The sequence below is a fragment of the Oncorhynchus gorbuscha genome, linkage group LG14 (assembly GCF_021184085.1).
Source record: "Oncorhynchus gorbuscha isolate QuinsamMale2020 ecotype Even-year linkage group LG14, OgorEven_v1.0, whole genome shotgun sequence".
NCBI lineage: Eukaryota > Metazoa > Chordata > Actinopteri > Salmoniformes > Salmonidae > Oncorhynchus > Oncorhynchus gorbuscha.
Genome location: NC_060186.1, coordinates 14,051,587 through 14,164,805, shown reverse-complemented (window position 1 = coordinate 14,164,805; position 113,219 = coordinate 14,051,587). Strand labels below are relative to the sequence as shown.

The 113,219-nt window shown below is 45.3% G+C and overlaps 4 protein-coding genes across 31 annotated transcripts; 3 read left to right on the top strand and 1 right to left on the bottom strand.

Annotated features, from left to right (window-relative positions):
- Positions 1 to 3,080: 3,080 nt before the first annotated feature.
- On the top strand, positions 3,081 to 49,520 carry LOC123994491 (myosin-binding protein C, slow-type-like). Of its 27 annotated transcripts, XM_046297141.1 has the most exons (35): positions 3,082 to 3,372; positions 16,687 to 16,710; positions 17,973 to 18,050; positions 18,947 to 19,138; positions 19,895 to 20,095; positions 22,792 to 22,842; positions 25,712 to 25,753; positions 26,393 to 26,434; positions 27,393 to 27,503; positions 27,866 to 28,014; positions 28,114 to 28,231; positions 28,332 to 28,380; positions 29,173 to 29,229; positions 29,779 to 29,787; positions 31,363 to 31,526; positions 31,710 to 31,842; positions 35,424 to 35,432; positions 35,883 to 36,007; positions 36,160 to 36,265; positions 36,549 to 36,715; positions 36,845 to 37,010; positions 37,242 to 37,348; positions 37,441 to 37,577; positions 38,170 to 38,434; positions 38,519 to 38,707; positions 39,350 to 39,484; positions 39,636 to 39,803; positions 41,580 to 41,668; positions 41,770 to 41,965; positions 42,263 to 42,402; positions 42,575 to 42,734; positions 43,098 to 43,309; positions 46,004 to 46,190; positions 46,935 to 46,973; positions 48,715 to 49,520. In XM_046297141.1, the coding sequence occupies exons 1-34, from the start codon at positions 3,351 to 3,353 to the stop codon at positions 46,949 to 46,951; spliced, it is 4,017 nt and encodes a 1,338-aa protein (XP_046153097.1). In that variant the 5' UTR covers positions 3,082 to 3,350; the 3' UTR covers positions 46,952 to 46,973; positions 48,715 to 49,520. The 27 variants fall into 27 exon arrangements, with proteins under 27 accessions (XP_046153090.1, XP_046153097.1, XP_046153095.1 ...); XM_046297139.1 differs by lacking the exon at positions 46,935 to 46,973 and having other exon boundaries at positions 43,173 to 43,309; XM_046297131.1 differs by lacking the exon at positions 46,935 to 46,973.
- A 445-nt stretch (positions 49,521 to 49,965) lies between these two features.
- LOC123994494 (cholinephosphotransferase 1-like) lies at positions 49,966 to 66,669 on the top strand. Its single transcript, XM_046297163.1, has 8 exons — positions 49,966 to 50,445; positions 59,551 to 59,698; positions 61,731 to 61,872; positions 62,033 to 62,117; positions 62,674 to 62,805; positions 64,021 to 64,179; positions 64,453 to 64,578; positions 64,781 to 66,669. Exons 1-8 carry the CDS (start codon positions 50,206 to 50,208, stop codon positions 64,895 to 64,897), a joined length of 1,149 nt encoding a protein of 382 aa, XP_046153119.1. The 5' UTR covers positions 49,966 to 50,205; the 3' UTR covers positions 64,898 to 66,669.
- Positions 66,670 to 100,675, bottom strand: LOC123994493 (N-acetylglucosamine-1-phosphotransferase subunits alpha/beta-like). 2 transcript variants are annotated; one of them, XM_046297161.1, is made up of 21 exons: positions 100,347 to 100,675; positions 100,162 to 100,247; positions 99,896 to 100,015; positions 99,469 to 99,519; positions 98,775 to 98,977; positions 98,555 to 98,619; positions 98,218 to 98,352; positions 90,595 to 90,756; positions 90,111 to 90,290; positions 89,794 to 89,964; positions 88,070 to 88,193; positions 87,746 to 87,943; positions 86,048 to 87,228; positions 85,625 to 85,824; positions 85,244 to 85,463; positions 84,939 to 85,052; positions 84,754 to 84,839; positions 84,399 to 84,497; positions 83,766 to 83,933; positions 69,017 to 69,107; positions 66,670 to 68,328 (listed from the first exon to the last, which is right to left on the bottom strand). In XM_046297161.1, the coding sequence occupies exons 1-21, from the start codon at positions 100,476 to 100,478 to the stop codon at positions 68,257 to 68,259; spliced, it is 3,858 nt and encodes a 1,285-aa protein (XP_046153117.1). In that variant the 5' UTR covers positions 100,479 to 100,675; the 3' UTR covers positions 66,670 to 68,256. The 2 variants fall into 2 exon arrangements, 1 of the variants encoding a protein (XP_046153117.1); XR_006831658.1 differs by lacking the exons at positions 66,670 to 68,328; positions 69,017 to 69,107 and having other exon boundaries at positions 83,792 to 83,933; positions 84,303 to 84,497.
- A 4,909-nt stretch (positions 100,676 to 105,584) lies between these two features.
- On the top strand, positions 105,585 to 109,657 carry LOC123995638 (DNA damage-regulated autophagy modulator protein 1-like). Its single transcript, XM_046299286.1, has 7 exons — positions 105,585 to 105,938; positions 106,675 to 106,742; positions 107,943 to 108,085; positions 108,478 to 108,655; positions 108,749 to 108,807; positions 108,953 to 109,045; positions 109,142 to 109,657. The coding sequence occupies exons 1-7, from the start codon at positions 105,808 to 105,810 to the stop codon at positions 109,184 to 109,186; spliced, it is 717 nt and encodes a 238-aa protein (XP_046155242.1). The 5' UTR covers positions 105,585 to 105,807; the 3' UTR covers positions 109,187 to 109,657.
- The last annotated feature ends 3,562 nt before the right edge of the window (positions 109,658 to 113,219 follow it).

Below are 113,219 nucleotides of genomic sequence, written 5' to 3'. Positions count from 1 at the left end.
AGTTAAAATCAAATTATTATGTCCATTAGGCCTACCCCGGGCAACGCTAGTCCAATTGCGCACCGCCCTATGGGACTCCCAATCACAGCTGGATGTGATACAGCCTGGATTTGAACCAGAGATTGTAGTGACACCTCTTGTACTGAGATGCAGTGCCTTAGACTGCTGTGCCACTTGTACAATAACCCTAAACAGTGCCAAATACTGTTGGTTAGAGGGGCCCATATTGAAGTATTATGTTACTGCAGTAGGCCTAAAAAGGAAGCATTTTTCTTTGTCATTCAAGCTCCATGGACTGAAGAGCTGGAGAGCTGGAGGGTTTGGAAATTGTTCAGCAACCAGTCCAGAGAGGGTCATATGCCTCTCCTCTCAGGAATGCCTCCTGGGCCCAGTTTTTTAAAAAGTATTTTGTTTATTGGATAGGATTAAATGAATAAAAAAATAATGGATTAATCATTGTCTTGAATGGAGACCCACCTTCTATTCATTCTATTTTGCAGCATTTAATCCTATCCGATAGCCGAACTCCGGATAGATAACCTTTAAAAAAGTTTGCCCTGAAGTCAGAGAGACATTTGATCAGAGCATGGGGAGTTCCATCACCATAAGGAGGAAGAAGTGAGTCTATTTATAGTCGACTTTCCATCCTACCCTCAACGTTTAAAATGGGCCATTCTCCTCTGGGAACAGAATTATGCGGTAATGAGCATCACTGTAATAGCAGTCTCTTGGCTGAGTGGGATCCTTTGCCTGGTCTGTGTGATTGTCATCTCTCCTTTTGTGTGAGGTGAATAATTTGATGTAATCATTGACTAGAGTATGTCTACATACTATTGGTCTGCATGTGTACATGCCTGGGAGCATGTCATGTGTATGTGTTGGTGTTAGTTTCATCATGTGTTTATGGGTAGAATGGTAAGAGCTGTTATGCCCTTGTGTGACCAGCAAGGGTCAGTGTAGTTCCACTGTGGGGCGCTGTTTACCCCTGGTTGTTCCTATCAGCTCTCAAGGGTGACCTCATGGCTAAATCTCCCATGTGATGCCAACTCCTGCCCAGACCAAGCAATTCCAAATGGTTTTGTGTTCTCTTTGTAGCAGACCCACATGATACTGCCCTAAGCCTTGCATTTACCACTGGAGCCCACTCTGAGTTATAAATGGGGTACAGAGCCTGTGTGTGTCTGTTACCAAGAAAGGCCACATACTTGTTAGGTGAAGGCAGTCACCTAACACTAGGCCTAAGTAAGGACACATTTTTTTCTTCATGAAATCTGTCTGGTGTGGATCATTCAAGTCTTTCACGTTATTAGGAGACAATGTGCGTAGTAGGTGTGCAGGACATATGTAGAGATTCAACTAAATTAGTTGCAGGGTTTCTTTATGAAGGGGTTTTACTGTCCCAGTTCATTAGGATAGCCTGAAAGGCTGTAGAGAGAGATGTTGTTTCAGATACAATAAACAGTCTTCTGTGGTCTTTTGTGTTCAATGGACAGGGGCAGCACTGCGCTGATATTGGCCACATCTGGGTATGTTGTTGATACAGTGAATGATAACAAACAAATGAAGTGTTGGGGAAATGGGATCCTGGTGTTGACTGGTTATGTTATGTTAAGTCTCAGCAGGAGCCTGGGACTGCCTACAATAAGAAGCCCTCATTGTGTGTTTTATAAAAGCTCAAAGATGACCTCTCCTTTTAAGTCCCAACAGCTTTAAGCCTTGTTGACCGAATCGTCACAGCCTCTCTAGAGACCACTGCCTGATTTATCACTCACCCGACGTGCTAAAAGGTTTATTAGCCTCCTAGCAACCGCACCAATCTCAAAATTCTCTATCAAACCCTCTTTCCATGTCGGATATGTCAAATGTCAAGGTTCATGACAGCTTTCTATCTATAGGCCATATAACCACCGCCCAGGCAGCTCTCCAGTATTTATTGGCCCCGCAGGCAGGCCTACTAACTTGGACAGCATCCCTCGAGGACTACACAGATCTGACACTTGGCATAAAGTCTATATAAGCTTGTCTTCTCAATCTTTTTATGTGCAGTGAATCCACAAAGTCACTTAAATAGCTCTTGATATAGGCCTAACGAATATGACTGAATCATCAGGAACTATCAGATTAATCTCATGCCGAAATGTCTCACTGGCTTTTATGCCCTATTTACCACGGTTCCTAACTGACCAGTCTCCTCCCTCATTGCCTTATTTTGTTCCCTACTGTTTGCATTCCGGAACCCTGACTGATGCGTAGGATTGCAAAATTCCTTGAACGTTCAATAAATTCCCTGGTTTTCCAGAAATCCTGGTTGGAGGGTTCCAGATTACTGGGAAAACCAGGGAATGTATTGAAACTTCCAGAATTTTGGCAAACCTACTGTTTTTTTGCCACACACACACAATGTCCACCTCATTCAGGGTTGATAGCCTGGGCAATGGTGGCACAAAATGTTGTATTCCCAATGTGCTGTTTATTTTGATACTGTATAGGCAACGGATGGTCCAAGAGCCTCTGTCTGCCTTCTTTATATTACAATAATGAATTAAGCCACAGTTGAAATGTTCTGTCCCATTTCTGTTTTTTGAACGTGCATACATGTATTACTCCTAAAAGTGTATCTATTTCACAAACAGTGTGTTGTCTGTACAGGTTTTGACATGGTATTTTAGAGTTCCAGGATAGTAGCGTATGTACCCCTATCAGATTACATCACACCTGTACAGCAAGACATTTGTTGCCAGCCCTGAGGGGCCAGTGTGAAATTCAAAGTATACTGGCGGCTGGCCAGTTATGTATGTCATAGTGCTAACCTCAGCATCCTTTCATCTGACAACCTTCAGGAAATCATTAGAAACCAATCATTTGGATCCACCACTGTTTGGACGAGGAATTAGAGCCTTTAGAATAAGAACCACACCTCTGCCAGAGTCTCCCCACCCAGCACCACACCGAATCCCTGGGAGAGCAGCCTATAGAGCTGGCATAGAGGCCAGTGAGGACAGTGATGCTGGGGGCAGGATGGAGCTGTACTGTCAGCTAGAGAGAGGAGGGGCCTGCTGCCCTGCTATATAAAGACAGGAAGCCCGACTCTTGTAGATGTGTCACTGTGCCGCCTCTCCCCAATTGAGATTCCCATACTGTCCCACACTGTGCCCTCCTCATCTCTTCCCATCACTCTGGTCTGAGGGTCCCAGAGAATTTCCCTGGTGGTTGCCCATCTTTATCTCTCTCCCTCTGGACTGAGGGCTCCCACGTCCCACCTGGCCTCCCGTACAATCACGCTGGTCTGAAGGCACCTACCTACCTGCAGCTTTTCATTCGTTGATGCTTTTCTTGGGACCCGGCTCAAGATGCCAGAGCCCACAAAGAAAGGTAGGAGTGCCCCTGTTCTTGTCACTAAGTGTACAGAAAGGATTTCAGCAAACTGTACTGTACAAGCTGTCCTGAAGCAACGCTGCATCTAGGATCCTGCTTGTTTAACGTATTAACAACAACTGATAACTGGGACTGATAATTGTAATGCACATGTTCTTTTACATTCATGTTGTAGTTACTGGTTGATTTTTCTCTACTGGCATATACTATGAGGAAAAGTTCCATTAACCCTTAATTCCTTTTTCTTGTGTAAATAAGGGCAAAATATAGATTTTTCATGGTTTATTTTGGTGTTTGTTTTATTCGTTTGTTGGCCTTATTGACTAGCTATTTAGCACTAGACAAAAATAAGTTCTCCAGACTCTACTTTGAGAGTTCCCAGGAGTTTGCTCACGGTAATTGAGAAAGTGTCTTTGGCGACAACAGTATTGTATTTATGCTCGGATGTTTCAACCTCATTTGTAGAGATGGAGGTTTATAAATAAAACTGTTGTTGCTGCTGTTGGCATGATGGACAGTGGTCTCATGGTGATTAGGAGCCCACTGGAGGGAGATGTGATGAGCCCTGTTGGGAGAATGTTGATCCCTGGTGCTGGACGCTGTGCTGAGCTGGACACCAGTAAAGAAGACCCCTGAAGGGTGACGCAATCTGGATGGACTCTTGGGATCGTATTGGGATGAAGATGCCTTCCGGATGATGGATACATTCTGTCCTCGATCTTGCTGATGACTGATGAATAGATGGCAGGGTGGATGACATGTTATTGTGCAGCAGAAGCCAAACAAGATCCCAAACCCATCCCCCATATTCATATTCATCTCACTCCTCCTCTCTATGGCAGAGCCCTCAATAGCATATTGCTGCTTGTCTGCATAGAGCTAATCACTCGGTGTTCGTCTTTTCTGTAATGCTGCTATGCTAGTACTTCCTCTCCATTAGTTCAGGTCTTTGGGAACTTTAGTAAGATATGCCCATGTACAGGAATAGAACAGCATATTCATCGCTTGGACACCACCACAACGGAGGGAATAAAACGTTTTATTATAAACCGTTTACCTTCTGGTGGACTGTAGCTTTATCTGCAGCAGTATTTGCGCATCAGACTCTCTCAGACTCTCTTCTCTCCACACATACATCCAAGCCACTCTACCTGTGTATTCTCTCCCCTGCAGGACAATGGGGCTTATAGGCTGGAATGAGAGGGCTTTGCAAGATTGCGTTCATGGAAGTTATTCAATAAATATGGTGGCAATAAATTTGAGGACTAGACCAGTTATGCAGCAACCGGTCCAATCCACCTTTTGGCATCTTTAAACAGTCAGCTGTGAGCACAAAAACATACCATTCACTTTACTGGCCTCAATCAGATTTCAGTACCAGTTTATTGTTTGCCCGTGTTGCTTTGATAGGGCTCTCGATAATTGTCAACATCTCAATGTGGTGTAGCAGAGGCTGGGTGAGCTAGGAGAAGTTTAACATCTACAACGTCGCTTTGGGGTGAGGTAGCATGAGACTGTTGGACAGCTTAGCTTCCTGTTGTACACGTATAACACACACTTTACTATAAAGTGGGTTTTATTAGTACAGGAGAGATGCCTGCAGAACGTTTATCCACTATAATAAACATTCATCATCCCGTCTGAGACAAACACACAGGGGAAGGGGAGGCAGTTGCATGCCAGTCCACCGCAACCGCCTTCCATAAATAGCTGCTCTGTTGCAGAAGACTAGATAAACGACTGTGAAAAAAAGTATTGTTGTTATAAATGACTCTGAACAGCTGAATAGGAAGAGGCTGCTGGATGTGGTGTTGGTTTAGACTGCAGACCCAAGTCTTTAAAAAGCAGGATGAGAGATGACGGACTGACTGGCTGGCTGGCTTGCTGAGTGACCCTTGGAGCTCCTGGGACCTGGATTCCTTGGTCCCTGAAATAGTTCATAATGAGCGGACTTTTAATCCTCTCTCGCTCGCTGTCTCTCGCTCTCTCTCTATTGCGCTCTCACTCCCCCACTCAACACCCGCCATTGTCACACCATCATTTTAGATGATGATTCACTCAGGCCACTCCCACTCTCACCCAAAGTCAAAAGACCAGCATCATCCACTACACTGCCTGCTCTCAGCAACAGTCTTGGGTTTCAGTGGGAAGAAAGCCCACATCCTCACCTCGATATATTTACAACCGCTCAGCCCCCATCATTCTCCCTGCTCCGTTACCTCAGACAGCACGGTCTTCGTTTTCCGAATTCCACTCCACATAAATCAAGCCTTTAGGTAAACAACACAGGGAGACCCTGTCGGCTGTTAATCTTCAAACCACAGCCCCACATCCACACTGAGGTCGTCAGCAGTTCCTTTCTGTGGACTCTTCACTTCTAGCAGCACTCATTCTCAGCGCTCCTAGGAATCAAGAGTGTCATTCTGCAACGAACAGACACTTTCCCTTATGTGGGACCGCCGGTCCGACTGACACACAATAGTCAAAAAGAAGGGGTGTTGATAAAAGGTGTGCATTCAAAAGTTCTGGGGGTGTATATTAAGAAGAGACGGCAGCTTGGCTCTCGTTGGGGTCACCATGAGCCCATCTATCTGCACAGCAACAGGGGTGACAGCTGAAGATACCTGCAGCGTGGTCAGCTGCACTGGGGAGTTCACTGAGGTGAAACAAAACCTTTCTCTGCGGTCATGATCTCCGCGAGGAGACCAAGAATGCCTCCCTGTAGTGCACATTGATGCGTGTGTTTGTGAGACCCTATAGGATTCTGATGTGATGAACCAACATCACGTTTTTGGTGAGGTGTGACAATGTCTAAATTTGAACTGGAGTGTCTGATGGGAATCACGAAAGATTGGCTGGACATTATGGTTCTAATAGTGTATGGACTTTGGATTACAGTATGTACAGAGTTACTGTAATTAGGCATACAGGGATTTAGGAATGAGATATGGATGGGAGTTACTGTATATTATAAAGAGAGGAATTTGGCAAAGGCAATAGAGGGGAGAGGACAGAGAAGTCACAATGGGGCATGGCAGACTGTCTTAGAGAGAGAGAGAGGGGAGAAGACAGAGAAGTCACAATGGGGCATGGCAGACTGTCTTAGAGAGAGAGAGAGAGAGGGGAGAAGACAGAGAAGTCACAATGGGGCATGGCAGACTGTCTTAGAGAGAGAGAGAGAGAGGGGAGAAGACAGAGAAGTCACAATGGGGAATGGCAGACTGTCTTAGAGAGAGAGAGAGAGAGGGGAGAAGACAGAGAAGTCACAATGGGGAATGGCAGACTGTCTTAGAGAGAGAGAGAGAGATGCTTCAATGGTCCTAGGACTTTGGACAGGAATGGCACAGTAATGCACAGTATTCCTCCGGATCATTAACAAAGGACCCGTCGTGCCTGCCACAGGGAAGGGTGGCAAGGCTGGCATCCCTGTGGAATTCACAGGCTGTTGTGCCAGGCCCAGTGCTCATCAATGAGTGCCACTCTCTGTGGAAATGGACAGGCTAGCAACAGAGCTGTGCAAGTACACTGTCATCACCTTCCAAAAATCCCCCTACACCCCCTCTTTTTCCTCTCCTTCCCTTAGTCAGTCAGTGGCCATGTCCGATATCTGGCTTGCCTACTACTTGTTTAAACTGCATACTGTGTACTAATTGTACCACACCCTCTTTAGCACGTAGCAGTATGCCATGGCCGAAATGTACTACTTTTGGTCCGTTCAAGACAACTGGGAATGCGGAAACTAAATAAGCTCTGACTGGGAAAAATCGTAACATCGGTGATCTTCAGATCAAAGAAGTCGGAGCTCAAAGTTGATGCCAGAATTTCTGACTTGTAAATCCGAGTTGCATGACTGTTCAAAAATATTTTTCCCAATCGTAGCAGGTTTTTTCAAATCAAATAAAATCAAATGTATTTATATAGCCCTTCGTACATCAGCTGATATCTCAAAGTGCTGTACAGAAACCCAGCCTAAAACCCCAAACAGCAAGCAATGCAGGTGTAGAAGGAACCAGGCTATGTGGGGTGGCCAGTCCTCTTCTGGCTGTGCCGGGTGGAGATTATAACAGAACATGGCCAAGATGTTCAAATGTTCATAAATGACCAGCATGGTCGAATAATAATAAGGCAGAACAGTTGAAACTGGATCAGCAGCACAGTCAGGTGGACTGGGGACAGCAAGGAGTCATCATGTAAGGTAGTCCTGCGGCATGGTCCTAGGGCTCAGGTCCTCCAAGAGAGAGAAAGAAAGAGAGAAGGAGACACTGTGGCCCCATCCGAGGACACCCCCGGATAGGGCCAAACAGGAAGGATATAACCCCACCCACTTTGCCAAAGCACAGCCCCCACACCACCAGAGGGATATCTTCAACCACCAACCTACCATCCTGAGACAAGGCTGAGTATAGCCCACAAAGATCTCCGCCATGGCACAACCCAAGGGGGGGCGCCAACCCAGACAGGATGACCACATCAGTGAATCAACCCACTCAGGTGACGCACCCCTTCCAGGGACGGCATGAGAGAGCCCCAGTAAGCCAGTGACTCAGCCCCTGTAATAGGGTTATAGAGGCAGAGAATCCCAGTGGAAAGAGGGGAACCGGCCAGGCAGAGACAGCAAGGGCGGTTCGTTGCTCCAGAGCCTTTCCGTTCACCTTCCCACTCCTGGGCCAGACTACACTCAATCATATGACCCACTGAAGAGATGAGTCTTCAGTAAAGACTTAAAGGTTGAGACCGAGTTTGCGTCTCTGACATGGGTAGGCAGACCGTTCCATAAAAATGGAGCTCTATAGGAGAAAGCCCTGCCTCCAGCTGTTTGCTTAGAAATTCTAGGGACAATTAGGAGGCCTGCGTCTTGTGACCGTAGCGTACGTGTAGGTATGTACGGCAGGACCATATCAGAGAGATAGGTAGGAGCAAGGCCATGTAATGCTTTGTCGGTTAGCAGTAAAACCTTGATATCAGCCCTTGCTTTGACAGGAAGCCAGTGTAGAGAGGCTAGCACTGGAGTAATATGATCAAATTTTTTGGTTCTAGTCAGGATTCTAGCAGCCGTATTTAGCACTAACTGAAGTTTATTTAGTGCTTTATCCGGGTAGCCGGAAAGTAGAGCATTGCAGTAGTGTAACCTAGAAGTGACAAAAGCATGGATTAAGTTTTCTGCATCATTTTTGGACAGAAAGTTTCTGATTTTTGCAATGTTACGTAGATGGAAAAAAGCTGTCCTTGAAATGGTCTTGATATGTTCTTCAAAAGAGAGATCAGGGTCCAGAGTAACGCCGAGGTCCTTCACAGTTTTATTTGAGACGACTGTACAACCATTAAGATTAATTGTCAGATTCAACAGAAGATCTCTTTGTTTCTTGGGACCTAGAACAAGCATCTCTGTTTTGTCCGAGTTTAAAAGTAGAAAGTTTGCAGCCATCCACTTCCTTATGTCTGAAACACATGCTTCTAGCAAGGGCAATTTTGGGGCTTCACCATGTTTAATTGAAATGTACAGCTGTGTGTCATCCGCATAGCAGTGAATGTTAACATTATGTTTTCGAATAACATCCCCAAGAGGTAAAATATATAGTGAAAACAATAGTGGTCCTAAAACGGAGCCTTGAGGAACACCGAAATTTACAGTTGATTTGTCAGAGGACAAACCATTCACAGAGACAAACTGATATCTTTCCGACAGGTAAGATCTCAACCAGGCCAGAACTTGTCCGTGTAGACCAATTTGGGTTTCCAATCTCTCCAAAAGAATGTGGTGATCGATGGTATCAAAAGCAGCACTAAGGTCTAGGAGCACGAGGACAGATGCAGAGCCTCGGTCCGATGCCACTAAAATGTAATTTACCACCTTCACAAGTGCCGTCTCAGTGCTATGATGGGGTCTAAAACCAGACTGAAGCATTTCGTATACATTGTTTGTCTTCAGGAAGGCAGGGAGTTGCTGCGCAACAGCCTTTTCTAACATTTTTGAGAGGAATGGAAGATTCGACATAGGCCGATAGTTTTTTTTTATATTTTCTGGGTCAAGGTTTGGCTTTTTCAAGAGAGGCTTTATTACTGCCACTGGTGGATAGAGAGCCGTTTATTATGTTCAACATAGGAGGGCCAAGCACAGGAAGCAGCTCTTTCAGTAGTTTAGTTGGAATAGGGTCCAGTATGCAGCTTGAAGGTTTAGAGGCCATGATTATTTTCATCATTGTGTCAAGAGATATAGTACTAAAACACTTGAGTGTCTCTCTTGATCCTCGGTCCTGGCAGAGTTGTGCAGACTCAGGACAACTGAGCTTTGAAAGAATACGCAGATTTAAAGAGGAGTCCGTAATTTGCTTTCTAATAATCAGAATCTTTTCCTCAAAGAAGTTCATGAATTTATCACTGCTAAAGTGAAAGTCATCCTCTCTTGGGGAATGCTGCTTTTTAGTTAGCTTTGCAACAGTATCAAAAAGGATTTTCGGATTGTTCTTATTTTCCTCAATTAAGTTAGAAAAATAGGATGACCGAGCAGCAGTAAGGGCTCTTCGGTACTGCACGGTACTGTCTTTCCAAGCTAGTCGGAAGACTTCCAGTTTGGTGTGGCTCCATTTCCGTTCCAATTTTCTGGAAGCTTGCTTCAGAGCTCGGGTATTTTCTGTGTACCAGGGAGCTAGTTTCTTATGAGAAATGTTTTTAGTTTTTAGGGGTGCAACTGCATCTAGGGTATTGGCGCAAGGTTAAATTGAGTTCCTCAGTTAGGTGGTTAACTGATTTTTGTCCTCTGGTGTCCTTGGGTAGACAGAGGGAATCTGGAAGGACATCAAGGAATCTTTTTGTTGTCTGTGAATTTATAGCACGACTTTTGATGTTCGTTGGTTGGGGTCTGAGCAGATTATTTGTTGCAATTGCAAACGTAATAAAATGGTGGTCCGATAGTCCAGGATTATGAGGAAAAACATTAAGATCCACTACATTTATTCCATGGGACAAAACTAGGTCCAGCGTATGACTGTGACAGTGAGTGGGTCCAGAGACATGTTGGACAAAACCCACTGAGTCGATGATGGCTCCGAAAGCCTTTTGGAGTGGGTCTGTGGACTTTTCCATGTGAATATTAAAGTCACCAAAGATTAGAATATGATCTGCTATGACTACAAGGTCCGATAGGAATTCAGGGAACTCAGTGAGGAACGCTGTATATGGCCCAGGAGGCCTGTAAACAGTAGCTATAAAAAGTGATTGAGTCAGCTGCATAGATTTCATGACTAGAAGCTCAAAAGACGAAAACGTCTTTTTTTTTTTGTAAATTGAAATTTACTATCGTAAATGTTAGCAACACCTCCGCCTTTGCGGGATGCACGGGGGATATGGTCAGTATTGTAGCCAGGAGGTGAGGCCTCATTTAGCACAGTAAATTCATCAGGCTTAAGCCATGTGTCAGTCAGGCCAATCACATCAAGATTATGATCAGTGATTAGTTCATTGAATATAATTACCTTTGAAGTAAGGAATCTAACATTAAGTAGCCCTATTTTGAGATGTGAGGTATCATGATCTGTGGTCTTTATCCTAGTGAGATGGCTAAAGCAAACACCGCCATGTTTAGTTTTGCCCAACCTAGGTCGAGGCACAGACACGGTCTCAAAGGTGATAGCTGAGCTGACTACACTGACTGTGCTAGTGGCAGACTCCACTATGCTGGCAGGCTGGCTAACAGCCTGCTGCCTGCTGCCTGGCCTGCACCCTATGTCATTGTGGAGCTAGAGTAGTTAGAGTCCTGTCTATGTTGGTAGATAAGATGAGAGCACCCCTCCAGCTAGGATGGAGTCCGTCACTCCTCAGCAGGTCAGGCTTGGTCCTGTTTGTGGGTGAGTCCCAGAAAGAGGGCCAATTATCTACAAATTCTATCTTTAGGGAGGGGCAGAAAACAGTTTTCAACCAGCGATTGAGTTGTGAGACTGCTGTAGAGCTCATCACTCCCCCTAACTGGGAGGGGGCCAGAGACAATTACTCGATGTCGACACATCTTTCTAGCTGATTTACACGCAGAAGCTATGTTGCGCTTGGTGATCTCTGACTGTTTCATCCTAACATTGTTGGTGCCGACGTGGATAACAATATCTCTATACTCTCTACACTCGCCAGTTTTAGCTTTAACCAGCACCATCTTCAGATTATCCTTAACGTCGGTAGCCCTGCCCCCTGGTAAACAGTGTATGATCGCTGGATGATTCGGTTTAAGTCTAATACTGCGGGTAATGGAGTCGCCAATGACTAGAGTTTTCAATGGTGGGAGCTAATGGTGGGAAGCTTCGGCGTCTCAGACCCCGTAACGGGAGGAGTAGAGACCAGAGAAGACTCGGCCTCTGACTCCGACTCGCTGCTTAACCTGTAGCGACGAGCAATCCCGTATCCTGGATCCTATTTATAGCCTCAAGCTCATTACCATAACGCAACGTTAACTATTCATGAAAATCGCAAATGAAATAAATATATTTGCTCTCAAGCTTAGCCTTTTGTTAACAACACTGTCATCTCAGATTTTCAAAATATGCTTTTGAACCTTAGCTAAACAAGCATTTGTGTAAGAGTATTGATAGCCTAGCATAGCATTAAGCCTAGCATTCAGCATGCAACATTTTCACAAAAACAAGAAAAGCATTCAAATAAAATAATTTACATTTGAAGAACTTCAGATGTTTTCAATGAGGAGACTCTCAGTTAGATAGCAAATTTTCAGTTTTTCCAAAAAGATTATTTGTGTAGGACAAATCGCTCCGTTTTGTTCATCACGTTTGGGTAAGAAAAAACCCGAAAATTAAGTCATTACAACGCAAACTTTTTTCCAAATTAACTCCATAATATCGACAGAAACATGGCAAACGTTGTTTAGAATCAATCCTCAAGGTGTTTTTCACATATCTATCGACGATAAATCATTCGTGGCAGTTTGGTTTCTCTTCTGAAGAAAATGGAACGCGCATGGACCTGGAGATTACGCAATAATTTCGACGAAGGACACAGGGCGGACACCTGGTAAATGTAGTCTCTTATGGTCAATCTTCCAATGATATGCCTACAAATACGTCACAATGCTGCAGACACCTTGGGGAAACGACAGAAAGTGCAGGCTCATTCCTGGCGCATTCACAGCCATATAAGGAGACATTGGAACACAGGGCATTCAAAATCTGGACCATTTCCTGTATGAAATTTCATCTTGGTTTCGCCTGTAGCATTAGTTCTGTGGCACTCACAGATAATATCTTTGCCGTTTTGGAAACGTCAGACTTTTTATTTCCAAAGCTGTCAATTACATGCATAGTCGAGCATCTTTTCGTGACAAAATATCTTGTTTAAAACGGGAACGTTTTTTATGCAAAAATTAAAAGAGCGCCCCCTATCTCGAAGAAGTTAATTGGGAAAACCGGTTGAAAGTTTCTGTCTGCTGAATGAGCGACACCGGTTGAGCGTTCCTACAGCATCTCCTTCCAGAAACCCGCTGTCTTGAATGCATCGTCAGTTATGTCTCCACATGACCTAGAAAGGATTTTCTGTAGACCCACCCAGTGATTTTTCTGTGTTGTTGTTTTGGGCTTACTTTAGCTAAAAAGTTAGCATTTGGAACAATGTATTTGGAGTAAACTTGTAGTGTACCGTAGGCCTATGCATGTATTAATGGGAGTGTCACCTGAAGCTTGAAAGTAATGAGAGATGCACTAGAGGAATGCAGTGCTGAGGCAGATGGCTCCTAATAAGGACGACTGGCTACTACTCGGGAACTGTGTGTGATGAGATTTCTGGCACACAGAGCGACTGAGGCATCACCCAAGTGGGTGCTATACATTGTGAAGGAGAATTCCAGTAGCTACCCGACTCCCAGAGCAGCCCACAACAAGATCGTTACCAGACTATCTTCATCAACCATGTCCCTGACCTCCTTCCTCTGATCAAGTCATGAACTTTCCCTCCATCTTTGAATGATGCATGCACTTGGCCTCTATTGGTTGACCTAGCCAACTATAGCTAGGCTACTCATGATGATGTATGTATTAGTTGACCTAGCCAACTATAGCTAGGCTAATCATGAGGATGTATTGGTTGACCAGCCAACTATAGCTAGGCCACTCATGATGATGTATTGGTTGACCTAGCCAACTATAGCTAGGCTACTCATGATGATGTTTTGGTTGACCTAGCCAACTGTAGCTAGGCTACTCATGATGATGTATTGGTTGACCTAGCCAACTGTAGCTAGGCTACTCATGATGATGTATTGGTTGACCTAGCCAACTATAGCTAGGCTACTCATGATGATTTATTGGTTGACCTAGCCAACTGTAGCTAGGCAACTCATGATGTATTGCTTCTTTGTGTTTTACTTTGTAAGCACTTTGAGATTATGAAAAGTGCTATTGAAATGTAATCAATTATTATACTAAAGATGGTTTATTTAGTTTAATAGAGCAAAAACCTCTGACGAAAGTGCTATTAGCGAGAGCAGTGTGCGGGTTTCTGATTTCATCATAAAGAGCCGTGATACTAGTGAGAGCAGTGTGCGGGTTTCTCTTTTCTTTCAACTTATTGAATTGTTACCATGCAACTGGAACTTTTAACTTCTGAAAAATATGGAAAAATATAGCTTCGGGCATTTAACATATTACATGTAAAAGCCTGTAAAATGTATTATGCCAATTGCAGTATATTTCTCTGGAATACTTGCACTTAATATGTATATCTTCACATTTACAGTACATGAATGTGCCAGTGACGCATAGGAAATAGATGGGAACATGTTGTTGCGGACACAACATTCGGGTATTCAGACACAGCCACTCTCATAGTTCCTTTTGTCAATTACTAAGACTCCACCATTTGAACCATCCTATCTACTTTGTGTGACGCAAGTACCCCCCACCCCCCCACACACACAAAAGAAGTCTGTGTTTTCTTGTACTGTATGCAAATGTGAGTGGTATAAGCGTGGTTATCAGGCTCAAAGTAGAAATCTGTTATTTTTGATGCCAAAGTCCCTGTGGGCTTGATGTCACACTTGGTGAAAGTGTTCTTCTTGTAGTCTCTATCTGTCACTGTCTGCTGGAGTCTCCATGTCTGTGTTTGCCTGTTACTATGTAATCCATCCTCAGTCTACCAGGCTAATGTGACGATTGGGTGGAATTCCCTTTCCTCCAGTTTGCATATTGACACACGACATCAGAATGGGACTTTGTGAAACTTGCATTAACTTTCAATAGGAAGAGGAAAGAGGAAGAACCACTGTGTTGTGCAAGAGTGGATATTTTCTATCTAACCGTCTGGTAAGAACTAGACGGGAACACACGTGACTCTGTTTCACTAGCCCATTAATAACATACAAGGTAAATGTTTAAACCCGATAGGCTAGGGCGTACCAAGGGATGTAGCTTTAGCCTAGCTTTAGGTCCATTAATAGGTTAAGATTGTAGTGTCCAAATAGGTGCCATGACCCGCTGTGCGGGTTTGATCAGTCCAGACAGTGCAGAGTTCAAACAACGTGTGTCAATTGGTACCTTTTATAATCAGTTACTACTATATAGTGTCCAGACACAAGGTGCTGTGCACCACAGGGATGATGTGGCTCACTGGGGACAATAGACATAGGCTTATAGCAGTAGCATCCTAGTCATGATACTATACATTAAACTGTGTAGCAGTTGTCGTGTCTTTACTCTCATTAACTGAAGACTTTTAGTTTTTATCAAAGATTCTCTGTAATTAGTTATTAGGCAATCAACTGATTAATCACATAACTAATTAACTAGGAAGTCAGGGCACCAAGGAAAAATATTCAGATTACAAAGTTATAATTTCCTAAAATAACTTTTCAGATATTTTATCTGATCAATTAGTCTTCGAATTAATGAATTATTTACTTTACCTCACGTTTGTCTCATTCCAAACGTCATAAATTGTTGGTTATCTGCACAAACCCAGTCTTCACTATGAGTCACCCATACATCAATTGTCTTAAATCATTTATTTATTACAAACTAAGTAATTCACAGAAATGCATAAACAGACAAACAAACAAGGTAAATGTAATGATCGGAAAATGCGCCCTAGTGGGCTAAACCGGCATGGCGGCTCGTTAGACAAAAAGGGGAAGTGGGGGTCGACTAAGAAGTCACGACAGAGTGATAATTATAACAATTGAAATGCTAATCCTTTACACATGAACACTCACTCATTCGGGAACAATTGCAATCAATATGTATATTTACGCTCAGTGTGTTGTCTTGATCGCTGGTGAAAAGTTCATTTCTTTTGTAGAATTGTCCGTCTCTCCCTCTCTCTCTCTGTTGTGGTTAGAGGGGATTGTTCAGAGTGACATTCGTTATAGAAAGGTTGTTTCTGTGGTTGTCGTTCTTCGCGTTCAATGATGCCAAATTCCTAGCTGCAGCCTAGTAATCAATATCAAAGACTTGTTCTTATTCTGTCAGTATCGATAGTCTGAGTTTAACCACATGGTATGGTTAAAAGATTCAGCAATGGTCTACAACCTTTGTTCCCCTCCAATTGGAGAAAAACATGGTCTGCAACCTTTAGCCATCTCGTAATTGAGGTCAGCTCGGTCTGCTGATAATTTCTCAAAGTTGGGTTTTATTCGGAATGGCAGAAAAGGGGCTGTCCCAGGAGGCCTGACCCTAACTGGGCTCAGGGGCGGTCCTCTGATTTAGTTCAAATCAAAAGGGAATTGTATTTTTCTTCATTAAACAGTCCACAATCATATTACACCATTTATACAAACAGTATCATACTCACTCATTCATCTGATACAACAATTAGATGTAAATCTCATATCTGAGGCTATTATATAAACAGCATTATGGTAATGTGGCCACACCGTCTCCCATGAGCTTCCCAAAGTTGTGACAAACGGACCAGTTCGTAGCTGGTTTCTTCACCGATCTTTTATACTTTCTCCGGAACATGAAATGTGTTCATACCTCAAGTTCTGTGAGGTGGAAGGATTTCATTTGTCCTCTAAGAAAGTTTACCCTCGATCTACTATGTGGCCATGTGGCTGGGTCTTCTCAGGAATTTACGACCTCTGACCACAGCAGCCTAGTTGAAGGAGGCAGGGAGAGGGGGATGGGCTTGCTCTTCCCAAAGAGGCCAACGTCATGACACAGGTATATATCGGACCTTCTCAATACTTTCAGAAAAACAGTCACATGCTACTCTGATTTGTCCACTTACAGTATCAACATTTTGATAGTCGCTTTGGCGCGCAACAAATTGACTAGATCAAAAATGCCCCCTTTTAAATTGTTCTCTTTTGTCTCTGTTTTGCAGATGAGATGTCCAATGGTGAGAAAGGTCAGTAAAGGGTGATGCCCAACAATGTTCTTTCACCTCACACAGCACTGGCTTTGATCAGAGAAGTTTGTATGAGAGAATTATTATGGGATACTTTGGTTATGTCAGGCAGGAGAGAATGTATCCCATATTACGTTGGCAGTTTTGCTCTATTGGATGGTGGAAACCATGTTTGTGCAACATGTGAAGGCACATTAAGGTACTACTGAGGCTGCATGTAAGGTGACCATTCCACCTTCGACTTCAGTGTGAATGTGGAAACACGGTCGCTGGTAAAAGTGTAAATGTGAAGGGTCTACATGTCCTTGGCAATATAACTGTTGTACTACTGTGGCTCAGTGGTCAGTGGTGACGACCGAGTGGTCAGAATCTACACATTCCCCCTAGCGGACCGGCTGATCCAGGCCTGTTGATTCAGCTGATGCTCCTGCCCCCCCCCCCCCATGTGACCAGGTCGCTGGCATGTTATTGGCCACCTGCCGACACCAGGCTTTGACCTTGGGAGCAGTGTCTTGGGCCTGTGGCTTCGTACAGTGGAGGGAATAGCTCTGCTCACACACAGGTTTAGGCCAAATGTATTCCTGGCCGGGCACTGATTTCATTTTATGTACTTCTATGAAAGTATTCAATCGTAATTGTGCCATATATATTGCAATTTACATAAAGATGAATTCTGAATAAACCTCTCTTACAGTAAGTGAAGGACACATTTGAACCCTGTAATATATTTCATCCATCAACTTTGGGGCCGCAGGTAGCCTAGTGGTTAGAGTGTTGGGCCAGTAACCCAAGGGTCGTTGGATTGAATCCCCAAGCTGACAAATATTTTGTTCTGCCCATGAACAAGGCAGTTAACCCACTGTTTCCCGGTAGGCCTTCATAGTAAATAAGAATTTGTTCTTAACTGACTTACCTAGTTAAATAAAGGTTAAATTTAAAATAAAATGTAAATAAATTCCCTCATGGTCAAGCACCAAAACAATGAATCTGATTCCAGTCAAATGGCTGTAAAAATAAATCTACGTTCAGAAAATATCCCACTTGATATTGTGCATGCGTATACACAAACGAATACAGTGGATTTACTGTACGTGTCCCATTCTGTGTGTGACTGAATGGAAAATGGCAAGTGAGGTTGAGCATACAGTGAGTAAGTCTGCCCATTGGTGTGAGAGTGAGTGAGTATGTTAAAGGATAGATGTGGAGGCTTTGCGCTATTAAATGCAGCTCTTCCATCCCTGCTATATTTGTCACATACTCAGAGAGTGTTGCCCCAGACAGTAGTGAGGTGCCAATGCCCACACCTGAGATATCCCTCGAGGTCTCACCTCCACCCCCAGGTGGGTAACCATGCACTGGTGTCATGCCCCTTTTTTCTCTCCTTCCAACACGCGTGTTTGTTGTTGTGTGTCCACCGTTCTTGTTTTTCTTCTTTCAATGGGATTTCTCAACTGTTCCCTCGACGACACACACAAACAACGCATTTAAGTCAAAATAGTCTACGTGCGATCCAAATAAGTCAACTTCCTGATAAACAGCCCATATGATGCACATCATTCCGTAGTTGCACTGTTGTACTGCTGCTACTGTAACACAGTCCCGTGCTCTGCGTTGCTGTGATGCTCTGTCCCCAATACTGGCTTGTGCTTTCTCTACCAAGTACGTCATCGTTGTGTGTGTGTGTGTGTCTGTATGAGGTACTGAAGTATTGTTTTGGAATATGGAGTCATCCACGGGAAGTACATTCAGTGTGAATGAGGAAGTATAGCTTTAATTGTTACATTCAGCAGGTAGCCGTCATTAGACTTATAATAGATTCCGATGACATTGTCACGTTCAAATTTCTGGAAACTGTTATGATTGGCTATGTGAAAAAATTTAAATCGTTTTTTTTAAACTTGTGGTACATTGTAACAAAGTCTTGTTCAAACTTGCTGAATAAGTAAAACTATACTTCCTTGAAGCCTCCAGGACTAGCTATAGATATGCAATGACCAGATTGGTAACATCCCTCAATTTTACTTGGTAGTTTGCAAATATAACATTTTATCATTTCTATCAATTTTGATTGCCTGTCAAGCATTCAGACATGACTGTCAATGGAACGACCCATTCTGGTTGCTGGCTATCTATGCTCATCCATGTCCAGCCAGCACCTCATATGTGTTTTAAGAGGCTGCTAGTGCTTTTGCTCAAGGCTTGCTGCTCCAGCCTGGCACTGTTATCTGCTGTACAGAACAACCGGTAGAGACTGAGGGGAAGGATCCACAGCCCATAGAGATGATTAAGCCTGTACAGCCAGAACCAGTAGAGAATGGGTCTAAAGAACCAGAACCAGAGGCGGTTGTGGTCGGGGCTAAAGAGCAAGTCGAGTCTGTGAACTCTGAAGTAAAGGAGGCCCCGTCCCCTTGCTCACCCCCACCGCCTGGTAAGTCAAATTCACTCAGTCTCAAGCCATTCACAGTAAAAGTGCATGCTGTTTACTATAACTAAAGCTATAACTGAAGTCCCAGAGTTTTTCCTGATCAGGTCATGTGGTTAGGAAAAACTCCATGCCCTACTCATAAATAGCAACAAGAGCTTCCGTTCAATTGTCCCACTCAAACCATTGATTGAAGCAGTTTGACTCCAGTCAAGAGTCAGATCCATAGTTCTGGTCTTTACTAAAGCCTTTTATTTTCTCCCAATAGATCATCATATGGGCCAAAGTTCCATTCAAATCAGGCAATGGACTGATAGAGTCTGTATGAATCAGGGTTTTATTTGGATTGAAGAGCTGTTTGTAATGACAGACAGAGACACCTTTTGCCTCTTTGACCCAATGCTGCTATGACCCAATGTGATGAATTTCATTGGCATTTACACTACAACAGACATACATTGGTTCATGCTTTGCTTTCTGCAGATTGTCGACTAGTGCATTTTTTCCCCTAATTCTTCTAAGGCGAAAGTGCCCCCAAAGTCGTGTCTGATAGCTTTGTCATGGTCAAACAGCACATATAGGCTACATGTAAATGCAGCGTGTCTGCTGTGTGCACAGTTCAGTACGACAACTTTACGGCACATACAGCTGGAGTTAGCAGTTTGTTTGTATTAGAAATTGATGACTGAAAGAAACTTAGTGCTGTGTGAGTTGAGGAGATGGACGGTAACTTTAATTTATGAGAGCCTTGTCCCAATTCAGCAACCGTGAAGGAGGAAGCAGAGCCAGTTGTTATGGAGGTTACACAACCGCCAGAGCCTTTTGTTACAGTGGTTAACCCACCACCACTCCCACCTCCCCCTCAAGAGCCTGTTGTTACAGTGGTTACCCCACCACCACCACCACCCCCACCTCCAGAACCAGTTGTTACGGTGCAGGTTACCCCACCCCCACCTCCAGCAGGTCTGGAAGAGTGTGTGTCTGTGCAAATGCACGAACATGTGTATGTGCATATGCAAGAACGTGTGTGTATATACAGTGGGGCAAAAAAGTATTTAGTCAGCCACCAATTGTGCAAGTTATCCCACTTAAAAAAGATGAGAGAGGCCTGTAATCATCATAGGTACACTTCAACTATGACAGACAAAATGAGAAAAAAAATCCAGAAAATCACATTGTAGGATTTTTAAAGAATTTATTTGCAAATTATGGTGGAAAATAAGTATTTGGACACCTACAAACAAGCAAGATTTCTGGCTCTCACAGACCTGTAACTTCTTCTTTAAGAGGCTCCTCTGTCCTCCACTCGTTACCTGTATTAATGGCACCTGTTTGAACTTGTTATCAGTATAAAAGACACCTGTCCACAACCTCAAACAGTCACACTCCAAACTCCACTATGGCCAAGACCAAAGAGCTGTCAAAGGACACCAGAAACAAAATTGTAGACCTGCACCAGGCTGGGAAGACTGAATCTGCAATAGGTAAGCTGCTTGGTTTGAAGAAATCAACTGTGGGAGCAATTATTAGGAAATGGAAGACATACAAGACCACTAATAATCTCCCTCGATCTGGGGCTCCACGCAAGATCTCACCCCGTGGGGTCAAAATGATCACAAGAACGGTGAGCAAAAATCCCAGAACCACACGGGGGGACCTGGTGAATGACCTGCAGAGAGCTGGGACCAAAGTAACAAAGCCTACCATCAGTAACACACTACGCCGCCAGGGACTCAAATCCTGCAGTACCAGATGTGTCCCCCTGCTTAAGCCAGTACATGTCCAGGCCCGTCTGAAGTTTGCTAGAGAGCATTTGGATGATCCAGAAGAAGATTGGGAGAATGTTATATGGTCAGATGAAACCAAAATATAACTTTTTGGTAAAAACTCAACTCGTCGTGTTTGGAGGACAAAGAATGCTGAGTTGCATCCAAAGAACACCATACCTACTGTGAAGCATGGGGGTGGAAACATCTTGCTTTGGGGCTGTTTTTCTGCAAAGGGACCAAGACGACTGATCCGTGTAAAGGAAAGAATGAATGGGGCCATGTATCGTGAGATTTTGAGTCAAAACCTCCTTTCATCAGCAAGGGCATTGAAAATGAAAAGTGTCTGGGTCTTTCAGCATGACAATGATCCCAAACACACCGCCCGGGCAATGAAGGAGTGGCTTCGTGAGAAGCATTTCAAGGTCCTGGAGTGGCCTAGCCAGTCTCCAGATCTCAACCCCATAGAAAATCTTTTGAGGGAGTTGAAAGTCCGTGTTGCCCAGCAACAGCCCCAAAACATCACTGCTCTATAGGAGATCTGCATGGAGGAATGGGCCAAAATGCCAGCAACAGTGTGTGAAAACCTTGTGAAGACTTACAGAAAACGTTTGACCTCTGTCATTGCCAACAAAGGGTATATAACAAAGTATTGAGAAACTTTTGTCATTGACCAAATACTTATTTTCCAACATAATTTGTAAATAAATTCATTAAAAATCCTACAATTGATTTCCTGGATTTTTTTTCTCATTTTGTCTGTCATAGTTGAAGTGTACCTATGATGAAAATTACAGGCCTCTCATCTTTTTAAGTGGGAGAACTTGCACAATTGGTGGCTGACTAAATACTTTTTTGCCCCACTGTAGGTAGACTACGTTTATGTGCGCATGCACAAACGTGTTGGTGTGTGTGTGTGTATGTATGTTTGTGTGTGTGTGTGTGTTTTATTGTGTGCGTGTGTGTGTTTTCTGTGTCTATTCTTCTCAGTACAGTTTACAGACAGTTTATAGCTGAGGGTCTAGGATTCATAGTGAGGCTATACTGTAGCAACAAGCACAGTGCTGTTGACGGTCACAGCAGAAGCAGCTGATTTAGATGTATGGAAGGTTATAGCTCTCCGATAGTTGTCACTCATCACTCAGCATTGCTCCAGAGCCTTTTTACCACAACAAAGGTCCAGTTTCATATGTCGCTTCTGTTTTACTCAATCCTCACCCCCCCTTGAACACTCTCTCTATGACACCCTTATTTTTAAGAAATAGCACCCCTTGTGTGGACATCCAGTATTATCGTTTACACTGGTATTCTACAAAAACGGTATGAAAATCTGGATACTGCCCAACGCTACTCTCTATAATGTCTCTGGAGGGGAAGCTGAGCTGAGTTACTCTTGATCGACAACAAGCAGAGGGTTTCTCAAGTAACAGGGCTTTTCTTGGATAGTTAGGTCTTTAATCTTTCATAACCCTTGTGGACATTCTTGTGTTCTTCTGGCCGCTGCTTGTCAACTTCAATCTCTCTCTTCTTCTCACAGTGCTTCTTACTTGTGCTTCCAGCTTCCCTAAACCAAGCTTGTGGTGTTACGCATAATTCCTTTATCTTACGTACACGTGTGATCTCTCACATCACCGTCCACTCCCATCTCATAGACACTGGTGTGATCTCTCACAGGACACGCTTCGATCTCCCGATCAGCACATTTATGGTCTCGTACACTTCATCTATCCATTTCAAAGACATGCATATGTGGTGGTGTTGTGTCGTGTCGGTCCCATGTTTTGTCTTGTCTTGCATGCTTTGTCTTGTGGCTTGTCTTGTTGGCCTGCCTTGCCGGTGATGAACTTGGAGCTTTTAATAGGTGGGTCTGTGTCAATCACACCTTTATTGCAGATAAAGATGATGACGCTACAACCAACACCCCATCACCACCACCCCCACCAGGTTGGTAACCATGACAAACCATCCTCATTTCTCCCCCCTTTCCCATCTTGTCAATTCGGTTACCATGGAGACTCCACTGTAGGACAGTGCTCCCATCAACACCCCAAAAGTACATTTTGCAGGAGTCAGTTACTGTGGGGAAGAGTCTAACTATAGAGAACACTATGGCTAGATGGTGGATGGGTCTCTTACCTGTCTTTTAAAGACCCGGTTTTTCTCAGACCTTTGGAAAATATTCCTGATATGCATTTAATACTTGCTCATGCCAAATGGTTAGAATATTGCTGGTTAGAATATTCAGGATCATCTCCTAAACTATTGCAATATATGTTTGTGCATATCACATACGTATGTTGTTTACATGCATGCCAATTCAAAAATGGCAAAGCATAATTCCTACAAGCACACAAACCTTTATTTATTATAATTTTTAAAGAAAGGTATGGATGTGAAGATCACATCTGATATGCACACCTTGACTTTTTCTACATTTTGTTGTCTTACCCCCTGAATTTAAAATGCATAAACTTGAGTGTGTCACTGGTATTCACACAATGATGTCAAAGTGGAGATGTTTTTTGAAATGTTTACAAAAAAAAGGAAAGCTGAAACGTCTTGAGTCAATAAGTATTCAACGCTTTGTTATGGCCCAAATAAGTTCAGGAGTAAAAATGTGCTGAATAAGTCACATAATAAGTTGCAGTGAGTCACTCTGTGTGTAATGATAGTGTTTTGCAAGATTTTTGAATGACTACTCCATCTCTGTACTCCACATACAATTATCTACAAGGTCCCTCAGTCGAGCAGTGAATTTCAAACACAGATTCAAGCACAAAGACCAGGGACGTTTTCCAATGCCTCGCAAAGAAGGACACCTATTGATAGATGGGTAAAAAAAAGAAAAGACATTGAATATCCTTTTGAGCATGGTGAAGTTACTAATTACACTTTGGATGTGTATCAATAGTACAACCCAGTACAAAGATCCAGGCGTCCTTCCTAACTCAGTTGCCGGAGAGGAAGGATTCTGCTCAACGATTTCACCATGAGGCCAATGGTGACTTTAAAGCAGTTACAGAGTTGAATGGCTGTGATAGGAAAAAACAGAGGATGGATTAACAACATTGTACCGTAATTGCTAGACTATTAAGCGCACCTGAATATAAACCGCACCCACTGAATTATTAAAAAGTATGTATTTTGTACATAAATAAGCCGCACATGTCTATAAGCCGCAGGTGCCTACCGGTACATTGAAACAAATTAACTTTACACAGCCTTTAAACGAAACACTGCTTGTAACAAAAATAAATAGGCTTTAACGAAACACGGATTGTAACTAAAATAAATATGCTTTAACGAAACACGGCTTGTAACAAACATTAAACAGTAGCATACCGAGAAAGTCAATGGTCACTATCTTCCTCCTCCTGTGCACTGAAACCACTGAAGTCATCTTCTTCGGTGTCAGAGTTGAAAAGCCTCAGAATTGCGTCATCCGATGTTGGATCGCTGCCCTCTTCAACACGCAGCAGTCCAGCCTTTCGAAACCCGTTGATGATAGTGGATGTTTTTGACAATGCTCCATGCTGTCAGCAGCTCTATTTCCTTTTCCAACAGCCAGCTTGAAAGCTGCATCATATGCATTTCTCCGTGTCTTTGCCATGAGGGTGACAAAATGACTACCGTAATCAGAATGATGGGAAGTTTGAGCACGCTCGATTTACGTCACATTATGTGACGGTGCTCAGTTTTTTGGCGGCATGAATCTTGTGAAAGCGGGAAAAATCCATAAATTAGCCGCGTCATTGTATAAACCGCGAGGTTCAACGCGTGGGAAAATAGTATGGGCTTATAGTCCGGAAATTACGGTAGTTACTCCACAATACTAACATAAATTACAGAGTGAAAAGAAGGAAGCCTGTACATAATAAAAAAATAAAGTAAAACTGCAAACAATATGGCAAATAAATTAACTTAATGTTCTGAATACAAAGCATTCTATTTTGGGAAAATCCAACAGAACACATCACTGAAAACCACTCTTCATATTTTCAAGCATGGTTGTGGCTGCATCATGTTATGTGTATGCTTGTCATCGACAAGGACTCGGGAGTTATTTTAGGATAAAAAGAAACGGAGTAGAGCTAAGCACAGGCAAAATCCTAGATGGAAAACCTGGTTCAGTCGGCTTTCCAACAGATACTGGGATACAAATGCACCTTTCAGCAGGACAATAACCTAAAACACAAGGACAAACACACTGGAGTTGCTTACCAAGATGACATTGAATGTTTTCACTTTATCATTATGAGGTATTGTGTGTAAATGGGTGAAAAAATCATTTAATCCATTTTGAATTCAGGCTGTAAACCAACTAAATGTGCAATAAGTCAAGGGGTGTGAATACTTTCTGGAGACTTGTAATATACACACATAAGATCCATTTGTGCCACTCATGCTCATCATGTATACTGTATGTATATTATATGTTATGTATATATGATAATATTATACATGTTTTGGTTTGTTCTAGACCTCAACTATGTTGATACCATACCGGTTCTCTTGTCTTGAATTGTCTTATATGTACCCAATTTGTAAGTCCCTCTGGATAAGAGCGTCTGCTAAATGACTTAAATGTAAATGTAAATGTATTCATATTTCATTCATTGGATATTGTTGGTAAGAGTAATTGGAAGTTTCATTTCATACTTTTTCCAATTACAAGGCCATTAAGGACAATTTGTCATACTTTATTTTGTCAATCATCACAAAGGGTCAATAGCAATATTCTTCACCAGAGTCAAATAAATTGACTAGATAAAAACACAAATTAATTTCAGTAATACTATGCTTTCTTTCACAGAGGATGCCAATACAGTCAAGAAACTCTCTATTGAGCTGCCTAGTAAGATCTCTCTGTTAATCCTACAACTATAGCTCTGACCAAACTAGTCGTTTTGATCAGAATGTTACAACTGTCTGGATGTAGGAAACATGTTCGGAAACATGTATATTTCTAGAAGGTGTTTTGTGTGATTTTTGAAGTTAATTATTTTTCCAACTTTAAGAGGTCAGATTGTCAATGGTGAAACATGTTGCAAAAACATCAATTGATTTTTATGAAAAAGGAATGATAAGAATTTAAGGATTTTAAGGGTCTCCTTTTCTGATATTTTCTGTCTGGCACATGAATGTTATTCATATTTTATGTGAACACATTTGGAATTCTGATCGTAATGATACAGAATGATACAATGATACAGTTTGTATAAAACTTTATTTAACGAAATACAAAGGCATGAAAGAAGATTCAAAACTGATTCTCCTCACTGGTGAAACCTAACAATATACAACAATGTACATAGTTACAGCTTTTGATTGACAGCTTGCATCATTATGTCAGAATTCGTCAGGGCTCAGCTTGCTTACTGTTAGATGTCTTGTATTGCTTGCTGGTCCTGAATGTTTGTGTGTGCTTGCTTCTGTGGACTTTACAGTACTATTTCTTATAATATGCTGTAAATTTCTCTCTGTCTTTGTTCAGATGATAGCGTCCATGTGTCAGCCATGGGGAGAAAAGACTCAGGTAATACTATGTAACAAAAGCCGTAATAACCATCCTATTAGAAGTGACGTTTTCAATAGCAGAGCTCCAGAACAGCAGTATTCTCTCTGGAGCAAGCCCACTCACGAACAGTGTTAGTCTATTAGCTGGCTCTTTTCATTTTCCCCGCATAGCTGGTCCAATGGAACCTGGCTTGGCATACTTTTAAAAGCTCAGGTTCATTTGGACTCATTTGGATGTTCTGCTCCATGACAAATACTGGTTTCCTAAAATGTCATAGTTCAACTCCCATGTTCCCCTCCAAGGCTTGTAGGAAGCTATGGGGCTTTTGGACGTCAACATCTTTTTCAAACATGGGAAAATGAATGACATTTCACGTAAGTAAGAAGTCAATTCAATGAATTAAGTGACCTAGTTGAGTGTTAGTCTTTGAGTCAGGGATGAAGTAAAGTGGGGGAGGGTAGCTGGGTCTTTACAGTAGGTAGCGAGGGGTGGGGCTGAAGGGACTCGCTATGTAGGTCTGTCTATAGCAGTTTCATCACATGTTGAGCATGGCGACTGCTGGCATGAGTCCTATTCCGCTTAGTCCTCTGAGATCTCGAAGAAGACTGGAGCATCTAGAAATTGAAGAATGTACCAATCGATACACTTTTGCACACGGTAAAGGAGTCTCTTCCGATATGGTATTCATTCAAAACCCGTAACGCTTTTCCCAGTACGGCTATTTGTTCTATGTTCCATGTTCTTATGCTTTCCATGTTGCAAAATGTTATGCTTTCCATGTTGCAGCTGCCATGAACAGCTGAGGAACAGTATGAATGTATTTCTGTCTATCTACCTTGGGAAGTATATAACTTTCAGATGAATACAGAGAAGTGTGGTGACGGATTGTTGAAGCCATTGAGTACGAGGAGTGTGTTGGTCTGTTGGTGTTGAGTCTTTGTGTGATGGTGTGTGTCCATCTCTCCTGATCGACCAGTGTGGTCTCTGGGAGAGGGACAGGCTCCAGAGGACCTTGACAAGCCCGTAGACACCCCACCGCTGTCCAGCCTGCTCATAGAAAGACCCCAGGGCGGATCCATCACTGTGGGTGAGTGCCTGCAGAGTGAGCTCTCCTCTCACAGCTGCTGTAGACCAGAGATGATATACTCGTAGAGATCTTTTAAAACCCTTACATGTATTATATTTGTACTGGCCAAGGTCTTTTAGATTTGGCTGTCTCCCTTGTTAAAATAGCCTCTTCTCTCTGCCTATCTCTCACTGCCTTTCTCTATGCTTCTGTCTCCCTCTATCTCTCTTTCTGCCTCCATCTCTTTCTCTCTCTCTTTCTCGCTCTTGCAATTGTATTTATTCTCTCCAAGAGAAGGGACCTCTGGTAACCATGTGTAGTACATCTTTCCACCTCAAAGGCTATTCCCACCATGGACATGCTGTGTTTTACATGTTCACAAGGTGGAGACATCTCCTTTGTTGCCAAGGTGGAGGCCCAAGACCTGCTCCGTAAACCCACCATCAAATGGTTCAAAGGGAAATGGATGGACCTGGCCAGCAAGACCGGAAAGCACTTGCAACTGAAAGAAACCTTTGACCGACGCACCAAGGTAGACACCCTCCCATGTATAGCTCTATGTACTGTATGTTAACACACACACACATTGGTCCCCTAGCTGTCCTTCCAATACCTATGTATCTCCCCGCAGATTCACACATTTGAGATGCATATCATCAAGGCCAAAGACAACTATGCTGGAAACTACAGGTGTGAGGTCACCTACAAGGACAAATTTGACAGCTGTTCCTTTGACCTGGAAGTGAAAGGTTTGTTGCACTGTTTGAGTCTCCATCGTACAGCAAAGAACACACACTGAAACACGAGCAGTAATATACTGTGTTATTGTTTTGCATTATTGTCTTTCAGAACTGGAACAGTCACAGAGTGTTGATATTCGATCAGCCTTCAAAAGAAGGTAATGAGAGCAACACAATCTGACCACGTTATTTCGGTTTTTGAAAACAGACAGTTAGTAGACTAGTTTTCAGAGTCAACAACAGAGTGATATTTTTACAGTTAGTGGTTAGATTAAGCATTTGAATAATGAGTATCCTTTTTTCGCATAATGATAAATATGACAAAAGTAACATTAAACACAAACGTCACTGGTTTCGAGCAAGATTCATTACACATGGCAAATCAACCTGAAAATGTACATCTGAGCATCAGATGCATGGGTGGGACATTGTGGCTCAGTAGGAAAACCATGGCTCTTATCACAAACCAACATGAGAGCATAATGTCTGAAACATAATGACCATGAAATCGGATGTGATTAACCTTTATTAAGGTAATTACCAATCAACGTGTTGAACAGCACAAAGGCCAATGCTTGCATTTGAAACTCCCTCCCAACAATGTGTCTGAAAGCAACGCAAAACATCCCAGCCCCATAGCATTATCCCAACGTAGCTGCTCAGTGATGCTCCTGCAACACAGCAGAAACATTGTGGAAATGTTGTCATATGCTGGCTGGGATTGCTCTCAATACTCCTTACACAAACCAGTTCGTTAGAAGCATTTAATTGGAAATGAATCGAAAGGGTTTTTGTGTAAGCCACCAATCATGTGTTAGTCTGAACCTAATGCATTTGATTGAAGTCAGTAGCCACTGCTTTGCGTTGTTCTTTTAGCATTGTTTATCTAGTTGCCTGTTACTGTTTCTACTCTGATTAAATCTCCATTAATCTCTTCTTGTTAACAACAGCAGTGAAGGACACGAGGATGCAGGGGATCTTGACTTTAGTGGTCTTCTTAAACATAGGTGAGAGTCATTGTCCGTCCTCAAGGGGACAGTCTTATTTTTTACTTTTTTTTACTATACCCTTGTTTTGGGTGTTGACCTCTTTTCTTTTACCCCAGCAACCACCATTGAATCTTTTACTCTTCCAAATTGCTTTCTTATTTTGTTACATGGTCATATGTGCATTACAATATAGAATAATATATTAAAGTGTATTAAATATAAAATATGAAATATAATATAGTACAGTATATTAGTTAGTACATAGGTGAAGTAACATTGACTGTAAGAGTACATCCTCTCATTAATATTAGGTTTTACAGTGAATCACATACAAAGTTACTATCTAGCACACTATCTACTCTCACATATTGATAACTGTATTTTTGAGTTTCTTTTTTCATTTGTAAATACAAATCTACATTTTTTTCTTGGTTCAAACATCCAAGACAACAGCATGTTTTTTCAATGTACTGCCAGTACAATAGACCTAGACAGACCGTGACACATCACTGAGGTCAAATTACACATTTATTTGGGCTTGTCTCTTCTTCTTCCCTACACATTCAGAAACCAAAGGTTAGTAGAGAGAATAACCTAGGTAATTAAACGATTAGACCTTACTGCGGGGTAAGTACTATAATCCTGTAGCGTCCCCAGCATGGAATGTAGTTCTAGGATCTGGAACAAGCAAGAGTGTTGGCCTACTGTAGTACGGTAACACTTCATTTACAGCCGACATTCTCAAATGCTCCATTAACAATCAGTAAGGATGGAAATGGACTTTGCGTCATAACGTCTCTCTGCTGTTTGGGATGACAACTTTTTTGATCAACAGTAGGGGTCAGTAATATTGTGTTTATGAGGCAAAGGGACTCCCATTTCGGATCATTAATGATCTGCTAGTGGACCATTTATAAATGATGCTGTGAAATAGTGTTATCACTACATTGTCATTTTATTTCAACTTAGAAATACAAGACACATATTACAATGTTTATTTCAGTCTACAAAGTAATTGCCTGAAAATAAACAAGAAGAGAGATGCATAAGAATGAAATAATAATTCCATGCTTTTTTACCTCCAAAGCTTTCCGACATTTGGGAAAATGTCCATGAAAGAATGGCCTGATTGAATGATCTTTATTCCGCTGCCTAATGGATCTACTCACGCCCAGGGCAACATGCTTATTAACCTGGATCTCACCGATCTAACATCCCCTATGGACGCCTAGCCTTCCATCTCTAACACGGTCAGAGCGTCTCTGAAGTGGTGATGAGTGAACATACTGAGACACAAGGCAAAGGGATGGGCAATGTGAATAGAAAGAGAAGGAATGTAGACTTTATCAGCAGTATATCTTGGAGTAAGAGCTCCCTATATTCCTGCATGCAGCACCTAGATCAGTAGTTCTTTCCCAAATTGTTTCATTCTGTTTACCCCCTTTCCCCAAGGAACAAAAGTAGCGTAATAGCATTTATCCGTTTATGACCTTTTTTGTTATTCATTAATACAGCACTGGTTTAAATGTATTTTCTCTTGCAAAATCTCACCCTAAAGGCAAGTAACAATGTCCAGACTAAAAGAACTCGACACTGGTCAAAACCCCCACCTGAAACATATTCAACTCCTTTGTAATAATCTGATCCCTCTATTTTCCTCAGCAGTAAAACCCTTCCTATAGGATATAATACATATAATAGACTAGCCACCCCCTCTCCCCCGTAACACCTCATCCTCTCCCACTGTAACGCCTCATCCAGAGAGGATGTCAGAGGACAGGTACAGGGCTTCAAACCACGCCCATCCCTTTGTGTGACATGTCCTGAGGAACTCTGTAGGGAGAGAGAGATGGGAGGGAGAGAACGTGTGCCTGATATAAGGAGAGAGAGAGGGAGAGAGAAGAAGAGATTACTTTTAGAAACACAGCAGATCAGTAGGACAGCGGAGGGAAAACACTCTTCAAAAGTAATTCAGTAGATACAACTGAGAGTAGTCTTCCTTCAGTGCAGTCACGGCCCCTTTTCTAGTACCCTCTCCAGAACCTCCTTCCCCACCCAATACCCCCCATAGGGAGCAGTTCCTCAGGACACGTCGCGATAGCCCAGAGCGTGGCCCCAGCCCTCATACCCTCCCCTCGTGTCCTGCCCCAGGGAGCCCAAGCAGGATGAGACGCCTGAAGTGGACGTGTGGGAGATCCTGAAATCGGCCAGGCCAGACCAGTACGAGAAGATCGCCTTTGAGTATGGCATAACAGACCTGCGGGGTCTGCTCAAGAGGCTGAAGAAGACCAAGAAAGAGGAGAAGAAGAGTGAAGGTGCTGAATTGAATGTTTGTCCATGCGACTGTGTTTTACTGTTGGGATTATGCTGCACTATGGATTTATATTGTTTAGCTCAAAATCAGCTAATCTGTGATTATTCAGGGGAAAGGCTCACGTTTCACTGGTTTTCTATAGGATGCATAACCATTGTCATGGGATATTATCTTTTTTGTAAAGCTTTTGCCAAGAAGTTGGATCCAGCATACCAGGTGGACAAAGGAGGGAAGATCCGCTTAGTTGTGGATCTTGCAGACCCCACAGTAGAGCTGAAATGGTACAAGAACGGCCAGGAGATCCGTCCAACTCCAAAGTACGTAAAGCTTTTTCTTCTTTCTCCATGTGTTAGTCTTCTATATCTTTTCCTCTCTTTCATCTCACAAATGAAAGGCATTTTTGGGAGTTCCTCATAAAATGTGTTTCATTCGTGGTTGGGTCCTCATTGCCGGTCCTCTGGTACTTGTAGTTTTTATCTGTTCCTTGTCACATCTCTCAGCATTGAAAAGCAATGGTTCACATGCTAGTGTTTCTGATGGTCTCGTGGTGCAAGTAAGGATGCATACACCCACACATTACATTTACATTTAAGTCATTTAGCAGACGCTCTTATCCAGAGCGACTTACAAATTGGTGCATTCACCTTATGACATCCAGTGGAACAGTCACTTTACAATAGTGCATCTAAATCTTAAAGGGGGGGTGAGAGGGATTACTTATCCTATCCTAGGTATTCCTTAAAGAGGTGGGGTTTCAGGTGTCTCCGGAAGGTGGTGATTGACTCCGCTGTCCTGGCGTCGTGAGGGAGTTTGTTCCACCATTGGGGGGCCAGAGCAGCGAACAGTTTTGACTGGGCTGAGCGGGAGCTGTACTTCCTCAGTGGTAGGGAGGCGAGCAGGCCAGAGGTGGATGAACGCAGTGCCCTTGTTTGGGTGTAGGGCCTGATCAGAGCCTGGAGGTACTGAGGTGCCGTTCCCTCACAGCTCCGTAGGCAAGCACCATGGTCTTGTAGCGGATGCGAGCTTCAACTGGAAGCCAGTGGAGAGAACGGAGGAGCGGGGTGACGTGAGAGAACTTGGGAAGGTTGAACACCAGACGGGCTGCGGCGTTCTGGATGAGTTGAAGGGGTTTAATGGCACAGGCAGGGAGCCCAGCCAACAGCGAGTTGCAGTAATCCAGACGGGAGATGACAAGTGCCTGGATTAGGACCTGCGCCGCTTCCTGTGTGAGGCAGGGTCGTACTCTGCGGATGTTGTAGAGCATGAACCTACAGGAACGGGCCACCGCCTTGATGTTGGTTGAGAACGACAGGGTGTTGTCCAGGATCACGCCAAGGTTCTTAGCGCTCTGGGAGGAGGACACAATGGAGTTGTCAACCGTGATGGCGAGATCATGGAACGGGCAGTCCTTCCCCGGGAGGAAGAGCAGCTCCGTCTTGCCGAGGTTCAGCTTGAGGTGGTGATCCGTCATCCACACTGATATGTCTGCCAGACATGCAGAGATGCGATTCGCCACCTGGTCATCAGAAGGGGGAAAGGAGAAGATTAATTGTGTGTCGTCTGCATAGCAATGATAGGAGAGACCATGTGAGGTTATGACAGAGCCAAGTGACTTGGTGTATAGCGAGAATAGGAGAGGGCCTAGAACAGAGCCCTGGGGGACACCAGTGGTGAGAGCGCGTGGTGAGGAGACAGATTCTCGCCACGCCACCTGGTAGGAGCGACCTGTCAGGTAGGACGCAATCCAAGCGTGGGCCACGCCGGAGATGCCCAACTCAGAGAGGGTGGAGAGGAGGATCTGATGGTTCAGAGTACACGTGCGCATCAAAACACACATTGTTTTACACCAATAATTGCTTTCACATAATGACACACACATACAGCCCTGTGTGACCCCTGTTATGAACAGGGGTTTTCCTCTACTGCCTCAGCTCTTGTCAACCAGGGACAAGTCTGACCCTACATGCCCTTTACACCTATACAGAGCTCCCATTGTGTCCAGACACAAACAGCTACAGGACCATCCCAGATCTCTGCACTGTAAACCATTGCCAGCTGATGCCCAGTGAACAAATAACATTCTCTCAACACTAATGTGGTGTTGATAAGATGCCACATGCATCTCACCAACGCATCAAGAACGTTATTTGTTTTTGGGGAATGCTTGGCGCTGAGCTACATTTGAGTGGAAATGCACTGTTTGATGATTTAAATAATGGTCCTTTGATATTAACTACAGGTCCTTTTCTGTACAGGGAAATGGCGGTACCTTCTCCACAGGTCTTTAACACTTGGCTTTGTAACAATCAATGGATGATCTATTGTTTTGAAAGCTGTGTACTCCACTAATGTTAGTGTACCATAAATATAATTTGGTGTAGTTTAAGTGTATTGATCTTACCACATTGTGTTGTTTTCTTAGCTCTCTCTGGAAATCATTTGTTTAATTAAGTGATAATGCCCGAGAAGCCAGTGTTTCGGGGATATATTGGCACGAGTGTTGTGCAAACTGGCTTCGAGGGCATTATCATTTTTATACAACGGATTACCAACATATTCAAATAATGAATGACATATTTTCATTTTCAATGTTATTTTGATAAATTTATTCATACTATTTCATCCTTCCACAATATATAATCCCAACACAAATCTAGGGTTGCTACCCAAGCCGGCTGGTCGTTTGTTCTATTGGTTTGGTTGCCAGAGACTCGACCCAGTTGTTCAGTCTTTTTGTTCTGTATCTATGGACGTGACCCAGTTGTTCGTTCTAAATGTTCCATTGCCATACTGGCTGGCAATGTTCTTACCCCTTGCTTGCTAGCTAGCCAACTACGGCTAACTTACAGCCACATCAAACAGTGCAGCCAGAATAACAACAGTAGCTGCATTTGCATTTGTTTAAGCTGTTTTCTAGTGACATTTATTCAGACACAACCATAACAATGAGCTAATGAGGCGCGATTCGCCTGGCATAGGAAATGTGCTCTCTCGTCAGGACACTGTTGTTCAGAGGAGCTAGCCAACAACCGACTGCAAACTAGCTGCACTTCGTTGACATTTTTTGTATAAATCCATAAAAATGATGCCAGCTGATTCACGATTTCGACTGGCTAAGAAACACTGGCTGCCTGTCTGTCTCGTGCCGACTCCCGACACGTTCATTACTATGTAACAGCTGGAGATTGTTTCAATATTCAAATTCAATGTTGCAAATGTCAGAGAGACAGACAGCAAGGTTTATACAAATCTCTGCTGTTAAAAACTAAGTGTTAGTCTAAAATAAATGTGAAATAGTGTCTAGATGCTTTTTATAGTGGAGATCAAGTTTATAAAGTGCCTGGTGGGCTGATGAGACAGTGGATTGTGCTGTCAGATGGAACAGAGTAAATAGGCATTTTAACATCATAGATTTAGCCATTGGTGATTTGTGGAACAGACACAGGATGGAATTAGACCCACCCATTGTATAACTACTGTTAATACACATACTTTTGAAAGTCAATCTCCTCACTCAATCTAACATCTGTATTACTTGATGTTATAAAACCTCTATGTACCCTCAAAATGGCAAGTGTGTACTTAGATTCTAAAAAGTGAAGGGTCAATCTCAGGCTACTCTCAGTTGAGGTTGTTCAAAGCCAAGCCGAGTTAAAGCCATCTGGGAGGTTATTGCAGTTTTCTGTTCCCTGGTCTCCAGTGGTGTATTTCCCAGGATTCCCTGTTATGAAGATCTCTCGCTCTCTCTCATTTTGTTGTAACACTATTGGCTGTTACAGTCCCCTCCTCTATCCTTCTGTCCTATTTGTCTGTCTGTCATGCCGTGGTGCTCATCCCTTTCCTCTGCCATAACCACTTCCTCCTCTGGCTCCATTCCGGCTCCACTGCTGACCTTAAGTCAAAGGAAGTAAGTCCACCCGTCCTACATCCCTGACCTCTGGTGTGACCCCAACCCTCTATCTACTCTATTCCTCTGGGTGTGCACTGACAACACACGCTGATGCATGTTGGGATGTGTTTGTTTGTGAATGGGGGCGGGTCTCTGTATATGAATTTGTCTGTATATCTTCACATTACTATGATTTCAATGACAGGTTTTTGATTAATAAACTAGCACAACATTTTATTCTTAAAATAATCAAATATAAAATAATAAAATAATACATCTATTTCTGCTTTTGGAAGACACAAGTAAGCAAAGGCAACTGTCTGTAGCTCTGTGGATGATATGAAGTCTTGAAATAATTGCCATTCACAAGCATATATGGTATAATATAACTTTCTCTCCAAGCACATATAGTCAGTCACAGTATGTTGATATCCAGTGATTTGATTGATTGATGCACTTGCTGCATAGGTTTATCTTTGAGCAAAAAGGTACACAGAGGATTATGGTCATCAACAACTGCGGCCTGAATGATGACGCTGCCTACTCCGTAGCCGCGGGAGAAGAGAAGTGTACCACAGAGCTGTTTGTCAAAGGTACCCCTCTCCATTCCATCATCCTTCTCTCTTCATTTTAATGTCTCTTTGAGGAATTAGTGGGACCAGAATGTGGTCTCTCCACAATTTCACACTTCACTGTTTCTAATTATATTGATGCCTTTTATGATTTGTATCTTACCTTGCTGCAGAGTTACCAGTGAAGATTACTAAAGAGATTGAGGCGGTGAAAACGACAGTGAACGAGAGGATTGAGTTGGCGTGTGAAGTGTCTGAAGAAGGAGCTCAAGTAAAATGGTAGGGCTATGTCAACTTATTGTGTGTGTATGTGTTTTCCCCCCTTGTGTTCCTGTGTGTTTTCCCTTGTGTCCTTGTGTGTGTGTGTGTTTTTCCCCTGTGTGTGTGTTTTGTGCCTGTGTGTGTGTTTTCCCCATGTGTGTGTGTGTGTGTGTGTGTGTGTGTGTGTGTGTGTGTGTGTGTGTGTGTGTGTGTGTGTGTGTGTGTGTGTGTGTGTGTGTGTGTGTGTGTGTGTGTGTGTGTGTGTGTGTGCGCGCCTCTAACCTTTCATCTTCCCCCTCAGGTGTAAGAACGGCGTGGAGGTCCCGACCGGGCCCCGGTCACGCTACCGTGTCAAGTCTGAGGGGCTGAAACACTGGCTAATCATTGACGATGCCTCAAAGGAGGACACTGGAACCTTCTCCCTCATGGCCTCTGGGGGAACCTCTGAAGCCAAAGTCCAGGTTGAATGTGTGTATTTCACTTCCCTCTCCTTTCCTCACACGTTCTCTCTTACTGAGAAACTGTAGATCAACTAAATTGATGACTATTTTTAATTTTTTCTATCCTCTTATTTCTTTCCATTCTTCCCTTCATCAGTGAAGCCACTGAAGATTATTCAGGATTTGCAGGACATGACAGTGCTTTTGGGCCAGCCACTGAAGATGCACTGTGAGATCTTCCCTGGGAATGTTCCAGGTCGTTGGTACAGGAACGGACAGTTGATCCAGTCCAACGACCGCATCAACATCCTGCAAAGAGCCAAGTATGTCACTTCCCTCCCACTCGCCCATCTCCTCAGCCCCATACCTGTGTTCATGGGGGTTTCATACCTGGTCAAGTAACAGAGGAAAAGATTCTGGGCCCAAATCAGGATTCACCATTAGGCCCATGTAACCTGAGCAAGAAGAACTCTGGGCCTTAGCCCTTCCCTCTGTCCTGCTAACTTTTTCATATTGTTTAAGCTGTCTCCTCACTTGTTTTCTTGTTTTGACAGGAACCACCGATTAGAAATTGTGAACAGCACCCTTCACGATGCCGGGGATTATACCTTTGTGCCAGAGGGATACTCTCAGAGCCTCTGTGCCAAAATTCATATCGTTGGTACAGTAATTTTAATGATACAAAACCGTCTGTGGGTTGAAAGGAATATTATAGAGCACTTACTTGTTTTCTTCCTTGTCCCATTCTTACAGATCCTCCCAGGGTGCACCTGGAGAGCTTGAACTTCCCTGACAACACGGTGACCATTGTGGCAGGAAATAAACTCCGCGTGGAGATCCCCATCAGTGGAGAACCAGCACCCAGAGTGGTGTGGATGAAGGGAGAGAGGGTGAGTGCTGACCTGGGTCAAAATAGTGTTCATTGGGCCTCCCGGGTGGCGCAGTGGTGAAGGGCGCTGTACTGTAGCCCCAGCTGTGCCATCAGAGACTCTGGGTTTGCGCCCAGGCTCTGTCATAACCGGATAAGACCGGGAGGTACGTGGGGCGACGCACAATTGGCCTAGTGTCGTCCGGGTTGGTGAGGGCTTGGCCAGTAGCGACTCCTGTGGCGGGCCGAGCGCAGTGCGCGCTAACCAAGGTTGCTAGGTGCACAGTGTTTCCTCCGACACATTGGTGCGGCTGGATTCCGGGTTGGATGCGCGCTGTGTTAAGAAGCAGTGCGGCTTGGTTGGGTTGTGTATCGGAGGACGCTTGACTTTCAACCTTCATCTCTCCCGAGCCCGTACAGGAGTTGTAGCGATGAGACAAGATAGTAGCTACTAAAAACAATTGGGGGGAAAATGGGGTAAAAAAATGTTTTTTAAAATAGGCTTCATTGTGCTCAATTGTTGTCATAAGTACAGTATACATACTGTACTGTATGGGTACAGTATACACACTGTACTGTATGGGTGCAGTACAATCTGCTATTTGCCATCGTAGGTAATCCTTGACTCGGGCCACCGTGTGCGAGCTGAAACCTTCTCGGACCACACCAGCCTCACCATCGACATCGCAGAGAAGGAGGACACAGGAAACTACAAGATAGTCCTGCAGAACGAGGCTGGGGAAGCAGGGGCTAGCATCAAAGTCAAGGTGGTGGATATCCCAGACCCTCCTGAAGTTCCCCTGGTCACGGAGGTGGGAGGAGACTGGTGCTCTATGACATGGGAACCCCCGATCTATGACGGAGGCTCATCCATCTTAGGTAGGTGTGTGTGGGTGGTTTTATGCTAACAAGTTGGATATTCTGGTGTGTGTATGTGATATAGAACTATGCTTTTCCCCAAAGGCTACTTCATCGAAAGGAAGAAGAAGCAGAGTTCCAGATGGATGAGGCTGAACTTTGACCTGAACAAAGAGACCACATTTGAGCCTAAAAAGATGATTGAGGGTGTCCCGTACGAGGTGCGCGTCTTTGCTGTGAATGCCATCGGCGTGTCCAAACCCAGCGAGCCATCCAAAGCCTTTGTGCCGCTGGGTGAGTTCTGAGTAGGCGATGATCGCTTGGCAATGTAATCTTTGTGACAAAGCCAGTGAGGTGACACTTACAGTACAAAGGTGTTATCCTCTTACGTAAGCCAATACGGTTTCTCCTATGGTTATATCATATCACGATAGTGGGAGAAAAATGAAAGAGCCGGTGCTGTGATACTGTGTGATAGTGCAGGCCATTGTGTGGGCTGCCCTTCCCCTTTGCAGCTGTTCCTCTGATACCCAACTATTCCAAACATTCCGCATTCTGACTGTGACCTCTACTGGACGTGGCGGGGCTTTAGGAGATATTAAATATGTCTTTATAATGGCTGCCAAATCATCTAGGGCTTATAGGTTTAGGAGATCAGCCTCCCACAGGGTTCAATATGAGTTAAATGTGATGCAGAATATAAGAATAGACGTTAAGAGCCGCCCTAATCAGATCTGGTGAACAGATTGATGCCATACCAGCGCCAGCTAGAGGGGTGTCCCACACACATGGGCATGGAGGTGTTTCTTACATTGTATGCATTATACTGTTATTGTGGCAGTTGAAGATCAACTTTTGACAAGGCATACTATACATGCAAGGAAATGTTTGTGTGAAGTCCAACCGTTGTAACACTCTCACACTGATTGCTCTCAGCTGTGACCAGCGAGCCCACCATGCTGGTGGTGGATGATGTCACAGACACCACGGTGACCATGAAGTGGCGTCCCCCAGACACCATCGGAGCTGCAGGCTTAGACGGCTACCTGGTGGAGTATTGCATCGAAGGAAGTAAGAAGCATTCAATTGACATGCCTCCATCGACGAATAGACTTTGTCTTTTATAACTAGAACCCACTTGACTTTTCATGATCAGGAGAAACTCCTGGCTTGTTAATAAGTATTACCTGCTGTGTTAAGTCTATGGACATGTTCTCCACAGCTGATGACTGGAGAGTAACCAATAAGGAGCTGACAGAGAAGACTAAGTACACCATCACTGGCCTCCCTCCAGAGGCTAAGATCCTGGTTAGGGTAAGGGCTATCAATGCTGCCGGCGCCAGCACTCCCAGAACACTTCAGCACTCTATCCTGGTCAAAGAGGTCATCGGTGAGTCCTAGCCACTCTCCACTTCTCTTTTTGATGTCTGTATGTATTATTTATTAGCAAGGTTTAAGCAACAGGGCTAGGAACATGACATTTGATACACAAGTCCAAAAGACAACAATTCATCAAATATTTACAGTGCCTTCGGAAAGTATACAGACCCCTTGATGTTTTCCACGTTTTGTTACGTTACAGCCTTATTCTAAAATGGATTTTTTTTTATTTAAATCAGCAATCTATACAGAATTGTAACGGCGTTCTTCATTTGTAGAAAGAGAGTCGGACCGAAATGCAGCGTGGTGGTTACTCATGACTTTAATGGAAAAAGTGACACATGAAATAACTATACAAAATACAAAACAACAAACGGAACGTGAAACCTAATTACAGCCTATCTGGTGAAACTACACAGAGACAGGAACAATCACCCACGAAATACACAATGAAACCCCGGCTACCTAAATACGGTTCCCAATCAGAGACAACGAGAATCACCTGACTCTGATTGAGAACCGCCTCAGGCAGCCAAGCCTATACAACACCCCTACTCAACCCAATCCCAATAATTACAAAACCCCAATACGAAATACAACAACATAAACCCATGTCACACCCTGGCCTGACCAAATAATATAACGAAAACACAAAATACAATGACCAAGGCGTGACAAGAATACCCCATAATGACAAAGCGAAAACAGGTTTTTAGAAAAATGTGTGAATGTATTAATATAAAAAATAAAATAACGTATTTGCATAAGTATTCAGACCCTTTGCTATGAGACTCGAATTGAGCTCGGGTGCATCCTGTTTCCATTGATCATCCTTGAGTTGTTTCTACAACATGAATGGAGTCCACCTGTGGTAAATACAATTGATTGGACATGATTTGGAAAGGCACACACCTGGCTATATAAGGTCCCACAGTTGACACTGCATGTCAGATCAAAAACCAAGCCATGAGGTCAAATGAATTGTCCATAGAGCTCCGAGACAGGATTGTGTCGAGGCACAGATCTGGGGAAGGGTACCAAAAGCATTGAAGGTTCCCAAGAACACAGTGGCCTCCATCATTCTTAAATGGAAGAAGGTTTTCCTAGAGCTTTTCCTAGAGCTGGCTGACCGGCCAAACTGAGCAAGGGCCTTGGTCAGGGAGGTTACCAAGAACCCGATGGTCACTCTGACAGAGCTCTAGAGTTCCTCTGTGGAGATGGGAGAACCTTCCAGAAGGACGACCATCTCTGCAGCACTCCACAAATCAGGACTTTATGGTAAAGTGTCCAGACGGAAGCCACTACTCAGCAAAAAGCACATAACAGCCCTCTCTGAGTTTGCCAAAAGGCACCTAAAGACTCTCAGACCATGAGAAACAAGATTCTCTGGTCTGATGAAATCAAGATTGAACTCTTTGGCCTGAATGCCAAGCTTCACGTCTCGAGGAAACCTGGCACCATCCCTACAGTGAAGCATGGTGGCGGCAGCATCATGCTGTGGGGATGTTTTTCAGCAGCAGGGACTGGGGGACTAGTCAGGATTTTTTTTTGTATAAATTATCCAAAAATTCTAAAACCTCTTTTTTCTTTGTCATTATGGGGTATTGTGTGTAGATTAATGAGGATTATTTGTATATTTTTATCAATTTTAGAATAAGGCTGTAACGTAACAAAATATGGAAAGTCGATGGGTCTGAATACCTTCCGAAGGCAAAGTAGATAAAAAATAATTACAAAATGTAAGTAATCACATTCCATCCACTTATCTGACCTGTCCTCTTCCCAGAACCACCTAAGATCCGCATCCCCCGTCACTTGAGGCAGACGTACACTCGTAAAGTCGGAGAAGCCGTCAATCTCGTTATTCCATTCATGGTAAGGCAATAACAGAAAATGGCTCAACTACCTTCAGTGAAAGCCCTTTAGTAAATCATATGTAGTTAGATTCATGCTTCTATGCAATATGTGACATGTAGGGCAAGCCCAGGCCAAAGGTGAGCTGGCTGAAGGAGGGCCAGACGGTGGACCCCACGCAGGTCACTATCCGCAACACAGACTGTGACAGCATCATCTTCATCCGCAAAGCAGAGAGGAAGCACTCTGGGAAGTACGATATGAAGGTGGAGGTGGAGAACCACGTGGACACGGCCATCGTAGACATCCAGATAGTAGGTGGGTCAAAGGACACTGACAGGAAGGATATCCTGATCTCACAGTTAAAGTTGTTTACACATAGATCAATTAAGCACTTGTATCGGTCATTTTTACAGATTGAATCAAACAGAAAGTAGAAGTAAAAAATACTATAAGAGGGAAAGATCTCATTGTAAAGAGTTGATCGAGTTGAATGTTTTTAGCTTTGTTCTGCCCTTTATTCCCTATCAATTTTTTCACAGCAGCTAATGTCTAGCACATAAATAAGACCCATACTGATGTTAATGATGTTAACGGATTCATCTCTCTACTCAGACCTCCCAGGGCCTCCACAGTGTGTGAAGATAGATGAGGTCTGGGGGGGAAACGTGGCTCTGGACTGGACCCCTCCAAAGGACAATGGCAACGCCGCCATTACAGGCTACACCATCCAGAAAGCAGACAAGAAGACCATGGTATGAGTCTGCTGAATGCATCACTTGGTACTGTACTATATGGAATCAGTATGAGGGAGAGATTTTTACAGGAAAAGTACCTCTGTATGTATTATGCATATGGAATTCAAGTGTATGTGCTACTCAATGTGATCCCCTGCATGTTTAAACAAATCTGCTCTCTATGGGACAGGAGTGGTACACGTGTATTGAGCACTACCACCGTACCTGCATCACCATCACCGAGCTGGTGGTGGGGAACGAGTACTACTTCAGAATCTACTCTGAGAACATGGTGGGTCTGAGCGAGGGTGCCACCCAGACCAAGGACAGCGCCCTCATCGTTAAAGAAGGTATATGTGAGCTCCTCTGTGTGTGTGTGTGGGGGGGGGGATACCATATTGAGAGCAATGAAAAATATGACCAGTATGTCATCCCCTCTACTTTCTAATATTATGGACCAACTCGTTCAAAAAGCAGATGGACATGAACATCAGTCACTTCTTTTTTCGTTTTCTTCTTTGTTTTTTTTGTCACAAGGTAACAATACATAGTGATAAAATATTCATTTTTACAGAATTGGACCAGTTGCTTTCATTCAAAGATGGCGTATACACTACATATCATGTTTCATTGTACTGTTAATGCCGATGTTGCTGTCTCTGACCGCAGATGATGAATTAAAATACTGTCTCTCCTTCAATCATGATCACAAGGGAAATTCCCCCATGATACAGCCCAGCGCCTGTATCATGTACAACCCCATTCTTCCTCCCTTCCTTCCTCTGCAGGCATGCAACTGAAGAACCCCGAGTACATCGACCACGACTTCAAAGAGCCTCCCAAGTTCACCCAGCCCCTCATCAACACCTTCGCCATCGCTGGCTACAACGCCACCCTCAACTGCAGCGTCCGCGCCAACCCACGGGTAGGTGTAGTCCGGGTCCCAGATCTGTTTGTGCTGTCTTGCCAACTCCATTTCAGCAATTGGAGTTGGCAAGACGACACAAACAGATCTGGGACTCAGGCTAGGTGTATAGGACCGTACTTAGACAGTGCCTACACCAATTCTCCGGGAATGTTCTGTCCAACTAAACTCCTGGACATGGTTGTGGTATCATGTTCCCCATACTCCTCCAGGATGGACTAGGTCCAAATGGTCCAGGCCCCCAGCTGTATGCTGAAAGCTTTACCCCTCCAGCCTGTTCCCCATACCTCTCCAGCCTGTTCCCCATACCCCTCCAGGATGGACCAGGCCCCCAGCTGTATGCTGAAAGCTTTACCCCTCCAGCCTGTTCCCCATACCCCTCCAGGATGGACCATGTCCAAATGGTCCAGGCCCCCAGCTGTATGCTGAAAGCTTTACCCCTCCAGCCTGTTCCCCATAACCCTCCAGGATGGACCATGTCCAAATGGTCCAGGCCCCCAGCTGTATGCTGAAAGCTTTACCCCTCCAGTCTGTTCCCCATACCCCTCCAGCCTGTTCCCCATACCCCTCCAGCCTGTTCCCCATACCCCTCCAGCCCGTTCCCCATACCCCTCCAGTCTGTTCCCCATACCCCTCCAGTCTGTTCCCCATACCCCTCCAGGATGGACTAGGTCCAAATGGTCCAGGCCCCCAGCTGTATGCTGAAAGCTTTAACCCTCCAGCCTGTTCCCCATACCCCTCCAGGATGGACTAGGTCCAAATGGTCCAGGCCCCCAGCTGTATGCTGAAAGCTTTACCCCTCCAGCCTGTTCCCCATACCCCTCCAGCCTGTTCCCCATACCCCTCCACTCTGTTCCCCATACCCCTCCAGGATGGACTAGGTCCAAATGGTCCAGGCCCCCATCTGTATGCTGAAAGCTTTACCCCTCCAGCCTGTTCCCCATACCCCTCCAGCCTGTTCCCCATACCCCTCCACTCTGTTCCCCATACCCCTCCAGGATGGACTAGGTCCAAATGGTCCAGGCCCCCATCTGTATGCTGAAAGCTTTACCCCTCCAGCCTGTTCCCCATACCCCTCCACTCTGTTCCCCATACCCCTCCAGGATGGACTAGGTCCAAATGGTCCAGGCCCCCAGCTGTATGCTGAAAGCTTTAACCCTCCAGCCTGTTCCCCATACCCCTCCAGGATGGACCAGGTCCAAATGGTCCAGGCCCCCAGCTGTATGCTGAAAGCTTTAACCCTCCAGCCTGTTCCCCATACCCCTCCAGGATGGACCAGGTCCAAATGGTCCAGGCCCCCAGCTGTATGCTGAAAGCTTTACCCCTCCAGCCTGTTCCCCATACCCCTCCAGCCTGTTCCCCATACCCCTCCACTCTGTTCCCCATACCCCTCTGGACTTCCAAATGGTCCAGGCCCCCATCTGTATGCTGAAAGCTTTACCTCCAGCCTGTTCCCCATACCCCTCCACTCTGTTCCATACCCCTCCAGGATGGACTAGGTCCAAATGGTCCAGGCCCCCAGCTGTATGCTGAAAGCTTTAACCCTCCAGCCTGTTCCCCATACCCCTCCAGGATGGACCAGGTCCAAATGGTCCAGGCCCCCAGCTGTATGCTGAAAGCTTTAACCCTCCAGCCTGTTCCCCATACCCCTCCAGGATGGACCAGGTCCAAATGGTCCAGGCCCCCAGCTGTATGCTGAAAGCTTTACCCCTCCAGCCTGTTCCCCATACCCCTCCAGCCTGTTCCCCATACCCCTCCACTCTGTTCCCCATACCCCTCCAGCCTGTTCCCCATACCCCTCCAGGATGGACTAGGTCCAAATGGTCCAGGCCCCCAGCTGTATGCTGAAAGCTTTAACCCTCCAGCCTGTTCCCCATACCCCTCCAGGATGGACCAGGTCCAAATGGTCCAGGCCCCCAGCTGTATGCTGAAAGCTTTACCCCTCCAGCCTGTTCCCCATACCCCTCCAGCCTGTTCCCCATACCCCTCCAGCCTGTTCCCCATACCCCTCCAGCCTGTTCCCCATACCCCTCCAGTCTGTTCCCCATACCCCTCCAGCCTGTTCCCCATACCCCTCCAGCCTGTTCCCCATACCCCTCCAGCCTGTTCCCCATACCCCTCCAGCCTGTTCCCCATACCCCTCCAGGATGGACCAGGTCCAAATGGTCCAGGCCCCCCAGCTGTATGCTGAAAGCTTTACACCTGCAGCCTGCTCTTTCTGACCGCCTCTCAATCATGGCAGCCTTTACACCTGACAGCTATCCTCTCTCTAACAACACATCTCTAGTCAGCTGCCTGAAGTTTTTTGTTGAGAGGTTGAAAAACTGCTTAAATTAACAGACCATGGGCACCATGTAAATATAAGGGTTTATCTGAGTAATGCACTCTTGGTTATAAGATATGACTGTTCATAACAGTGTATCTCTAACTTGAACAATGTATTAGCCCTCTCACTGAGAAAATAGTACAAATCCACAGACCAGTAAAACATTGCAATGTATTGAATGCTTCTGAAATAATGTACTTCAACATATTGAGTTGACAAATGTTTTAATGATACAGGGGCGAGGACTTTTATACTACTTGATTAACATTATGGGGAGTAACTTGCGAAACATCCCTGACTTAATTAAGTATTGATATTTTAGAGGCTTCTCTGGGAAACGGGCTAACCTTCTCTGTTTTTGACTTCAGCCCAAAGTGATTTGGATGAAGAATAAGATAGCCATCATTGACGACCCGCGCTACCGCATGTTTAGCAACCAAGGGGTCTGCACCCTGGAGATCCGGAAACCCAGTCCCTACGACGGGGGCATGTACTCCTGCAAGGCCATTAATTACCTGGGTGATGCACTAGTGGAGTGTAAACTGGAGGTTAAAGGTCAGTTTGGGCTGTAGGGGTACCTGGTAACCTGCGGTGTATGTTATCCACATGTGTACAGTATTAGGTGTCTAGACTCTTTGGTGACGTAGATCAGTACATAGTTTGTTTCAGTGACTACACCACCAAAGGCCCGTCCGTATCAGCTGTGGTCCTGTAAGTATCCGTCGTACATATATCGTATATGATATATGCTTATATTGTCATATACAATATCCAGGGGGTTTGTCATTACATCTCCCCTGCTACTCCAATGAGGAACAACGTATTACATCACATGGCTGAACTCAATCTATGCATTTCCTTCTCATTTTAAACATGTTCATCTAATTACAGGTGTTCATACAAGACTTCAGTAATGTCACTTGTGTTCAGCCAAATCCTGTTCATCTGACTACCACTGTTGAATTTCCTACCACAACTTCAAAGTCGCATCGTCAAATGTAGCATGCTTCACCAATACAGCATGGTCCAAATCTTCCTAAGGCGTCATCACGCATCAACACCTCATAACTCAGACGCGCACCAATACGTATTGTTCTAGATGTAGTTCCCTTGTTCGATGAATACTATCTTGTGGCTCCATGTTTTAGTGTCTCCCCTCAACAGATGGTGATGTTCCTTCAATTGCGTGTTTAACTCCTCATATAAAATGAGTTCAATAACTGACCAGTATTCCCTGGAGAACACATAACTCCCCCATGTAAACATTTGGATAACCCCTCTTCTCTTCTCTCCCCCCAGTCCCCACTCAGGAATAGTGAATGTATGTTCTCATCCAAGGTAAGCTTTCATATGGTTTTGGCATATGAAGCTTATGTCATTCATTCTGCATCTGTCAAATGCCAATAATACAGCTTTTCTCAGCAGTACTAGGTGGTCTATTTAAGTGCACACCCACCCGTCTGAAAGAGTACCAAGACAAGGAATGCAAGAGTTCAGGGCTTGCCTGCTTTAGTCCAAATGGATGTGGATATGTACAGTAACATAATAGATTGTGTATGTTGCTCTAGACACTGTATGGACAGTGTTCATTGGAGCCAGTTACTTTCCAATAACACTCTAGGGTGGCTGTCTAAAGTCAAGCGTACCCCTAACATTTCAGAAGTCTATTTTAACGGTTGGTGTGACGTGCTTGCTTGTATGACCTGTGTTTCCCTGGTAACCGTGTTTGTTCCTCATCTAACATATGCCACACACAAAAGGTGAGTAACCTTCAAAGTAGTGCAAATGGCCTGATTGTGACATCAGAGTAAATACCAACATTTGCAGAGCATGGCTCTTTATTGAAGATTAAAGGTTGACATTATGCTTACATTATTTTCCAGAAGTCGTTACTCCAGGATGGTGCCCTGTACATACGTGTTATATTTACAGGGGTGATAATATATAATTCATCCATAGATCACTATCTGCTGATTAATACATACAGTGGGGCAAAACAGTATTTAGTCAGACACCAATTGTGCAAGTTCTCCCACTTAAAAAGATGAGAGGCCTGTAATTTTCATCATAGGTACACTTCAACTATGACAGACAAAAATCCAGAAAATCACATTGTAGGATTTTTAATGAATTTATTTGCAAATTATGGTGGAAAATAAGTATTTGGTCACCTACAAACAAGCAAGATTTCTGGCTCTCACAGACCTGTAACTTCTGTAATTTCAAAACATCACTGCTCTAGAGGAGATCTCCATGGAGGAATGGGCCAAAATACCAGCAACAGTGTGTGAAAACCTTGTGAAGACTTGTGAAAACATTTGACCTCTGTCATTGCCAACAAAGGGTATATAACAAAGTATTGAGAAACTTTTGTTATTGACCAAATACTTATTTTCCACCATAATTTGCAAATAAATTCATTAAAAATCCTACAATGTGATTTTCTGGATTTTTGTCTGTCATAGTTGAAGTGTACCTATGATGAAAATTACAGGCCTCTCTCATCTTTTTAAGTGGGAGAACTTGCACAATTGGTGGCTGACTAAATACTTTTTTTGCCCCACTGTATATCTATAGTAGGCCTATATTTGACACAATAGGGTTATTATTATTTGTGTCAATGCACCATCTATTATGTACTAGAGAAGGCTTTAATCCAGTTAATGTTCCTGAGCTTCTTGGCACATTTTGGGCCTACTTAGTGAATGGCCATGTCATGGCTCCTATAGCTCTGCCACTGTTAGCCTAGGCAGATATAGATTTGCTCACAGACTCAAAAGTGACGTATTTCACCTGTCCTTTACTGACACTGTCTCTATTTTCTCTCCTCACTGCTGTCCACTTTGGTATCTCTTCTTTTTTGTACTGTATGGTGTCTCTCTTCTGTTTCTTTGTTGCAGACTCACCCTCTTTTCGCTGTTTCAGTGTCTGTTTCGATGTTGCACACTGACCCTCTGCTATTTTCCTGTTGGACTCTTACGATCTTCTCTCTGTTAAAGATTGATCGTCTTCGCTCTCTCTTTCACTTTCTCTCTATAGCTCCTAACAACAAATTGAGTGTCTCTCCTTTCTCCCCCAGGGGGCTTTACCTTCTCTGAGCTCATGCAGCGTGGAGTGCCTTTACACCTGATCGATAAGTACATGAGCGAAACCAAGGCCGTGGAGCAGCCAGAGAAGTAGTCGGACTGAGCAACCACTGATACCCCTAGGCTGCCCGGAACCTGTCGTCACACCACTAGTGATCTGCCTCTCACCAGCAGTCGAGGGAGGGGCTGGAGGGGGAGGGAGGGTTGTACTGGACTTTGGCATGGCATGCTGTGTGCGGGTATGGAGCTAGTTATCATAGAAGAAGCCAATTCATCACCAGCTTTGTGTCATCTCCTAGTATTCAAAAGGCTCTGTTTAAGCTCAGTTGCATGTTGGCAGTGTTTTGGCTGTAGCTTTTTATTTTAGATGAGTAGTGCAGGAAATGTGCAGTAGGACAAACTGTAATTTCCACCTATCTGGACATGTTTTTGTCTCTGTTGGGATTGGGAACTGTGTTTGGGGGAGGGAGCTAATGTTGAAATGTATAAACAATATGGCTTGATGTCTGTCATGCAATGTCTTGTGATTAAAGATTGAACTTCAAAAGATACAAATATTAAAACATTTCTGATCAGATGATTTACCATGTGTATGTTACCAATAACATTTTATTTGGGCTTTCTAACAGACAGTTATCCACCTTTTGTTTAAGCCTTACACTGCATGACGCTGTGCTTTCTCTGCCCATACTGTACTTCAGGCTTGAGTATATTCTTAGCTGTCAGGCCATCTGCGCATGCTTTCATCTTCAATTTTTTGTTTATGACTCCTGGAATAAAATAAAAACATGTAACATAATCCTTTATGTGTAAATATATATTTTAAATGGTGTTTCAGTACATAGTAGGAACAAATTACAGTATTAAGATGCTTAAAGAACACGCCATATTAACTTCAGAGTGCAATCGAAACTTAAACGTTGGACTCTTACGATCTTCTTCTGTTAAAGATTGATAGTCTTCGCTCTCTCTTTTACTTTCTCTCTTTACCTCCTAACAACAAATTGAGTGTCTCTCCTTTCTCCCCCGGGAGGCTTTACCTTCTCTGAGCTCATGCAGCGTGAAATTACAGTATTACGATGCTTAAAGAACACGCCATATTAACTTCAGAGTGCACTCAAATGTTGCAACTACAGAATAAAATGTTACAATGTTACGTTCAATGGAGCTATGAAGCTGCAGTAACCTACTGCAGTTGTAATTCACTGCTCCTAGTGGTCAAATGACTACATTTCATTTGAAATTCCCGGCCTCATTCCCTTCCGGAGACTTGCTTCCTGCTGAAACGCAATTCTCAATCACAAACGGAAAAAATATCGACATTCATGGTTCCGCTCTAGAAAAATTACTATTCACACGTAACTGCCAAGTGAGCAAGTATTTACTGGACGATCGCGAGAAGATATCAGTGCCTGAAACCCACAGGAACGTCAAGAGTATCGCTGGGTGATTGGCTACTTTTCGTAGCGCCGAAGCTGAAAACAATGCCACATTTCTTGTGGCCGGAGCCGCTGTCAGCCGCACAACTCAAGCGGCTAGAGGAGCACAAATATAGCGCGTCGGGTCGATCCCTTTTCGAACCTCCTTGTCAGATATATTGGAATTGGCTGGTCCAACAAATTCCAACTTGGGTAGCGCCTAATACTCTGACTATAATTGGACTGGTAATAAATATAGTCACAACTGTAGTGTTGGTGTTTTACTGCCCAACGGCAACAGAGGAGGTAAGTGCTTTGCGACCTTGGGGGGGGAGAAACTTTCGAGTAGCCATGTAGCAACACCCCATGACAGCATTGTAACGCTCTGAGATCATGTGTAACATTGTTGCAACTCTAATCCATTTACAGCACTTTTGTTATTTTACAACTGCTCAAAGCATCAGAATAGTTGGTGGACAATGTGCACAGTCCACTATCTAATGTTTTGTTCCTCGAAAGTTTGTCTAATAGCCTATGGTTGTTGACTTAATGCTTGATTAAAATGCCAAATAAGAGTTAGTGTCAAAGTTGCCACCATGTTTGCTCATCCACTCACAAATCAAGTGAATAGTCATTTTAAGGTAACTGGGAGAAAGTCTGGCTGAATGTTTGTTCAAGGAAAACCTAAAGTAATATTAACTTTACCTATTGCAAGTTTGAACTTTGATTGGATCATGTAAAATAAGCAAATCGATAACAATAGGTATGCAACTTCAACCATAGTCAGCAAACCAATAACAGGGTGAATAGTAGGTTTTAACAATGCCACGTGTTCATTCTATGACCTTTCATCCACTTAGGTCGACTCGAGAGGGCGAGAGAGAGGGTGTGGGTGAACCTACACTTTGCCTGTTTGGCTTCTTTTCTGTCCTTTGTATAGTGTGCGTTCAGGCGCGTGTCTCGGGTATTCAGAGACTAGTTACAATATGTTTATGAGTACTATACCTTTGTCCACCCATTCCACAGTACAGATTGGAATCTGACCACGGACACAAAGTCCAGATTCCATCAAGCTCCATGCAGGTTTGTGCAGCAGACAATTCAACAAGGGCATTGTATATGCAGCACAAGCTGTGGTGTCAATGCAGCCATGGACTCACATGTAACCTGTCGCCATCTGCATTCTGTACATTCAGTACAGCTTTGAATAACTAGAGAAAAGGGCTACCTGGCCTTGACATAAGCTGCAGCATACACCACTGTCACTGACCAACTGAAAATATGTCAAGGGTCATCCTGTACGCCTATACTCAATACCGAACTTGCCTGAGAGCCATGCGACTAAGATGACTACCTGTGTACAGAAATGGCTTTTTGGGGGGGGCAGGGGTTACTGAAGAGCAGTTTGTTGTTGGTAGAGGAAGGGACTGGAAAACAGCAGGATATCTAGAAAGAGAAACTACTGTCAAAATACTTGTGGTGGACAAACACAGGCCAATACAGTAGTGTTGTGTTGGGAGAACACAGGCAAGTACAGTGCAGAGAGCAGTTAGACCAGTACAGCACAGTACATTGCAACCGCATGGGTCCGGGCCCACCTCCTGGAAAGCCAGGCCCATCAAATCAGATTGGGCAATAAAAAATGCCCATTTCTCTTTGCCCCATGGTAACATTTTGTAGAATTTCAGAAAGCCATTTTCCTAAATATATATATATATATATAAAATGTATTTATTTAATGAAAAACAAATGTCCCACCCAAATTTCTTGAGGCCCACCCACCAACACATTTCTGGCTACACTACTTGTACATTGTTGTATAGAGATGATAAGCACTGATTGTTGGCTCACCCCTAATGTCCAGATGGCTGGGAATACTTCAAGTCCCAGTGGTAGGAACTCACACAGTTAGGTCATCTACTTTCCTTTACCATACTTTCACTTTTTGTTTCTTACACACTCACACGTGTGTTTGTGGGGGTGTGGGTCATTCAAATGAATAAGTTATTGAAATGTCTTTATTGAGGTATCAGGGAATGATGTGTGCAAAGAGAGCATCGCTGTCTTGAAAGACTACAACTTGTCCTGACACTTCCAGACGAACCATGCAGAGAAATATAGGAATATGTCTTCTTGCCAGCATACTTGGGGTCCAACATGCATGAAGTCTTCACACTTTTTGATGTATTTCAGAACGGTTTCCTCTGCTTGGAGCAACAGTGAAGTGGGCAGGGCATTATGGATTTCTTATTTTACATCTGCAAGTAGTCTGAACTCGAGGTCGACCGATTATGATTTTTCAACGCCGATACTGATTTTGGGGGGACAAAAAAAGCCGATACCAATTAATCGGACGTTTTTTTTAAAAGTGTATATGTATATATATTTTTTTATATTGACAATTGCAGTAATACTGAATGAACAATGAACACTTATTTTAACTTAATATAATACATATGGGCTTTTGGATGGGTGTTTTTAAGGTGATTCCACAGGCTGGTGGTATTTTTTGATTTAGCCGTTGCTGACTCCATGCTTACATCTTTATCACAAATAAGACACATTGCTTTCCCTGGTGCCAATTCCATGTTATTGTCCTACACTGCTTTTCTCTGCCATCTGTAAAACACACAAACAGCTCTTAAGTGACAATGATACTGAAGAGTCTGCTTAGGAGACAAATACTCTCAACTGTTTGAATAAAAATAGAGTTTAAGTTACCTGTGATGAATGTTGAAAACAAAAACTGTAATTTCTATATGCAGGAAATCCTATTTTAATAATGGACATGGTAAGAATTGACTACCAAAGTGTGAGTCATAATTCCCATGACACCTTCTAGCAAAATCTGAACAGCGGTTAATTCATTTATTGCATAGGATATTTTTTGATTCACTTAAAATAAGGTCTGTGTTTCGTGTAGGCTTGCCTTTTTTATAACTGGGTAGATATCCATAGGACAAGGTAACTGATCAATATTGGCTAAATATAAGCGAAGATCATTTAAAAATTTTTATTAAAATATTTTGACAAACGTTACCTTATTCTAGTGAGATTTACACGGGTATCAAAACGCAGAGGCGGTTTAAGCCTGAACAAAACACAGACCTTATTTGAAGTAGATCAAAACATTCTCTATGGAAGACATGAATGGTAAAATAACGAAGGAACCCCTTTCAAGTTCAGCAGCAAGTTATTAAAGGAATTATAACGCGTCGACTATTTCTCTAAACCATATACCTTTAACTATTACTAGCCTGCTACTGCCTACCACCCTTCAGTCAGACTGCTCTATAAAATATCAAATCATAGACTTAACTATAATAAACACACAGAAATATGAGCCTTAGGTCAAATCTGGAAACTATCACCTCGAAAACAAAATATTTATTCCGTTCCGTACTTTATCTAATGGGTGGCATCCATGAGTCTAAATATTCCTGTTACATTGCACAACCTTCAATGTTGTCATAATTACGTAAATATTGCCTGCTAACCTGGATTTATTTTAGCTAAATATGCAGGTTAAAAAATATATACTTGTGTATTGATTTTAAGAAAGGCATTGATGTTTATGGTTAAGTACATATTGGAGCAACGACAGTTGTTGATTGTTTTTTATAAAATAATGCTAGCTAGCAACTTACCTTGGCTTACTGCATTCGTGTAACAGGTAGGCTCCTCGTGAGGCAGGTGGTTAGAGCGTTTGACTAGTTAACTGTAAGGTTGCAAGATTGGATCCCCCGAGATGACAAGGTAAAAATCTGTCTTTCAGCCTCGTTCCTAGGCCGTCATTGAAAATAAGAATGTGTTCTTAACTGACTTGCCTCGTTAAATAAAGATTAAATAAAGGTGTAAAAATATTAATACGTTTAAAAAATTGGTAAAATCGGCACCACAAAATACCGATTTTCCGATTGTTATGAACTTGAAATCGGCCCTAATTAATCGGTCGACCTCTAGTCTGAACATCAGACAGAATGGCATTGTCTCCCTCAATCCGTGCTTTGGCTACTGCTATAGGTTTCAGGTGTTTCAGGCTGCTTGCCACTCTCTCCCGAAATACATAATCCAGGAGGATCCTCTTGATGGGGCTGTCCATATCGTCAGACTGTGATATGGCCATTTCTTGGAGACTCCTTCCCCTCTAGGAGACTGTCAAACATGATTACAACAACCCCAACAGGTGTTGCTAGGCAGCTTCAATGTGGTGCTCTTATTCTTCTCACTTTGCTTGGTGAGGTAGATTGCTGCTATAACTTGATGACCCTTCACATAGAGGATAAGACTCCTCCACTTTAGACCAAGCAGCCTTCATGTTCGCAGCATTGTCTGTCACCAGTGCAAATACCTTCTGTGGTCCAAGGTCATTGATGACTGCCTTCAGCTCATCTGCAATGTAGAGACCGGTGTGTCTGTTGTCCCTTGTGTCTGTGCTCTTCTAGAATACTGGTTGAGGGGTGGAGATTATGTAGTTAATTATTCCTTGCCCACGAACATTTTGACCACCAATCAGAGATGATTGCAATACAATCTGCTTTCTCTATGATTTGCTTGACCTTCACTTGAACGCTGTTGAACTCTGCATCCAGAAAATGAGTAGATAAAGCATGTCTGGTAGAAGGGGTGTATGCTGGGTGAAGAACATTTAGAAATCTCTTCCAATACACATTGGCTGTGAGCATCAGAGGTGAACCAGTTGCATACACAGCTCGAGCAAGACATTCATCAGCATTTCTCTTACTACGTTCCTTCATTGAGTCAAAAAAAGTTCTGATTCCAGGAGGACCATGAGCTGTTGCTATCGATAAGATTCATCATCATTTTCACCTCGAATAGAAGTAGAGGGACTTTTGTCAGAGATTGCTTGTGAGCGCTGAGGGAACTTTATGCACTTGGCCAGATGCTTCTGCATCTTTGTTGCATTCTTCACGTATGATTTGGCACAGTATTTGTAAATGTACACAGCTTTTCCTTCTATTAGCTGCAATGAAAGATAGTGCCCGTGGAATTTTCCTGTAAAGATTAGGAAAAAATTTGTTTAAAAAATCCAAATACAATTCCATGTACAGATAAATAGATTAAACAACTCCTTTGTAAGATTAATGTTTTAAAATTAAACATGTATGGAAACAGGTGAATTAACACCCCTCAGTTAGCAGGCTCAAGCAAGCTAAAACCCACATGGTAGCAAAAACTAACTAGCAGAAATGGTTAGCAATGATTTAAAACACACTTTGATGTAGACTACTATTTACAAGTTAACAGAAAATCATGTATGTCATATTAAATATATTCATACCACCCAGTATTGTAATCAAAACTTACCAGAAAGCATGTAGTCCTTGGCTAAGACAGTGTAGTAGTGTGGGCTCAATAGTATCTCATTAGTGTGCAAGATCTTGAGAATCAGCTGCACATGTGATGGAAGAGTGCACTGCACATGTGATGGAAGAGTGCACTGCACATGTGATGGAAGAGTGCACTGCACATGTGATGGAAGAGTGCACTGCACATGTGATGGAAGAGTGCACTGCACATGTGATGGAAGAGTGCACTGCACATGTGATGGAAGAGTGCACTGCACATGTGATGGAAGAGTGCACTGCACATGTGATGGAAGAGTGCACTGCACATGTGATGGAAGAGTGCACTGCACATGTGATGGAAGAGTGCACTGCACATGTGATGGAAGAGTGCACTGCACATGTGATGGAAGAGTGCACTGCACATGTGATGGAAGAGTGCACTGTGCATGTAGAGGGTTGCAATTCCATTGAATTGGGGCTAGTTTAACCAAAATATGCCACAATACCTAGAATTGCCTTATGTGTATCCCACAAAAAAAGGTTCACTCTTATAAACAAACTTTTTTAAGCAAAATACTCCAAATTTAAACCCTTTGCAACCCTAGACATAGTGTGTTGAGGACACCGCAGAGAATATGGAACAACAACAGTTGAAAGACAAGGTAAAGGATTTCACCTATTTCTCCTTGGCCCTGGATAAGAGCAGTGATGAATGCGACACAGAGCGCAGTTGTTGATGTTCTTACCAGGCATAACCCCAGACATTGAAATTACAGAGGAGCTTGCTTCAGCGCAGTCAATGAAGACTACAACCACAGGGAAATATTTATTGAAGGAGGTTAATAAGTGTGTGGCAAAGCTGGGACTGAGTTTTGAAATGTTATCCAGCGTGACCACTGATGGGTGCCCAAACTTGACAGGAAAAAACATTGGCCCTAGGGCGGCAGGGTAGCCTAGTGGTTAGAGCGTTGGACTAGTAACCGGAAAGTTGCAAGTTCAAACCCCCGAGCTGACAAGGTACAAATCTGTCGTTCTGCCCCTGAACAGGCAGTTAACCCACTGTTCCTAGGCCATCATTGAAAATAAGAATTTGTTCTTAACTGACTTGCCTAGTTAAATAAAGGTAAAATAAATAAATAAAAGTAGCTGAGCTGAACCCAGATCAGAAAATAATTTTCTTGAATTGCATTATTCATCAGGAGGTGCTCTGTCAATGTGTTCTGAAAATGAGCCATGTTGTGGATGCATTCACTAAAGTGGTAAATATTTAAACTACATGCAGTTTGTCTCCCTGTTGGAAGCGACAGAGTCAGGTCATGCAGATCTCCACTACCACACAAACGTGAGATGGCTGAGTTAGGGGAAGGTGCTTAAAACTTCTTATGGCTGCAGGGGCAGTATTGAGTAGCTTGGATGAAAGGTGCCCAGAGTAAATGACCTGCATCTCAGTTGCATATTGCAATATATGCATATTAGTATTGGATAGAAACTGCTCTGAAGTTTCTAAAACTGTTTGAATGATGTCTGTGAGTATGGCAGGCAAAAACCTGAGAAGAAATCCAAACAGGAAGTGAGAAATCTGAGGTTGGTATATTTTGAACCAAGGCCCTATTGAATTCACATTGGGATATGAATGAGGTTGCAGTTCCGAGGGCTTCCACTAGATGTCAACAGTCTTTAGAAACTTAAATGAGGCTTCTGCTGTGTTGTGGGACTTCGTAAGAGCTGAATGAGTCAGCTTACTGGCAGAGAGCCATTTCCTGGTCACGTGCATTCCACATGATATCGACTTGCTTCTGTAGACACAAAGGAATTCTCCGGTTGGAATTTTATTGAAGATTTATGATAAAAACATCATAATGATTGATTCTATACTTAGTTTGAAATGTTTCTTCGAATCAAGCATTTATTGTGGAACTGCGATTCCTGGGAGTGCATTCTGATGAAGATCATCAAAGGTAAGGGAATATTTGTAATGTAATTTCTGGTTTCTGTTGACTCCAACATGGCGGCTAATTTGATTCATTCTCTGAGCTCCGTCTCAGATTATTGCATGGTTTGCTTTTTCCGTAAAGTTGTTTTGAATTCTGACATAATGGTTGCATTAAGGAGAGGTATATCTATAATTCTATGTGTATAACTTGTAGTTATGATGAGTATTTCATTTATGATGAGTATTTCTGTTGAATCGATGTGGTTATGCAAAATCACTGGATGTTTTTGGAACTAGTGAACGTAACGCGACAATGTAAACTCAGATTTTTTTATATAAATAGGAACTTTATCAAACAACATACATATATTGTGTAACATGAAGTCCTATGAGTGTCATCTGATGAAGATCATCAAAGGTTAGTGATTCATTTTATCTGTGTTTTTTGGGACTCCTCTCTTTGGCTGGAAAAATGGCTGTGTTTTTCTGTGGCTTGGTGGTGACCTAACATAATCGTTTGTGGTGCTTTCGCCGTAAAGCCTATTTGAAATCGGACACTGTGGTGGGATTAACAACAAGATTACCTTTAAAACGTTATAACATATATATGTTTGAGGAATTTTAATTATGAGATTTCTGTTTTGAATTTGGTGCCCTGCACTTTCACTGGCTGTTGTCATATCATCCCGTTAACGGGATTTCAGCCATAAGAAGTGTTAAAAAAAGGGTGTGGGACCTGAAGTAGAGATTGCTGAGTTTTTGCAAATGAAAGGAAAATATTATGTGAATGGTTGGCTGACTTTGCCTTCACCGTGGACATCATGGCCTTCCATGAATGAGCTGAATTCCAAACTACAAGGGAAGGGCCTTTTTGCACATCGATGTACAGCCTTGTCAAAGCCTTCAAGTAAAAATTACTCCTCCTGACCCACCAAGTAGAAGCCAAGAATCTCACCCACCTTCCAACACTACTAGTCTGATCCCTATCAGATGACCAGCGGGGGAAGTATACATCGCTGCTGCGTGCTTTGAACGGTGAGTTTTCTTGTCATTTTGAGCAGTTTCAAAGTGTTGGAAAATGACATGGTGTTGGTTTCCTCTCCTTTCACCTTCAATGTGGATAACACTCCCACTGACCTGCAACTTGAGCTTATCGATCTTCAGTCTGATGCAGTGATTGGAGAAATATTGAAAACGATGTCACTGACGAGGTTCTATGCATCTTTCGATGAACAACACTTTCAAAGGTTAGGAGTCATGCTGAGAATATTTTTGTACTGTTTGGGTCAACCTATGAATGTAAACAGACATTTTCAGTGATGAAATATAACAAGTCAAGGCACAGATCATCTCTTAGTGACTCACCTCTCAGCAATCCTGCACATAGCAACGTCAGAAACTATACCTGACTTCACTGCTCTTGTCAATGCCCATCAGACTTCACTCCTCACACTGAGTTGTTTTTAAATGTAATTTTGAGCTCTCGTGTTTTTGTGCATACCTGTTATCAAGAGTTCTGTCCGTGGTGCTGAATGCACAGTATTTCTCCCTCCGTGTAGTTCATTTCATGTTTAATAATGAAAATATCTAGCAAAATGAGAACATTGATGTGGTTTATTTCTGTGCATGTTAAAAAAAAGTAAAATAAGTGGCATATCTGGATGTGATTTACAGTAGATATATCTGTCAAAATAATTGCCCAGGCCTGCAATATGCTGTTTTGCCTTTCAAATCATTTTGTAGAAAACAGCTGTAGTAAGCATACGTTTTAGGAAATGTTAGAACGTGTCTGTTAGAGAAAGCAAACCTGTGTTGAAGGAAACTTGTCCAACACAAGCAACTCTCAGTTTTGCAAGAAGTGACTCAAAATAAGATAAACAACTTTCCCCGATGTGTGTCATGGCTTTCTACAATCTTCACCGATTTGGTAATACACCCTGCCCTGCATCTCATGTAAACAAGTCTGTTTGTCTCCTGACTTGGAGTTAACAAAGACCGAGACCTTTCTCTTCAACGGGGGATGGTGGAGGAAAAGTTTGTCCTATTTGAAATTGAAACCAGGTCATTCCATCGTCTTGTTTAATCAAATTTCTCTCCCTCCTTTCTCGCTCTCCCTCCTTCCCCCCCTCTCGCTCTCCCTCCTTCCCTCTGTCTTCCTACTCTTTCCAGGCTCCAGCATGGGCCTTTATTCTGAGTGCGTTGGGCCTGTTCATCTATCAGTCGCTGGATGCCATCGATGGGAAGCAGGCCCGGAGGACAAACAGCAGCTCTGCGCTGGGGGAGCTCTTTGACCACGGCTGTGATGCTGTGTCCACAGGTGCGGGCCAAATACTTTTTGTTGTTGCCTGTTTTAATTTGTGGTGCTTTTACAGTACCTGACCAAGTGTGTTTCAAGCAGTGGGGCTCCCCTGTACTTTTGTCTAGAGACTGGACTGAATTTAGTGTTTTGCTTCATAGCAACCAGTTTATCATATTGAATGAGAACATACATTGTTCTATGCGTCAGAAGTACAGTGCCTTGCAAAGGTATTCATCCCCCTTGGTGTTTTTCCTATTTTGTTGCATACAACCTGTAATTTAAATGGTAATTTATTTGTATTTCAGGTAATGGATATACACAAAATATTCCAAATTGATGAAGTGAAATGTAAAAAATAAAAAACTGAAAAGTGGTGAGTGCATATACAGTGGGGCAAAAAAGTATTTCGTCAGCCACCAATTGTGCAAGTTCTCCCACTTAAAAAGATGAGAGGCCTGTACACTTCAACTATGACAGACAAAATGAGAAAAAAAATCCAGAAAATCACATTGTAGGATTTTAAATTAATTTTATTTGCAAATTATGGTGGAAATAAAGTATTTGGTCACCTACCCGAAACATTTGACCCAAGTTAAACAATTTAAAGGCAATGCTACCAAATACTAATTGATTGTATGTAAACTTCTGACCCACTGGGAATGTGATGACAGAAATAAAAGCTGAAATAAATCATTCTCTCTACTATTATTCTGATATTTCACTTTCTTAAAATAAAGTAGGGTTCTTAACTGACCTAAAACAGGGAATTTTTACTAGGATTAAATGTCAGGAAATGTTGAAATGTATTCAGCAAAGGTGTATGTAAACTTCTGACTTCAACTGTATACACCTGTTCTGAAAGACCCCAGAGTCTGCAACACCACTAAGCAAGGGGCACCATGAAGACCAAGGAGCTCTCCAAACAGGTCAGGGACAAAGTTGTGGAGAAGTACAGATCAGGATTGAGTTATTTTTTTAATATCTGAAACTTTGAACATCCCACAGAGCACCATTAAATCCATTATTTAATTTTTATTTGAAAGAATATGGCACCACAACAAACCTGCCAAGAGAGGGCTGCCCACCAAAACTCAGACCATGCAAGGAGGGTATTAATCAGAGAGGCAACAAAGAGACCAAAGATAACCCTGAAGGAGCTGCAAAGCTCCACAGCGGAGATTGGAGTGTCTGTCCAAAGGACCACTAAGCCGTAGACTCCACAGAGATGAGCTTTACAGAAGAGTGGCCAGAAAAAAAGCCATTGCTTAAAGAAACAAATAAGCAAACACGTTTCATGTTCACCAAAAGGCATGTGGGAGAGTCCTCAAATGTATGAAAGAAGGTACTCTGTTCAGAAATTGAGCTTTTTGGCCATCAAGGAAAACGCTGTTTGGCACAAACCCAACATCTCATCACCCCGAGGACACCATCCCCACAGTGAAGTATGGTGGTGGCAGCATCATGCTGTGGAGATGTTTTTCATCGGCATGGACTGGGAAACTGGTCAGGATTGAAGGATGGTGCTAAATACAGGGAAATTCTTAAAGGAAACCTGTTTCAGTCTTCCAGAGATTTGAGACTGGGACGGTTGTCCTCCTGGAAGGTGAACCATGACCCAAAGCATATTGCTAAAGCAACACTTGAGGGGTTTAAGGGGAAACATTTTAATGTCTTGGAGTTGCCTAGTCAAAGCCCAGACCTCAACCCAATTGAGATTCTGTGGTATGACTTAAAGATTGCTGTACACCTGTAGAACCCATTCAACTTGAAGTTGCTGGAGCAGTTTTGCCTTGAATATTGGGCAAACATCCCAGTGACTAGATGTGCCATACCGCAAGAGACTTGCAGCTGTAATTGCTGCAAAAGGGGGCTCTACATCTTCAAAGTAGGCATGTTGTATCAATCAAATGATACAAAACCCACAAATCTATTTTAATTCCAGGTTGTAAGGCAACAAAATAGGAAAAATGCCAAGGGGGTGAATACTTTCTCAAGCCACTGTATGACACACTGTTGCTCATTTAGTTCTCTCCCTCTTCTCTCTCTCCAGTGTTTGTTTCTGTGGGAACATGTATGTCCTGTGGGATAGGAAGCTACCCTGATTGGATGTTCTTCTGTGGCTTTGTGGGGATGTTCATGTTCTTCTGTGCACACTGGCAAACCTATGTTTCCGGAACGCTGCGCTTTGGCCTGTAAGTAGAAATGATGCCCAATTATATTATTTGTTTACATGTTGCTGGACAGATAACAACTTTTTTGTTTTTGACATAGTACTTCAGTCTAGTCCATTGTGCTTCATAAAATATACAGTCTTGTTCTTATCTATGAGTTCTATAAATTCTCTCCACCCAGGGTTGATGTGACAGAGGTCCAGATTGCCATCGTTGTCATGTATGTGATGTCAGCTTTTGGTGGCGTGGCCCTTTGGGACTACAGGGTATGGCTTCAATACATTTATCTATCCATGTACACAAACTTAACACACACTCCCATACCCACTCATACACTCTTTCTTTCCTTTTCTGTCAACTAAGCCATAGGATTTGGAGACTTGGACATTTTACACCAACATTTGGCACGATATGACGACACAAATTTTACCCCAACTTTTGGCACTTTAAGGCAACATAACCAATCCTTAACATGCACTGTATAACCACTCAACCAACCCCACAACAATCTACTAGTTATTAAATAGTCCCTTTTGTTTCACTTTCACTCTGTGCAGCCTGTGGAGGCTTAACGACTAAACGTCACAATCAGAAGTAAGAAGGTAATTATGGGTAGCTAATCCATCGTGGCGTAGACATGATCACATGATCTGGCTAGCAAACAGCTGATGTCACCACGCAATATTACTGGCTTCTCCTCCCATCTTGGCCTCAGCAGCATGCCCCGCCCACCCACAGCTTACTGGTGTAAACAACGCTAGCTGCTGTGACAGAAGTTAAGTTCTATTAATTGAAACTCTTGGTTGTTTTACCCTCTTGTAGTTGCCCGTCCTTGGGGTGAAGCTGTACGCCTTCCCCATCATGGGCATCATTGGGGGAGCCGTGTACTCCTGCTATAACTACTTCCACGTCATCCTCAACGGGGGCGTCGGCAAGAACGGCTCCACTGTGGCTGTAAGTATTATTATGTAATGACGTGTTTTAGCTAAATATTTGGGTTGATTAGTGTTTTTCTATTACGCTTAAGCCTTAACATCCGACCTGGTAGTAAAACGTTGCTACAGTGCCTTCAGAAAGTATTCATACCCCTTGACCTATTCCACATTTTGTGTTTTTAAAATGTTTTTAGTTTTTTTTTTGCTAATGTATTGAAAATGAAATGCAGAAATATCTCATTTACATAAGTATTCACGCTCCTGAGTCAAGTACTTTGTAGAAGCACCTTTTTAAAATAGCTTTCCAAACCTGGATTGTGCAACATTCCATTTGTATTATTTTCTAAATTCTTCAAGCTCTACCAAATTGGTTGTTTTTCATTGCTAGACGACCATTTTCAGGTGTTGCTATGGATTTTCATGTAGATATAAGTCAAAACTGTAACTCGGCCACTCGGGAACATTCACGGTCTTCTTGGTAAGCAAGTCCAGTGTATTATGTTCTTCTGAAATGGACTACATTTTCTTCATATCATGTTTCTTTAGACCTGTCTAAAATAAATAATGGATTTATTGTGAATGTGTAGGCTATATTACATGGATTTATTAGAATATTTCAAATGTAGATGTTCCAAAGGTCTGCATCAGTGGCTTGTTTGGAAGCCAGGAGATGCTAAATGTGTTTGTTAATTAACAGTCAATTTCCGTGAGGCCTGCAGTTATTTGCATGACAATCACCGGCTGATGAAATTTCGTAGCGACTAAATGTGGAAAAATTCAAGCGGTGTCAATTTCTTCTGAGTGCTTTTAAGTTATGTACCCAGTAGGTCCCTCAGGTCCTCTGGTACTGGCCTTTCAACTATCCTAACGCCTAGGACCAAGAGGCATGGAGAGGCAGACTTTAGGTATTATGCCCCCAGCCTCTGGAATAGCCTGCCAGAGAACCTGAGGGAGGCTGAAACTGTGGACATGTTTAAGAGGTCTTAAAACATATATATTTTTAGCTTTGTTTTTCATTATGGTGCTTTTTAGCTGTTTGTTATGTAGTAAATATTTCAGCATTTGATTTTTTTTTTTCTGTAAATGCGTTGCATTCCATGTCTGAAATGTGCTGTATAAATAAAACTGGATTTCATGTGAAGGCACTGTACATTTTAGGACAATAAACACTTTTTTTGGCTTATATTCTAGGTTAACAATTCAGTTATTCACTGTTTTGCCATGTGTTCCTTAGGACACCAGTGTGCTGGCACCAGGTATGCACATCGGCCTCATCCTCACACTGGCCTTCATCATCTTTAAGAAGTCATCCAACCAGCTTTTTGAGCTGCACCCCTGCCTCTACATCCTGACTTTCGGCATGGTTGTCGCCAAGATCGCCAACAAGCTAGTTGTGAGCGCTCCATTTAATATAATAGTCTTCACTTTCTTACTTTGATAGATGACAGCAATCTATTAATATATCTAGTCTACTGTCTGATGGGAAATTCATATTTTATTTTTTCTGTCTTTCTGGAGTGTCTAAACAAGCAAGCAATGAGTACTTTTCCTCCCATAAATGGGACCTCCATATGTAACAGTGAAAGCCGTACCAGTATTTACCTTAGCTCATTCATTAGCTCTGCTCCTCCTCTAATATCTCTTTGTGTTCCTCTGTCCTTGTCAGGTGGCCCACATGACCAAGAGTGAGCTTTATCTCCCAGACACGGCTTTCATCGGGCCTGGCCTCCTCTTCCTCAACCAGTACTTCAACAGCTTCATCGACGAGCACATAGTCCTCTGGATCGCAATGGTGAGTTCTCAAGTCGTCACTATTCCGTAGTTCTGTCATCAAACTGTTTTCGTACAGGTCTGGTGTCATTTTCAACCCACTTCAGTTGATATTTCCACATAGATGGGACCAGAAGTTTCCCCCAACCACAAACTGCCCGGGAACACCTGCCCTATGTGCATCAAGTCCATTTATCATGCCGGTCCTTGTATTTCCTCCACAGGTCCTGTCGTTGATTGACTTGACACGCTACTGCACAGGCGTGTGCATCCAGATCGCCTCTCACCTGCGCATTCACGTGTTCAGCATCACGGTGCAAGCTGCCCTCAAACGCAACTGACGTTTTGCCCGGCGGAAGGAGGCAGAGGACACAGCCCCGCTCTTGAAAGCAGACGATGATGAAAAGGTCCCCTCCACCCCAAACCTCAGCAGCCTTGACACAGTGACCACCTCTGACTAAAGGTTGCCTGTAATAACACTAGAGTAATGACAGGAACGACGTAACCGGCCCTGATTAGATCCATCGTCAAGGGTAACACACTCTCGTCTGTATCTCACTGGATGAGTGCAGAGTAGCTGGCATGGAAATAAGTTGGTTTTTCTTTGTCTCTGTATAGGAAGTAATCACTACCTGGGGTAATCTGAGATTTAAATATCATCAGACCGGTTTTAACATCCTCCATTATTTTCAGCTCATTTAAATTAGACTACATCATTACACTATGGGTTAAAGCTACAATACATTTTTTTTGGCAAAGATCAAATGTTTCTCAGTGATCAGATAAAGGAGTTGCTTTGTGTTTCCCCCCCCCATTATTGTTTTAACTTACAATTGATACATATTCCTATCTAATTGACCTATATTCAATGCTGTAAAGTTAGAGGCTACAGTACTAGACACCTTTGTCTTTACTTAACAGCCTCTTGTTAAACAATGTGATATCATTGTTCAAATTAATATTGTAGCTCTTAATCATTCACTAGTCATGTTTATTGAATGAATGAGACCCAATCGGACATGAAATGAACTCGATCAGGGCTAGGAAATACAAAATAAATCAACCTTTCAACCTCTGAATACTTCCAAAAGTAGAATGAGACATTCCTAATGAGGTATGGTACGTTAATTGTCAAGGACTGCAGGTGAAGGGGCAAGGGTCAACGCTGAAAACAGTGACATTTCTTCTACAAGGGCTTCCATCTGACTGTGAATCCCCAGTGTATCCAGCACCACTTACCCTCTGTAACCTCAACTCTACTCCAGTTGAAGTCCTTGTAGTCATGTTGATGTGTTAACACCAGAGTCTCATCTGCTTTCAACGTTCTTCTCCGTAAAGGGCTAATTCTTTGATTGTACAGAATTCTGTTTGGCGCCTTAAACGTTTTTGAATCCTTTGTTTTAATTTAAAAAATTTGAAGCAGTTTAGGAACAAGTACTAAAATGTTTTTCTTTTCTGCATCACTATGAAACCAGTATTTATGGTTGAAGTATCAGACAATATACGTAACACTGAGAACGTTGTACTGGAACTTATTTTACTGTTTATTATAATTCTGTACTGGAAGCCATCTATTTTTTCCAATCACATTTAGAAAATGCATAGGAAATGCATTTGGTACATTGTGATTTATCGTTGAACGGTATGATTCTGAACTGTTTCAGGCCATAGCTGAATGCATTGTTTGACAACTTTAGGACAGACAAAGGGATGCAACGGTGCAGATGTATTATTTCGGGGGTGTTTTGCCTCTGCGGTCATGTAACTATTGGAACAAAGATAAGTAAATCAAGAACCCCAACTCTAGGAATATGCCCACCGTACCATAGAGAAAATGCCCCTAAAAAGGACATTTTGACTCGCAGATATTTCTGGGTAGAATTCCAATGAGAGCCTTCAGATTATGTAATATTTCAATAACTTTGTCTGGAAATAACAGCCAACCTTAAGTTAGCCACCTGTTTTTGTTCAATCAGGGTGTGAACTTAAACTATGCATTGAAAATGCCACATGCTCAATTTTAACATGGTATTGCACTATTCAATACAAGTAAAACATCTTTATACTAAAGTTGAAAATGATTGTAATAAATAAATATTTTCCATTCAAGAAATTACATTTCATGATTTAAAGCATAACCAAGTGATTCAGGTTTATTTGATTTTGGGGATGAGCCAAAGTGTTGACTAAACTAAAATTGTGAATTTGACACTCCCAAGAGACTCAATTCAAATGTACATTTAACTCCATGTCCATGCATACCACCCATTGTTGTAATTCAACCTGGTCTCAGAGCAGTTTGTTATTCTGTACATAAATCCATGGCACGCCATATAGTACATGTTACAAATTCCAATTTGCCAAGTATTTAAAAATGAGTTAGTTGCCAAAGAGCCAAACACGCAACCTTTGGGTTACTAATGTTCCCATTATACGCCCACCCCAATTTTCTTCCTTAAGTAACCTTGCTACATATCCTAATTTGAGTGTCCCAGATTTACGCTTGCTGTGTAAATCTGGCACACTGCATACCACAGTTCAGCAATACTAAGGCAGCAAAACATCATGGTTCTACTGCTGCTGGCAATCATTCACATCAATGCACCGCTTGTAAGCGGAGAGGAGAGCTACCAAATGCAGGCAACGAAGGCTCAACAGAGAGACCATAGAATTGAGGGTCAGTAGTAGAACACTTGTGGAGCTAAATGAACAGTCCGTGGCATTCATTAGGAACGCATTCACTGAACGATACAATCAGATGCTGCAGAGATGTGAATTTCAGACACTAGCAGAGATAAATGTACAGTATCCCACAGAGACACATTCTGTGTGGTCTACTGTGTGAAACATTCATGATAAAAATAAAAAAAACTGGTGTGCCATTTTTCACCCACAACCCCATGCCTTTGAAAGAAATCACTTATGACATGTACATACCAAATCCAACCAAGACATTTAAAAAGGCAAGCAGGGACAATGGGTAAACAAGGTCATACAGTCTGATACTTCAGGTAACACTCTTTAAAATAAGGCACTTGTGTTGAATGTAGACAGTGACATGGTGAAATGGGTCAAATGGCATAATTCCTGTTATTCTGATCAACCCCTTCCCTTCCCGATCCCTTTTTTCCTTCTGTGGAATATAGATTCAATTAGAAAAATAGTGTCCAACCTAACCTCGAACGCTTCGGAAGGTTACAGCTCTCATGGTTAAAGGTGCTGTAATCCCACCAATCGCTTCCAGATCATGCTTTTAACAGTACATCAATCACACTGCCCACACTGACTGGACTGGAGCAGTTTAGCACATAGTTGGCTCAGTCAGTGTCCTTCTCCACAGCCTGGCGTGTGGGCGATAAATCCCTCTGGCACCCCTGGTGAAAGGGAAGAGAAGTTTCTGGCTTTACAGGCTTTGTCCGCTGGCACAGCATCTCCCAGCCAGGTGATGCCTGTCAATCATCTTACCCACCACACATGATTTACGTTGTTTACCAGAGTTCCCCTCTCCTTGACCCATGCTGACGCAATCCCAGGTGAGGACGTTTCGAGATTTAGGGATAGCCCTCCTCACTCTCCACCTACCCCTGCATGGTCCTCACTTTGAACTCAGCGAGAGGTTGAGGGTGGAGGGAGAGGACAGGTAGCAGGGTGGAGAGAGGGAGGTTGCAGAGGGGTGGATAAGGACGTTTTCCCTCGTTCTTCACACACGCTCTGGGTTGACATCGTTGCTGACCCTGCGTCTGGGAAACAGCTTGCGCTTCAGTAGAATCAGCTGAGGGAAGAAGAAAATACCGCAAAAGAACGGTCACAAAAACACAAACAAGAGTGAAAAAGGAGGAAGCGACATTACTTTGTCAGCATGTGGCTCTGAGCGGAAGCTTTTAGCTGTGTTTTTCTTGACTTTGAACAGATCAGGGCAACAGCATTTCGGGAGAGTCAACTTTAAGTCCTGTAAAGTCACCAAAAGTTGGTTCATTGGTCCAAGCTTGAGCCAATAAACCAGAGATGTAAACAGCTCTCCAACTTCAAGAGGCAGTTTACAAACAAAGCACCTGATGCCTATGAAAACAAAGGAGGAGCGTAGCCTTAGGCCTGAGGAGAGGGATGATTCTTTTGGACAAAGACAAGACAGCGCCATCGGATTCCTCCATGGCCCAGTGTGGATTGCCCGTTCCGCCACGGTCGCTCTGGCGATTAACCTTTATTAGGACCGCTGAAGGAGAAACTTTACCCTGACCCCCTCGGATCTAATGGGTGTCATGATCCACTACTCACGGTCCAAAGAGGGACAGGTTTCAGTCTCATTTCAGTCATTCCAAAGCTCAACCGATAGTGAGGGATACGTGGCCCTGTAGAGCCCTGGGGCTAACTAAGTGCTAAATAGCACATCATCAAGCTACAAGTGTGCCGTTTATATTAGCGAGGCGGAAATATACATGACAGTGTAAAGTCCTACTGACCTGCTCGGCAAAGAAGGAGACGACAGTAAAGATCACCAGAGTCACCAATACACAGTGGGTCCAGAACTTCAGCTTGTCCCGATATACTCGCCTGTAAGACAGAGACAGTAAGACAGCAAAAATAAACAAACTATTTTTGGGCCATCAATGAATTCATGACAAAGCAGATAGCTCGCTGAAAGTCATCACTCTCATATTCTGATCCCAGTCTCCAATATGACATTTGATTGGGTGATGGACAGGGTGAAATGTTTTTGGGGAGTATCAATGAATACAAAAAACAGTCACCACTATCATATTCCGAGTCCAGTCTCAATTCTGAAATATTTTAGGCTTGGATAACAGGGTTTAAAGGTCATGATGAAATTAATGTGGTTCTAGGGGAATGGACGACAGGGTAAAGGGGTGACAATGTGACCAGACACCAGGGGACCTCTGCTACCACCCACCTGTCACTTCACTAACACCCTTGTGACTTGGAGTGTTGTGTGTGTGTGGATCATATGAGTCTAATTTTAAAGTATTGGTATCTGGGAAGATTCCTCCAGCTCAGGCCTGGCGCTATAAGGGCAGGATCCCACTCTAACCCCCTGGGATTCCCAGCGATCATTCATGGCAGTGCTGAACACTCGGAGGTGCTGACAGATAGGATCCTTCATTCTTCTCTTGGAGAAATGGGGAGAGACCTCTGTCTCACATGGCCCTGATACAGTAGGATAATGTATCTGTCTATCTATCATTTAGGACAGATACTACAATTGACAAAGCATCTGTACAGGCATCTTGTAATTAATGGTATGATGAAAAAAGAATGTACTAAATGCAGATCACATATTCAACTGATATATTCCAATATATAATACCATTCCCCTCTCTAGTATAAACCACCCCGGTCCTACCACTCCCCTCTCTCTAGTATAAACCACCCTGGTTCTACCATTCCCCTCATAAGTATAAACCACCCCGGTCCTACCATTCCCCTCTCTAGTATAAACCACCCCGGTCCTACCACTCCCCTCTCTCTAGTATAAACCACCCCGGTTCTACCATTCCCCTCATAAGTATAAACCACCCCGGTCCTACCATTCCCCTCTCTAGTATAAACTACCCCGGTCCCACCATTTCCCTCTCTCTAGTATAAACCACCCCGGTCCCACCATTCCCATCTCTCTAGTTTAAACCACCCCGGTCCCACCATTCCCCTCTCTCTCGTATAAACCACCCCGGTCCCACCATTCCCATCTCTCTAGTATAAAATACCCCAGTCCCACCATTCTCCTCTCTCTAGTATAAACCACCCCGGTCCCACCATTCCCCTCTCTCTAGTATAAACCACCCCGGTCCCACCATTCCCCTCTCTCTCGTATAAACCACCCCGGTCCCACCATTCCCCTCTCTCTAGTATAAACTACCCCGGTCCCACCATTCCCCTCTCTCTAGTATAAACCACCCCGGTCCCACCATTCCCCTCTCTCTAGTATAAACCACCCCGGTCCTACCACTCCCCTCTCTCTAGTATAAACCACCCCGGACCTACCATTCCCCTCTCTAGTATAAACGACCCCGGTCCTACCATTCCCCTCTCTAGTAAAAACTACCCCGGTCCTACCATTTCCCTCTCTCTCGTATAAACCACCCCGGTCCCACGATTCCCCTCTCTCTCGTATAAACCACCCCGGTCCCACCATTCCCCTCTCTAGTATAAACTATCCCGGTCCCACCATTCCCTCTCCCACCATTCCCCTCTCTCCAGTATAAACCACCCGGTCCTACCATTCCCCTCTCTAGTAAAAACTACCCCGGTCCTACCATTCCCCTCTCTCTAGTATAAACCACCCCGGTCCCACCATTCCCCTCTCTCTACTATAAACCACCCCGGTCCCACCATTCCCCTCTCGCTAGTATAAACCACCCCGGTCCTACCATTCCCCTCTCTCTAGTATAAACCTCCCCGGTCCTACCATTCCCCTCTCTCTGGTATAAACCACCCCGGTCCCACCATTCCCCTCTCTCTAGTTTAAACCACCCCGGTCCCACCATTCCCCTCTCTCTAGTATAAACCACTCTGGTCCTACCATTCCCCTCTCTAGTATAAACCTCCCCGGTCCTACCATTCCCCTCACTCTGGTATAAACCACCCCGGTCCCACCATTCCCCTCTCTCTAGTTTAAACCACCCCGGTCCCACCATTCCCCTCTCTCTAGTATAAACCACCCCAGTCCCACCATTCCCCTCTCTCTAGTATAAACCACCCCGGTCCCACCATTCCCCTATCTCTAGTATAAACCACCCCAGTCCTACCATTCCCCTCTCTCTAGTATAAACCACCTACCATTCCCCTCTCTCTAGTATAAACCACCCCGGTCCCACCATTCCCCTCTCTCTAGTATAAACCTCCCCGGTCCTACCATTCCCCTCTCTAGTATAAACCACCCCGCACCTACCATTCCCCTCTCTAGTATAAACCACCCCGGTCCCACCATTCCCCTCTCTCGTATAAACCACACCGGTCCCACCATTCCCCTCTCTCTCTCTCGTATAAACCACCCCGGTCCCACCATTCCCCTCTCTCTAGTATAAACCACCCCGGTCCCACCATTCCCCTCTCTCTAATATAAACCACCCCGGTCGTACCATTCCCCTCTCTCTAGTATAAACCACCCCGGTCCTACCATTCCCCTCTCTCTAGTATAAACCACCCCGGTCCCACCATTTCCCCTCTCTCTAGTATAAACCACCCCGGTCCCACCATTTCCCCTCTCTCTAGTATAAACTACCCCGGTCCTACCATTCCCCTCTCTCTAGTATAAACCACCCCGGTCCCACCATTTCCCCTCTCTCTAGTATAAACCACCTACCATTCCCCTCTCTCTAGTATAAACCACCCCGGTCCCACCATTCCCCTCTCTCTCGTATAAACCTCCCCGGTCCTACCATTTCCCCTCTCTAGTATAAACCTCCCCGGTCCTACCATTTCCCCTCTCTCTAGTATAAGCCACCTACCATTCCCCTCTCTCTAGTATAAACCACCCCGGTCCCACCATTCCCCTCTCTCTAGTATAAACCACCCCGGTCCTACCATTCCCCTCTCTCTAGTATAAACCACCCGCACCTACCATTCCCCTCTCTAGTATGAACCACCCCGCACCTACCATTCCCCTCTCTAGTATAAACCTCCCCGCTCCCACCATTCCCCTCTCTCTAGTATAAACCACCCCAGTCCTACCATTCCCCTCTCTCTAGTATAAACCACCCGGTCCCACCATTCCCCTCTCTCTAGTTTAAACCACCCCGGTCCCACCATTCCCCTCTCTCTAGTATAAACCACCCCAGTCCCACCATTCCCCTCTCTCTAGTATAAACCACCCCGGTCCCACCATTCCCCTCTCTCTAGTTTAAACCACCCCGGTCCCACCATTCCCCTCTCTCTAGTATAAACCACCCCAGTCCCACCATTCCCCTCTCTCTAGTATAAACCTCCCCGCTCCCACCATTCCCCTCTCTCTAGTATAAACCACCCCAGTCCTACCATTCCCCTCTCTCTAGTATAAACCTCCCCGCTCCCACCATTCCCCTCTCTCTAGTATAAACCACCCCAGTCCTACCATTCCCATCTCTCTAGTATAAACTACCCCGGTCCCACCATTTCCCTCTCTCTCTAGTATAAACCACCCCGGTCCCACCATTCCCATCTCTCTAGTTTAAACCACCCCGGTCCCACCATTCCCCTCTCTCTCGTATAAACCACCCCGGTCCCACCATTCCCATCTCTCTAGTATAAAATACCCCGGTCCCACCATTCTCCTCTCTCTAGTATAAACCACCCCGGTCCCACCATTCCCCTCTCTCTAGTATAAACCACCCCGGTCCCACCATTCCCCTCTCTCTCGTATAAACCACCCCGGTCCCACCATTCCCCTCTCTCTAGTATAAACTACCCCGGTCCCACCATTCCCCTCTCTCTAGTATAAACCACGCCGGTCCCACCATTCCCCTCTCTCTAGTATAAACCACCCCGGTCCTACCACTCCCCTCTCTCTAGTATAAACCACCCCGGACCTACCATTCCCCTCTCTAGTATAAACCCCCGGTCCTACCATTCCCCTCTCTAGTAAAAACTACCCCGGTCCTACCATTTCCCTCTCTCTCGTATAAACCACCCCGGTCCCACGATTCCCCTCTCTAGTATAAACCACCCCGGTCCCACCATTCCCCTCTCTAGTATAAACTATCCCGGTCCCACCATTCCCTCTCCCACCATTCCCCTCTCTCCAGTATAAACCACCCGGTCCTACCATTCCCCTCTAGTAAAAACTACCCCGGTCCTACCATTCCCCTCTCTCTAGTATAAACCACCCCGGTCCCACCATTCCCCTCTCTCTACTATAAACCACCCCGGTCCCACCATTCCCCTCTCGCTAGTATAAACCACCCCGGTCCTACCATTCCCCTCTCTCTAGTATAAACCACCCCGGTCCCACCATTCCCCTCTCTCTAGTATAAACCACCCCGGTCCTACCATTCCCCTCTCTCTAGTATAAACCACCCCGGTCCCACCATTCCCCTCTCTCTACTATAAACCACCCCGGTCCCACCATTCCCCTCTCTAGTATAAACCACCCCGGTCCCACCATTCCCCTCTCTCTAGTATAAACCACCCCAGTCCTCCATTCCCCTCTCTCTAGTATAAACCTCCCCGGTCCTACCATTCCCCTCTCTCTGGTATAAACCACCCCGGTCCCACCATTCCCCTCTCTCTAGTTTAAACCACCCCGGTCCCACCATTCCCCTCTCTCTAGTATAAACCACTCTGGTCCTACCATTCCCTCTCTAGTATAAACCTCCCGGTCCTACCATTCCCCTCACTCTGGTATAAACCACCCGGTCCCACCATTCCCCTCTCTCTAGTTTAAACCACCCCGGTCCCACCATTCCCCTCTCTCTAGTATAAACCACCCCAGTCCCACCATTCCCCTCTCTCTAGTATAAACCACCCCAGTCCTACCATTCCCCTCTCTCTAGTATAAACCACCTACCATTCCCCTCTCTCTAGTATAAACCACCCCGGTCCCACCATTCCCCTCTCTCTCGTATAAACCTCCCGGTCCTACCATTCCCCTCTCTAGTATAAACCACCCCGCACCTACCATTCCCCTCTCTAGTATAAACCACCCCGGTCCCACCATTCCCCTCTCTCGTATAAACCACACCGGTCCCACCATTCCCCTCTCTCTCTCGTATAAACCACCCCGGTCCCACCATTCCCCTCTCTCTAGTATAAACCACCCCGGTCCCACCATTTCCCCTCTCTCTAGTATAAACCACCTACCATTCCCCTCTCTCTAGTATAAACCACCCCGGTCCCACCATTCCCCTCTCTCTCGTATAAACCTCCCCGGTCCTACCATTTCCCCTCTCTAGTATAAACCTCCCCGGTCCTACCATTTCCCCTCTCTCTAGTATAAGCCACCTACCATTCCCCTCTCTCTAGTATAAACCACCCCGGTCCCACCATTCCCCTCTCTCTAGTATAAACCACCCCGGTCCCACCATTCCCCTCTCTCTAGTATAAACCTCCCCGGTCCTACCATTCCCCTCTCTCTAGTATAAACCACCCGCACCTAATTCCCCTCTCTACCACCCCGCACCTACCATTCCCCTCTCTAGTATAAACCTCCCCGCTCCCACCATTCCCCTCTCTCTAGTATAAACCACCCCAGTCCTACCATTCCCCTCTCTCTAGTATAAACCACCCGGTCCCACCATTCCCCTCTCTCTAGTTTAAACCACCCCGGTCCCACCATTCCCCTCTCTCTAGTATAAACCACCCCAGTCCCACCATTCCCCTCTCTCTAGTATAAACCACCCCGGTCCCACCATTCCCCTCTCTCTAGTATAAACCACCTACCATTCCCCTCTCTCTAGTATAAACCACCCCGGTCCCACCATTCCCCTCTCTCTCGTATAAACCTCCCCGGTCCTACCATTCCCCTCTCTAGTATAAACCACCCCGCACCTACCATTCCCCTCTCTAGTATAAACCTCCCCGCTCCCACCATTCCCCTCTCTCTAGTATAAACCACCCCAGTCCTACCATTCCCCTCTCTCTAGTATAAACCACCCGGTCCCACCATTCCCCTCTCTCTAGTTTAAACCACCCCGGTCCCACCATTCCCCTCTCTCTAGTATAAACCACCCCAGTCCCACCATTCCCCTCTCTCTAGTATAAACCACCCCGGTCCCACCATTCCCCTCTCTCTAGTATAAACCACCTACCATTCCCCTCTCTCTAGTATAAACTACCCCGGTCCTACCATTCCCCTCTCTCTAGTATAAACCACCCCGGTCCCACCATTCCCCTCTCTCTCGTATAAACCTCCCCGGTCCTACCATTTCCCCTCTCTAGTATAAACCTCCCCGGTCCTACCATTTCCCCTCTCTCCACCTACCATTCCCCTCTCTAGTATAAACCACCCCGGTCCCACCATTCCCCTCTCTCTAGTATAAACCACCCGGTCCCACCATTCCCCTCTCTCTCGTATAAACCACCCCGCACCTACCATTCCCCTCTCTAGTATAAACCACCCCGCACCTACCATTCCCCTCTCTAGTATAAACCACCCCGGTCCCACCATTCCCCTCTCTCTCGTATAAACCACCCCGGTCCCACCATTCCCCTCTCTCTAGTATAAACCACCCCGGTCCCACCATTCCCCTCTCTCTCTCTCGTATAAACCACCCCGGTCCCACCATTCCCCTCTCTCTAGTATAAACCACCCCGGTCCCACCATTCCCCTCTCTCTCTCTCGTATAAACCACCCCGGTCCCACCATTCCCCTCTCTCTCTCTCGTATAAACCACCCCGGTCCCACCATTCCCCTCTCTCTAGTATAAACCACCCCGGTCCCATCATTCCCCTCTCTCTAGTATAAACCACCCCGGTCCCACCATTCCCCTCTCTCTAGTTTAAACCACCCCGGTCCCACCATTCCCCTCTCTAGTATAAACCTCCCCCTCTCTCTAGTATTTTTTTTATTTTTTTATTTCACCTTTATTTAACCAGGTAGGCTAGTTGAGAACAAGTTCTCATTTGCAACTGCGACCTGGCCAAGATAAAGCATAGCAGTGTGAACAGACAACACAGAGTTACACATGGAATAAACAATTAACAAGTCAATAACACAGTAGAAAAAAATGGGCAGTCTATATACAATGTGTGCAAAAGGCATGAGGAGGTAGGCGAATAATACAGTTTTGCAGATTAACACTGGAGTGATAAATGATCAGATGGTCATGTACAGGTAGAGATATTGGTGTGCAAAAGAGCAGAAAAATAAATAAATAAAAACAGTATAAAAAACAGTATGGGAATGAGGTAGGTGAAAATGGGTGGGCTATTTTCCTATAGACTATGTACAGCTGCAGCGATCGGTTAGCTGCTCGGATAGCTGATGTTTGAAGTTGGTGAGGGAGATAAAAGTCTCCAACTTCAGCGATTTTTGCAATTCGTTCCAGTCACAGGCAGCAGAGTACTGGAACGAAAGGCGGCCAAATGATGTGTTGGCTTTAGGGATGATCAGTGAGATACACCTGCTGGAGCGCGTGCTACGGATGGGTGTTGCCATCGTGACCAGTGAACTGAGATAAGGCGGAGCTTTACCTAGCATGGACTTGTAGATGACCTGGAGCCAGTGGGTCTGGCGACGAATATGTAGTGAGGGCCAGCCGACTAGAGCATACAAGTCGCAGTGGTGGGTGGTATAAGGTGCTTTAGTGACAAAACGGATGGCACTGTGATAGACTGCATCCAGTTTGCTGAGTAGAGTGTTGGAAGCCATTTTGTAGATGACATCGCCGAAGTCGAGGATCGCTAGGATAGTCAGTTTTACTAGGGTAAGCTTGGCAGCGTGAGTGAAGGAGGCTTTGTTGCGGAATAGAAAGCCGACTCTTGATTTGATTTTCGATTGGAGATGTTTGATGTGGGTCTGGAAGGAGAGTTTGCAGTCTAGCTAGACACCTAGGTACTTATAGATGTCCACATATTCAAGGTCGGAACCATCCAGGGTGGTGATGCTAGTCGGGCATGCGGGTGCAGGCAGCGATCGGTTGAAAAGCATGCATTTGGTTTTACTCGCGTTTAAGAGCAGTTGGAGGCCACGGAAGGAGTGCTGTATGGCATTGAAGCTCGTTTGGAGGTTAGATAGCACAGTGTCCAATGACGGGCCGAAAGTATATAGAATGGTGTTGTCTGCGTAGAGGTGGATCAGGGAATCGCCCGCAGCAAGAGCAACATCATTGATATACACAGAGAAAAGAGTCGGCCCGAGAATTGAACCCTGTGGCACCCCCATAGAGACTGCCAGAGGACCGGACAGCATGCCCTCCGATTTGACACACTGAACTCTGTCTGCAAAGTAATTGGTGAACCAGGCAAGGCAGTCATCCGAAAAACCGAGGCTGTTGAGTCTGCCGATAAGAATATGGTGATTGACAGAGTCGAAAGCCTTGGCGAGGTCGATGAAGACGGCTGCACAGTACTGTCTTTTATCGATGGCGGTTATGATATCGTTTAGTACCTTGAGTGTGGCTGAGGTGCACCCGTGACCGGCTCGGAAACCAGATTGCACAGCGGAGAAGGTACGGTGGGATTCGAGATGGTCAGTGACCTGTTTGTCGACTTGGCTTTCGAAGACCTTAGATAGGCAGGGCAGGATGGATATAGGTCTATAACAGTTTGGGTCTAGGGTGTCTCCCCCTTTGAAGAGGGGGATGACTGCGGCAGCTTTCCAATCCTTGGGGATCTCAGACGATATGAAAGAGAGGTTGAACAGGCTGGTAATAGGGGTTGCGACAATGGCGGCAGATAGTTTCAGAAATAGCGGTTCCAGATTGTCAAGCCCAGCTGATTTGTACGGGTCCAGGTTTTGCAGCTCTTTCAGAACATCTGCTATCTGGATTTGGGTAAAGGAGAACCTGGAGAGGCTTGGGTGAGGAACTACGGGGGGCGGAGCTGTTGGCCGAGGTTGGAGTAGCCAGGCGGAAGGCATGGCCAGCCGTTGAGAAGTGCTTATTGAAGTTTTCGATAATCATGGATGTATCGGTGGAGACCGTGTTTCCTAGCCTCAGTGCAGTGGGCAGCTGGGAGGAGGTGCTCTTGTTCTCCATGGACTTCAGTGTCCCAGAACTTTTTGGAGTTGGAGCTACAGGATGCAAACTTCTGCCTGAAGAAGCTGGCCTTAGCTTTCCTGACTGACTGCGTGTATTGGTTCCTGACTTCCCTGAACAGTTGCATATCACGGGGGCTATTCGATGCTATTGCAGTCCGCCACAGGATGTTTTTGTGCTGGTCGAGGGCAGTCAGGTCTGGAGTGAACCAAGGGCTGTATCTGTTCTTGGTTCTGCATTTTTGAACGGAGCATGCTTATCTAAAATGGTGAGGAAGTTACTTTTAAAGAATGACCATGCATCCTCAACTGACGGGATGAGGTCGATGTCCTTCCAGGATACCCGGGCCAGGTCGATTAGAAAGGCCTGCTCACAGAAGTGTTTTAGGGAGCGTTTGACAGTGATGAGGGGTGGTCGTTTGACTGCGGCTCCGTGGCGGATACAGGCGATGAGGCAGTGATCGCTGAGATCCTGGTTGAAGACAGCGGAGGTATATTTGGAGGGCCAGTTGGTCAGGATGACGTCTATGAGGGTGCCCTTGTTTACAGAGTTAGGGTTGTACCTGGTGGGTTCCTTGATGATTTGAGTGAGATTGAGGGCATCTAGCTTAGATTGTAGGACTGCCGGGGTGTTAAGCATATCCCAGTTTAGGTCACCTAACAGAACAAACTCTGAAGCTAGATGGGGGGGCGATCAATTCACAAATGGTGTCCAGGGCACAGCTGGGAGCTGAGGGGGGGTCGGTAGCAGGCGGCAACAGTGAGAGACTTGTTTCTGGAGAGAGTAATTTTCAAAATTAGTAGTTCAAACTGTTTGGGTATGGACCTGGAAAGTATGACATTACTTTGCAGGCTATCTCTGCAGTAGACTGCGACTCCGCCCCCTTTGGCAGTTCTATCTTGACGGAAGATGTTATAGTTGGGTATGGAAATCTCTGAATTTTTGGTGGCCTTCCTGAGCCAGGATTCAGACACGGCAAGGACATCAGGGTTAGCAGAGTGTGCTAAAGCAGTGAGTAAAACAAACTTAGGGAGGAGGCTTCTGATGTTGACATGCATAAAACCAAGACTTTTTCGATCACAGAAGTCAACAAATGAGGGTACCTCAGGACATGCGGGGCCTGGGTTTACCTCCACATCACCCGCGGAACAGAGAAGGAGTAGTATGAGGGTACGGCTAAAGGCTATCAAAACTGGTCGCCTAGAGCGTTGGGGGCAGAGGATAAGAGGAGCAGGTTTCTGGGCATGGTAGAATATATTCAGGGCATAATGCGCAGACAGGGGTATGGTGGGGTGCGGGTACAGCGGAGGTAAGCCCAGGCACTGGGTGATGATGAGAGAGGTTGTATCTCTGGACATGCTGGTTGTAATGGGTGATGTCACCGCATGTGTGGGGGGTGGGACAAGGGAGGTAACAGGGGTATGCAGAGTGGATCTAGGGGCTCCATTGTGAACTAAAACAATGATAACTAACCTGAACAACAGTATACAAGGCATATTGACATTTGAAAGAGACATACAGCGAGGCATACAGAAGTCACAGGTGTTGAATTGAGAAAGCTAGCTAAAAACAGTGGGCGAGGCTAATCAGCTAGCACAACAAACAGCAGGTAAAATGGCGTTGACTAGGCAGCTGGGCCGACAGATAAGACAAACAAGCAGAGTGGGGTACCGTGATTAATGGGCAGTCCAGTGTGCGTCAGCTATGTAGCCAAGAGATCAGTGTCCAGGGGGCAGCGGTGGATGGGGCAGGGGGGCCGGGCTGGCGAGTGTTATCCAGGTTTTTTTTTTTTTTAAACTAACAATGACTAAATAGCTTGTAGCTAGTTAGCTGGTTAGCGTCTGGAGGTTAATGAGTGTGTCATAAAAATAAAATTAAAATTAAAAGTAACAGCGATTCCGTACCACAGTGGGTGAGGCAAGTTTCCGGAAGGTATAAACAAAATAAAAATCAAAAAGAGATAGAAAGTAAATGGGTTCAGAGTGTTTGGGATGCAGTGATTCAGATGGTTAGCAGGCCTGTGCTAACAAGCTAACAGTTCGTAGGCCCGGGCTAGACAAGCTAGCCGTTAGCAGGCCGAATTAGCAAGCAGGGAGATAGCGAGGGCTAGAGAGTTAACCTTTGGGGGGACGTCGCGATGGGGTGAGTCTGTTTATTCCTCTTCATGCGGTGACATCGACAGACCGGTCGTGGGCCCGGGTAGTTGTAGCCCAGGAGTATGCTACAGGTGCTCTAGTACGCTAGGTGAGCTGGAGACACAGCGTTTCAGAAAGCTCGCGGGCCTTGGCCGGCAGATGGATCTTTGACGATGTCGCAGCGAAAAAGCCTGTTGAAACCACCTCGGACGATTATGTCGGCGGACCAGTCGTGATGGATCGGCGGGGCTCCGTGTCGGCAGTAAAGGGTCCAGGCCAATTGGCAAAAGAGGTATTGTTGGGCCTCTTCGGCTAGTCGGGAGATGGGCTTAGCTCGAGGCTAGCTCAAGGCTAATTGGTGCTTGTTTTGGGACAGAGACGTTAGCCAGGAGTAGCCACTCGGATTGCAGCTAGCTAGTTGCGATGATCCGGTGTAAAGGTTCAGAGCTTGCGGTAGGAATCCGGAGAAAAAGCAGTCTGATGTGCTCTGGGTTGATGTCGCGCTGGTGTCCTAGTTAGCTTTGAAGACCGCTAGCAATGGCTAACTGAGTACTAGCTAGTAGCTAGTTAGCTGGCTAGCTTCTGATGGGGGTTCCGGTTCTAAAGTAAAGTATAGAAAAAGCAGATCCGTACCACATTGGGTGATGCGGGTTGCAGGAGAGTATATTCAGCTCTAGTTGGAAAGTGAGATTAAAATATGTACGAAATATATACAGAAAAAAAAACGAATAAAACTATATTTACACTAGACAGGACGGGACAAGACTAAACACACGTCCGACTGCTACGCCATCTTGGAAACCACCCCGCTCCCACCATTCCCCTCTCTCTAGTATAAACCTCCCCGGTCCTACCATTCCCCTCTCTCTAGTATAAACCACCCCGGTCCTACCATTCCCCTCTCTCTAGTATAAACCACCCCGGTCCCACCATTCCCCTCTCTCTAGTATAAACCACCCCGGTCCTACCATTCCCCTCTCTCTAGTATAAACCACCCCGGTCCTACCATTCCCCTCTCTCTAGTATAAACCACCCCGGTCCTACCATTCCCCTCTCTCTAGTATAAACCACCCCGGTCCTACCATTCCCCTCTCTCTAGTATAAACCACCTACCATTCCCCTCTCTCTAGTATAAACCACCCCGGTCCCACCATTCCCCTCTCTCTAGTATAAACCTCCCCGGTCCTACCATTCCCCTCTCTCTAGTATAAACCACCCCGGTCCCACCATTCCCCTCTCTCTAGTATAAACCTCCCCGGTCCTACCATTCCCCTCTCTCTAGTATAAACCACCCCGGTCCCACCATTCCCCTCTTTGTAGTTTAAACCACCCCGGTCCCACCATTCCCCTCTCTAGTATAAACCTCCCCGGTCCTACCATTCCCCTCTCTCTAGTATAAACCACCCCGGTCCCACCATTCCCCTCTCTAGTATAAACCTCCCCGGTCCTACCATTCCCCTCTCTCTAGTATAAACCACCTACCATTCCCCTCTCTCTAGTATAAACCTCCCCGGTCCTACCATTCCCCTCTCTCTAGTATAAACTACCCCGGTCCCACCATTCCCCTCTCTCTAGTATAAACTACCCCGGTCCTACCATTCCCCTCTCTCTAGTATAAACCACCTACCATTCCACTCTCTCTAGTATAAACCACCCCGGTCCCACCATTCCCCTCTCTCTAGTATAAACCACCCCGATCCTACCATTCCCCTCTCTCCAGTATAAACCACCCCGGTCCTACCATTCCCCTCTCTCTCGTATAAACCACCCCGGTCCCACCATTCCCCTCTCTCTCTCCACCCCAGTCCTATCATTCCCCTCTGTCTAGTATAAACCACCCCAGTCCTACCATTCCCCTCTCTCTCGTATAAACCACCCCGGTCCCACCATTCCCCCCTCTCTCTCCACCCCAGTCCTATCATTCCCCTCTGTCTAGTATAAACCACCCCAGTCCTACCATTCCCCTCTCTCTAGTATAAACCACCTACCATTCCCCTCTCTCTCGTATAAACCACCCCGGTCCCACCATTCCCCTCTCTCTCTCCACCCCAGTCCTATCATTCCCCTCTGTCTAGTATAAACCACCCCAGTCCTACCATTCCCCTCTCTCCAGTATAAACCACCCCGGTCCTACCATCCCCCTCTCTCTAGTATAAACCACCTACCATTCCCCTCTCTCTCGTATAAACCACCCCGGTCCCACCATTCCCCTCTCTCTCCACCCCAGTCCTATCATTCCCCTCTGTCTAGTATAAACCACCCCAGTCCTACCATTCCCCTCTCTCTCGTATAAACCACCCCGGTCCCACCATTCCCCTCTCTCTCCCACCCCAGTCCTACCATTCCCCTCTGTCTAGTATAAACCACCCCAGTCCTACCATTCCCTCTGTCTAGTATAAACCACCCCAGTCCTACCATTCCCCTCTCTCTAGTATAAACCCCCAGTCCTACCATTCAGTCCCACCATTCCATTCCCCTCTCTCTAGTATAAACCACCCCAGTCCTACCATTCCCCTCTCTCTCCTAGTATAAACCACCTACCATTCCCCTTCTCTAGTATAAACCACCTACCATTCCCCTCTCTCTAGTATAAACCACCTACCATTCCCCTCTCTCTAGTATAAACCACCTACCATTCCCCTCTCTAGTATAAACCACCTAGTATAAACCACCTACCATTCCCCTCTCTCTAGTATAAACCACCTACCATTCCCCTCTCTCTAGTATAAACCACCTACCATTCCCCTCTCTCTAGTATAAACCACCTACCATTCCCCTCTCTCTAGTATAAACCACCTACCATTCCCCTCTCGTATAAACCACCCCGGTCCCACCATTCCCTCTCTCTAGTATAAACCACCCCGGTCCCACCATTCCCTCTCTCTAGTATAAACCACCCCGGTCCCACCATTCCCCTCTCTCTAGTATAAACCACCCCAGTCCTACCATTCCCCTCTCTCTCGTATAAACCACCCCGGTCCCACCATTCCCCTCTCTCTCTCCACCCCAGTCCTACCATTCCCCTCTGTCTAGTATAAACCACCCCAGTCCTACCATTCCCCTCTCTCTAGTATAAACCACCCCAGTCCTACCATTCCCCTCTCTCTCGTATAAACCTCCCCAGTCCCACCATTCATCTCTCTCTAGTATAAACCACCTACCATTCCCCTCTCTCTAGTATAAACCACCTACCATTCCCCTCTCTCTAGTATAAACCACCTACCATTCCCCTCTCTCTAGTATAAACCACCCCGGTCCCACCATTCCCCTCTCTCTAGTATAAACCACCCCGGTCCCACCATTCCCCTCTCTCTAGTATAAACCACCCCGGTCCCACCATTCCCCTCTCTCTAGTATAAACCACCCCGGTCCCACCATTCCCCTCTCTCTAGTATAAACCACCCCAGTCCTACCATTCCTCTCTCTCGTCTAAACCACCCCGGTCCTACCATTCCTGGAGCTCTCCCATGTGGAGGAAGCGGTTGCGGTATTCTCTAGGCAGCTCGAACTGGGAGGTCAGGGGGAACATGGACTCATAGAAGTCCCTCAGCACCGCCTTGACAGTCCCTGCGTCCTTATGGCTGTGGTCAATGTTGTCGTTTAGACATATGAACTTCCTGTGAGGAAACACAGTGATGTGGTCAAATCATAAATCCACATCATGGTCATATGGAAAGGTAGTATGACAATAAAACAGGAAGAAGTAGTACATATTCATTAGACAGGCACTAGGCTAGACACCTACAGAAAGCACAGAGACAATGATAATTATTTGGGGGGTGCTTATCTTTGTCCTGTTACACACAGGTATGTAATGGAAATGTGTCTTTCATATTCAAACTCCCCGAGACACCGGCAGGGAGTGGGGTCACAGCTAGGGTCACTAAGTACCTTGCTCAAGGTCACAACGACAGATATTTCACCTTGTCCGCTCCAGTATTTGAACCAGTGTCCTTTCAGTTACTGGCCCAATGCTCTAACCTCACCTGGGGTTCTTCCTGATGTCATCCAGCTGGCCCACCACATGGGACACGTTGGTCCGCACCATCTTAAAGGTTACTGGTCCAACTCTCTAACCTCACCTGGGGTTCTTCCTGATGTCATCCAGCTGGCCCACCACATGGGACACGTTGGTCCGCACCATCTTAAAGGCTATCTCCTCCTCGCCCATTATCTCAAACCTGTCAAAGGAGAGGTTTCCATGTTTACTGTGATCTTAAATAGGGTCAGGATATTCAGAGAAACTGTAGGATGGGTGATATATATCGATTAAGGACAGTGGCTGATGGTAGAGAACAGGACTTTTATTTATTTATTGTATTTTCATAGACCCAACCACCCCCTCTTCAGGAGGACAAAAATAAACGTTTTTACAGCATTTTCTTCTGTTGTTACACACATTTGACATACATTTTTTTTTTTGAGAACAGGACTTACTTGTACTTGTTCTGGTCTTTGAAGGCCTTGTGGATGCGCTCTGTGACGGCTTTACAGTGGACCACCAGACCTTTAGTGACGGGAGGCTGTGGATTCAAATACATGAATCAGTCTCTGCACCTCAAGTCTACCACAGCTTATAAATGTTGTTGGGACACAGGACAGAGGCCGTGTAGAGTAGTCACCATGCTGGCTTCGTAGTATGCCTCCTGTGTAGGGCTAACGATATGCAGCTGGGTCAGGTTGGTGGGCAGAGTCTTAGAACAGTTGATCAGCAGCTGCTCCAGACCTGTCAGATCCTGCAACACGCCACACGCTAACACATTAACCTCACTGTACCACTGGTTTGAGATCAGCTTGTAAAACCAGGGTCGGTATTCATAAAGTGTCTCAGAGTAGACGTGCCGACCTATGATCACTTTGGCCTTCGATGATAGACAACATGGACACGCGGGGACCTGATCTTCTACACCCAGACTTTTCTACTGACCTGTAGGTTGAGGGGGAGCTCATGGATGCGAGTGGCCAGCGTTCGGATCTCGCGGTCAGAGAGAACGCCGGAGTGGTCCGTGTCGATCTCGTCGAACACCTGCGAGACGTTGAGCGGCTGCAGGGCCGACATCAGGAAGTAGAAGTAGGAGAATGAAAACTGCATGTCCTCTGGGTGACGTACGCGGTGGGACGACGTCAGGTCAAACGCCTGCGGGAATCTGAAAGGTGGAGACATTCACATATCAGTTTGTTTAGCAACTAATTCACTTTAACGAGGTAAACAAATGAGTGCTCCGGTTGTTAGACAAGCACTCACAACAGCTACTTCGGTCTTCTAAATTACTAACCCAGTCGTATGACGACATTTCCTGCTACTCACATGTCCTGGAGCTCCTGCATGATGAGCCTGTCGATCATGTGGGGCATGTGGGCGGGGACCTTGCGGGAGGTGAAGCCAAACTGGCCGTTGAGCAGCTTGTTGACGTAGCGAAGGGAGTCGGCGAAGGTGTCCTGCAGCCTCCGGCCAGCGGCGGCGCTGTCTGCCTGGTACGCCAGCTCTCCCTCCAGACGCTCCTCCTCCTATAGGAGCCATAGAAAGAGCCAGAAAGCAGCAAGACAATACACAATTAACATTATGATCAAATTCAGATTCCCATTTACATTTGGAACACTAAAAGTTTAACATACAGTTTCTGAGTAAAGTGTTTGCGATTCAATCCAATGCACGGTTGTTCTTCATCTCAAGAGCCAGGATTCTTCCCTACTGACCTTGTAACATTATTACAACCCAACCCCAGCTCACCTCCAGCAGGTCCTGGAAGTACTTCCGTCTCTCCCAGGGCAGGAAGCCTCTATCTGAGGAGATGTAGTGCTGCAGCTTCCTGCCCAAAGGAACCCCCCGGGCTCCCTCTGCTCCTTCCTCTGGTCCCTTCTCGGCCCCTGCCCGCTGCTGCTGTGATTGATCCTCTGATCCCCTGGCTTTGGACATGCTGCCCACCAGGGTGCTCAGCAGCTTGGAGGACGGTGGAGGTTTCTCTGTGGGGGTGGTGTCCTGGGCTTTAGCGGCTTTCGGAAACTCCCCATCCACTAGAACTGGGATGGGGGTTGCAGGAGTCTTTTGTGCTTTCTGTTTCTCTTTCTCACCAACGATGCTCGACTTGGGCACCTCCTCTGGTGCCTCTGTTCCCTCTGGATCTTTGGTCTTCTCTGCTCCGTTTCTTTCTGGAGTGTGTTGTTCTTCTGGGTTAGCCTCCACTAGCTGTGGTGCGTCTACCTCTCTCCTCACCACATGTCCTACTAGGTCTTTAAAAGGCTTTTCCTGGGGTTTGATCTGGTCAGCTGGTATTAACCAGGGGCCCCGATTGGCCAGAGCTTTGTACGGCCCCAGCAGTATAGCCTTGGTGAGGTTATAACCCTTCATAGTGATGTCACCCACCAGGAGCTTTCCTTGCAGCCTCTGAAGCTCACTCTGCAAGGCCACCGGTAGCAGGGACACGTTCAGCGCAGGCACCTCCACGATCACCTCATTTTCCCCAGGTGACCTCTTCAGGACTCGGGGACCTTGTTTCTCCAGAGGGACATCCTCGAAAGGGACCTCAGGCTCTGCGGTGGCGGTGGTGGGCTTGGCCTCTTTGGATCCATCTTTGTGGAGTGGGTTGGACACGGACACGTTGGGCTGGGGGAGCTGGCGGGTGTCCACAGCCACGCTGAAGGTCAGAGAGAACTCCTTGTCGTCATCCCCTTGGACAGTGAGGTTGTAGTAGACCAGCGAGGCATTGTGGCCCGAGTGGAGGAGCAGGTGGACCGTCTTCCACTTGTTGGCCACCGAGGTATGGCGCACGGCTGGGTTGTCGCTGACCTGGGCCTCGGTCACCCGGCGAGCCACGCCTGCAAAGCTGAAGTATGGCCTGGTCTCACCCACCGGTAGGGTGTACAGGGTCCTGTTCTTCAGCAGGGTGACACTGTAGAGCTGGTTAAAGTGATCTACAACACACACACACACGATTATCACTGCTCTTCCACCTCACTGGATGAGCTAATGTGACCAGACCAGGAAACACACTTGGCCGACATTCTGCGCATTTTCTCATCAATGAAACATTCTCAGTCTTCTCTTCACAAAAGTAGAATCTGTTACGAACAAATTGCAGTAAGATTTGGAGACTTGAACCTGTGCCAAAGTTTCAAAAAGAATTACGTTGTTTAAAAGGAGCTTAAGGGTGAATTGAGTTATTGTACATGCGCATTCACAGAGTAGGCGTTCCCTCACGTAAAATATTTAAATACATGTTAAAAGGCGCAAATAGGATCTGGCTAGCTCGTGCTTGGCACTGCCCACCTCTTTGCTTGTTCTGCCCACTGTGGTCATTTGCTCCCATTGTAAACGGCACATCACATATCTTGGGTTTGTTATCAATACTTTAGCTATAAATAAAGCTTTTCCAGGTCAGGTGATTAAGAAAAAAGAAAAACTCCTGGCTCTACTTCAGATCACACTCACCTTTTCCACAGTCGCCCACGTCGAAGCCACAGGAGAGCACGTTGCAGGCCTGGTCGCAAAACTTGTCTGCCAGCCATGAGTTGGCACAGCCTTGGTTACAGCTGGACACGCCCCCGATGCCACCTAGACCTCCTGCAAACTGCCAGGGCTGATTACCCACTCCGCCCACACCGGTCCCAAACCGGCTGCCCCCAGCTCCTGTGTGGTGGGATGGAGAAGAGGAAGAATAGAAAGCTCAGTGAATGACGAGTTGTGACGGAGGAGAGAAGGGAAGAAGGAGAAGAGGCAGACTGGTACAGGGAGGGATAAAGGAGAGATTGTCACCCAGGCAGTCGCCACCATCCCAGTCACAGGCGGAGTTGTTACAGGCCTTGTCACAGTAGCCATCTTTGATCCAGGAGCCTGGACAACCTTCAGCACAGTTAGGGACCGGCCACGTGAGGTACACCTGTAGGGAGAGAAGACAGGCGAGGTACAGTAGGGATGTAAAGACAATATTACAATATACAAAATAACAGAACTTTTCCTCAAAACATAACCGAATCTCATGCTAGCGAGATACAGTTGAAGTCGGAAGTTTACATACACTTAGGTTGGAGTCATTAAAACTTGTTTTTCAACCACTCCACACATTTCTTGTTAATAAACTATAGTTTTGGGAAGTCGGTTAGGACATCTACTTTGTGCATGACACAAGTCATTTTTCCAACAATTGTTTACAGACAGATTATTTCACTTATAATTCACTGTATCACAATTCCAGTGGGTCAGAAGTTCACATACACTAAGTTGACTGAGCCTTTAAACAGCTTGGAAAATTTCAGAAAATGATGTCATGGCTTTAGAAGCTTCTGATAGGCTAATTGACATAATTTGAGTCAATTAGAGGTGTACCTGTGGAGACGTCTTCTGTCTCCTAGAGATGAACGTACTTTGGTGTGAAAAGTGAAAATCAATCCCAGAACAACAGCAAAGGACCTTGTGAAGATGCTGGCGGAAACAGGTACAAAAGTATCTATATCCACAGTAAAACAAGTCCTATATCGACATTACCTGAAAGGCCGCTCAGCAAGGAAGAAGCCACTGCTCCAAAACCGCCATAACAAAAGCCAGACTACAGTTTGCAACTGATCGTACTATTTGGAGAAATATCCTCTGGTCTGATGAAACAAAAATGAAACTGTTTGGCCATCATTATGTTTGGAGGAAAAAGGGGGAGGCTTACAAGCCGAAGAACACCATCCCAACCGTAAAGCACGGGGGTGGCAGCATTGTGGGGTGCTTTGCTATAGGAGGGACTGGTGCACTTCACAAAATAGATGGCATCATGAGGTAGGGAAATTATGTGAATATATTGAAGCAACATCTCAAGACATCAGTCAGGAAGGTAAAGCTATGTCGCAAATGGGTCTTCGAAATGGACAATGAACCCAAGCATACTTCCAAAGTTGTGGCAAAATGGCTTAAGGACAACAAAGTCAAGATATTGAAGTGGCCATCACAAAGCCCTGACCTCAATCCTATAAAAAATTTGTGGGCAGAACTGACAAAGCATGTGCGAGCAAGGAGGCCTTACAAACCTGACTCAGTTAGACCAGCTCTGTCAGGAGGAATGGGCCAAAATTCACCCAACCTATTGTGGGAAGCTTGTGGAAGGCTACCCAAAACGTTTGACCCAAGTTCAACAATTTAAAGGCAATGCTACCAAATACTAATTGAGTGTATGTAAACTTCTGACCCACTGGGAATGTGCTGAAAGAAATAAAAGCTGAAATAAATCATTCTCTCTACTATTATTCTGACATTTCACATTCTTAAAATAAAGTGGTGATTCTAACTGACCTAAGACAGGGAATTTATACTAGGATTGAATGTCAGGAATTGTGAAAAACTGAGTTTAAATGTATTTGGCTAAGGTGTAAACTTCCGGCTTCAACTGCATGTTATATTTATATGAAATGATAAAGAGTCTACATTAGCACAAACTTGAGCTAGTGAGCTAAATTCAAGACCATGGATCTAGTAACACTTGAAGTCTAGACCCGGACCTTCTGTCCTTTGGAGTGACTGAAGAAGTCGTCAGGCCACACGTCCTTCCCGAACATGACGTCGTCGTTGAGGTAGATGAACTTCTGAGACAGGCCTGGGATTCGGTGGATGTGGGTCTCAATGGCAGGGGAACTGAAGGTGGGCAGGTGGGTGTGGTTCTGGAAGACATCCTACACAGGAGAGACAATCATATGGCAACTTGGATTATTTTTCTTAACTAAAGGCCCAGAATTCTTCCTGCTCCGGTCACAACATCCCTTATTTTCTGTTATTGTCAACAATCATGTGAGAGTAGTACTGTAGGTCTCAGGTGTACCTGGTGTGTTACCACGGTGACACGGGGGTTGTCCAGGTTCAGCCAGGAGGGGATCTGCCCATTGGTCACGATGAAGATGTGCCGCACCCAGGGGGCGTGTCTCTCCACCGAACGCAGCGAATAACGCAGCTCCTCGTTGTCCTCGAATCGACTGGCCGAGACGTCCTCGTCCTGCTTGGACTAGTGGGGGCAGAGAGCAGAGCAGAGGGGTCTGAGACATGCTTTCACCGTGCTCTGAAAAGAGACGAATCCAAAATGTTTGCACTTCATGTCATTGTATTTTATCCTCACGGTCATATAGGTAGAGAACAATGGAAGTTCTCAGCCCAGCAGTTTAGTTCCACTCAGTGATACTTGCTACACCATGAATGGACAGTGGAACTGCATTAGGAGCGCCAACTCTCGTCTCTTTATCCTGAACATACACCGTTGATCTTCCCTGATAGATAGTGGGCGACGGGACAGAGGCAGAGTGAGGTCCTACCTGTGTGATGGCAGTCAGGTCCCAGAAAAGATAAGCAGCGCTGATGGTCAGCTCTTTCCCGTCCAGGGTCAGGTTCTTTTTGGCCTGCTGGGTCAGGTCAGTAAAGTCCTGAGGGCTGTTCAGATGGAGCAGGGCGATACTGGCCTCCGTATACAGCTGGAACTATGGGAAAGAGCGAGACAGAAACACAAACATGTCAGTGTGGCACCAGAGACAGCAGATGCTACTCAGCATAGCCATGAGAAAACAACGCAAATATCACAGCCTTTATTTGGAGCCAAGGACACAACAAAACAGAGATATTTTTATGAACCACTTTAGACGTAGTGGCCATGTCAAAGGTTATATGGCGCTGGGCTTAAAATCCATTATTGTGACTTTGGTTACCGCTCCTGTCCCAGGGAAGAATTCCGTGTGACAGAGATGACAGAGCCACCACATGACGGATGCATACACAGGCTACTAGGCTAAACGTGAGCTGGGTTCATCAAAATCAAATTGCTTTGTTGACCTATAACCTCTGACCCGTGGCCAGTTTAAAGGATGGACCACATCAAAGCAGAGGAATCGTCACCACCAACCACAACTACTGTACCCTTCAAGAAAGAATACCCCACATTCATGCCACTGGGGATATGGGAACGTGAGTGAGTGAGTGAGTGAGTGAGTGAGTGAGTGAGTGAGTGAGTGAGTGAGTGAGTGACGTGGGTCATCTCAGTCGTTGTGTGAGTGTCTCATCTCTGTCATTGTGTGAGTGTCTCATCTCAGTCGTTGTGTGAGTGTCTCATCTCAGTCGTTGTGTGCGTGGGTCATCTCAATCGTTGTGTGAGTGTCTCATCTCAGTCGTTTTGTGCGTGGGTCATCTCAGTCATTGTGTGAGTGTCTCATCTCAGTCGTTGTGTGAGTGTCTCATCTCAGTCGTTGTGTGCGTGGGTCATCTCAGTCGTTGTGTGAGTGTCTCATCTCAGTCGTTGTGTGTCTCATCTCAGTCGTTGTGTGCGTGGGTCATCTCAGTCGTTGTGTGCGTGGGTCATCTCAGTCGTTGTGTGCGTGGGTCATCTCAGTCGTTGTGGGCGTGGGTCATCTCAGTCGTTGTGTGCGTGGGTCATCTCAGTCGTTGTGTGCGTGGGTCATCCCCTCCGTGTCTCCGCATTCTCCTCCCCTCCGTGTCTCCGCATTCTCCCTCCCTCCGTGTCTCCGCATTCTCCTCCCCTCCGTGTCTCCGCATTCTCCCTTCCTCCGTGTCTCCGCATTCTCCCTTCCTCCGTGTCTCTGCATTCTCGCCCCCTCCGTGTCTCTGCATTCTCCTCCCCTCCGTGTCTCCGCATTCTCCCACCCTCAGTGTCTCCGCATTCTCCTCCCCTCCGTGTCTCCGCATTCTCCCTTCCTCCGTGTCTCCACATTCTCCCTTCCTCCGTGTCTCCACATTCTCGCCCCCTCCGTGTCTCCGCATTCTCGCCCCCTCCGTGTCTCCGCATTCTCCTCCCCTCCGTGTCTCCGCATTCTCCTCCCCTCCGTGTCTCCGCATTCTCCTCCCCTCCGTGTCTCCGCATTCTCCCTTCCTCCGTGTCTCCGCATTCTCCCTTCCTCCGTGTCTCCGCATTCTCCTCCCCTCCGTGTCTCCGCATTCTCCCTTCCTCCGTGTCTCCGCATTCTCGCCCCCTCCGTGTCTCCGCATTCTCGCCCCCTCCGTGTCTCCGCATTCTCCCTTCCTCCGTGTCTCCGCATTCTCGCCCCCCTCAGTGTCTCTGCATTCTCCCTTCCTCCGTGTCTCCGCATTCTCCCTTCCTCCGTGTCTCCGCATTCTCCCCCTCCGTGTCTCCGCATTCTCCCCCTCCGTGTCTCCGCATTCTCCTCCCCTCCGTGTCTCCGCATTCTCCCCCTCCGTGTCTCCGCATTCTCCCTTCCTCATTGTCTCCACATTCTCCCTTCCTCATTGTCTCCGCATTCTCCTCCCCTCCGTGTCTCCGCATTCTCCCTTCCTCCGCATTCTCCCCAGTCCGTGTCTCCGCATTCTCCCCCCCCGTGTCTCCGCATTCTCCCCCCGTCCGTGTCTCCGCATTCTCCCCCTCTGTGTCTCCGCATTCTCCCCCAATCTGTGTCTCTGCATTCTCCCCCCGTCCGTGTCTCCATATTCATCCGCCTCCGTGTCTCCGCATTCTCCCTCCCTCCGTGTCTCCGCATTGTCCGCCCCATCCGTGTCTCCACATTCTCCGCCCCATCCGTGTCTCCGCATTCTCCCTCCCTCCGTGTCTCCCCCACTCCATGTCTCCGCATTCCCCCCTCCGTGTCTCCGCATTCTCCGCCCCATCCGTGTCTCCGCATTCTCCGCCCCATCCGTGTCTCCGCATTCTCCCTCACTCAGTCTCTCCCCCTCCGTGTCTCCGCATTCTCCCTCCCTCCGTATTCTCCCCCACTCAGTGTCTCCGCATTCTCCCTCCCTCCGTATTCTCCCCCACTCAGTGTCTCCGCATTCTCCGCCCCATCCTTGTCTCTGCATTCTCCCCCTCCGTGTCTCCGATTTCTCCCCCTCCGTGTCTCCGCATTCTCCCTCCCGCCGTGTCTCTGCATTCTCCCCCTCTCCGTGTCTCCAAATTCTCCCCGTGTCTCTGTATTCTCCCTCCGTGTCTCTGCATTCTCCCTCCGTGTCTCTGCATTCTCCCTCCGTGTCTCTGCATTCTCCCCCTCCGTGTCTCTGCATTCCCCCCAGTGTCTCTGCATTCTCCCTCCGTGTCTCCGCATTCTCCCCCTCCGTGTCTCCGCATTCTCCCCTCCGTGTCTCCGCATTCTCCCCCTCCGTGTCTCTGCATTCCCCCCTCCGTGTCTCTGCATTCTCCCCCCTCCGTGTCTCTGCATTCTCCCCCCCCTCCGTGTCTCCGCATTCTCCCCCCAGTGTCTCTGCATTCTCCCTCCGTGTCTCCGCATTCTCCCCCTCCGTGTCTCCGCATTCTCCCCCTCCGTGTCTCCGATTTCTCCCCACTCCTTGTCTCCACATTCTCCCTCCGTGTCTCCACATTCTCCCTCCCATGTCTCCAAGGTCTCCCTCCCTCCGTAGTCTCCCTCACTCCGTGTCTCCGCATTCTCCCTCCCGTGTCTCCGAGGTCTCCCTCCCTCCGTAGTCTCCCTCCCTCCGTGTCTCCGCAGTCTCCCTCCCTCCGTGTCTCCGCATTCTCCCCCCGTCCGTGTCTCCGCATTCTCCCCGTCCGTGTCTCCGCATTCTCCCCCTTCCGTGTCTCCCCCTCCGTGTCTCCGCATTCTCCCCCCTCCGTGTCTCCCGCATTCTCCCCCTCCGTGTCTCCGCATTCTCCCCCTCCGTGTCTCCGCATTCTCCGCCCCATCCGTGTCTCCGCATTCTCCGCCCCCTCCGTGTCTCCGCATTCTCCCTCCGTGTCTCCGCATTCTCCCCCCGTCCATGTCTCCGCATTCTCCCCCCGTCCGTGTCTCCGCATTCTCCCCCGTCCGTGTCTCCGCATTCTCCCCCGTCCGTGTCTCCGCATTCTCCCCCCTCCGTGTCTCCGCATTCTCCGCCCCATCCGTGTCTCCGCATTCTCCGCCCCCTCCGTGTCTCCGCATTCTCCCCCGTCCGTGTCTCCGCATTCTCCCCCCGTCCGTGTCTCCGCATTCTCCCCCCGTCCGTGTCTCCGCATTCTCCCCCCGTCCGTGTCTCCGCATTCTCCGCCCGTCCTTGTCTCCGCATTCTCCGCCCGTCCGTGTCTCCGCATTCTCCGCCCGTCCTTGTCTCCGCATTCTCCGCCCCGTCCGTGTCTCCGCATTCTCCGCCCCGTCAGTGTCTCCGCATTCTCCCCCCCGTCCGTGTCTCCGCATTCTCCGCCCCGTCCGTGTCTCCGCATTCTCCGCCCCTTCCGTGTCTCCGCATTCTCCGCCCCTTCCGTGTCTCCGCCCCTTCCGTGTCTCCGCATTCTCCGCCCCTTCCGTGTCTCCGCATTCTCCGCCCCTTCCGTGTCTCCGCCCCTTCCGTGTCTCCATTCTCCGCCCGTCCTTGTCTCCGCATTCTCCCCCCGTCCTTGTCTCCGCATTCTCCCCCCGTCCTTGTCTCCGCCCGTCCTTGTCTCCGCATTCTCCGCCCGTCCTTGTCTCCGCATTCTCCGCCCCGTCCGTGTCTCCGCATTCTCCGCCCGTCCTTGTCTCCGCATTCTCCGCCCGTCCGTGTCTCCGCATTCTCCGCCCCGTCCGTGTCTCCGCCCCTTCCGTGTCTCCGCAGCCTCCGCCCGTCCGTGTCTCCGCATTCTCCGCCCATCCGTGTCTCCGCATTCTCCGTCCCATCCGTGTCTCCGCATTCTCCGCCCCATCCGTGTCTCCGCATTCTCCCCCATCCGTGTCTCCGATTTCTCCCCCCTCCGTGTCTCCGATTTCTCCCCCTCCGTGTCTCCGATTTCTCCCCCTCCGTGTCTCCGATTTCTCCCCCTCCGTGTCTCCGATTTCTGTCCCCTCCCCTCCGTGTCTCCGATTTCTCCCCCTCCTTGTCTCCGATTTCTCCCCCTTCCGTGTCTCCGATTCTCCCTCCATCCGTGTCTCCGCATTCTCCCTCCATCCGTGTCTCCACATTCTCCCTCCATCCGTGTCTCCGCATTCTCCCTCCATCCGTGTCTCTGCATTCTCCCCCCTCTCCGTGTCTCCGTATTCTCCCTCCGTGTCTCCGCATTCTCCCTCCGTGTCTCCGCATTCTCCCTCCGTGTCTCCGCATTCTCCCTCCGTGTCTCCGCATTCTCCCTCCATCCGTGTCTCTGCATTCTCCCCCCTCTCCGTGTCTCTGCATTCTCCCTCCGTGTCTCTGCATTCTCCCTCCGTGTCTCTGCATTCTCCCTCCGTGTCTCTGCATTCTCCCTTCGTGTCTCTGCATTCTCCCTCCATCCGTGTCTCTGCATTCTCCCCCCTCTCCGTGTCTCTGCATTCTCCCTCCGTGTCTCTGCATTCTCCCTCCGTGTCTCTGCATTCTCCCTCCGTGTCTCTGCATTCTCCCTCCGTGTCTCTGCATTCTCCCTTCGTGTCTCTGCATTCTCCCCCCTCCATGTCTCCGCATTCTCCCCCCCCAGTGTCTCCGCATTCTCCCTCTCCGTGTCTCCGCATTCTCCCCCCTCAGTGTCTCCGCATTCTCCCCCCGTCCGTTCTCCCCCCTCCGTCTCCGCATTCTCCCCCTCCGTGTCTCCGCATTCTCCCCCTCCGTGTCTCTGCATTCTCCCCCGCATCCCCCCTCCGTGTCTCTGCATTCTCCCCCCTCCGTGTCTCTGCTCCCCCCCCCGCAGTCTCCCTCCCTCCCTCCCCACCTTTTGGTTATCACTACGGCAACAGCTTCCAGGAACGACAAAATATTTACATCTTACAGTTATTCAGAAAATAAGCAAAAGGAATAAAACAACAATATGTACCCTCTCCACCCCCTCTGGCCGTCTCTCTGCTCTCCACCCCCTCTGGCCGTCTCTCTGCTCTCCACCCCCTCTGGCCGTCTCTCTGCTCTCCACCCCCTCTGGCCGTCTCTCTGCTCTGCTCTCCACCCCCCTCTGGCCGTCTCTCTGCTCTCCACCCCCTCTGGCCGTCTCTCTGCTCTCCACCCCCTCTGGCCGTCTCTCTCTGCATTCTCTCCCCGTCCCACCGTGTCTCTCCCCCATCGCCGTCTCTCTGCTCTCCACCCCTCTCTCTCTGTATTCTCTCCCTCTTTCCCTGTCTCTCCACCCCCTCGCCGCCTCTCTCCCCCTCGCCGCCTCTGCATTCTCTCCCCCTTCCCCGTGTCTCCCCCCTCTGCATTCTCTCCCCTTCCACCATGTCTCCCCCTCGCCGCCTCTCTCCCCCCTCTGCATTCTCTCTCCCTTCCCCCGTGTCTCGCCGCCTCTCTCCCCCTCGCCGCCTCTGCATTCTCTCCCCCTTCCCCGTGTCTCCCCCTCTGCATTCTCTCCCCCTTCCCCCGTGTCTCCCCCCTCGCCGCCTCTCTCCCCCTCTGCATTCTCTCTCCCTTCCCCCGTGTCTCGCCGCCTCTCTCCCCCTCTGCATTCTCTCCCCCTTCCCCCATGTCTCCCCCTCGCCATCTCTCTCTACATTCTCTCTCCCCCTCCCACCATGTCTCTGCATTCTTTCTCCCCCGTCTCTCTGCATTCTCTCTCCCCCTCTCCGCATTCTCTGCGCCTCTCTGAAACTGGATCCCTGCATTGCGCTACTGACAGATGGATGGACCCCCCCACTGCCCCTGCCTTCCTGAACCTCCTGTCCCCATACACTCTGCTTATAAAGGCTACCTCACCTGTGGGGCTGTAGAAAGGTCTATGTGAGACAGAGGGTGTGAGTGGGTAGAATAGAAAGATAAAACAGGGGGGAGAAGGGAACGTCACTAAAATCCTGGTGACCTTTTAGTGTGCTGTCTGGAACCACCCCATGGCCGCTCTCCAAGATAGGGTTTCACCCTAATACCCTTCTGTTATCACATGACCCCCGACGAGAGAGACAGAGACAGAGACAGTAGGATGATAAGGAGGGCTGCAGATCACAGACACTTTCTATTGTAGTGTAGATGAACGGGAGAAGACATAATAATAATAATAATAATAATAGACAGTTTAAAGAAGGATTTTTAAGTCTTGAGACAATTGAGATATTGAATAGGCAAGACAAAATATTTAAGTGCCTATGAACAGGGTATGGTAGCAGGTACCGGGCACACCGGTTTGTGTGTGTCAAGTAATGCAACGCTGCTGCTCGTTTCACGCTCAACAGTTTCCCGTTTGTATCAACAATAGTCCACCACCCAAAGGACATCCATCCAACTTGAGTCCATGTGGAGTCCATGCCCTGACTAATAGGCTGTTCTGAGGGCAACACAATATTTGGAAGGTGTTCCTAATGTTTTGCACACTCCGTGTAGCTTTGTAATAGACTGTATCAATGCCTGCGGTGAGACAGAACTACAGTACAGTTATTTATTGTAAACTATGACTGGATTTTTTTCTTTGATTATCTCAAGAGTATTCTGGCTTGTTACTGGCATTCGTCCTCCCGAAACATTTCAGATCTGATTAGAGAAAATGATTAGATAGACAACCCGTGGCCAAACTAAACCTGGGCTAACTTTAACTACTAAAATAACTTAAAATAGATGGAGACCTCGTCTGCTGAAGTGTTATTACTTATTTAATCCGGTCTAATTATATTGTTTAAGGTCTGTGGTTATGGCAGACAGACAGTGTCCGTGTTCAGTTTGAACACAATAGATTCTGTCTTGATCCTGTCTGATATACCAACGGTTGGAGCACGGCAATGACTAGCCCATCTTTCACGTCATGATTCTGAGGTACAGCAAGGGTGACATCTTGTGGCTATATGAATATAGTTACATATTATATTCATTTGTCCTGGAATTGTATATTTTTTCCTAAAAATCTGCATTTCTCATTAAATGTACATAAAATACATTGTGGCATATCTGTGCCTGGTTAAGAAAACAACGAACATGTTCATATGATAAAATGGCATACTGTATCATGTCAAACACTGCCCTCTAGTGAAATAACAGATACCTTCTCCCTGTCTAAAATAAATACAGTATTTGACTTAGCACTGTGTTTTCCTGCTAGATTATGCCATTTGTTTTCCTTTTTCCATCCAGGTTAGTCTTACCTGCTTGATCTTGCCAGTGACAACAGATGGCAGTTTGACTCGGAGCTGCTCGGTCTCCTTGAAGGATGCTGGGAAGCCACTGAGGTAGGCCAGGCTCTGCATGCGGACCAGACCCGGTGCTTCCTTATCTGTGGTCTACAGGAGGAACAACAGCACAGTAGCTTATCGTTACCACATGACCATGTGTCCATTTGCTTATTCATCCTTAAGGACCAGTGTATCCAATTGGGGTAAATGCTCAATCATATAATTGTGCTGGAATCAGAAAGGTCTCGGAAGTGTTGATTGCGCCTGGTGCAACAGAACTTCTAATAGCATACAGAGTCAGGTAACTCACCAGGTAACATCTAGAGACCGAGCGCTTCAGAGCCTCACGGGGAGCGTCTGTGTAGGCCTTGTCCGCTATGGGAGGGAGGGGGAAGAAGAGACAGAAAGAGAGAGACTTTGCTGTGGTGACATGATTGGTGCTCTCGTACTGAGTGGGTAGCAGAACTGTGAACTGAAATAGCATGTGTGTCGAGTGCCAGTTAGGAGTGTTAGTTTCAATGACTCTTTACCATCAGCCTGGGAGTGAAAGACGACCACAGACACCGTGGTGGAGGGGTGGAGGGGCTTGGCCACCTGCAGCAGCAGCTTGGCGGCGGAGAAGGAGGGCGAGAGCGACGGCAGCTCCTTCAGAGTGACGTTGGCAGGCAGAGCCGGGTCCAGGGCGAGCATGGGCGCTGTGATACAATGGGACAGCAGACATTCTGGCTTCACGCTGCAAACAGAAACAGACGTATAAGGAGAAAGAGGGAGATAAAACAGTCACAAAAAGGTCACAAAACACCAAGATGGTGTCAACAACGCTAATCCAACGTCTCTACTTCTACCAAACCACTATGGCTTGTGAAAAACCCCACTCCGTCTTGCTGCAATTTGCACCCCTTGCACAAGGCTTCCTTTGTGCTGTGGTTGCATCTCACGCCTTAATGTCTGTGGTCAGAAGCCAACTGTTGTTGCAGATTGGTCGACTACACTGGTCGACTACACGGAGACCCTCTCTCCCAAACACTTAGTTGAGCGAGAAACAGGAAATGTCAAAACCCTTGATCTAAGACGACCGCAGTTTGTGTCTCAATAAGATGGTGCTTCATCAACTCCCTGCCCTTAGAGTTTGGAAGCATCAATATTGAGCTAGATATGTAAAGAATGTGTGAAAACCACAGTAAATCTACAGTAAAGTACAGGTGTTTCTATCTTGTCACTCACCTGTCCTTTGGCAATTCAGTCGGATCACTTGCATTCTTCCCCAGCCGTTCCCTATGGTGAGAAACAGTCCAGAAAGTCAACGTTAACACATGGAATGTGTTGTTGGGGAACGTTCTAGTATTGTGATTGACAATCGACCTTTGAGCTAACAGAATCTCTCTCTGGCAATATCAGTTAACTACTTATTTGGTGTCCCCTAGTCTTCACAACAGGATGAATGGGAATGATTCAATCACAGTAATCATGTAATGTGAAGAAGTACCCGCTTCCTCAACGGGCTAATGACCGCCTCTCAGAACACTCAGTGGACCACAGTAACCCTCTCGCCGTCCAAAACAAATATGTTCAGCGTGCATTCACGTAATACTATTTGTGTAGCCTAATGTGTGTGAAGTGTCACTGAAGTCTCTGTGGCCATGTGAAGTACCGCAATGTTCTCTGCTCTTCCTCCAGCTGCTCTCTCACACCACGTAGCTGCTTCATCAGGTCGGTGTCCGTGCCATTCACCCAGGTGTACACCACATCTATGGGCATGGGCTGGCACAGCCTACAGCGACACAACACCATAGAGAAGATACACATCCATTTCAAATCAGTAGAAAGACAAAAGCATCATTTGGAATAGTGAATTGAGACATTTTAACACTGGTTATCCCTGTAGTGGATAGCACTTGGGCAGGGAGGGTTTCTCACCGAGTCTGGAATGATTTCCCAGCTACATTGTCTCTATACGAGTCAAACAGTACATGGTACTGATCCCTACTCCACTCTACCACCACCTACACACACACACACAGAGAGAGAGAGAGAGGGATAAGTTAACTGCTGCATCATTGCGTTTGACAAGGGTTAGCTTGTTAGCTAACTAGGCTACTTACTTCTCCAAACTGGAAGGCAGAGATGATCATGAGGACTATCCCTCCAAAGCAGAGGTACAGTCCATAGCGATGGGACAGACAGGTGTAGGTCTGTCTCTGCAAGAGTTTCAGTACTGAATTGATTATCACCATGGTTCTCCTTTGCAATCCATATCTCTTCAGTCATTCACCGAAGACGCAGGAGCATATCGGATGTTAATATAAAATAAACACTACAAAACGAACGACGTCTTCTTTGTCACATGACAACTAGCAAAAACTGTCAAAACATATGACCAACCATTGCACTTCCTTTATGGTGATGTGTGATGTGCGTCTTGTCTCAAATGTTCTGGGTGCTGCTTTAAGAAAACAACTCAGTACCGCCCTCTATCGACTAGGAGGAGTTGTGCTCTACATTTAGCGTGGTGTGTCCTATACAGGGGAGAGGAGGGGGGATGAATGAGCCAATTGAAATTGATTAGGTGGCCATGATGGTATGAGGGCTAGAGAGGAGAATTTAGCGACCACAGAGAGCCAGGACACCTAGCATTGGAATATTTTTTTAGACAAAGGAAAGAGTGCATCCTACTGGCCCTCCAACACCACTTCAAGCAGCATCTGGTCTCCCATTCAGGACCAACCCTGCTTCGCTTCAGAGGCAAGCCAGCTGTGGGATGCAGGATGGTATGGTGCTGATTCTATGTCAACAACACAAAGGTCAAGAAGATCATTAAGGACCTCAGCCACCCAAGCCATGGCCTGTTCACCCCACTATCATCCAGCGAGTTCAGTACAGGTGCATCAAAGCTGGGACTGAGAGAATGAAACACAGCTTCTATCTCAAGGCCATCAGACTGTTAAATAACCATCACAAGCTGGCCTCCACCCACTACCCTGGCCTGAACTTAGTCACGGTTACTAGCTGGCTACCACCCAGTTACTCAACTCTGCACCTTAGAGGTTGCGGCCCTATGTACATTGTCATGTTTTGTCATATATTGTCTTGTCATTATGCTTTCCCTTCTGTTCGTTTCCCCCTGCTGGTCTTATTAGGTTCGTTCCCTTTTTCTATCCCTCTCTCTCCCCCTCCCTCTCTCTCTTCTCTCTATCGTTCCGTTCCTGCTCCCAGCTGTTCCTATTCCCCTAATCAATCATTTAGTCTTCCCACACCTGTTCCTTATCTTTTCCCCTGATTAGAGTCCCTATTTCTTCCCTTGTTTTCCGTTCCTGTCCTGTCGGATCCTTGTCTAGTGTTCACCGTGCTGTGTTTGTGTATCGCCCTGTCGTGTCGTGTTTCCCTCAGATGCTGCGTGGTGAGCAGGTGTCTGAGTCTGCTAAGTTCAAGTGCCTTCCCGAGGCAACCTGCAGTTCAAGATCAAGTCTCCAGTCGGTTCTCGTCATTACGAGTGGAAGTTGTGTTTTTTGATTGTATTTTTACTTTACTGGATTAAAGACTCTGTTTTCGCCAAGTCGCTTTTGGGTCCTCATTCACCTGCATAACAGAAGGATCCGACCAAGAATGGACCCAGCGACTATGGATTCTCTCTACTCTACTCTCGAGTTCCAGGGAGCGATGCTCGGCAGACACGAGCAGGAATTGTCTGCTGCTCGGCATGCCGTTGAGACCCTGGCCGCTCAGGTCTCCGAACTCTCAAGACAGTATCAGAGTCTTCGTCTCCTGTCACCAGCTACTTCCGGTTCTTCCGAGCCTCCGGAACCTAGGGTTAATAACCCACCTTGTTATTCTGGGCAGCCCACTGAGTGCCGCTCCTTTCTCACCCAGTGTGATATCGTGTTCTCTCTCCAACCCAACACATACTCAAGAGAGAGAGCTCGGATTGCCTACGTCATATCACTCCTTACTGGTCGGGCTCGGCAGTGGGGCACAGCTATCTGGGAGGCAAGCGCTGAGTGTACTAACAATTATCTGAACTTTAAAGAGGAGATGATAAGGGTTTTTGATCGCTCAGTTTTTGGGAAAGAAGCTTCCTGGTCCCTGTCTTCCCTATGTCAAGGTAATCGATCCATAACGGATTACTCAATAGAGTTTCGCACTCTTGCTGCCTCCAGTAACTGGAACGAGCAGGCGTTGCTCGCTCGTTTTCTGGAGGGACTCCACGCTAAGGTTAAGGATGAGATTCTCTCTCGGGAGGTTCCATCCAGCGTGGATTCTTTGATTGAACTCGCTATTCGCATTGAACGACGGGTAGATCTTCGTCACCGAGCTCATAGAAGAGAGCTCGCGTTAACTGTGTCTCCCCTCTCTCGACACTACCGTCTTTCCCCACTGACTCAGGTGTTGAGCCCATGCAGCTGGGGGTATTCGCATCTCGACTAAGGAGAGGGAACGGAGAATCACCAACCGCCTCTGTCTCTATTGCGGTTCCGCTGGTCATTTTGTCATTTCATGTCCAGTTAAAGGCCAGAGCTCATCAGTAAGCGGAGGGCGACTGATAAGCGCTACTAGACGGTCCTCTCCGTCAAGTACATGTACTACTTTACCGGTCCATCTACGCTGGACCGGATCGGCAGCATCCTGCAGTGCATTAATAGACTCTGGGGCAGAGGGCTGTTTTATGGACGAAGCCTGGGCGCGGGAACATGACATTCCTCTCAGACAGTTAGGGAGCCCACGGTCATGTTTGCCTTGGATGGTAGTCCTCTCCCCAGTATATTATGTGAAACACTACCTTTAACCCTCACTGTATCTGGTAACCATAGTGAGACCATTTCTTTTTTGATTTTTTGTTCACCTTTTACACCTGTTGTTTTGGGTCATCCCTGGCTAGTGTGTCATAATCCTTCTTTTGATTGGTCTAGTGGTTCTGTCCTTTCCTGGAGCGTTTCTTGTCATGTGAAGTGTTTAATGTCTGCTATTTCTCCTGTTTGTTCTGTCCCCTCTTCTCAGGAGGAACCTGGTGATTTGACAGGAGTGCCGGAGGAATATCATGGTCTGCGCACGGTCTTCAGTCGGTCCAGAACCAACTCCCTTCCTCCTCACCGGTCGTATGATTGTTGTTCTGATCTCTTTAAGAAGCGTTTTGCATCCGCTCCTATCCTTGTTGCACCTGACGTCACTAAACAGTTTATTGTTGAGGTTGACGCGTCGGGGGTGGGCGTGGGAGCCATTCTGTCCCAGCGCTCCGATACTGACGATGGGGTCCACCCTTGTGCGTATTTTTCTGCTTCTGCTCCTGGTCTTGCTGGGTCTCAGTCTGTTCCCTGCCATCGCATCGCTCCTGTTCTTGTTCCTGCCCTTGCTGTGTCTCAGTCTGTCCCTAGTTGTTACTCTCCTGGCCTGTTTGGTCCTGTTTGCTCTAAAGTTTTCAGTTCTCTACCCGTGTCTCATTTTTTTTTAGAGTAGTACCCTAGTTTCCCTTTTTTTTTTTCGTTTTTCCGTTACGGTCCTGAGGAGAGGAGTTGGGTTCTTTCTCGGGACGTGCTGGACCGTTTGATCTATGATTTCCTCCGTTGCCGCCAGTGTTCCTCCTCGAGAGCGCCAGGAGGCGCTCGGTGAGTGGGGGGGTACTGTCATGTTTTGTCATATATTGTCTTGTCATTATGCTTTCCCTTCTGTTTGTTTCCCCCTGCTGGTCTTATTAGGTTCGTTCCCTTTTTCTATCCCTCTCTCTCCCCCTCCCTCTCTCTCTTCTCTCTATCGTTCCGTTCCTGCTCCCAGCTGTTCCTATTCCCCTAATCAATCATTTAGTCTTCCCACACCTGTTCCTTATCTTTTCCCCTGATTAGAGTCCCTATTTCTTCCCTTGTTTTCCGTTCCTGTCCTGTCGGATCCTTGTCTAGTGTTCACCGTGCTGTGTTTGTGTATCGCCCTGTCGTGTCGTGTTTCCCTCAGATGCTGCGTGGTGAGCAGGTGTCTGAGTCTGCTAAGTTCAAGTGCCTTCCCGAGGCAACCTGCAGTTCAAGATCAAGTCTCCAGTCGGTTCTCGTCATTACGAGTGGAAATTGTTTTATTTGATTGTATTTTTACTTTACTGGATTAAAGACTCTGTTTTCGCCAAGTCGCTTTTGGGTCCTCATTCACCTGCATAACATACATAGACATGGAACACTGGTCACTTTAATAATGCAATACTGTTCACTTTAATAATGGAACACTGTTCACTTTAATAATGGAACACTGTTCACTTTAATAATGGAATACTGTTCACTTTAATAATGGAATACTGTTCACTTTAATAATGGAACACTGTTCACTTTAATAATGGAACACTGTTCACTTTAATAATGTTTACACACTGTTCTACCCATTTCATATGTACTGTATATACTGCATTATAGTCAATGCAATCCTATTCAACTAGTGCTGTACAGATACTATTCTATCCACATATTCTTCAGATATACTACATATTCTCTCCACATACTGTCCATAATGTCTATACTCCGGACTCCGACATTGCTCGTCCTAAAATTTCAAAATGTCTTAATTCCATTCTTTTATTTGTAGATGTGTCTGTATTGTTGTGTATAGTTTGATATTACTGCACTGTTAGGAGCAAGGAACACAATAATTTTTATTACACCCATAATAACATCTGCTAAATATGTATATGTGACCAATACAATTTGATTTGATTTGACAAGGTGATGAAAGCGTTCCACAGGGATGCTGAACCATGTTGACTCCAATGCTTCCCACAGTTGTGTCAAGCCGGCTGGATGTCCTTTGGGTGTTGGACCATTCTTGACACACACGGAAAACTGTTGAGCGTGAAACACCCAGCAGCGTTGCAGTTCTTGACTCCAACTGGTGTGCCTGGCACCTACTACCATATCCAGTTCAAAGACACAATCTTTTGTCTTGCCCTTTCACCCTCTGAATGGCACCCAAACACAATTGATGCCTCAATGGTCTAAATGCTAAAACATCCATCTTTAACATGTGTCCTCCGCATCATATACACTTATTGAAGTGGATTTAACAAGTGACACCAATAGGGGACCATAGCTTTCACCTGGATTCACCTGGTCAGTCAATGTCATGGAAACAGCAGGTGTCCTTAATGTTTTGTATACTCAGTGTTGAATGGTTGTATCCCTCTGCAGGCCTACAACACAGATTAGAATGAATAATAAACAATGAAGTTAGAAATAAAGAAATACATTTAGGTTTAGAAGAGGATGTGTAGCCATTTTATGTAAAGCTTTGCGTCTTAGTTTCTGTTACATACGGAAATGATGGGACGAGGTACCGAAGTCAGCCCCCACTCAACATGACTGAAATTCAATACTGTCTGTACCACGTGACTGCCAAATATAGATTTACGGTATAGTTTTCAGTGAGGGATGTCACTTTTTAGGTGGCCGATTAGCCAAATTATAATCCTACTTCAAATCTCAACTCTATTATATATTGACAGAGGGATTTTACCTGACAGTATTCTGCAACGTATTTATTCTTTAAAATTGCACTTAGGTCGGTCTGTCTGCGTGGTAACCTTTCCTTATTGCTGACAAAATGCTTTGGTTCATGGAGGGAATATGCTTTTTACCAATTTCTGTGGTAATCATGTCATCTAGCACGTTTATTGTTTCCTACCTAATTGCATTGTTCGAGCATGATGTGGATGTTATCTTCCCGTATATAAGGTAAGGTTATAATTATTTATCAGCAGCCTGAGCATTTTTATTTTCCACGAACTTGCCGTTCTTCATTAAACCGTGATAATAACATTTACTTCTTATTATTTAAATCAGTGTGGGTAATGGAAAGAATGTTTCTTTACTTCTACTCATCAAAACCGGCGATATTAACGTAAATCATATCGCGTTCTTGCAACAAAAATAAATCAGTTTCGTTTTCCCCACCACAGTTGAACGCTGTACTTGGCTGGTTCCCAGTCCCCAGTGTAGTCTACAGCGTAGGGGCCTGTGAACTACTTAATGTCCGGTGTGTGACCTCACTTGACATTTAAACAGCTTATTTATTGAGCAGATAGATATTTAACACATATGCAAACTCAACATTAATAGGCATAGATAAGTAATAAGGGTTTAACTAATTAGCGCTCTATTCAAACAATTAAAGCCCTCTATTCAGTAATATGTTCCGTAGATTATTTATTTGTCATCAAATGGTATGATTTTACATTTGAAATGCAATTATCTTTTTGGTTAATAGATTATGCCAATGGTATGATTTTGCTTTGATTACATTTTTTGATTTCATTAAATAACAAATTGTATCACTTTCTGTTCTGTTATACTTTAATGTGTATAATATTTTTTAATATAATGTATTGTTTAAATTAAATCCGGATGATTTCAAATTACTTCCAGACATGGCATTAATACACACATTAACCCTGAACTATTCTTTCTTTAGTGACACTGGGGCGGAACCCCCAGAGAGCTGTGTCTTTGGCTTGATGACGGTCATCACTGCATTTGCAGGTGAGCACAGAAAGACACTAAAACCATGAAAGAGCTTTTTGTCTTAGTGTAAAGGGATAGTTCACCCAAATTATATATTTGGTTTCCTTACTCTTTAAGCAGTCTATGAACCATATATGACAGCAATCCATGCTTTGGTTTATAGTTTCCCTGGCAATGTTTCTACATGCTAATGTCATGGGATGATGTTAGCATTTTTTCATGCATTATCTTCAAATCATCTATTTGACTTTGTTGAGCTTCACACTTAATTTGAGATACTTTTGGATGATTTGGACAAAAGAAAATGTTGATATTGGTCTCATGATTTAAAAGGGATTTGTGCCTCAAATGCTAAAATGTTATCATGTGGAAACCGTGCTAGGGAAACTAAACCAAAGCATAATTTGCTGTAACGGCGTTCGTCTGTTGAAGGAAGAGAGTCGGACCGAAATGCAGCGTGTTTGTTACTCATGATCTTTAATGAAGAAAACTAAACGATACATGAAATAACTAAATACAAAAATAACAAACGGAAGGTGAAACCTATTACAGCCTATCTAGTGAAACTACACAAAGACAGGAACAATCACCCACGAAATACAAAGCGAAACTCAGGTTGCCTAAATACAGTTCCCAATCAGAGACAACGATAAGCACCTGACTCTAATTGAGAATCGCCTCAGGCAGCCAAGCCTAACAACACCCCTAATCAGCCGCGATCCCAAATAATACAAACCCCAATACGAAACACAACATATAAACCCATGTCACACCCTGGCCTACCCAAACATATAACAAAAACACAAAATACAATGACCAAGGCATGACACATAGCTTCATCCATAGACTGCTTACAGGGTTATTTTGTTATTTTGTCATTTGGGTGAACTATTCCTGTAAGAAACTCCATGGGTTTTTCCAGGTCAGAGACAGTGCCAAGAGCTTTATTCACACTTCCCATTTTTTAGAAAATGAAAGCTAAAATGCATGGTTAGACAGGGCTGCGATAAATGATATGATATTGCATTTGACTGAGTATTACATTTCACTTCTCTATATTTGTCTTTCTTTGTTACCTCTGTTTTAAGGTGCAAATAAATAAATATTGCAGCAGGTTTCACATAGGCCTACAATAGCCTACTGTGAGCGTATACTGTCTAAATGTGAAAAGTGCTAATGAAAACGTCCACTCCATGTGCCATACCAAATCCTCTACAGGTATGGCCACTATGTATGCCAGATACAAGTTTGTGGAGAAGCTCAATGAGAAGGCGGGTGGTGTGCCCCCAGCACTGAACCAGGCTGCTTTCTGGATTGGAATGCTTTCTTGTTTGGGGATGTGTTTTGTCGCTACTTTCCAGGTTGGTTGCCATGAAGGCACAAACATCTGCTCAACAACTCATTTTGATTCACATTTGGCTGAGTTGTCAATTAATGTCAATTCAACAAAAAATGTCTCGGCACAGACGTCAATTCAATTAGCCTGTTAAACTTTGATTCAACCAGTGTGTGCCCAGTAGGATGTAATTGGATTTAAGATAAAAGTTGGGTGAAATCCAATCAGTTTTCCATGTTTATTCAATATCATCACATTGAATTTCTTTGTTAAAATTATATGTAAACAACATTGATTCAACCAGTTTTTGCCCAGTGGGTTGTCACCCCTTTAGTGAGAAGATGGAGGGGTTTTGTACCATTAAGTGACAGTGTGATATTCCATACATGATCTCTCTGGCGTGTTCTTTTTCCCCAGGAGACAACAATTACAGCAGTTCATGATGCAGGTGCATTACTCTTCTTCATTTCTGGTGTTCTGTACACCATCCTCCAGTCCATTATATCCTATAAGGCCTTCCCCTATGGATGTTCATTGGCCTTGTGTCGTGTGCGCACAGGAATGGCAACCATAGCCTTCCTGGCAGTTTTCCCCAGTATCCTTGAAAACAATAGTAACCCTGAATGATTTTAATCATGAATGATCATTGTTTTATCAAAGAAAATATCTCCTTCATTTTACCATCCAGCTGTTGTCTGTGCTGTCTTTGTGACACAAACCACACTGCATAGAAAAACAGAAGACGAGGTACAGTATGAGCACATCTTTACCAAGAAGACCACTTACTTAAACAACAAAGATGGACGACATTCTGGATCCATATAGGCTTCATAGTCCAGAGAATCTATACGTGACAATATCAGTCTCTATCCGACTCTCCCTGTCATTACAGGACAATGTGTTCCATCTGGTGAGTGCTGTGAGTGAGTGGATCGTGGCCTTCAGCTTCATCTTCTTTTTCTTCACCTACATCCACGACTTTAAAGTGAGTTTTCAGTCACCACTCTGTCATTGTGGTGGGAATGATTCTCCTTTTCTTCTCCTTTATTTGAGTTCTTTCTCTTTGTCTTGTTTCTTACAGAAGTTTACTTTGAAGCTGAGAACACAGTTTGTGGACTATTCCTGATGAAGCATTGATTTGAACCTTTTAATCGGAATATTTACAAAATAAAGTGTTGTTTTTTTCTACTTTTATCAAGCAAATGTATATGAGATTTTCTGAATGGTAATGATGTGTTTCTTTATACTGTATCCATTGCAACATAACCCCAGTCTTAACGGTTAACCACAAAACACATCCTGTGACCAGTTGTTGGGTTAATGAAAGAGTTAACCCATTGTTCATCATCTGGTGGGACAAAGGTCAGTATTGCGCAAGAAAATCACAAGATCAAGTTAATATAGAAAATACATTTCACGCATCACCAGTAAATGGATAAGAGGCTGTACGCACACTTACCTACTCCAAGGTTAATCGTTTGATATTACTATGTAAATATTGTTCTAGATAGTTATTTTGCTCAAGAAGAACTCTTGTTTCTTTGGGTATTGAGGCATATCTATGGTATACCATTGTAATAAATTAACTCAGAATACATACAGGGCTATGTGTGACGTATTTCTGTTCCAAACACAAAACCCAAACAGTGTTTGAATAAAATGACGACCACATATCTTTAGGCAAAATGTGTTATTTATTTTTCAGGCTAAACTGCATAAACACTACAGGCCATACTTGTGAACATTAGAAAAAGTTGAAGTTCAAGGTTAAGTTGAAGCATCAGCCAATTAAAATCTCTGACATAGTGGCAAGTGATCAAAGGCTACATATGAAGTGTTCCCATTTACATACAGTAACTTTGCACAATGCTAACCTCACCAGGTCGTCGTGATAATTACCTGTAGGACATTCCCTATTAGCCAATTCAAATCGTTGATGTAGTTGGACGTGTTCCAACACTTGTTCATGGAAGCGCACTTGACAGAAGTACAACAGCGCTTACTGATAATCAAAGAAACTACATCACAAGTGTTTGACTGACTGGTCAAATTGCTCTCTGTGTAGATTTGTGGCAAGGGTTCAAATCTCACTCTAGTTTTTGTCAGCTGTTGAATTGTAGCTATGCATTTACTGTGTTAGTGTGTTGAGAACAGACGTAGCCTACAGCTTGAAAAGGAAGATTGTTAATTAATTTAATAAGGAGATACCTCTTTCTTGCAAACAAACATACTGCTATGGCCTAATAATCATATTACATAAGCTATATTACATGGACTATATTACATGGACTATATTACGTGGACTATATTAGGACTATATTACATGGACGTGTACACATATTACTATATTTTATATGTATTTTTATAATCATCTACTGTGTCACATATGTGTTATTTGATTGGAGGAAGAAGAACATAAAGTGTACAGTAGGATTGTAGTTTGCACTCTCGTTATCATCCTACAGATGTCAGTATTGCAGTTATTTTAAATAAGTTTATCATGAGACCAGACTTGAGCTACAGTCTTAAATTAACGTAGGAAGACACTTGACTGTATCAGTATCAGATTGTGATTTATTTATATTTGAAAAAGTCATCTAACTCTCTGGTTAGCATTTTATGTACTATAGGAACTCAATTATATAGCTATAACCTACATTCATTCACATCAGATAGTGTTCTCCTTATGCTATATAACCTATTAATGCATTTGTAACTTTGTATGGTATACTTCAATCCGACAATGTTTGCGGTAGGCTATTTGTGAAAACTATGTATTCAATGTAAAAATGCAGACCGCCACATAGGCTACTGGCACTGCTACATACATAATCATCACTCATTTAGTATAGGCCAGTGGCAAAACTTTCACTGGGGACGGAGATGGGAGACATGTCTCCCCCACATTCTGAAATTGCATTTTTGTCCCCCCCGCAGTTTTGTAATTGGAATGTGATACAAAACGAGGCAACGGTGTGCTTTAGGACCATGCGGACGCCTCCGTGCGGGCGGCTAAGTTGTTTGGAGTGTTTATCCTAGTGGATAAGAAACTATTTATAATTATGTCCCCCTCCACTTCTAAAACCAAAGTTGCGCCCCTGGTATAGGCTATATTAGATACATATGTAGCAGTGGAGGCTCCTCAGAGAAGGACCAGTTAAAATGTTATCATTTTTAGATAAAACTATACTAGATATAATCACGTCACCAAATAATTTATTAAAACACACTATTTTACCAAGAAGAAAATCTTTACACTCTCTTTGGATAATTCATTCCAATCATTTAAAAGTTAACAGCAGGTATTTTGCATGTAAGTTTAAGTATTTTGATATGTTCACAGATCTACAAAACAGATGTTTTGTATCAGTATCCTCAACAGCACTCTGTAGGGTAGCACCATGGTGTAACCGGAGGACAGCTAGCTTCCGTCCTCCTCTGGGTATATTGACTTCAATACAAAACCTAGGGGGTTCATGGTTCTCCCTCTCTTCCATAGACTTACACATGAATTACTACAACTTCAGGAGGACGTCCTCCAACCTATCAGAGTTCTTGCAGCATGAACTGACATGTTGTCCACCCAATCGAAGGATCACATAATGAATCTAGTACTGAAAGCATAAGCTACAGATAGCATTGCAATGCATAAAATGTGGTGCGTACTTGACTCAAAGAGAGAGAAAGACAATATTTGAACAGATTTTAACAAATGTATTTCTTCCAAAATGAAGGAGAAGCCAGCGAGAAATAGAGAAAGTGATTTCATTTTTTTTTTAATGTTTAAGTTTCACTTACTTAGCTAGCAAATGCAGCTAGATAGTTTAACCTACTGAAACACCCTGCTCAAACAGCTAGCTGGCTATAACACTGGAACTTTTCCAAGGCAAGGTAAGCTTTTGATTTTCACAAATGTATTGCCACCAGGGCCCGCCGGTGTAATTGCTTACTGACTGTACAATGTAACGTTACTGCATGATTGTAGCGGGTTTACTAAGGCATTAGTTATGCTTATATGGTGACAACCATTCCACCGATTTTGTTGAAAAATTATTCTTAAACGTAAGCAAATGGAACAAAACGGAGCAGTAATTTACCAACTAGCCTACTGCTAGCCTGGAGAGGTTGCAGTGATCCACTAAAGTGGTCTACCCCACGGTGTTAGAGGTCGGCTGGATTCGAATCTCATTCAGGGCTAGATCCTTTTTTATCTTTGATCTACTCCACTGATGGTCCTCGAGTGAAATATTGTACAATTAAGTACATTAAACAAAAATATAAACGCAACATGGAACATGGAACAATTTCAACAGTTCATATAAGGAAATCATTCAATTGAAATAAATTCATTAGGCTCTAATCTATGGATTTGACATAACTGGGCAGGGGCAAAGCCATGGGTGGACCTGGGAGGGCATAGGCCCACCCACTGGGGAGTCAGGCCCAGCCAATCAGAATAGTTTTTCCCCACATAAGGGCTTTATTAGAGACAGAAATACTCCTCAGTTTCATCAGATGTCCGGGTGGCTGGTCTCAGATGATCCCACAGGTGAAGAAGCCGGATGTGGAAGGCTGGTGTGGTTTCTCGTGGTCTCAATCAAATTTATTTATATAGCCCTTCGTACATCAGCTGATATCTCAAAGTGCTGTACAGAAACCCAGCCTAAAACCCCAAACAGCAAGCAATGCAGGTGTAGAAGCACGGTGGCTAGGAAAAACTCCCTAGCAAGGCCAAAACCTAGGAAGAAACCTAGAGAGGAACCAGGCTATGTGGGGTGGCCAGTCCTCTTCTGGCTGTGCCGGGTGGAGATTATAACAGAACATGGCCAAGATGTTCAAATGTTCATAACTGACCAGCATGGTCGAATAATAATAAGGCAGAACAGTTGAAACTGGAGCAGCAGCACAGTCAGGTGGACTGGGGACAGAAAGGAGTCATCATGTCAGGTAGTCCTAGGGCACGGTCCTAGGGTTCAGGTCCTCCGAGAGAGAGAAAGAAAGAGAGAATTAGAGAGAGCATATGTGGGGTGGCCAGTCCTCTTCTGGCTGTGCCGGGTGGAGATTATAACAGAACATGGCCAAGATGTTCAAATGTTCATAAATGACCAGCATGGTCGAATAATAATAAGGCAGAACAGTTGAAACTGGAGCAGCAGCAT

Coding starts and splice junctions, on each gene's coding strand:
- LOC123995638 (XM_046299286.1), top strand. CDS start 105,808: ATGCTTTGGTTCATGGAGGGAATATGCTTTTTACCAATTTCTGTGGTA. Junction 108,656..108,748: donor CTTCCTGGCAGTTTTCCCCA/GTATCCTTGAAA, acceptor TTTACCATCCAG/CTGTTGTCTGTGCTGTCTTT. Junction 108,808..108,952: donor ATAGAAAAACAGAAGACGAG/GTACAGTATGAG, acceptor CTGTCATTACAG/GACAATGTGTTCCATCTGGT.
- LOC123994494 (XM_046297163.1), top strand. CDS start 50,206: ATGCCACATTTCTTGTGGCCGGAGCCGCTGTCAGCCGCACAACTCAAG. Junction 59,699..61,730: donor CTGTGATGCTGTGTCCACAG/GTGCGGGCCAAA, acceptor CTCTCTCTCCAG/TGTTTGTTTCTGTGGGAACA. Junction 62,806..64,020: donor AGAACGGCTCCACTGTGGCT/GTAAGTATTATT, acceptor TGTGTTCCTTAG/GACACCAGTGTGCTGGCACC.
- LOC123994491 (XM_046297131.1), top strand. CDS start 3,351: ATGCCAGAGCCCACAAAGAAAG. Junction 39,804..41,579: donor CCTGGTCAAAGAGGTCATCG/GTGAGTCCTAGC, acceptor TCCTCTTCCCAG/AACCACCTAAGATCCGCATC. Junction 41,966..42,262: donor CGTAGACATCCAGATAGTAG/GTGGGTCAAAGG, acceptor CTCTCTACTCAG/ACCTCCCAGGGCCTCCACAG.
- LOC123994493 (XM_046297161.1), bottom strand. CDS start 100,478: ATGGTGATAATCAATTCAGTACTGAAACTCTTGCAGAGACAGACCTAC. Junction 100,016..100,161: donor GGGAAATCATTCCAGACTCG/GTGAGAAACCCT, acceptor GTGTCGCTGTAG/GCTGTGCCAGCCCATGCCCA. Junction 88,194..89,793: donor GTCACTCCAAAGGACAGAAG/GTCCGGGTCTAG, acceptor CTCTCCCTACAG/GTGTACCTCACGTGGCCGGT.